The sequence below is a fragment of the Muscardinus avellanarius genome, assembly GCF_963383645.1.
Source record: "Muscardinus avellanarius genome assembly, chromosome: 18".
Classification (NCBI taxonomy): domain Eukaryota; kingdom Metazoa; phylum Chordata; class Mammalia; order Rodentia; family Gliridae; genus Muscardinus; species Muscardinus avellanarius.
The window spans coordinates 29635511-29779689 of record NC_137804.1 but is presented as its reverse complement, the minus strand read 5'-3'; the positions used below and the strand labels follow the sequence as shown (position 1 = coordinate 29779689).

General features: G+C 44.4%; 1 protein-coding gene across 4 annotated transcripts; it reads right to left on the bottom strand.

The window, feature by feature from the left end:
- Positions 1 to 51157: 51157 nt before the first annotated feature.
- RFT1 (RFT1 glycolipid translocator homolog) lies at positions 51158 to 109745 on the bottom strand (the record flags this gene model as incomplete). Of its 4 annotated transcripts, none has more annotated exons than XM_080714955.1 (13): positions 51158 to 51325; positions 51631 to 51880; positions 58682 to 58787; positions 64537 to 64681; positions 67407 to 67537; positions 70201 to 70251; positions 76742 to 76820; positions 86131 to 86268; positions 94674 to 94775; positions 96467 to 96656; positions 99439 to 99636; positions 102139 to 102224; positions 109683 to 109745. In XM_080714955.1, 13 exons carry the CDS (start codon positions 109743 to 109745, stop codon positions 51158 to 51160), a joined length of 1707 nt encoding a protein of 568 aa, XP_080571081.1. The 4 variants fall into 4 exon arrangements, with proteins under 4 accessions (XP_080571081.1, XP_080571082.1, XP_080571083.1 ...); XM_080714956.1 differs by having other exon boundaries at positions 99439 to 99555; XM_080714957.1 differs by lacking the exon at positions 86131 to 86268 and having other exon boundaries at positions 99439 to 99555.
- Positions 109746 to 144179: the final 34434 nt, after the last annotated feature.

The window sequence follows — 144179 nt, the reverse complement described above, 5'->3', positions numbered from 1 at the left end:
AATTCTTCCCTATTTTACTTAAGGCATATAATATTATTTATTAACTTCAAATTTTATTTTTGGAAGAAAAGAAATATATCTGAATTATCTCCAAAATGATTATCCAGAAGAGGTTTCTTAAAAACAGGAAAGTATTTATACAAATTTTACCAAAGAGTACTATTGCCTCATAAAAACATCACCATTGACTCTGAAGGAAAAAGAGGTAAGTAAGGCAGCCACAGAACGCAGGGCCGGGAAAGCCACAGGGAATACCAAACGCAGACTCTGCGACAGGAGTAAGCACAGCCATCACACACACACGGTCGTTTTAAGACCACTTGACTCCACCACGCTGCTCTTTTTAAATGTTGGTGATGGGAGAGTAAGCACAGTTCAGAACCACGGATGAGAAGTGTGGCTGTCTCACTATCGAAATCTGGTTTGTTGGTTGGTTGGTTGGTTTTTGCGGTACTGGGGATTGAACTCAGGGGCATTCTACCTCCAAGCTACACCCCAGCCCTTTTTTTTTTTCTTCTTTATTTTGAAACAGGGTCTCGCCAAAGTGCAAAGGGTCTCACTTAGCAGCTGAGGCTGTCTGTGAACCACAATCCTCCTGTCTCAGCCTCTCAAATTCTGGGACTACAAGCGTGCACCACCATGCCCAGCTCTGTCTAAATCTAAGCTCCCTCAAAACTTCCAGTGCCAATGTTTAAAAAGTTGAAATAAAGATAGTATGGTTTCAAAACTGGAAGCATTTTTAAAACACTGCTGAGGGAAAAGGCTGGAGGGCCTTAAAAATATTCACAATGAAGCTGGGCATGTGGGGCACACTGAGACAGGAGGATCACAGGTTAGAGGCCAGTAGACAGTAACTTAGTAATATCTGTTTCAAAAATAAAAAAGAGCTAGGAGTGTAGCTCAGAGGTAGAATGCCCCCGGGTTCAATCCTCAGTAGTAAAAAAAAAAAAAAAAAAAAAAAAAGATAAAAAAGAAATGCCGGGCATGGTGGCGCATGCTTGTAATCCCCACGCTTGGGAGGCGGAGACAGGAGTATGGTGCAGGTTCGAAGCCAGCCGCGCTGGCCTAAGAGACCCTGTTTCCAAATTTAAAAAGTATAAAAAATAGGTCTGAGAGTATAGCCCAGAGGTAGAAGGGTTTCCAGGAACCCTAGTACCACCAAAAAAAAAAAAAAAACCAAGAAACTAAGCACAATGAACCATATATACAAATATACTGATTACAGGACTACATTCCATATAGAAACATTGGGGAAAGCTTAAGTGCAAAAGTAAGACATTGGTGTAACTAAACTGCTGGGAGCAGAAGAGGGAGGATGCTTGGGACGCAGCCTGCGAGGAGGCTGGGCGAGCAGGGAGCTGACAGGTGCTGCCTACAGGGAGGGAGAGGCCAGGTCCCAGCGATGCCAGCCAGCGTGCAGTGCAGGGAGCGGCCGACAGCCACACAGCTCGCTGCAGGCGAGCCCAGGGGACCAGGGAGCAAACACGGAGCCCAGGGCCACGAGCACGCTCGCGCATCGCTCTCACTCACTAAAAGCGAGGGCACGTGTGCACACACCCAGCCCCGTAAAACAGAAGAGCTGAAACCTTAGTGGCTGTTGTCTGGCCCTTTCCCTCACTTGAAATGTGCTCATTTGAAAGCATACAAATTATACAAGTAATTTCACAGTTCTCCAACCGTTACATTATTTAAACTTACAGTTTTGTAAGTCTCTGCTTCTTGTCCAAGGTCCCGGAGTTTATTTTCACTCTCTAGAAGGATTGCTTTTGTCTGCAATTCTAACTCTTCCAGTGCCAATGATTCTTGCTGTTCTTTTTCCTGAGTGGTCTTCAAATATTCTGATTCACTCTTTTCCTATGTAAAAAATAAGCAAACACCATGGTAAGCCCATGTTAATCTTTCGCGTTCCCAAGTACTTCCGCGGGACTCCTGCCTTTCGGCTGATCTGCACCAGCCCCGGAGGCGGCAGCACCACCACCTCTCCTGTCTGCAGAAGCCAGGCACCTGCGTTTTCCCAGCATGGTCTGGATGATCTTTGCCACCATCACTATTGGCCTGAAAAACTTTGTTCCACTAGGCCCATCGTGTCTACTGTCCAGTATTTAAAATGTTTTACCAAGCCGGGCGTGGTGGCGCACGCTTGTAATCCCCGCGCTTGGGAGGCAGAGACAGGAGGATCGCGCAGGTTCGAAGCCAGCCGCGCGTGCTGGCTTAGGAGACCCTGTTTCCAAATAAAAATGTAAAAATAGGTCTGGGAGTGTAGCCAGGAGGTAGCTTCCAGGAACCCCAGTACCACCAGAAAAAAAAAAAAAAAAAGTTTTACCAAACACTGCTGAATGCGTAGGGTCACATAATTTTTGTTATTTCTTCTCCCACTGGAGATATTTCAACCCTCTAAAATCTATTAGAAACTAGATTTTAAGCTTAAACAATCTGTGAGAAATACATCAGTAAAATATGGTACCCTCATATAGAAACCCAGTGAAAAGCAGATAAGTGGCTATGTAGAGAAGATCAAGAGAATATTTATAGAACAAAGCCTATAGAAGCCATTTAGATGATCTACCACCCTTTAGTTCTGAAAAATGTCTCTAATTGTCCTATTACATGTCAGTATTAAAGACAGCCAGGTATGGTGGTGCACGCTTGTAACCCCAGTACTTGGGAGGCTGAGAAAGGAGGATCCCAGCTTCCTGGCCAGCCTCAGCTACCTACTGAGGGTCTCTGCAACTTAGTGAGACCCTGTTTCAAAATCAAGAATAAAAATAGGACTGGGCGTATAGCTCGGAGGCAAAATGCCTCTGGGCTCAATCTCCAGTATCACAGGAGAGAAAAAAAAAGCTTTTCACTGCTTTGGGAAATTCAAGAGAGCGCTTTTAACATTACATGAGCACGCTAGCTGTTAATTTCTCAATTGAACCCCAATTATGATAAGTACACTGATCCGCACTTCACATTGCCAATAGCAGTGTCTTCAGATTACTACACTCTTGTGAAGCATGTGGCTTTAAGCAATGATTTTGTACCTCATTATGATTAGACTGATAAAACAAAGTTTAAACAATATCAAGAATTGCTGCTATTGTAAAAGTTCAGGCCCAGGTAAGAGTGAAGAAGACAATGTGTGAAAGGATTTTTATTAAATTTTTAAATACTTAGAATTAAATATTTCTCAAATACTATTTCTTTTACATTGAATGTATTTTTAAATTATACATATTATTTTGTGGATAAAAACTTCACAGGAAAACAAAGTACATTTTTAACATTAACACTTCTGTGTTAACTTATATAAAAAGGCTCTCACAATTGAAGGAGATTTTATGTTGTAAACTTTGAAACTATAAGCAAGGCGTGGTGGCACACACCTGTAATCCCAGCGTTTGGGAGGATGAGGCAGGAGGATCACAGTGTGCAGACAGCCTCAGCTACTTAGTGAGGTCCTTTGCAACTCAGTGAGATCCTGTTTCAAAATAAACAATACAAAAAAATAGGAAAGAGGGTTTAGCTCGGAGTGGGAATGCCTTTGGGTTCCATCCCTAGATCTGCAATAAATGAATGAATGAATGAATGAATGAATGAATTTTGATATTGTACTAGTTCAAGACGCTTTTCAGCAAAAAATCTGAATCTTTGCTTTTCTGGTTATTTTGTTATTCAATCAGTTTTTTTTTTTATTTAAACAATTTTTTTATTGAACGCAAATAGTATACATTTACACTATATTTGATGCCCTATCCCCCCGCCCCCGTTTTCCTTTCCCCCCTCCCACCAATGGCTGTCCAGGTTAACCATGACTTCCATAATTTTACACATGTTCAGGTGTAGACCCTCATTAATCAAGACTGACCTTCCTCTTCTCCTATCTTACCATCCAAACTTAGCTAGTAATTCCCCTTCAATAACTGGAGTCCCACTGGTATTCTTTGTGTTTCCTAGTTTGGGCATATTAGAGGAAATATATGTATCTTCTTCTTTTGTGCTTGGCTGATCTCACTTAACATAATGTTCTCCAGGGCTTTCCATCTTCTTGCAAATGACATAATTTTGTTCTTCTTTATGGCTGAATAGAATTCAATTGTGTGTATTTCCCACAGTTTTGCTATCCATTCATCTGTTGATGGTGATCTGGGTTGGTTCCATATTTTGGCTATTACATATTGTGCTGCTATGAACATAGGTATGCGTTGTTCATATGTTGCTGTATTTCTCTGAATTCAACCCCTTTGGAAAGATACCCAGGAGTGGTATAGCTGGATCTTATGGTGGATCTATTCCCACCTTTCTTAGGAATCTCCACACAGATCTCCATAGTGGTTGAACTAGTTTGCATTCCCACCAACAGTGTAAAAGAGTTCCTCTTTCCCCACATCCTCACCAGCATTTGTTGTTGTTTGATTTCTTTATGCTTGCCTCTTTGACTGGGGTTAGATGGAAACTCAGTGTAGTTTTGATTTGCATCTCCCTGATGGCCAGTGATGAAGAACATCTTTTCATGTATCTATTAGCCCTTTGTATCTCTTCTTTTGTGAAGTGTCTATTTAGTTCATTTGCCCATTTCTTGATTGGGTTATTTGTTTTGCTAGTGTAGAGTCTTTTGAGCTCTTTGTATATTCTGGATATTAGCCCCCTATCAGAATGGTGGCTGGTAAAGATCCTTTCCCATTCTGTAGGCTTCCTCTTTAGGTTCTTGATAGTTTCCTTTGATGAGAAGAAACTTTTTAGTTTGATGTTATCCCACTTGTTTATTCTTGCTTTAATTTCCTGAGCTTTGGGGGTTTTGTTGAGAAAGTTACTGCCTGTGCCAATATGTTGTAGTGTTGAACCTATGCTCTCCTCTACTAACTTCACAGTCTCAGGTCTAATTTCTAAGTCTTTGATCCATCTTGAGTTGATTCCTGTGTTTGGTGAGATATAGGGGTTTAGATTCATCTTTTTACAAATGGTTAGCCAGTTCTCCCAGCACCACTTGTTGAAAAGGCTGTCTTTTCTCCAGTGTATGTGTTTGGCCCCTTTGTCAAAGATTAATTGACTAAAGATGTGTGGGTTTGTTTCTGTATCTTCTATTCTGATCCACTGGCCAGTATATCTGTTTTTGTGCCAGTACCATGCTGTTTTTACTACTATTGCTCTATAGTATAGTTTGAAGTCTGGGATTGTAATGCCTCCTGCGTGTTTCTTGTTATTGAGAATTGCTTTGGCTATTCTAGGTCTTTTCTTTCTCCATATGAAGTTCATGATTAATTTTTCTTGGTCTCTGAAGAATGTCACTGGTATTTTAATGGGAATTGCATTGAACCTATAGATCAGTTTTGGCAAAATGGCCCTTTTGATGATATTTATTCTGCCTATCCATGAGCACGGGAGATCTTTCCATCTTCCAAGGTCTTCTTCAATTTCTTTCTTTAATGTTTTATAGTTTTTGTTGTAGAGGTCTTTTACATCTTGGGTTAGGTTTATTCCAAGGTATTTTATTGGTTTTGAGGTTATAGTGAATGGAATTGTTTTCTTTGTTTCTTTCATTGTGGATTCATTGTTGGCATAAAGAAAAGCCACTGATTTCTTTAGGTTGATTTTGTAACCTGCGACTTTGCTGAATTTGTCAATCAGCTCCAGAAGTCTTTTGGTTGAGTTCTTTGGGTCTTCCAGATAAAGGATCATGTCATCTGCGAATAAGGATAATTTTAATTCCTCTCTTCCTATGTGAATTCCTTTGATTTCCTTCTCTTGTCTGATTGCTGCAGCAAGAGTTTCAAGGACTATGTTGAAAAGGAGTGGTGATAGTGGGCATCCTTGTCTTGTTCCTGACTGTAGCGGAAATTCTTGCAGGTTTTCCCCATTCAATATAATGTTGGCTTTGGGTTTGCAGTATATTGCCTTGATGATGTTGAGGTACTTTCCTTCTATCCCAATTTTTTGCAGTGTTTTTAACATAAATGGGTGTTGGATTTTGTCGAATGCTTTTTCAGCATCTATTGCTATGATGATGTGGTTTTTGTTCTTGGTTCTATGTATGTGGTGAATAACATGTATTGATTTGCGTATGTTGAACCAGCCTTGTTTTTCTGGGATGAAACCGACTTGGTCATGATGTATTATTCTCTTGATATAGTTTTGAATGCGTATAGCTAGTATTTTGTTTAGAATTTTTGCATCCATGTTCATTAAGGATATTGGTCTGTAGTTTTCCTTTCTTGAGGTGTCTTTGTTTGGTTTGGGGATTAATGTGATACTGGTCTCATAGAAGGAATTTGGAAGAGTTCCATCTTTTTCAATTTCCCGGAACATGTTATGCAGTATTGGTATTAGTTGTTCACTGAAGGTTTTGTAGAATTCAGCTGGGAACCAATCTGGGCCTGGGCTTTTCTTTGGTGGAAGAATTTTTATTGCCATTTCTATTTCTTTGGTTGTTATTGGTTGGTTTAGGCTTGCTATGTCCTCTTGGCTGAGTGTAGGAAGGTTAACTGTGCTTAGAAATCTATCAATTTCTTCCAGGTTTTCAAGTCTATTGGAGTATAAATTTTTAAAGTAGTTCCTGATAATATTTTGAATTTCTTCGCTATCTGTGGTGATATCTCCTTTTTCATTTCTAATTTTGATAATTTTAGTTGATTCTCTTTTTCTTTTGGTTAGGTTGGCCAGGGGTTTATCAATTCTATTAATCTTTTCAAAGAACCAACTTTTTGTTTTATTGATTCTTTGAATTGTTTTTTTGTTCTCTATTTCGTTTATTTCTGCTCTAATTTTGATGATTTCTTGCCTTCTGCTGGCTTTGGGTATAGACTGTTGCAGAATTTCTAGATCCTTGAGTTGTGTCATTAGGTTCTTTACTTGGTGGTTCTCCGTCCTTTTTATGTGGGCATTCAATGCAATAAACTTTCCTCTTAGAACTGCCTTCATGGTGTCCCATAGGTTTTGGTAGGTTGTGTCTCTGTTTTCGTTTGTTTCCATAAATTTCTATATTTCTTCCCTAATTTCTGCTCTTACCCATTCGTCGTTCAATAGTGTATCATTCATTCTCCATTAATTTGAATACTTTCTTTCGAGTTTCCTGTTGTTGATTTCTACTTTTATTCCGTTGTGGTCTGAAAAGATGCAAGGAATTATATTACATTTTTTGAATTTGCTGGTATTTTCTTTGTGTCCCAGGATTGATCAATTTTGGAGAAGGTTCCATGAGCTGCTGAGAAGAAAGTGTATTCTGTAGTTCCTGGTTGAAATACTCTGAAAATGTCTATTAGGTCCATTTGGTTTATGGTTTCCTTTAGTTCTAGAGCGTCTTTACTCATCTTTTGCCTTGAAGATCGATCCAGTGGTGTGAGAGGCGTATTAAAGTCTCCCAGAATTATTGTATTTGGGTCTACTTGGGATCTTATGTCCAGAAGGGTTTGTTTTACAAATGTGGTTGCACCCACATTTGGGGCATAAATATTTACTATCATTATATCTTCTTGGTATATTGTTCCTTTTAATAAAAGGAAGTGCCCTGGTTTATCTCTTTTGATGTGTTTTAGTTTAAAGTCTGTTTTGTTGGATATTAGGATTACTACCCCTGCTCTTTTTTGGTCACTGGTGACATGGTATATCTTTTTCCATCCTTTCACCTTCAGCCTGTGAGTTTCTTTGGCTGTGAGGTGAGTTTCTTGCAGACAGCATATATTTGGATTATGTTTCCTAATCCACATTGCCAGTCTATGTCTTTTGATTGGTGAGTTAAGTCCTTTGACATTAAGAGATATTATTATTATTATTATTATTATTATTATTATTATTATTATTATTATTTTTGGTGGTACTGGGGTTCCTGGAAGCCCTTCTTCCTCCGGGCTACACTCCCAGACCTATTTTTTTATATTTTTGAAACAGGGTCTCTTACGCCAGCACTGCTGGCTTCGAACCTGCGCGAACCTCCTTTCTCCGCCTCCCAAGCGCGGGGATTACAAGCGTGCGCCACCACGCCCAGCGTATTAAGAGATATTATTGAAATATGATTTTTGTTTTCTGCCATTTTGTGTTCTGTCTACTCTTGGGTGGTGTGATCTTTCTTTTTTACTTAAGTGGCCCACTTATTAACTTCCTCTCGTCTCTGGTTCTGAAGTCTGCTTCTTTTTTCTTCCTTATGGTTTATTTCTTTAAGAATTTTCTCTAGTGTTGGTTTTGAATTCATGAATTTTTTGAGATTCTGTTTATCCTGAAAGACTTTGGTTTCACCATTGATCTTGAATAGTAGTTTTGCTGGATAGATGAGCTTTGGTTGGAAGTTATTTTCTTCCAGGGTCTGAATCACGTTGTACCAGTCTCTCCTAGAATTCATGACCTGGGTTGTATAGTCTGGGGTGATTCTTATTGTTTTGCCTCTATATGTCACCCGTCCTTTGGTTCTCACTGCTTTTAAGATTCCTTCTTTAGCCTCTATATTGGTCATTTTGGTTATTATGTGACGTGGAGTGGTCTTTTTTTGGTCTTGTCTCAGTGGAGTTCTGTATGCCTCCTGGACTTGAAGATCGAAGTCTCTTTCCATATTTGGAAAATTCTCTGAGATTATTTCCTTGAAGATGTTGCAGATGCCCTTGGTCTGTACCTTTAACCCTTCCTCAATGCCTATTTTCGGTAAATTAGGGCGCTTCATATTATCCCATAATTGCTGGATGTTTAGGTTTTGTTGCGGTAAAGATTTCTGTATATTGCTGACTGTGTTTTCGGATTGGGATGTGCTGTCTTCTAATATTGATATTCTGTTTTCCATTTCATCTAATCTTCCACAATTTCTTTCTATTGCTGTCTTCATTTCACTTATTGCCTCTTTCATTTCATTCCAGACCTCTTTCTGATTCTTTTTTAGTGTTTCTAGTTCACCTTTAACTTCCTCTATACTTGTTTTAAATCCTTTCATCATATTGAACATCAAGATTCTGAACTCCCCTTCTTGCATTTCTAGTAGGTCAGTATTCGTGATTTCTGCTGTCTCTTCATAATTCCTGGTTCTCATATTAATAGTGTTCTCTGTCCTGTTTTTCTGGTTTCTACCCATCATTCGTGAGTATTATGCTTAGTCAAATCTTAATATTGGGAGTTTAGGAGTATCGGCTAGTCAGCAGAGCCTTTCCAGTGTTGAGGGTGGGTGATGTGGGAGGAGCTGGGGTGATTGGTAAAGGAGCCGGATTAGGTAGAGGATATGTTTAGGTTGAGAAAGACTTTAAGTATGATAAGGTAATATCTTGCTAGGAATGAGAGAGAGTTAACTACTAGGACTCCTGTCGTTAGTAGAGTAATTATGGATATAAGAAATACTTTGAGTATTAAACCAGGAGGTATATTATGGGGAAAAGTTTTGGGGGAGAAAAGTATGTAGGGTTAGTGTGGGAAGGTTTGTAAATAGGGGTGATGGAAGGAGCAGACAGACATAAAAAAAAAAAAAGAAAAAAGAAAAAAATCCACACAAGATACCAAGACTATTATGTAATCCAAGAAAAAGGGAGGAAAACCAATCAAAGGAGGAGGATGAAAATAAGGGAAGGAAAGAGGAAGAAAGAGGAAAAAAGAACAAGAATAAAATAAAAGGAACTAGCAGCTGTGTGAAATAAAAAGATAAGGCAAACTATCCAATATATATAAAAAAAAAACAAGTTAAAGTAAGAGAAGTGTGGGTTAAATGAAAAAAAAAATAAAACAGCAATAACCATACCAAAACAAAAGTACTGTAAAAGCAAAATAAAACAAAACATCCACATTAAAAGTAAAACAAACAGTCCTCCTTATTTACGCATATGGGGTCAGGTCCATATAATATGTGTGTATCTGATTGCTTTGGTAACTTTCAGAATACCATCCAATGTCTCTTAGTTTTCTTTATACTCTATTTTTATCTTCTTAGGTCACTCTGGGTGTTTGGACACCTTTCTCTCCTGTAGCTGCTTTAGGTTTATGTGTCCGGATGTCTGGTTTCACTTTTATTTGATTCTGTACAATTCACAGGTTCTGCGAAATTCTAACCTGTGGTCAGCACCTCTGCACTCACCACCCTATTCTCCAGCCTGTGCTTCCCTACAACAGTGGTGGAGAATGACCAAGGTATAATTAGAACCTCCCCCTGAGGTCCTGTGCAGATATTGTGGCCCGATGGATTTTCCTGTGTCTCTGGAAATTCCAGCCTGGTTAGCCGGTGTGGTCCCAAGATGTACCCTGGGCAAATGGATGCTGGTTCCTGGATGCCCACAGTTACTGACAGAGCTCTGCCTATTCCGAGAGTGCAGGCTGGGTATGCTGCTAGTACTGGACCCAGGTGTGAGTGGATACAGCTGTCTATTGCTGCTGGTATGCTCTTCCAAGGTGTATTGAGCTGTGTTCTCGCTTAGAACTAAGCATCTGGCTACCAGGAGGGTGGGAACACCCAGTGGTGGGCCAGGGGTGCAGGATAGGTGCTCAAGGATCCAGTGCGTGGTGTCCAGCAATGGTCCCTGCCTCCTGCGGGATGTAGAAACTGGGGGTGCCCCAAGGAGGTTTCCGGGTCACACAGGGCTTTCGCAACCTGGAAGGCAGGCTCTGGCAAGGTGGCGGGGGCTAGACGCACAGGCAGTCTCCAATTTAGAGGTGGCAGTGGCAGTGGCACAGGCACTGACTGCTAGCAGAGGACCGGGGTGCAGACAAGGTGCGCCGAAGGGAGTGCTCGGTTCTGAGGCTGGGGCGTGCTGGGGGGTTGGGGTGCAGCGCACGCTAGGGTCCGCACTTCCCTGGGCACCCACAGTTACCTGCCTTCCTGGGTTCAGGATTCCATGGGAGTCTGTCTCTATGCTGTTGTGATCCAGTCGCTGGTGACCACACAGAATTCTGACGTGGGTGCTGTTCGTTGCTTAAGATGAGAACCTAAGTCCGTTTTCAGTCCCGGATTATCTTGCCGCGGTAATATCGGGCAGGCAGATCCGCGGACAGCCGCGAAAGCAGCCCGCTGATCAGCGTTCCGATCCGATTGTATCTGCAGCAGGTCCGGTTTCCGATCCTTGTTCTTCTTCTTCTTCACGTTCAGAGTTCCCCCGAGGTACCAGGATTTGTTTTGGTTCCTGGTATGTATTTATTTTGTTGATTAAGACACAGCTTTCTATGTATTTGAACTTTATTTGCTTCAGCTACTGAGAAGTGCTGTGTCCCTCAGTCGCCATTTTGGCTAAAAAAAAAACTTCAATCAGTTTTTAAGTTTAAGCTTATTTCTTAAATATCACATGCAATTCAGATAAAACTTTGAGAGCCTTGAGTTCCTTGTGCCTTTTAACTTCTGCTTGCCTGTCCTGGTTTAAATACTCCTTTGAGCCAGGTACCTTCAGTGTGTTGAGTTTTCACAACATTCCTACATATGGTACTCATTGTTTCAATCACCCTTTCTTGCTCTTAATTACACCCACTTTTTTTCTCCTAATTACAGTCTGTTGCTAGGAGGAAGAGATGGGTAAACACACAAATTGACCGATGCCAGCCTGGTGGGTGAGGGGGGTGACTTGACTACCACATAAAGCTAAGCCAAAAGCTTGACAGTGTCTCTCTCTCTCTCTCTCTCTCTCTCTCTCTCTCTCTCTCTCTCTGTTTTTTTTTTGTGGTGCTAGGGATGGAACCCAGGGACATTCTACTTCTGAGCCACACCCCCTGCCCTATTTTTTATTCTTTATTTTGAAACAGGATCTCACTGAGTTGCAGAGGACCTCACTGAGTAGCTGAGGCTGTCCATGAACCCGGATCCTTCTGTGTCAGCCTCCCGAATGCTGGGATGACAAGCGTGCGCCACCCGCCCAGCCTGAAGCAGCCTCTTTTGCCTGCCCCGTATAATCTCTGAATACTCAGAGGTCAAAGCTGCCAATACTCTGACCTCGAGGGAGGCACAGGCCAGGGCTGACAACTCTTTAGCTCTGTGAAGTTCACCTACAGCAGAAACAGAGCAGGTACTTACCAGAGCGACTCTCATCTGCTCCCGTAGCATCTGCTCCTGGGTCTGGAGCTTCCTGGTCAGCGCCTGCTCCCGGCTGGCCAGCTCCTTCTCATGGAGCTTCTGAAGTTCAGTAATTTGTTCTTCGGAAGATTTCTGAAAAACAGCCAGACACATAAAATGAAAACACGCAGGAAATGATCATACTACTGACATGATTACATTTCTGAAAAAATGGAGATCTATGGGATTTTGAAAAGTTACGGAGGTTACAAGCACGTGCCACCACGCCCGGCTGAATAACAAAGTGCATTTTTAACATTAAAACTTCCTGTGTTCACTTACATAAAAAGGCTCTCACAATTGAAGGAGATTTTATGTTGTAAACGTTGAAACTATAAGCAAGGCGTGGTGGCACACACCTGTAATCCCAGCGTTTGGGAGGATGAGGCAGGAGGATCACAGTGTGTAGACAGCCTCAGCTACTTAGTGAGGTCCTTTGCAACTCAGTGAGATCCTGTTTCAAAATCAACAATAAAAAATAGGAAAGGGGGTATGCTTGGAGGTCCAATGCCTTTGGGTTCCATCCCTAGATCTGCAATAAGTAAATGAATGAATGAATGAATGAATGAATTTTGAAATTGTACTAGTTCAAGACGCTTTTCAGCAAAAAATCTGAATCTTTGCTTTTCTGATTATGTTGTTATTCAATCAGTTTTTTAAGTTTAAGCTTATTTCTTAAATATCATATGCAGAAAAATGGCGACTGAGGGACACAGCACTTTTCAGTAGCTGAAACAAATATAGTTCAACTACTTAGAAAGCAGTGTCCTAATCAACAAAATAAATACATACCAGGAACCAAAACAGATCCAGGTACCTCGGTGGAACCCTGAACTTGAAGAAGAAGAAAAACAAAGATCGGACACCGGACCTGCTGCAGATACAATCGGAATGCCCGCGGGTGGGCTGCCTAGCAGCTGCCTGCCTGAAACCACCGTAGCAAGATAATCCGGGACTGAAAACGGACATAGGACCTCATCTTAAGCAGCGAGCAGCACCCACGTCAGAATTCTGTGTGCTCACCAGCGACTGGATCACAACAGCACGGGGACTCCCATGGAAGCCTGAACCAAGGAAGCCAGGTACCTGAGTGCGTCCAGGGAAAGTGCAGGTCCTAGCGTGCACCCCAGGCCCAACCCCAGCACTGGCCCGGGGCATCTGTCCCACGCCTCAGAACCCAGCACTGTCCTCGCGCACCCGGTCTGTGCCTCGGACCCCTGCTAGTAGTCAGTGCCTGCGCCACTGCCACCCCTAAATCGGAGCCTACCTTGTGTGTCTAGCCCCTGCCCCCCACTGGAGCCCAGACATCCACCTTGCCAGAGGCCTGCCTTCCAGGTGGCAAAAGCTCTGTGCGCCCCGGAAATCTCCTCGGGGCCCCCCCAGCTTCTACGTCCCGTGGGAGGCAAAGATCATTGCTGGACACCGCACACTGCCTGTGCACCCGGACTCTTGAGCACCTATCCTGCACCCCTGGCCCACCGCGGGGAGTTCCCACCCACCCGGTAGCCCGATGCTTAGTTCTAATCGAGAACACAGCTCAATACACCTTGGAAGAGCATAGCAGTAGCAATAGGCAGCTGGACCCACTCACACCTGGGTCCAGTAATAGCAGCGCACCCAGCCTGTACTCTCGGAATAGGCAGAGCTCTGGCAGTAAGTGTGGGCATCCAGGAACCGGCATCCCTTTGCCCAGGGTACATCTTGGGACCACACCCGCTAGCCCAGTTGGAATTTCCAGAGAAACAGGAAAATCCATCGAGACACAATATCTGCACATGACCTCAGGGGGAGGCTCCAAGTATACTTTGGACATCCTCCACCCCTGTTGTAGGGAAGCACAGGCGGGAGTCTAGAGTGGTGAGTGCAGAGGTGCTGACTACAGGTTGGAACTTCGCAGAACCTGTGAATTGTACAGAATCTAATAACAGTGAAACCAGACAGCCTGACACATAAACCCAAAGCAGTAAAAGGAAAGAAAGGTGTCCAAACACCCAGAGTTACCTAAGAAGATAAAAAAGAGTACAAAGAAAACTAAGAGACATTGGATTATATTATGAAAGCTACCAAAGCAATCAGATACGCACATACTATATGGACCTGACCCCATATTCGTAAATAAGTAGGACTGTTTGTTTTACTTTTATTGTGGATGTTTTGTTTTGTTTTGCTTTTACAGTGCTTTTGTTTTGGTATGGTTATTGCTGTTTTATATTTTTTTCTTATCCCACCCTTCTTTAACTTGTTTTTTTATAAATATTTGATAGTTTGCCTTATTTTCTGATTTCACACAGCTGCTAGTTCCTTTTATTTTATTCTTGTCCTTTTTTCCTCTTTCTTCCTCTTTCCTTCCTTTTTTTGTTCTCCTCCTGTGATTGGTTTTTTCTTTCTTTTTCTTGGATTACATAATAGTCTTGGTATCTTGTGTGGATTTTTTTTTTAGGTTTGTCTGCTCCTTCCATCACCCCTATTTATAAACTTTCCCACACTATCCTACATACTCTTCTCCCCCAAAACTTTTCCCCATAATATACCTCCTGGTTTAATACTCAAAGTATTTCATATATCCATACTTACTCTACTAACGACAAGAGTCCTACTAGTTAACTCTCTCTCTATTCTTAGCAAGATATTGCCTTATCATACTTAAAGTCTTTCTCAATCTACACATATCTCCTACCTAATCCAACTCCTATACCCATCACCCCAGCTCCTACCACATCACCCGCCCTCAACACTGGAAAAGCTCTGCTGACTTGCTGATACCCCTAAGCTTCTAATATTAAGATTGGACTAAGCATAATACTCAAGAACGATGAGTAGAAATCAGAAAAACAGGACAGAGAACGCTATTAATATGAGAACCAGGAATTATGAAGAGACAGCAGAAATCACGAATACTGACCTACTAGAAATGCAAGAAGGGGAGTTCAGAATCTTGATGTTCAATATGACGAAAGGATTTAAAACAAGTATAGAGGAGGTTAAAGGTGAGATAGAAACACTAAAAAAGAATCAGAAAGAGGTCTGGAATGAAATGAAAGAGGCAATAAGTGAAATGAAGACAGCAATAGAAAGAAATTGTGGAAGATTAGATGAAATGGAAAACAGAATATCAATATTAGAAGACAGTACATCCCAAACCAAAAACACAGTCAGCGATATACAGAAATCTCAACAGCAACAAAACCTAAACATCCAGCAAATATGGGATAATATGAAGCATCCTAACTTACGGATAATAGACATTGAAGAAGGGATAGAGGTACAGACCAAGAACATCTGTAATATCTTTAAGGAAATAATCTCAGAGAATTTTCCAAATATGGAAAGAGACTTGGACCTTCATGTCCAGGAGGCATACAGAACTCCACTGAGACAGGACCAATGAAAGACCACTCCATGCCACATAATAACCAAAATGACTAATATAGAGGCTAAGGAAGGAATCCTAAAAGCAGTGAGAACAAAAGGATGGGTGACATATAGAGGCAAAACAATAAGAATCACCCCAGACTATACAACCCAGGTCATGAATGCTAGGAGAGACTGGTACAACGTGATTCAGACCCTGGAAGAAAATAACTTCCAACCAAAGCTCATCTATCCAGCAAAACTACTATTCAAGATCAATGGTGAAACCAAAGTCTATTAGGATAAACAGAATCTCAAAAAATTCATGAATTCAAAGCCAACACTAGAGAAAATTCTTAAAGAAATAAACCATAAGGAAGAAAAAAGAAGCAGACTTCAGAATCAGAGAAGAGAGGAAGTTAATAAGTGGGCCACTTAAGTAAAAAAGAAAGATCACACCACCCAAGAGTAGACAGAACACAAAATGGCAGAAAACAAAAATCATATTTCAATAATATCTCTTAATGTCAAAGGACTTAACTCACCAATCAAAAGACATAGACTGGCAATGTGGATTAGGAAACATAGTCTAAATATATGCTGTCTGCAAGAAACTCACCTCACAGCCAAAGACATTCACAGGCTGAAAGTGAAAGGATAGAAAAAGATATACCATGCCAACGGTGACCAAAAAGAGCAGGGGTAGCAACCCTGATATCCAACAAAACAGACTTTAAACTAAAACACACCAAAAGACAAATCAGGGCACTTCCTTTTATTAAAAGGAACAATACACCAAGAAGATATAATGATAGTAAATATTTATGCCCCAAATGTGGGTGCAACCACATTTGTAAAACAAACCCTTCTGGACATAAGATCCCAAGTAGACCCAAATACAATAATTCTGGGAGACTTTAATACGCCTCTCACACCACTGGATCGATCTTCAAGGCAAAAGATGAGTAAAGACGCTTTAGAACTAAAGGAAACCATAAACCAAATGGACCTAATAGACATTTTCAGATTATTTCATCCAGGAACTACAGAATACACATTCTTCTCAGCAGCCCATGGAACCTTCTCCAAAATAGACCATATCCTGGGACACAAAGAAAATACCAGCAAATTCAAAAAATGTAACATAATTCCTTGCATCTTTTCAGACCAAAACAGAATAAAAGTAGAAATCAACAACAGGAAACTTGAAAAAAAGTATTCAAATTCATGGAAAATGAATGATACACTATTGAATGATGAATGGGTAAGAGCAGAAATTAGGGAAGAAATAAAGAAATTTTTGGAAACAAACAAAAACAGAGATACAACCTACCAAAATCTATAGGACACCAAGAAGGCAGTACTAAGAGGAAAGTTTATTGCATTGAGTGCCCACATAAGAAGGATAGAGAAAAACCAAGTAAAGAACCTAATGACACAACTCAGAGACCTAGAAATTCTGCAACAGTCTATTCCCAAAGCCAGCAGAAGGCAAGAAATCATTAAAATTAGAGCAGAAATAAATGAAATACAGAACAAAAAAACAATTCAAAGAATCAATAAAACAAAAAGTTGGTTCTTTGAAAAGATTAATAGAATTGATAAACCCCTGGCCAACCTAACCAAAAGAAAAAGAGAATCAACTAAAATTATCAAAATTAGAAATGAAAAAGGAGATATCACCACAGATAGCGAAGAAATTCAAAATATTATCAGGAACTACTTTAAAAATTTATACTCCAATAGACTTGAAAACCTGGAAGAAATTGATAGATTTCTAAGCACAGTTAACCTTCCTACACTCAGCCAAGAGGACATAGCAAGCCTAAACCAACCAATAACAACCAAAGAAATAGAAATGGCAATAAAAATTCTTCCACCAAAGAAAAGCCCAGGCCCAGATTGGTTCCCAGCTGAATTCTACAAAACCTTCAGTGAACAACTAATACCAATACTGCATAACATGTTCCGGGAAATTGAAAAAGATGGAACTCTTCCAAATTCCTTCTATGAGGCCAGTATCACATTAATCCCCAAACCAAACAAAGACACCTCAAGAAAGGAAAACTACAGACCAATATCCTTAATGAACATGGATGCAAAAATTCTAAACAAAATACTAGCTATACGCATTCAAAACTATATCAAGAGAATAATACATCATGACCAAGTCGGTTTCATCCCAGAAAAACAAGGCTGGTTCAACATACGCAAATCAATACATGTTATTCACCACATACATAGAACCAAGAACAAAAACCACATCATCATAGCAATAGATGCTGAAAAAGCATTCGACAAAATCCAACACCCATTTATGTTAAAAACACTGCAAAAAATTGGGATAGAAGGAAAGTACCTCAACATCATCAAGGCAATATACTGCAAACCCAAAGCCAACATTATATTGAATGGGGAAAACCTGCAAGAATTTCCGCTACAGTCAGGAACAAGACAAGGATGCCCACTATCACCACTCCTTTTCAACATAGTCCTTGAAACTCTTGCTGCAGCAATCAGACAAGAGAAGGAAATCAAAGGAATTCACATAGGAAGAGAGGAATTAAAATTATCCTTATTCGCAGATGACATGATCCTTTATCTGGAAGACCCAAAGAACTCAACCAAAAGACTTCTGGAGCTGATTGACAAATTCAGCAAAGTCGCAGGTTACAAAATCAACCTAAAGAAATCAGTGGCTTTTCTTTATGCCAACAATGAATCCACAATGAAAGAAACAAAGAAAACAATTCCATTCACTATAACCTCAAAACCAATAAAATACCTTGGAATAAACCTAACCCAAGATGTAAAAGACCTCTACAACAAAAACTATAAAACATTAAAGAAAGAAATTGAAGAAGACCTTGGAAGATGGAAAGATCTCCCGTGCTCATGGATAGGCAGAATAAATATCATCAAAAGGGCCATTTTGCCAAAACTGATCTATAGGTTCAATGCAATTCCCATTAAAATACCAGTGACATTCTTCAGAGACCAAGAAAAATTAATCATGAACTTCATATGGAGAAAGAAAAGACCTAGAATAGCCAAAGCAATTCTCAATAACAAGAAACACGCAGGAGGCATTACAATCCCAGACTTCAAACTATACTATAGAGCAATAGTAGTAAAAACAGCATGGTACTGGCACAAAAACAGATATACTGACCAGTGGATTAGAATAGAAGATACAGAAACAAACCCACACATCTTTAGTCAATTAATCTTTGACAAAGGGGCCAAACACATACGCTGGAGAAAAGACAGCCTTTTCAACAAGTGGTGCTGGGAGAACTGGCTAACCATTTGTAAAAAGATGAATCTAAACCCCTATATCTCACCAAACACAGGAATCAACTCAAGATGGATCAAAGACTTAGAAATTAGACCTGAGACTGTGAAGTTAGTAGAGGAGAGCATAGGTTCAACACTACAACATATTGGCACAGGCAGTAACTTTCTCAACAAAACCCCCAAAGCTCAGGAAATTAAAGCAAGAATAAACAAGTGGGATAACATCAAACTAAAAAGTTTCTTCTCATCAAAGGAAACTATCAAGAACCTAAAGAGGAAGCCTACAGAATGGGAAAGGATCTTTACCAGCCACCATTCTGATAGGGGGCTAATATCCAGAATATACAAAGAGCTCAAAAGACTCTACACTAGCAAAACAAATAACCCAATCAAGAAATGGGCAAATGAACTAAATAGACACTTCACAAAAGAAGAGATACAAAGGGCTAATAGATACATGAAAAGATGTTCTTCATCACTGGCCATCAGGGAGATGCAAATCAAAACTACACTGAGTTTCCATCTAACCCCAGTCAAAGAGGCAAGCATAAAGAAATCAAACAACAACAAATGCTGGCGAGGATGTGGGGAAAGAGGAACTCTTTTACACTGTTGGTGGGAATGCAAACTAGTTCAACCACTATGGAGATCTGTGTGGAGATTCCTAAGAAAGGTGGGAATAGATCCACCATAAGATCCAGCTATACCACTCCTGGGTATCTTTCCAAAGGGGTTGAATTCAGAGAAATACAGCAACATATGCATACCTATGTTCATAGCAGCACAATTTGTAATAGCCAAAATATGGAACCAACCCAGATCTCCATCAACAGATGAAACTCTGGGAAATACACACAATTGAATTCTATTCAGCCATAAAGAAGAACAAAATTATATCATTTGCAAGAAGATGGAAAGCCCTGGAGAACATTATGTTAAGTGAGATCAGCCAAGCACAGAAGGAGAAGGTACATATGTTTCCTCTAATATGCCCAAACTAGAAAACACAAAGGATACCAGTGGGACTCCAGATAATGGAGGGGAAATATCAGCAAAGTTTAATGGAAAGATAGGAGAGGAGGAAGGCTGATCTTGATTAATGAGGGTCTACATCTGAATATGTGTAAAATTATGAATATGACACGGTTAACCTGGACAACCATTGGTGGGAGAGGGGAAGGGAAAACGGGGGCGGGGGAGAGGGCACCAAATATAGTTTAAATGTATACTATTTATGTTCAATAAAAAAATTGTTAAAAAAAAGAAGGAGCCCATGATGGGTGGACTTGTGGTGTCTCTGCCATGGGCCGTTCCCTCCTGAGGAAGAGATGGGTAAACACACAAATTGACCGATGCCAGCATGGTGGGTGAGGGGGGTGACTTGACTACCACATAAAGCTAAGCCAAAAACTTGACAGTCTCAGTCTCTCTCGCAGAGGACCTCACTGAGTAGCTAAGGCTGTCCATGAACCCGGAATGCTGGGATGACAAGCGTGTGCCACCCGCCCAGCCTGACGCAGCCTCTTTTGCCTGCCCCCTATAATCTCTGAATACTCACAGAGGTCAAAGCTGCCAATACTCTGACCTCGAGGGAGGCACAGGCCGGGGCTGACAACTCTTTAGCTCTGTGAAGTTCACCTAGAGCAGAAACAGAGCAGGTGCTTACCAGAGCGACTCTCATCTGCTCCCGTAGCACCTGCTCCCGGGTCTGGAGCTTCCTGGTCAGCTCCTGCTCCCGGCTGGCCAGCTCCTTCTCATGGAGCTTCTGAAGTTCAGTAATTTGTTCTTCGGAAGATTTCTGAAAAACAGCCAGACACATAAAATGAAAACACGCAGGGAATGATCATACTACTGACATGATTACATTTCTGAAAAAATGGAGATCTATGGGATTCTGAAAAGTTATTCATTTCTAAAAAGAGAACTTTTAAAAAAGCTGACTAATTTTGAAAATGAGCTCTATCTATCCATATGTCCTTTTTGCAGTGCTGGGGACAGAACCCGGGGTCCTGCGTCCGCGAGGCACGTGCTCTATCGCTGAGCTGCATCCCCAGTACCTGCCCCACCGCCTGGCCAGGCTCTGCCTTTTCCTCTCTCCCTCCCTCCCTCTTTCCTGTCCTTCCTTCTCTTACTTCTTTCTTTTGGTACTGGGGATAGAACACAGGGTACTTTCTTTTGGTAGTGGGGATGCAACCCAGATGCATTCTACCTTTCTATAAAGTGCTTTCCTGTCTCAGTGAACAGTTTATAATGAACAGAATATAGCCTTTTGAACTTGGTTCAAGGCCATAACTTGAGCCAGTGCTCGCAGGCACCTAGGATATGCGCCATAACTCACAATCCCAGACACCCTGGCCAGAGCGGGCTGCAGCACAGCTCCGCAGGGTTTCTCTCCCCTCTGGAACTGTCCCACCACCACCACTCCTACTGCTGCCAGTAGGGCGCACCTTCTTCACCTGCTAGTTGCTTCTGTTCCCTCTCTGTGGACAATCTACACTAGATATGAAGTCGCTGGGGGCAAGGGAGGAGAAAATAATCCTTTTTTTTGTTTTTTTGATGGTGGTACTGGGAGTGGAACCCAGAGGCTTTCTACCTCCAGGCTATATTCCCAGACCCATTTCATATTTTATTTGGAAACAGGGTTTCACTAAGTTGCTGAGAGCCTCACTAAGTAGCTGATGCTGGCTTCGAACCCGTGCAATCCTCCTGTCTCAGCTTCCCAAGTGCGGGGATTACAAGTGTGTGCCACCACGCCCGGCTGAATAACAAAGTGCATTTTTAACATTAAAACTTCCTGTGTTCACTTACATAAAAAGGCTCTCACAATTGAAGGAGATTTTATGTTGTAAACGTTGAAACTATAAGCAAGGCATGGTGGCACACACCTGTAATCCCAGCATTTGAGAGGATGAGGCAGGAGGATCACAGTGTGTAGACAGCCTTAGCTACTCAGTGAGGTCCTCTGCAACTCAGCGAGATCCTGTTTCAAATTAAACAATAAAAAATAGGAAAGGGGGTATAACTTGGAGGTCCAATGCCTTTGGGTTCCATTCCTAGATCTGCAATAAATAAATGAATGAATGAATGAATGAATGAATTTTGAAATTGTACTAGTTCAAGACGCTTTTCAGCAAAAAATCTGAATCTTTGCTTTTCTGGTTATTTCGTTATTCAATCAGTTTTTAAAGTTTAAGCTTATATCTTAAATATCATATGCAATTCAGATAAAACTTTGAGAGCCTTGAGTTCCTTGTGCCTTTTAACTTCTGCTTGCCTGTCCTGGTTTAAATACTCCTTTGAGCCAGGTACCTTCAGTGTGTTGAGTTTTCACAACATTCCTACATAATACACTCATTGTTTCAATCACCCTTTCTTGCTCTTAATTACACCCACTTTTTTTCTCCTAATTACAGCCTATTGCTAGGAGGAAGAGATGGTAAACACACAAACTGACCGATGCCAGCCTGGTGGGTGAGGGGGGGTGACTTGACTACCACATAAAGCTAAGCCAAAAACTTGACAGTCTCAGTCTCTCTCTCTCTCTCTCTCTCTCTCTCTCTCTCTCTCTCTCTCTCTCTCTCTCTTTTCTGGTGCTGGGGATGGAACCCAGGGACATTCTACTTCTGAGCCACACCCCCTGCCCTATTTTTTATTCTTTATTTTAAAACAGGATCTCACTGAGTTGCAGAGGACCTCACTGAGTAGCTAAGGCTGTCCATGAACCCGGATCCGTCTGTGTCAGCCTCCCGAATGCTGGGATGACAAGCGTGTGCCACCCGCCCAGCCTGACGCAGCCTCTTTTGCCTGCCCCCTATAATCTCTGAATACTCAGAGGTCAAAGCTGCCAATACTCTGACCTCGAGGGAGGCACAGGCCGGGGCTGACAACTCTTTAGCTCTGTGAAGTTCACCTAGAGCAGAAACAGAGCAGGTGCTTACCAGAGCGACTCTCATCTGCTCCCGTAGCACCTGCTCCCGGGTCTGGAGCTTCCTGGTCAGCTCCTGCTCCCGGCTGGCCAGCTCCTTCTCATGGAGCTTCTGAAGTTCAGTAATTTGTTCTTCGGAAGATTTCTGAAAAACAGCCAGACACATAAAATGAAAACACGCAGGGAATGATCATACTACTGACATGATTACATTTCTGAAAAAATGGAGATCTATGGGATTCTGAAAAGTTATTCATTTCTAAAAAGAGAACTTTTAAAAAAGCTGACTAATTTTGAAAATGAGCTCTATCTATCCATATGTCCTTTTTGCAGTGCTGGGGACAGAACCCGGGGTCCTGCGTCCGCGAGGCACGTGCTCTATCGCTGAGCTGCATCCCCAGTACCTGCCCCACCGCCTGGCCAGGCTCTGCCTTTTCCTCTCTCCCTCCCTCCCTCTTTCCTGTCCTTCCTTCTCTTACTTCTTTCTTTTGGTACTGGGGATAGAACACAGGGTACTTTCTTTTGGTAGTGGGGATGCAACTCAGATGCATTCTACCTTTCTATAAAGTGCTTTCCTGTCTCAGTGAACAGTTTATAATGAACAGAATATAGCCTTTTGAACTTGGTTCAAGGCCATAACTTGAGCCAGTGCTCGCAGGCACCTAGGATATGCGCCATAACTCACAATCCCAGACACCCTGGCCAGAGCGGGCTGCAGCACAGCTCCGCAGGGTTTCTCTCCCCTCTGGAACTGTCCCACCACCACCACTCCTACTGCTGCCAGTAGGGCACACCTTCTTCACCTGCTAGTTGCTTCTGTTCCCTCTCTGTGGACAATCTACACTAGATATGAAGTCGCTGGGGGCAAGGGAGGAGAAAATAATCCTTTTTTTTGTTTTTTTGATGGTGGTACTGGGGGTGGAACCCAGAGGCTTTCTACCTCCAGGCTATATTCCCAGACCCATTTCATATTTTATTTGGAAACAGGGTTTCACTAAGTTGCTGAGAGCCTCACTAAGTAGCTGATGCTGGCTTCGAACCCGTGCAATCCTCCTGTCTCAGCTTCCCAAGTGCGGGGATTACAAGTGTGTGCCACCACGCCCGGCTGAATAACAAAGTGCATTTTTAACATTAAAACTTCCTGTGTTCACTTACATAAAAAGGCTCTCACAATTGAAGGAGATTTTATGTTGTAAACGTTGAAACTATAAGCAAGGCATGGTGGCACACACCTGTAATCCCAGCATTTGAGAGGATGAGGGAGGATCACAGTGTGTAGACAGCCTTAGCTACTCAGTGAGGTCCTCTGCAACTCAGCGAGATCCTGTTTCAAATTAAACAATAAAAAATAGGAAAGGGGGTATAACTTGGAGGTCCAATGCCTTTGGGTTCCATTCCTAGATCTGCAATAAGTAAATGAATGAATGAATGAATGAATGAATTTTGAAATTGTACTAGTTCAAGTCGCTTTTCAGCAAAAAATCTGAATCTTTGCTTTTCTGGTTATTTCGTTATTCAATCAGTTTTTAAAGTTTAAGCTTATATCTTAAATATCATATGCAATTCAGATAAAACTTTGAGAGCCTTGAGTTCCTTGTGCCTTTTAACTTCTGCTTGCCTGTCCTGGTTTAAATACTCCTTTGAGCCAGGTACCTTCAGTGTGTTGAGTTTTCACAACATTCCTACATAATACACTCATTGTTTCAATCACCCTTTCTTGCTCTTAATTACACCCACTTTTTTTCTCCTAATTACAGCCTATTGCTAGGAGGAAGAGATGGTAAACACACAAACTGACCGATGCCAGCCTGGTGGGTGAGGGGGGGTGACTTGACTACCACATAAAGCTAAGCCAAAAACTTGACAGTCTCAGTCTCTCTCTCTCTCTCTCTCTCTCTCTCTCTCTCTCTCTCTCTCTCTCTCTCTTTTCTGGTGCTGGGGATGGAACCCAGGGACATTCTACTTCTGAGCCACACCCCCTGCCCTATTTTTTATTCTTTATTTTAAAACAGGATCTCACTGAGTTGCAGAGGACCTCACTGAGTAGCTAAGGCTGTCCATGAACCCGGATCCGTCTGTGTCAGCCTCCCGAATGCTGGGATGACAAGCGTGTGCCACCCGCCCAGCCTGACGCAGCCTCTTTTGCCTGCCCCCTATAATCTCTGAATACTCAGAGGTCAAAGCTGCCAATACTCTGACCTCGAGGGAGGCACAGGCCGGGGCTGACAACTCTTTAGCTCTGTGAAGTTCACCTAGAGCAGAAACAGAGCAGGTGCTTACCAGAGCGACTCTCATCTGCTCCCGTAGCACCTGCTCCCGGGTCTGGAGCTTCCTGGTCAGCTCCTGCTCCCGGCTGGCCAGCTCCTTCTCATGGAGCTTCTGAAGTTCAGTAATTTGTTCTTCGGAAGATTTCTGAAAAACAGCCAGACACATAAAATGAAAACACGCAGGGAATGATCATACTACTGACATGATTACATTTCTGAAAAAATGGAGATCTATGGGATTCTGAAAAGTTATTCATTTCTAAAAAGAGAACTTTTAAAAAAGCTGACTAATTTTGAAAATGAGCTCTATCTATCCATATGTCCTTTTTGCAGTGCTGGGGACAGAACCCGGGGTCCTGCGTCCGCGAGGCACGTGCTCTATCGCTGAGCTGCATCCCCAGTACCTGCCCCACCGCCTGGCCAGGCTCTGCCTTTTCCTCTCTCCCTCCCTCCCTCTTTCCTGTCCTTCCTTCTCTTACTTCTTTCTTTTGGTACTGGGGATAGAACACAGGGTACTTTCTTTTGGTAGTGGGGATGCAACCCAGATGCATTCTACCTTTCTATAAAGTGCTTTCCTGTCTCAGTGAACAGTTTATAATGAACAGAATATAGCCTTTTGAACTTGGTTCAAGGCCATAACTTGAGCCAGTGCTCGCAGGCACCTAGGATATGCGCCATAACTCACAATCCCAGACACCCTGGCCAGAGCGGGCTGCAGCACAGCTCCGCAGGGTTTCTCTCCCCTCTGGAACTGTCCCACCACCACCACTCCTACTGCTGCCAGTAGGGCGCACCTTCTTCACCTGCTAGTTGCTTCTGTTCCCTCTCTGTGGACAATCTACACTAGATATGAAGTCGCTGGGGGCAAGGGAGGAGAAAATAATCCTTTTTTTTGTTTTTTTGATGGTGGTACTGTGGGTGGAACCCAGAGGCTTCCTACCTCCAGGCTATACTCCCAGACCCATTTCATATTTTATTTGGAAACAGGGTTTCACTAAGTTGCTGAGAGCCTCACTAAGTAGCTGAGGCTGGCTTCGAACCTGCGCGATCCTCCTGTCTCAGCCTCCCAAGCACGGGGATTACAGGTAAAGGGAGCACTGTCAGCAAATATCAAAACAAAATTGGGGGTGTTCAGTTTCTTCAAAAACCAAATCACAACAGAACAAAACAAAACAGAGAGAGGACAATTGAGCCCATAGATTAGAAGAAGTCCTAAGAGTCCTGACAACCAAGGGCAAGGGAGAAAGTTCACCAGATGGAGGAAGGCAGTTCGAGATCTTAGGGACACTGAGAATGACTCCAGAGCAGCCGCACAGAGGACGAGTGACGGCTAGCTCTGATCTGAAGGTCATTCTGTTTGTGCAAAGACTTTGTTTTAACATATGCTAAAAGACTATGTCTAAAAACTAGCAAGTTAAAGAAAATGACAGATGGTACGAAACAAACTGGGAGCTGCATTTATAAAGAACCCAAGAACGGAGGGCCGAGAGGCACATGGGGACTGTCCACCCACAGCACCTTCCCGTTGTCTCTCCTGCAAAGCTACTGCTGCAACTCCACACAGCCGCGGGTCAGTCAGCCCTGTGTGAACCCTCCACGCTCACCTACATATTTAAAAGCCACTTAGGGACATTTTTGTTTATGTTAAATATAAACATTATCGCTTACTTTTTAGGCAACTTATCTGAGACATTAATCTGTTTCCATAATATTTGAAACAATATACTAAAACCATTCACAGGTAGAATGCCATAACCATAAATAAATTTTCTCTGAAAAGTAGACATGTATTATAAACATAACACTTCCTTTGCAACTGTTACTCAAATCTATAAATTAAAATGCTGACTGGGATTGAAAAGTGCCAGACAGAGAATCAGCTTCACACAATACAAAGCTAATACTCATAGTTCTGTCTAGACATGAGAACGCTTTCCGTTTTCCGTGGAAACACCTGAATATTCTGGAAAGCAGAGGCATGAAAGCCTCCAACTGCTTTCACATGTGAATGTGAACATTTTAGTATCATAAATTGTGTTGTTTTTACCTTATCTTGTTCAAGCTGTTCAATTAAGTTCTTTGCATCATGCGACTGAGTGATAAGTTTAGTCTTTTCAGCCATATGAAGCTCCTATAAAAATTTTAAAATTTCATTTCCATGTCTAGTAAAGCTTCTCCTCATGAGAACTCTAAACATCTTATCTAATCTCGAAACACAGCTTAGTCCAGTGGGAGGGAGCATGAGCAGTCTGGTGAGAGCCACGACGCCCAGGTGCCCAACAAGGACGCCTGTCCTCTCCCTCGTGCCCATGAGGGCAGAGGTGCCCTGGAAGGCACAGGCCACTGGAGCCAGGCCTGGCGCCAGGGGCGGGAGGGGGCAGAGCGGAGCACGCTCACCTTCACCTTCTCCAGTTCCTGCAGCCACTCGTCCAGCTGCTCCTGCAGCGCCTCCTTCTCGCTGGCCAGAAGCGCGCACTGCTCCTTCTGTGCCTGCAGCCTCCCCTTGCAGCGCTGAAGCAGCCTCTCTTGCCGCCTGACTCTCCCCTGAAGTGCCTCCAGCTTCTTGGCCGAAGCGCCATCGCCCACTAGTGACAGAGCAGCATAAGCAGAGGGTCAGGGGCAGCCAGTGGGCAGCACTCGGGTCGACCCTCTTCTGCTTGGCGTTGGGACTTGAACCTATGGCTCCACACATGCCAAGACGCACTCTCACACACTGCCACCAGTCAGCCCCAGCCCCAGGAGATTATTCCCATACCAAGACTCTGCCTACCCTTGAGCCACATCGACAGGGGCAAGCTGGTCAGCTAACCCTGGTTACTACGTGGTGTTAATCTGAAAATGGGGAAGGACAAGCACCCCTTCTGGGGTTCAACCCACCCTCAATTGACACAGGCATTAACTACATTAACTGGATCTGCCCTCCTTTATAAATGACAGGCTGATAACAATTATATATATAATATATATATATATATATTATATATATATTTTTTTTTTGTGGTACCGGGGTTCCTGGAAGCCCTTCTACCTCCGGGCTACACTCCCAGACCTATTTTAACATTTTTATTTGAACCTGCGCGATCCTCCTGTCTCTGCCTCCCAAGCGCGGGTATTACAAGCATGCGCCACCACGCCCGGCTCTTATTTTTATATTTATTTATTTATTTATTTATTTATTTATTCATGTATTTATATTTTGCAGTACTAGGGATGGAACCCAGGGCCATTCTATATCCAAGCTATATCCCCAGCCCAATCTTTTATTCTTTTTTTTTTTTTTTTTGCATTACTGCGGATGGATCCCAGGGGTCTTCTACCTCCAAGCTACATCCCTAGCCCTACTTACTCTTTAGTCTCTGAAACAGGGTCTTACTGAGTTGCAAAGGGCCTCACTAAGTAGCTGAGGCTGGCCGCGAACCACCTCCCCCAGTCTCCACCTCCCAAATATTGGGATTACAAGTGTGCGCCACCACGCCTGGCCCAATTTTTTATTCTTTATTTTGAAACAAGGTCTCACTGAGTTGTAAAGGGCCTCACTAAGTAGCTGAGGCTGGCTGTGAACCTTGATCCTCCTGTCTCAGCAGCCTCCCAAGTGCTGGGATTTAAGCCCGCACCACCATGTGCAACTCTGATAAACCTTTTTTTTTGGTGGTATTGGGGTGGAACAAAGAGGCTTTCTACCTCTGGGCTATACTCCCAGACCAATTTTACATTTTATTTGGAAACAGTTTTTAAGTTGCTGAGAGCCTCACTCAGTAGCTGAGGCTGGTTTTGAACCTGTGCAATCCTCCCAACTCAGCCTCCCAAGCGTGGGGATTACAAGTGAGTGCCACTAACCCTGGCTGGTAAACCATTTTTTGTAATATAAAATTACACTCTGTCTAGCCAGACATGGTGGAGTTTTTGTTGTTGTTGTTTAAACAGGGTCTCATGTTGCTGAGAGTTTCGCTAAATTGCATAGACTGGTCTTGAACCTGCAGCCGTCCAATCTCAACCTCAAGTACGAGAATGACAGGCATGCACGACCACGCCTGGCCCTCCTCTAATTTTTAAATTAGGCTTCTGACAAAATGAAGCTTACCTCCTGGTTCCACCTCTCCCTCTGTGCTCTCTTCCTTAGTGATGGCTTTAATCTGTGGTGCCAAGGGTGGTTTCAGTACTTTGCAGGTCATTGGGCCATTTCGTAATTGTTGTTTCAATAGAGCCACCTTAAAAGAAGTACTTCATTAGAGGGAAAATAAAAGACTAGGGCAGTAGTTTTTTCTCTAAAACATACAGGAGGAAGAGTAAACAAATCATGTTTGTTATAATGGGGGGAGAATTTATTCCCAATGCTGTTGGTTTTAATGTGGTATATTACCTGTAATATCAGTTAGGAAAAAAAAAACCTAACCAAAATTAGCTTAAAACTGAGAAAAATTAAAGAGCTTTAAGAACAGGATTTTGAAAAAAAAATGTTTGGGACCCCTTAGATATCCCATCAAAACCCCTGCTTTTCTTTAGTCAGAAATTCCTTACTTTCACTCTGTTACCTGAGTTTGGAGAACACGGATATGTTGATTTTTCTCCTCTAAAGATGCATCAAACTCCTCCTGGAGATGTCTCTTTGCTTCCTGGTCCATCTGGAGTTCCTAAAACAAAAACAACTTTATAGGTAATTTTCAATATAAAAAGATACAAACTCAAAGTTTTCAAAGTTTAGAAACATGACCAGTCCAGATCTGCACACCTTTTTCTAGAGACCAAACCCAGGGGCAGTCTATCTCCAAGCTACACCCCCAGCACTATTTTTTCATCTCTATTTTGAAACAAGGTTTCACACATTGAGGGACTCACTAAGTAGGTGAGGCTGGCCGTGAACCTGAGATCCTCCTGTCCCAGCCTCTGAGTACTGGGATTACAAGCATGTGCCACCATGCCGAGCTTGCATACTCTTAAGGTACCAGCCTCAATAATTAGAGAATAGTTAGCACTTGAGACATTAGCATTATTTAAAACATTAACACCACCAAATAATTTTGTTCCTCCCCATTGCCTAGAATACTCCACAGAGGATTTCAGTCCTAAAGGATTTTTGCAAACAGATAGTGAAAAGGCACCAACAATGGCTCACTCTAAGTCCCCCTCCCACCCATCCCCCAAACCTGAGTTGCAGGTATTTGGGTTGATAAAGCCTCTTTTGGATATACCTTATCCTTATATCTCAGCAAATTATAACTAGTGAAAGGTTTAAGGACAGCTTCAGTTAAAAAAAATATTAAGATTCAAGAAAAAAATGTATATTTTCTGGAGTTGTGATGATTGTTATGTTGATAATAACATGGGAAAATTTTATTATTTATTTATTTATTCTTCGTTGTTGTTGTTGTTGTTGTTGTTGTGGTATGGAATCCAGGGGCATTCTACCTCCAAGTGACATCGCTAGTCCTATTTTTTATTATTTTGAAATGGTCTCATTGAGTTGCAAAGGGCATAAGTAGCTGAGGCTGTCCTCAAACGGGGATCCTCCTGTCTCAGCCTCCCAAATGCTGGGATTAAAAGCGAGCACCACCATCCCTGGCTTACTATTATGGGAAAATTTTAAAAACTAAAATTTTACTTTGAGGCATCCTACCACAGTATCTTATTTACTCAATCTAAATCTAAACTTTACTAAACAGAAAGCCAATTGTCTTCCTCCTCCCATATGAAAGCACCAGGGAGTCCATCTATAAAATAAGATGAAGTAGCTGACTATCAAACAATAAAACTTCTAGCTCCTAAAACTTAAGTTCTGCTTTTGTTAGTTCATTAATGAAATCCAATAGCCATTCCTTCTCTGTCATCCCAGCCTTTGGGCTCCTGCTCTATGCTGCTGTGCTCTTTACTGACACTGCCTGCCCTCCTCAGCTCAGCCCCGTGTGCTGCTTCTCCCTTACACTCCTGCCCTTAGAATGCTAGTGACCAGCCTCTCTAACCTCCAGACACCCATCCCCTTCATCATCAGGGACTCCAGCTCCATACCTTCCCAGAGTCACAATACACAAGGTCACATTTTGCTTATATTACTGATCCCTACGTATGATCAAATTCTTTTCATACTTTCTCTACCATGTTTAGGTCATTTCTTTTCCCACACCTAGAACCATAATATATGTATCTACAGGTTTTTTTTTTTTTTTTTTTTGGTGGTACTGGGGTTCCTGGAAGCCCTTCTACCTCCGGGTTACACTCCCAGACCTATTTTTACATTTTCATTTTGGAAACAGGGTCTCCTAAGCCAGCTCGCGGGGCTGGCTTTGAAACTGCGCGATCCTCCTGTCTCTGCCTCCCAAGCGCGGGGATTACAAGCGTGCGCCACCACGCCCGGCTGTATCTACAGGTTTTGAATGGCTGGTTTCTGTCAGTAGCCATCTACAAAGATTTCTTACCTTAGGGTTCTTCTGATGTGATCCGTCCCTTATAGATCACCAGAATAATTTTCCTCAGATAATACTTCAAGGACTTATAAGCGACCACTTCTAACACTGCACTATCAATTCTCAAAGTACAGAGGCAATCTGGCACTTAATACCCTCTACTTTCCTCCACACCTGTAAGGCCCTAGGATTACCAAGGGCCAATATGATGCCTATCTACTCTCTCATCTATGAGAAAGTAGAGGTCCATTCCCCATTCAGCTGCATTTTCTTCAGGATAGCACCCTCGATGAGAGACTCCTTAGTGGAGAATGCTGTGCAGCAGGAAAAAACCATAGCGTTCCTGTTTTTCCAAATACAACACCAGTATAAACACCCTCAGAACCCAATATCTAGCCTCTAATGTCTACTTCCCAACTTCAAACATGTCTGCCCTACATTACTATCACTAAGTGAATAAAACCGAGACATTTAACTTCTTAACCAAAGTTGAATATACCTGTTGTTAAATACCCTTCATTGATTCCCCAAATGCAAGCTAATGAGAAGAAAAATATATTAAGCAAAAGTATACCAGCTTAATAAAAAAAAAAACTTTTAGAAAAAAGTGCCATATTATTTGCCCCTAGCAAAAGTGAAAAGGTGTTTCACGTTTTAAAATGTTTTGTCCTGTGGTACTGGGGAACCCAGTGGCATTTCTGCCTTTGACCTACAGTCCCAGACATATATATATTTTTTTCAATTTTTAAACAGGATTTCATTAAGTTGCTGAGGCTGGCTACAAACCTGTGATCGTCCTGTTTCAGCCTCCCAAGTATTGGGATTACAATTGTGCACCACCACATCTAGCTTCATGCCTAGCTTTTATTTGCCCTATACCCGCTTGTTTCAGATTCTTAAAAACCCTGGTTTGAGTAGAAAAAGTAACAAATATTAGCAATGCAAAATCCATAATGAAAATTCACAAAAAAATATATAAGATACGCCCCACAAATACCACAGTGCCAGCGTGTGGGGCTGGAGCACCAAGAGCGGTGGCGGGATCTGTCAAGGTCGTAAGATGGCTCGGGAAGCAGAGAACTGGACCAGCCGCTATTCCCTGCTCAGGTCCACAGGCGCCTCTGAGACCTGAACTCCCCAGCAAGAGGGGCCTGCTGCCCGCAGCCAGGCATGAAGTGCTCGATCCAACACCAACAACTACCCCAAAATCACAGCCAACATCATTCTTATCCTTTTGTTTGTTTTTTTTCATGGTACTGGGGTTTCTGGAAACCCTTCTACCTCCGGACTACACTCCCAGACCTATTTTTTATATTTTTATTTGAAACAGGGTCTCTTAAGCCAGAGTAAAGGGCTTTGAACCTGTGCAATCCTCCTGTCTCTGCCTCCCAATCCGGGGATTACAAGCGTGCGCCACCACACCCGGCTAATTCTTATCCTATTTTAACCAAAAAGACTGTTGGTTAGGAAAAGCAAAACGAAGCCTAGAATACTTAACAGCAGGAACAGTTTCGCTTGGAAATTGCCACTGACTTCAAAACAGACAGCAGTTTCTCCTGCTAAGTAAGACACTCATTTCATTAATCTCAACAAGTATCTTAGGAAAACCATACAAACAAAAACTGTAAGGACTGACCTGTGGTCTTTCTTGCAGGCTGGGCGGGCTGGTTACCTGTCAACTAATTACAAGCATGTCAAACTACCCCAGCACGTACAATAGTGCTGAACCTCACCGCTATTCTCCAAGTACTGATCACTAAAACTTACCTCTCTCAGTTCTCCAATCCTCCGAAGTGCTTTATCCTGACTCTGACTTAATATACCCTTTAATAAAAAAAAACCACAATAAATATCTGCATAGCAGAGCAATACAAAGCAGTTAAAAAGAGTTTCTTTTAAAATATAACTATTGGCACAAATAATATGAAGACAGAAGACAGGACTGAAAATATTAAGGTTGTCACCATGTTGAAATCAATTATAAGTCAATACAACTATATTCCTGGCTACAGGAGTAGTTATATGCTCTGAATATTTGTAAAATTTCATAGACATATAAACCAAACAAAACTTACTTTTACTATATGTTAATTATAAAAATAAAATTTTTAAGTTAAGTTCAATTACAAATGTGCTGAGTGCGGTGGCATATGCCCATTGCCCCAGGTACTCAGGAGGATGAGGCAGGAGGATCACACGGGCCAGCCTGGACATCTCAGCAAAATCATCTCAAAATACAAAATAAAAAGGGCTGAAGATGTAGCTCCATGGTAGAGCACCACTGAGTACATTCCCAGACAGGGCTGGTGGGGTGGGGGAGTGGGCGAGGGATAAACAGAAGGCTGGTGTCCAGGCTGGGGATGTAGCTCAGTGGGAGTCTGCTTGCATAGCATGCGCAAAGTCCCTGGGTCCAACCCCCAGCACTGTAAAAAACAGAGATGAGAAATCTCTTCATTACTAATCAAGAAGGAAACCTGCAGACTGAGCTACGGGAGATATGCCTTCAATTCAAACCTCTTAAACCTTGCGGGGATCTGTGACTCCTCCCTCCCCAACAGTGGTGGTATCACCAAGACCTAGCATTCACTCTCTTTATCAAAACTTCTAGAAATGGAAAAACAGGTTAAATACCGTGTTCATATGAAGAATTTAAAAATATCTTACTATAAGACCTTTTTTTATTTTAAAATTATGTATGGCTTAATAACAATCAAGAAATCACTTACGTGTAGCTTTTCCTTCTCTCTCTGAAGAGTCTGATAAGCTGTAACAAGCTAAAATAAAGTTACAAATAATATTAGTCATTACTAAATAAATACTAGTAATTATTCTAACCTGCCAAAGCATTTATTTATAAAAATAAAATTATGAGTTTCTTATGTACAGCTGAGGCTGTCTGTGAACCGCAATCCTCCAGTCTCAGCCTCCCAAGTACCGGGATTACAAGCATGTGCCAGCAGGCCCGGCCTCTGCATACTTTTTAAAAATATTACTTTATATATCTCATGAAAGCTTCTTTGTACTGGTTTTGGCTATAGAGTCAAACTACCTATAGGATAGCATAACTGAAGTTTTGGCTAACTTTATATACTAACCCTGAACTTTCTTTGTCTGTGACATTGGGGATGAAACCCAGGAGCAGTCTACCTCCAAGCTATATTCCCAGCACCAAAGACTGTTTGGAAGAAGATCGGAATAGAGATTCCTTTATCGGACTTTGAAACAAAGACTCCATGGAAGGCACCCGGAGCTGGAGCTTGTGTGCAAAAGTTTATGTGTTACCTGACTGTAGCCAAACCCAACAGAGTGTGGGTTAAAATACGCACACTTGGCCTTCCATCACTCCCAGTCACCCGCAAACTTAAAAGCTCTAACAAGTGCAACTTACACACCTGACACCTTACTTCAACACTGTTCTCTGAAACACAAAAGACAGCTGGTTGTTTCTGGAAAAGCTCTGAACCTGGAGTCAGAGGGCTGGTATAGGTCCCAGGCCTGTTGGCCAGCAATAGAATGGTCACTAAGATACGTTCCTTACATTTGCATATAAAAAGAAGAAAGCCATGCTTCCCCAGCAGATCCCAAAGGTGTGCGTGAGGATTCATCTGCTCAACTCCAGGATCCTTAGAGGCAGCGACCACATGTACACACCGCCTGCACCAGTGCCCACCGAGCCTAGACATGGTGTGTGACTGAACTCAGCTGGCTTTATCTGCAGAGTCCTCTGGCGGTGGCAGCGGGTTCCTCCCAAGATAGGCGAATGGAGGCGGGGCAGGGGAGCGCACAATGAGCCTTCAGTTTAAATGGGGCTAGGAGGCAGCCTTGACTAGTGACCACAACGCAGCCCCAACCACTTTCTGACAACAGGAATAAGCCCAGCATGAAGACACTGCAGGGCGGCTCAACAGTCTAGGTCACCTCCTCTCGCAGTAAGTGGGTCCCAGGTCAGAAACAGCAACAAGCCACAACTGTTCTCTTAGCTGATTTGAGTGATAATAAGGAAACATTATGCAACCTAACTTAACCACCTGTTCTAACCCGTGCCATTCTACTCAGGTCACGTCAGTCAGTCCTTAGGAGTTTCCTAGAAACTCGTTCTCATTAGTGCAACAACAGGGGCGCCTGCAAGACCTTAAACAAGCCAAGGGCTGGGGCTGTGGTCTGGTGACTTGCCGAGGACGCAGGAGGCCCTGGGTTCTGTCCCCAACACCTCAAAAGAAAGAAAAAAGGAGAAACAAAGACAAGGACAGCAGGAGTGAAATGCTCAGGGGAGACCGAGGCCATGTGTCGGCACAGACTACAGGAAAACAAACATTCCCTTTAACACCAACTTTAAAACCAAAAGGAAATATTTTACTTATGGATTTTAGACATGGAATTAGTATAGGGGAGGTGGGAGCAAGAGGCAGCAGCCACAGCTCCCTCTCGGGGACACAGGTTGTTGAACACAGTGAAAACCGCAAGCAAGCCAAGTGCTCATCGCCAGAGGGCCACTCCATACAGTGCCTAAGGAGGCCAGAGCCGAGTCAGTCTCCTCTTTGAGATGCCCCTGTCTCAAACTCTCCAGGCTACAATTCCAGTACTTGAGAGTCTGAGACAGGAGGATCGCAAGTTTGAGGCCAGCCTCTGCAAGTTAGTAAGACCATTTCAAAATAAAATATAGCCAGGTGTGGTGACACACGCTTGTAATCCCAGTACTTGGGAGGCTGAGACAGGAAGATTGCAGGTTGGTGGCCAGCCTCAGTAACTTAGTGAAACCCTGTTTCAAAATAAAGAATAAAAAATAGGGCTGGGAATGTAGCTCGAGGTAGAATGCCTCTGGGTTCCATCCCCAGTACTGCAAAAAATTTTAATTTAATTTAATTTAAAATTTTAATTTAATTTAATTTAAAATGGGCTGGGAGTAGGGCTTGTAGGTAGACTGTCCTTGGGTTCAATCCCTAGTACCATACACACAAAAAAAATTTTTTTAAGTTCAAGCTATGCTATTAAATGGGGGAAAAAAAATCAAATTTAATACATAATATGTGAATGATTTTGACTTAAAGTAATCATATATACTTCTTAAACACCCTTCAAACTGAGTCATGAGGGACAGACACCAAGGGTTAACAGTGTCTCCAGGCGGTGGAATTTGGGGCGGTTTTATTTTCATTGTGAATTTTTCTCTACTTTCAGGTGGTTTTTCACCATGGGTGTGCTTTACCTGCATAATAGGGTGGGGTCTGAAGGAAGAAAAAACCCTCCATTCTCAAAAGCTTCTAGGGGCTTCTCTGCTCAGATTTCATTACCAGGCGCCTCTGACCCATGCATGGACAAGTGCCCTCAGCTCACGGCACACAGTCCTCCTGGAGACTGCTCCAGTATCAACAGGTGTGAAGCAGGTTGGAAGAACACTACAAATAGCTGGGGTTTCAGAGTCTGGGAAAAGCTAAAAAAACACACACATGCTAACTGAAACGTAAAATGTCACTACTCTTTCAGCTAAGCCTGGACCATCTGACTAAGTTTGCTATGTATGTAAGAAAAGAAATCAACAGGAGGGGGTCTCTGCGGAAAGCAATTGTTTTCTTGATAAAACAAAATACAACTTTTGCCTTGTCTTCAGCTTTTCCTTCTGCCTGGATGGAGATGCAATTCGCAGAGGCCAACTGCACCCGGGAGGAGAAGTGCACGAGAGGCCAGGGAAGGCCAGGGCCCTAGGGCCTCCAACGTCCAGGGTGAGAAGCTGCAGCGCCAGCTCACAGGCGGTGGTGAGGGCGGGTGAGGGGTCGCCTAGCACTGAGACCCAAGGGAGGCCTGGGCGCACGTGCGCTGGGCACCTGCCCAGACCCTGCGCCCTCTTAGAAAGGGCCCCGCGATCTCTGTAGCCTTGCACGGTGCGTCCCACGAATGGGACACTGAGTACACGTTCATTCAGCTCAAGCTTCAGCTTTACAAATACTGCCATCACTAAAGCCAGAGAAAACGTATTTCCCTTAAACACTACCATCATTCATTTAAAGGGCTCAGAAATGTCACCTGAGCTGCACTTGCCACATATTTTTTCAAATCAACAACAACCTTAATTCTCTAGTAGTAAAATACTTTGCATAAGAGCAAACTTGAAAAGAAATCCCACTTCCTCATACTCCTCTTCCAGACTCTAATTCGACATGTCCCTCAAAAAGCCTTTTACAACTATAAAGTCAGATTTCATTTTTTCCAAGTTTTCATTACACTGCCATCATTGTCACATCATCATTGCCATTATTATTATTATTATTATTATTATTATTATTATTATTACCATCATCATCATCATCATCATCATCTTGGCAATGGGGATTGAACCCATGGGCATTCTATCTCCAAACTCACTTGCAGCCCAATATTTTATTTTTTATTTTGAAGTAGAATCGAAGTTGCTCAGACTGGCCTTCAACCTGCAATTCTCCTGCCTTGGCTTCCCATGTACTGAGATCACAACTATGGACCACCCTGCCCAGCTGCCATGAATTTTTTAAGTAAGGAAAAAAGAAATCTTACGTAACTTCATTTAAAACTATTTGCCAAGAAACCATGAACAGACCTGTATGTACCACACATACTGTACAAAATATTTGAACACCATTGCTTTAATATATTCAAATGCTAACGGTTAATATAGATTAGCCAACACCTGAAATGACTTTATATTTTTCAAAAAAACACCAGTAACAGACCTGGGGAAGGGCTGGTTCACTTCCATTAACACTGTCAGGAGGTTTCGCGGCATGGATAGATGCATTCTAAGAAAAAGAAAGAAACGTCACGATGAAACAGAAACTTCAGGTTTTAAAACTGTTATAAACAAAGTACCAAATACCTATTTATTAGATACATGAATTTATTAAACAGAATTAGTAAATGTTCAATTAGAACACTCTCATGCAAGGCAAAACTAGCTAAGAAAATTCATTTTGTTTTAATATATGGACAGATTAGTATGTAAAAAGAATTATTTCAACTAATCACATACTTGTCCCATTATGTCCCTAGTTCTTTCCCCACAAAAACCAACAACGGCGATTCAATTAGCAAAACTCAAATAGAAAACTATTCAGAAATACTATCAATTGTTCCCTACAACAAAATCATACTCAAATTAAATTCTTTGAGTTAGTCTATGAAAAATATCTTAATGGAAGAAAGGGAAATGCCCCCTTCACTTTAAGCCATCAATTTAAATGAAATTGTGACCATTTTTAGAGAAAGCTATAAGTAAAAATCTCTGCTTCCAGCAAACACTTTGCTTTGTTCTGCTGGTACGACAAATGCCCCAACCTCAGTGGCATTCCGATTGCATCACAACATAGATTTCACAGGTAACTAGGTGATTCTCTGAGATTCAAAATTCTATGCTGGATTCATAATACACTGTCTTACCTACAATTTGTCAGCACTATAAAACTCACTCATGAAAAGAATAACTCTGTGTTTTAAACAAAACCCTTCCACCCAACACAGCCCTAGGGACTTTAAGTGTCGGTAACTGGTTGAACAGCACATGTCCTACCTCTACGGCCGACCAAGAACAGGTCATATATGTGGTCTACCTTGTCTTCACTATAAGTGGAAGACTAACTTGTCTTCACTCAGCTTTGCAAAAGTAGCCTCTAAGTTTATGAACATACTTAATAGTAAGAAACTGAGCCAGCTATGGTGGCACACACCTGTAACAACAGGACCTGGGAGGCTGAGACAGGAAGACCACAGCTCTGAGGCCAACTTCAGTAACCTAATAAAATCCTCAGTAGCTTGGTGAGACCCTCCCTGTTTCAAAATAAAAAATAAAATAGTGCTGGGGGCGTAGCTCAGAGGTAAAATGTCCCCTGGGTTCAAAGTACCCCAGTACCAAAATAAAAAGTAATTTTTAGGTATGATAAAAATGCTGTGGTTTTATATTTTAGTTTTTATCTTTTAGAGATACACATACTAAAATATTTATAGAGAGAATCTATTTCTTTCATTTGTTTCAAATATATTTGAAAAGGAAGGGGCTCTGTATTGTCTGGAGAGGGTGGTGGTGGTATGTTTAGGGAAGGGTGGGAGTGGGGTAGCAGTTGATAAAGAAGAATGGCCATAAGTGACATTATATATTGACCCAGGAGCCGGGCGTGGTGGCACACACTTGCAATCTCAATACTTAGGAGGCTGAGTCAGGAGGATCTCAGATTTCTCAGCCAGCTGCAGCAACCTCGGGAGGCCCTCTGCAACTTAGTGAGATTCTGTTTCAAAAAATAAAATCTGGCTGTGGGTATAGCTCAGAGGTAGTATGCCCCTGAGTTCCATCCTCAGTACTACCAAAATAAATGAAATATATACATACATACATACATACATACATACATACATATATATACACACACACACACCTATATATACACACACATTTCTTTTAAATGGGTCTGGGGATGGAACCCAGGGTCATTCTACCTCTGAGCTATACCCACAGTCCTACTTTTTATTCTTTCTTTTGAAACAGGGTCTCACTGAGTTGCAAAGGGCTTTACTAACTACCTGAGGCTGTCCGCGAACCACAATCCTCCTGTCTTAGCTTTCCAAATGCTGGGATTACAGGAGTGCACCACCACGCCCGGCTAACAATTTCTATTACTACCACATAAAATATAAAGCAAGTCATGCCAGGCCTTTGAAGTTAACTGGCAAGTTGTCCCTACCTGGGATCCTACCTCACTCCCTATCAGTGTTGAACAGTGAGGCGCCAGCTGTTGCTGGGGCCAGGGGTGAGCTCCCCAGTACCAAAGGGGGAAAAAATGGACATAGCTTGGAAGAGTGAAAATATTCTAAAATTAGGCAGTGGCGATAGTTGTTTAACACTATGAATATAGTAAATGCTACTGATCTGCTCACTCTCAGGTGGTTGAAATTGGGTGTTTTCAATGTATCTTTGACCGCTGTGGTAAAATGGACTGAGGGGCCAGCCCAGGGCCAAGCGGGTCTCCAGGTGGTGGTAGTGGCTTTTTTTTTTTTTTGCAGTACTGAGGATGAAACCCAGGGGCACTGTACCTTCGAGCTACACCCCCATAGTTTTTAGTCTTTTTATTTTTGAAACAGAGTCTCTGCTGAGTTGCAAAAGGCCCCACTAGGTAGATAAGGGTGTCTGTGAACCGCAATTCTCCGGTCTCAGGCTCACCCCTTACCGGCCTAACCCCTCGGCAGGCTCTGATCCCAGCCTCGGAGGCCCCAGATCCGGCTTTGCCTCATGGCAGGCTCCAATGCTGACCGCTGGCCCTGGCATCAGCCTAACCCCTCGGAAGGCTCCGATCCTGGCCTCAGAGGCCCAGTAGCGGCCTTGCCTCGTGGCAGGCTCCAATGCCGGCCGTTGGCCCCGGCACCGGCCTAACCCCTCGGCAGGCTCCGATCCTGGCCTCGGAGGCCCCAGCACCGGCCTTGCCTCATGGCAGACTCCGATCCTGGCCTCGCTGGCCCCAGCACCGGCCTTGCCTCAGGGCAGGCTCCAATGCTGACCACTGGCCTCGGCATTGGCCTTACCCCTCGACAGGCTCCAATCCTGGCCTCGGAGTCCCCAGTAGTGGCCTTGCCTCATGGCAGGCTCCGATGCTGGCCGTTGGCCCCAGCACCGGCCTAGCCCCTCAGCAGGCTCCGATCCCGACCTTGGAGACCCCAGCACCAGCCTTGCCTCACGGCAGGCTCCGATCCTGGCCTCCTGGCCCCGGCACCGACCTAACCCCTCGGCTGGCTCCAATCCTGGCCTCAGAGGCCCCAGCACTGGCCTTGCCTCACGGCAGGCTCCAATCCCAGCTTTGCTGTGTCCATCGCTGGCCTCACCCCTCGGCAGGCTCTAATCCAAGAACCCTCTTTGCCCATCCATTTGTCCCATGTTCTCGAGGGTGCGTGGTGGTAGCATTCTGCCTCTGGGGGTATTATTTCAAAGGTTCCAGGTATAATGCATCAGATCTCTGTCTCCCCTGAGTACTGGCCACTGCCATTGCCACTGCCTCCACCATTCAAATCTTTCCCAAGCTCTTTTTCCACTCTGAATGTTGTCCAGTGTTCCTAAGCATGCGCGATGGTAGCATTCGACATTTGGTGTAATTTCTCCAAAAAAAATAAGGTTGGTAGGATCTGATTTCTGCTTCTCCTGAATACAAGTCTCCACCGCCATCGCAGAGACCGCTTTCAACACTGCCTTTCTCTTAGGTCTCCGCTAAACTCTTTCCTTACAGGTGATGTTCAAGATTTTTAACAATGTAAAGAAGCAGTCCTCCTTCGTGGGGAATTTTTCCAAAAGTTCCAGTTCATTTGGATAAGTTTTGTCTGCATCTCCAGTATCCTGGCATCCACCACAGCCTTCTTCACCCTTCTCCGATATTTTTCTTTTTTCTTTTTCTTTTTTTTTTTTTTTTTTTTTTTTTTGTGGTACTGGGGTTCCTAGAAGCCCTTCTACCTCCGGGCTACACTCCCAGACCTATTTTTTATACTCTTTTATTTGGAAACAGGGTCTCCTAAGCCAGCGCACACGGCTGGCTTCGAACCTGCGCGATTCTCCTGTCTCTGCCTCCCAAGCGCGGGGATTACAAGCGTGCGCCACCACGCCGGGTGTCCTTTTTTTTTTTTTTTTTTTAATAAGAGAAGACAGTATATGCGGTTTGAGGAGGTTGTGGGCTCAGGCACTCAGTAGCACTGTGACCCGGGCCCGGTTTCCCCAAGGGTCCTGCGACCTGGGCCCTGGCTCTTCCAGGGGTCTGGCGTGCCCCGCCTGACCCCCGCCCGGGGCCCAGGGCCTTGCAACCGGCCCGGTTTCTCCAGGAGTCTGGCATGCTCCACATGATTCCGCCCGGGGCCCAAGGTTCTGCTACCCAGCCCCGGTTTCTCAGGGGGTCCAGCATGCTCCACCTGACCCCCACCCGGGGCCCAGAGTCCTGCGACCTGGGCCCCGGCGGCTCTTCCGGGGTCCATCGTGCCCTGCCTGACCCCCGCCTGGGACCCAGGGTCTTACGCCTGGGCCCAGTTTCTCCAGGGGTCTGGCGTGCTCCGCGTGGTCCGTCCCAGGGCCCAGAGTCCTGCAACCCAGTCCCCGGCTCTTCTGAGTCCGGCGTGCCCCGCCTGACCCCCACCCGGGACCCAGGGTTTTACGCCCGGCCAGATTTTTTCTTAATGACAAATATGGGTGAATTCCAAGGGGAGTTAGAACTTTATATATGGCCACAGACAAGCTGTTCCTGTACTAACTGCTCTGCGGCTTTTATTTTCAAAATTTATGGGTATTCCCTGAGCTACGTTCAAATCTGCTGTGGATTGGCATTGTTCTGCAAATTCAGACTTCCATAATAAAAAGTCACCCCCTGATGAACAGGCTCAGTCTATCTGTTTCCAATCAGAAGTACATAAAGCCTCCATAGAGAGAGATTCTAACATGGCTTGAGTAAAAGGTGCCGTTTGTCCATATTGAGCACAAGCCATTTTTAATTCTTTTAATTGTTTGAAAGGAAAGGGTCTATGTCCTCTAATAACACCTCCTTGACCATCAGGGTCTTCAGTAATGGGGAAAACTCTAAATCCTCTAGTATCTTCTCCGTTTTCTGCAGCCCAATTTATAGCCGTTTGAAGCGGTGATATTAAAGATGAAGGCCAGTGTTTTTCAATGCTTTGTTTAGCAAATGCTACAGTGGGAGAATTTTGAAGGTTCGTGTTGCTGATAATAGGAGAATATTGTTGAGGTCCTTCTTTTTTACTATTTGATGGAGCTATCTGATCTAATCATTTAGTTAAAGTCTCTACAGCTACTTGTAATTGTTTTATACAAAAATTGGGCTCCGGAGTTTCTGGAATATCTGGATAAGCCCCTAACTCATTTCTATGGAACCGAGCAGCAGTTTCCTCAAGCTGCTCCTCTCCTTCACTATCCTCATCTTCCTTAGGAAATGAAGGCAAAGCACCTTTCTGTTCTATCTTAGTTTTCCCAACACTAAGCATCTCTTAACAGCTGTACAAAAAACAAAAGACCAATTTTTAGACCCATTGTATATTACAGCTTCCACATTACTCACCGCCACCATGAGCCTTCAAGCACGCTCCTTTTTTATTCAGCGGTGTCCTTCACTGGGTCCTCAGTTTCAGAATCTCCCCATATGGGCCACCACCTGCCGGGGCCTGCCAGCACAAGTATGGGTTCTGAAGAGAGGAGTGAGGATGAAAAGAATTTTACTCAATGAATTGTATTTATAGAATACTTAATTCTCTCATGGAAGGATCGCCAGTACACTCCCGAGTCGATATCTCTACTGACCGATCCCAGTTTTATCTCTCTCGTCCTATTTATACTGCTCCCGGTCAACCAACCCTCGTGACGTCACCACCTATGCGCCAAACCAATCAACCCTGTGCCATCACCACCTGTGCGCTTAACAGTCAAACCAATCAATTCCACTTGAGCTTCTTTCAGACGTTGAACTTTCCATGACCCCAAACCTTATTGGCTCTGGGCAAAGGACAGTCAGAAAACCTTAATGGCTCCCCACACTTCTGAAAGGATCAAGATCCCTAGAGGGCCCCGGGAGCTGAAAACATGGCCCAGAAACAGCATAATGTGGACTCCCCGTGTGGAGTTCCCTGGAAGGAGCCCAGCGCTCCCCAAAGAAACGTGTACAGCTGGGGCAATTTGCTTTCTCCCTTCAACTAGAAACAAGCCATTAGTCATGAACTAAGGGAGAGGGGACACCCAACGTAGACTAAGGAGGAGGGGACACCCAACATGGACTAAAGAGGAGGGGACACCCAACGTGGACTAAGGAACAGGGGACACGCAATGTGAACTAAAGAGGAGGGGACACCCAAATGGACTAAGGAGGAGGAGATACCCAACATAGACTAAAGAAGAGGGGACACCCAATGTGGACTAAGGAGGAGGGGACACCCAACATGGACTAAGGAACAGGGGACACCCAACGTGGACTAAAGAAAAGGGGACACCCAACGTGGATTAAGGAGGAGGATACACCAAACTAGAATAAGGAATAGGGGACACCCAAAGTGGACTAAGGAGGTGGGGACACCCAATATGGACTAAGGAAGGGGGGACACCCAACGTAGACTAAGGAAGAGGGAACACCCAATGTGGACTAAGGAAGGGGGGACACCCAATATGGACTAAGGAAGGGGGGACACCCAACATAGACTAAGGAAGAGGGGACACCCAACGTGGACTAAAGAGGAGGGAACACTCAACGTGGACTAAGGAAGGGGGGACACCCAACGTGGACTAAGGAAGGGGGGACACCCAACGTGGACTAAGGAAGGGGGGACACCCAATGTGGATTAAGGAGGAGGATACACCAAACATAGAATAAGGAAGAGGGGACACCCAACATGGACTGAGGAGGAGGGACCACCTTACATGGACTGAGGAGGAGGAGACACCCAAGCCTGGCCCCAGCCTGTGGCCACACTATCCCTACAAGTCTAAGGTTACAGAATAGACTCCTGCCTCCATCTTCTTTGTATGCAGAGATCTCTCTGGGCCAAAAGAAAACTAATCCCTTGTTCTACCACTCCGCCGGTTCCCAACACTCCTGCCCAACACATGGGGATTTTTGTTGCTGTTTTATTTTCACATTGTCAAGAAGAAGAGGAAGGAAATTTGGGCTGCACGTTTAGCAATTCCAGGTTCTGTATCGCCTGCCTCTACTGGCATCATTTCACTGATTCCCCATGCCTGTCCCTGGGAACCCATCTCCCCATTTATCCCCAGGTAAGAATGCAGAGGCTCAGGCTTGGGCTCGGGGAGGCCATGTGAATGTTCCAGGGTCACCAAGCTCATAATGCACATGCTGTCATCTCTGCGGCCCAGCCAAGGTTTGGCAAAGTGAGTAATTCCACAAAACCAAGAGAGGTGGCCAGCTGTTGGAAGTCATTTCAGGGATAAAGGACAAGAAGGCAGAGAGGTGTTCAGAGTGACTCAGATGAGTTACAAGTGGTGCTGTCCTTGCTGGATACCCTCAGTACAGGACTACCCAGAAAATAACCCAGTGACCTTCCTGGACTCTTGGCAAGTCTCGAGTACCATAATTATTTTTGAAACACAGAATAAATAATACAAGGGAACAATTGAGGATGTGATTGCAACACAGTGCCACTTCCTGCCACTCAAAGCATCTCCTCCAAGGGGGACAGGGCCCTGGGGGATATACAAAGCAATTCAGTTTCTAACAACACTCACCACAGAGCCTAGTAACGTTTTCCAGTAAGTGGCCATTAACCACTGCAAAATTACAACAGAATGTTAGTGGAGTTAGTCCTCTTCCATGCCAGGGTGAAAGTGGTTCCCCAGCCTTGTCTTGTTCTTAGGCAGAAAATGCCCGAGGCCTGCCATAAAGCAACCCACTGACCAGAAGAACTGGCCTGTCCCTGGAAAAACCTTCCACCAGGGCCGGGAGCAGGGGCCTTATGCAGAGCAACAAACAAATCTTGCATCAAATAGCATGGTGGCAAGAAAGGTCCAGATGCCCCAACCCCAACAAACGTGACATATTAAACCTGGAACATCTGTCCAAAAGAACTGCCTCACTGACTCCAGGGGATAAACACTCAATTGTAACTCCTAAAAACAAAAACAAAAACAAAGAATGAAACAAGATGGCTGTTGTGGCACACACCTGTAATCCTGGTACTTGTCAGGCTGAGACAGGAGGATCACAGGTCCAAGGACAGTGTGAAATAACATAGCAAGACCCTGTTTCAAAGTAAAATAGGCTGGAGATGTAGCTCAGAGGTAGACAGTTCCCTGTGTTCAATCCCTAGAGATGGACGGACAGACGGACGGACAGAAGGAAGGAAGGAGACTGACATAAAGAAATGACATAAGAGTCTTTCTAATCCACCTTCCTGCTATGTGCACACAGAGCCTATCTTCTCCAAAGAATAGATACAGTTAGCCCTCTGGATGTGTGGGTTCTCTCATTCGTGGACTCTACACCTGTGGATTCAACCAACTCCACATAGAAAATATTTGGGGGGAAAAATTGTGGCTGTATCTAACATGCACAGACTTTTTCCCCCTTGTTATTAGCCCCTTAAAAATACAGTATTAGCCCCTTAAAAAAATACAGTATATCAGGCCAGGTGTGGTGGTGAATGCTTGTAATCCTGGCATTTGGGAGGCTAAGTCAGGAGATCGCGGTTCACAGCCAGCCTCAGCTACTTAGTGAGGCCCTTTGCAACTCAGTGAGACCCTGTTACAAAATAAAGAATAAAAAAATACCCCTAGCCATTCTTTAAGCTTATTTTTTTTTTATTTTGAAACAGGGACTCACTAGAATACTGAGAGTCTAATTTACTGAGGCTAGTCTTGAACCTGTGGTCCTCCTTAAGACTACTGTCTTAAGATTGTTCATTACAAGTTTACTGGGTAGTAACCTTACCTGCTTCTTCAAAGCCGTCAACTGATTTCTGAGTACAGTAATAAATAGAGCAAGTACTTGATCTGTTTGCTGAATTAAATTCAGCATTCCCATAGGGTTAATGCCTTCCTAAGTTTGGTTTTCAATACAGCAAATGTTAACATTTGAACATTGGCCTAATAGGGCCAAGATCAATGTTTTCACAAATACTTCATGTCTTAGAAAAACTTCAATTTACAAGGCTAATTCAAAGATCTTATTATAGAAAGGTCCCCTAAAATGAAGAAGAAATACTTGATTGGGATAGTAGCATGGTTTTAAAATACTTGAGAGGAGATGGGGGCAGAGGTCAGTGGCATGATTATTTGCCTTACCCTAGCAGGCAGGAGGTCCTAGGTCCAGTCCTCAGCACCACCAAAAAGAAAAAGAAAAAAAGAAAAGAAAAAGAAAAAAACAGGTCAGGATACTATCCCCTAGCCCCTCAGATTCTTCTTTGAATGTCCACAGGGTCACCTTGATCTTGTATACAAAACATTGAAATATTACCTATCAAGCTAGAAAGTAGTTTTTTTTTTTAACTAAGAGAAATAACTTGTACCAAAATTTAAATTCTAAAACCAAGCCAGGCATAGTGGTGCATGCTTGTAATCCCTGAGCTTGGGAGGCTGAGACAGGAGGATTGCACAGGTTCGAAGCCAGCCTCAGCTACTTAGTGAGGCTCTCAGCAACATAGTGAGACCCTGTTTCCAAATAAAGTATAAAACAGGCCTGGGAGTATAGCCCGGAAGTAGAAAGCCTCTGGGTTCCACCCCCAGTACCACCAAAAAATAAATAAATAAATGAATAAAAGAAATAAAGCCACCGGGCATGGTAGCGCATTCTTGTAATCCCCATACTTGGGAGGCGGAGACAGGAGGATCACACAGGTTTGAAGCCAGCAGAGCTGGCTTAAGAGACTTGGTTTCCAAATAAAAAGTATGAAATAGGTCTGGGATTGTAGCCCAGAGGTAGAAGGGCTTCCAGGAACCTCAGTACAACAACAACAACAAAAAAAAAAGAAAGAAAGAAAGAAGAAAAAAGAAATAAAACCAACATACTAATAAGTTAAGACTATAATGTAGTAAAACCTCAAATGAGGGAAAAAAAAAACTGAAGTGTTAGAATACATACAGTATTTTTTGTTCCAATTACAAATATTTCAGACAAGCTTATCCAATGACAGTTATTTTATAACTGCTTTTATCGATTAATGGAAAAAGTTAATTGCTGTTGTATAAAAGGCAATCGGTATGCACCGCTGTGACTAATTTTCAAGTTTTTTTTAAAGTGGCTTAGTGCTTTTACAGAAGAGGGACAAAAAGAAATAGGATAAAGATAGTGTTTCTTTTTACTAAAACAATGAAATACTGTATCATAAGTAATAGCCCATGTAGCCCTTTGTATTCTTTTTAAGGTTTATATTTCAGTATACTATCCATCATTTTTATGAAGATGCTAAATGGTGACTTTTAGATCTGAAACTTAATTGTCTTTTCTCTTTCTTTTAAAAAGAAATGAGTAACATATAATTTGTCTAATATTCATTAAAACCAGGCTTGGTGGCACACACCTGGAATTCTAGTACTTGGAGGGCTGAAACAAGAGGGTCACAGGTTCAAGGCCAGCCTGAACATATTAGCAAGACTCTGCTTCCAAGTAAAAATTTCAAAAAGCTGTGGGTGTAACACACTCAGAATACCCCTGGGCTTAATCATCAGTATAAAAAAAAAGTTTTTAAAAAGTTGTGTCATGTTCCTTGCATCCTGTAATTCCAGTATGTAGAAGGCTGAGATAGGGTGACTGTAGGTTCAAAGCCAGCCTCAGCAACATCAGAAAGATCCTGTTTCAAAATAAAAGTTAGATAGGGCTGGTGGTGTAGCTTGGGAGGTAGAAAGCCCCTGGAAACACTGTGGGGTGGGGGGAGTATATTAACAAGAACAGTAACAAATCGTTTCCCTGAACTCTTAGCTCCTTGCAAAAATGCATCCTCACTGGGTACTGAGCCTTCAGAGTGATTCTGCAGAGCCAGTGCCTCTGCTCAGCCAGCGTGGTAATGTAATGTGTTCATTGGCTAAGTTTATGATTACTCCACTAATTCTTGTGCCTCTACCACATGTAATAGCACAAGTCACTCCATTTAGTTTCTGTCAGCCATTCTATACTGTTTCACTACCGCCCCTCCCTTTCCCACTGCACAATAGTAAGTTGTGCTGCTCAAGGTTGGGACATTAAGCTCTTGACAAATAAGATACAGATCATCGTCCATTCTGCTTCTGCAAGATGGCCTGCTCTGGCTCATCTCAAGGCTCTGCTAGCAAACTTCTTAGGTAGCGTTCTGACTCCATCTAGTGTCCAATGAATAAAATAGGGCTAGCCGGAGTGATGGCTAACGCGTGTAATCCTAGCATTTGGGAGGCTGATATAGGAGGATCATAGTTCAAGGACAGCTTCAGCTACTCAGTAAGGCCCTCTGCAACTCAGTAAGACCCTGTTTCAAAATAAAGAATTAAAGGCCGGGTGTGGTGGCGCATGTTTGTAATCCCAGCACTGGGGAGGCGAAGACCGGAGAATGGTGGTTCGGTTCGTGGACAGCCTCAGCTACTTAATGAGGCCCTTTGCAACTTAGTGAGACCCTGTTTCAAACATAAAAAGGCTAAAAAACAGCATTGGGGTGAGGCTCAGAGGTAGAATGCCCTTGAATTCCATCCCCAGTACCGCAAAAAAATAAATAAATAAAATAAATAAAAAATAGGGCTGGGGGTGTAACTTGGAGGTAGAATGCCCCTGGGTTCTATCCCCAGTACCACAATAAATAAATAAATTAATAAATTAGTTAATTAAATTGGGCTGGAGATATAGCTCAGAGGTAGAATGCCTCTGAGTTCAATCCTTAGTACCGCAAAATAAAATTAAATAAAATAAAGAGCCAGGCATGGTGGCACACATCTGTAATCCTAGTACTTGGGAGGCTGAAACAGGAGAATTGTAGGTTCGAGGACAGCAAGACTCTCATCAATTTAGTTGTGTGGGTACCTTTTAAGGGAAATTCTCTCTAAAAGGAATTACTACATTAATGAGAAAAGAAAAACATTTTATAACCCAAGAACAATTCTGAGTGCAGGAAGCATGGTCTCATGTAGTGCCAACAGGCCCACATGCCCACATCTGCCATTCAGTCCTGACCAGCGCTGAAAATAAAGGGTCTGTACAAAGGAATCGTCTCAGTGATATTTGTCATATAGAATTTATTCTATTTCATTCTGAAAATAAAAGGAGACATTAGACATTATGTGACTTTAGTCACCATTTTCATGTGCAGTTACAGAAAGCTGCTCAGCAGCATTTCCTTCAGGGGACAAAGTCGTTCGTGCTAGATTCTTTCAAACCTCCAAAGTCTCCCTCTTTTGGGTGTTCAGACCTGCAGTCTTCAGTCAGCTTCTACCCACCGTGTGATCAGCAATCCTGAGGGCCACGCTGGGGAAGGCACCAGCTGGCCTGGGAATACAGGCATATCAGGCAAGATTCTTCCTCACTCAGGGCAATGTGATCCAAAAAGCTTCAAGTTTGCATTTCTTGATTTTCTTACTGAATAACATTCTTCCTTTTCTAAAAACTCAGACCACAGTGTTGACAAGGGGGAAGCCACAATTCCCAGGCTATACTTTATTCTTGCTTGGTGTGTATCAGGCTTCCTTCTTTCTTTTACAGAAGAATCTAAGTATTCCTGCAAGGGGTATATGACTACACTTTTTTTCTTGGTCAGATAATCATTCATTATTAATGTCTAAGATAAAGTTTGTTAGAGCATGTAGCTCCAAAGGTCAATCACTCTCAGTAGGAATACATTAATAAAAATAGAGCCAGGCGTGGTGGCACACACCTATAATCCCAGTACTTGGGAGGCTGAGACAGGTTCATGGCCAGCCTCAGCTACTCAATGAAGACCTCCAAAACTCAGTAAGACCCTGTTACAAAATAAAGAATTAAAAACTAGGGCTAGGGCTGTAGCTTGGAGGTAAGAATGTCTCTGAGCTCAATCTCCAGTACCAGGGGAAAAGAAAAAAAAAAAAAAAACAATAACAATGAAGCAAGGACTAGTGGTGAATGTCTATAATCCCAAGAAGATCGCAGGTTTGAGGCCAGTTTCAGCAACTTAGCAATACCCTGTTTCAAAATAAAAAATAACACAGGGCTGGTGGGGATGTAGCTCAGAGACAGATTGCTCCTGGATTCAATCCCCAGTGTAAAAAAAAGTGCTAATTAGAACAAAAAAATAATTCTATTTATTCTGAAAGGACTTTTGGTCTTCACTTAGAAATGAAACTCTTCCTTCATGTTTAAGACTTCAGGTGAAAGGTTCAGTGTCTCATCAGTGGTCTCACCTCCTGGGCGGTTCTTTCTCCACTCAAGACCTTCAGCAGGGCCTTTGCCCAAAAATGTGTTCTGCTCCAGAACTGTCCACAGCAGATACAGGTGTCACAAATGCCCAGTGATCCTTGAAGTCACGTCATTTTGTTAGCATGTCTGGACATACTCAACTGAGTCCGGAGAAAGTGGACCAATTTGGTCTCTGTGAGGAATGCTGTCCCAAGAGTCACTCCTAAGCAGAAGGCTCCCACAGCAACGTGTGCCAGCCTGGCAGGCCAGCCCTGCTCACAGCAGAGGAACACCTGGGGAAACAAACCACCATAAGCGCCCAGCTCCTCGGTCTGTGCCCTCGTCTCTCGGACCAGGTAGGGAGGGTGGCTGTCATTCCAGCTTCTGTTTCAGATAAAAGGCATGACAACTAGGCTGCAGGCTTACTCTTTTCCCACTGGTAACATTATTTTATCATGAGTACCATACGGTCCCGGGAGCCCAGGAAAGGGATAAGAGGCAAACACTTGTCTAGCTGGTTCAGATGGGGGAAGGGGACACCAAGGGACAGTGGAGAGCCTGTGGAAACATGTGGTGTGAAGGGTGCGTGGAGTCTCACCTCTGAAACACCAGTAATCCCACCACTGAGGGCAAATGCCCCAAGGAGGACTGGAGACAGGCGCAGGCCAGCGAGGGGCTGGTGGGAGCTCCCTTGGTAGTAGCGGTGGATGAAGCAAAGGCTCTGTGTGATCCGAATGCCCATGTTAAAGCAGTTGGCCAAGATGAAGCCCATGCTGCCACACCAACGGGTCAGGAGATACGATAACACCAGGAACGAGGATGACAGTGCCAGCATTGTGAAACTGTACCTGGGGAGAGGGAAGCAAGCAAAGCAGGGCCGTGAGCACCTTGCTCCAAGATGAGACTGCTGCAAAAGAGTGGCATGAGCACTAACCCACAGGAGGAACCCTGGAGCGCTCATAAATCTAGCTGCGTCCCATAATCCAGGTTTGGCTACATGGACAGCATGGAAATGTTACTGTCTCCACTCCTGAACAAAAAAGACAATGAATGACTCAAGATAGCCATGTTTTTTTTGTTTTTTGTAGGTCTAGGGATGGAACCCAGGGGCGTTCAACCTCCAAGCTACACCCCCAGCCCTATTTTTTATTCTTTATTTTGAAACAGGGTCTCACTAAGTTGCAGAGGGCTTTACTAAATACCTGAGGCTGTTTGCCAACTGTGATCCTCTGGTCTCAGCCTCCCAAGTACTGCTCTTACAAGCATGAACCACCACGCCCGGCTTCTAGCCCCCCCCCCTTTTTGTGGTACTGGGGTTCCTGGAAGCCCTTCTACCTCCGGGGTACACTCCCAGACCTATTTTTTATATTTTTATTTGGAAACAGGGTCTCCCAAGCCAGCGTGGCTGGCCTCGAACCTGCGCAATCCTACCATCTCCACCTCCCAAGCGCGGGGATTACAAGCATGCGCCACCTCGCCGGTGGCTTTTAGCCCTTTTTATTCTTTATTTTGAAATAGGGTCTCACTAAGTTGTAGAGGGCCTCATTAAGTAGCTGAGGCTGTCCACAAACTGTGATCCTCCAGTCTCAGCCTCCTAAGTACTGGGACTATAAGCGTGCGCCACCACACCCAGCTTCCAGCCCTATTTTTTATTCTTTATTTTGAAACAGGGAGGGTCTCACTGAGTTGCAAAGGGTTTCACTAAGTAACTGAGGCTGTCCGAAAACCACGATCCTCCAGTCTCAGCCTCCCAAATGCTGAGATTACAAGCATGTGCCACCACACCTGGCATGTGTTTTTTTTCTGGTATTAAGAATTGAAATCAGGGGCATTCTATCTCTAAGCTACACCTCCAGCACTATTTTTTATTCTTTATTTTGAAACAGGGTCTCACTGAGTTGCAAAAGGCCTCACTAAGTAGCTGAGGCTGTCCATGAACCACGATCTTCCAGTCTCAGGCTCTCAAATGCTAGGATTACAAGTGTGCGCCACCACGCCTGGCATTTTTTTTTTCGGTATTAAGAATTGAAATCAAGGCCGGGTATGGTGGCACACACTTGTAATACCTGAGCTTGGGAGGCGGAGACAGGAGGATCGCGCAGATTTGAAGCCCCTTGCTGTCTTAGGAGACCCTGTTTTCAAATAAAAATATAAAATAGGTCTGGGTAGAAGGGTTCCATCCCCAGTACCACCAAAAAAAAAAAAAAAAAAAAAAGAATTGAAATCAAGCCAGGCGTGGAGTCTCACACTTGTAATCCCAGCATTCAGGAGGCTGAGACTGGAGGATCGTGGTTCACGGACAGCCTTAGCTACTTGTGAGGCCCTCTGCAACTTAGTGAGAACCTGTTTCAAAATCAAGAATAAAAACTAGGGCTGGGGGTGTAGCTTGGAGGTAGACTGCCCCTGGGTTCCATCCCCAGTGCTGCAAAAAAAAAAAAAAAAAAAAAAAAAAGAATTGAAATCAGGGGCATTCTATCTCTGAGCTACACCCTCAGCCCTATTTTTTATTCTTTATTTTGGAACAGGGTCTCACTAAATTGCAGAGGGCCTCACTAAGTAGCTGAACCTGCGATCCTCCTGTTTCAGTCTCTCAAGTACTGGGATTTCAACTGTGTGCCATCACACCTGGTGATATTTGTTTTTTAAGGATAACAGTTAATTAGTTAAGTAACATTCAAAACCCATAAAAATCCTGTTCAGCCCAAGTCCCCAATATGAGGCACAAGAGTGTGACCTGAGTAATAATTATATATTGAATGTGATCTCTGTGACAGGGCCTGTGAAGAGCGCTGAGGACACAATGGTGAGTGAATACTTGTCGCACTTTTCCTGCAGACGTTGGCTTTGTTTTGCAGACAACAGACCCAGCAGAAGAACTTGCCTAAGGAGTAGCCAACCCTCCAACCCAACTCTTGGCCCCTATACTTCAGTGTCTCACACTGCTTCCCTTGGGAAATATAACATCCCATAATCCTGGGCAGCGGGCCTCACTGAAAGCAAGTGATCAGTCTCCAGAATGAATGCCAACAGGGAGCAAATCCTGGATTCCTCTAGTATTCTCCAGACTCTACACATCCTTTTTCCATTCTCTACATCTACAAGGCCCTTTTGATTCTGGAGCTGAAACTCTAGATTCTGCTACTTCATTTACTTGTGATTTCAAAACAGTACATCACTTAGTCATCTTCGGTTCTTTGCAAAGGAAAGAACTGAGTCTCAACAAAGAAAATAACTGTGGTAGTCCTCTAAAAGGCTGTGGTCTAGCTACAAATCAAATTCCCCAACATCTGATTTCTCTCTAGCTCACAGCTGGCACTTGATAAATATATAGTTGTTGAGGTCCTGGAGCTGTGTCCGCTGGGTTAGGTAGATTTGAGGCTGCCACCAAAGTTTTACACATAGAGGTGATAAGAAAGCCACTATATTCCCTACGTGCCTAGCTATAGGTCCTTGGGCTGACCAAGAAAATAGACTTTATCAAAATGCATGTTAAAAATGCCACACACTGCCGCTTGTAATCCCCGCGCTTGGGAGGCGGAGACAGGAGGATCGCACAGGTTCGAAGCCAGCTGCGCTGGCTTCAGAGACCCTGTTTCCAAATAAAAATGTATAAAAAATAGGTCTGGGAGTGTAGCCCAGAAGTAAAAGGGTTTCGAGGAACCCCAGTATCACCAAAAATAAAAAAAGAATGCCACACACATGTACATGTACACACATACAACACACATATTGTGCTCCAACATGAAGGTGTGATTTCATCCAGAATTCCAGAGAGGGAGTTTATTTGCTTCTTTGTAGAGTTTTTCTCTTTCTTTCCTTTCCTATTTATCTATTTATGGTACTGGAGATTGAACCCAGAAGCTTTTACCTCTAAGTTATACCCTTAATTTGCTTTTTAATTTTGAAACAGGGTCTCACTAAGTTGCTGAGGGTCTTACTAGATTGCTGAAGCTGGCCTTAAACCTACAATCCTCCTGGTTTCAGCCTCCCAAGTACTGGGATTACAGGCATTTACCACCATTCTCGGCTGAGAATCTCTTTGAATAAACAACCTAAGTACAATAGGAAGTTTCTTCACTAACTACTAATCAATCATCAGAATGGTTGTTTCATTATAAGCCAATGAAGGTGGGAACCATCAGAGACCAGTTGACCTTTCAAAAAGAAGCAGAGATAGTAATCTGTTTTTTTTTTTTTTTTTTTTTTTAGGAATTATCTCAGAAAGGCTTACTACACCAACTCTTAGATTCACGCCATTGATTCAAAATCTCCAAGTAAAATGGCGGTAATTTAAAAAAAAATACCTAATTCATGCTACTTTTTTTTGTACTAAGGATTGAACTCAGGGGCATTCCACCTCTGAACTACATCCTAGACCTTTTTTGTTTGAAACAGGGTGTCACTAAGTTGCTGAGGACTGACTCAAATCTGTAATCCTCTCAACCTCTTAAGGCTTGTGCCACCATGTCCATCTTAATTCATGCCACATAAAGCACACATTCAACGGTGCAACCTTTGTCTTTCACCAGGAGAGGGCGCTGCAGCTGCTGGACTTTTCAGAACTCACAATTCTTAAAGGCATAATTTACTTCAGGAAAAAAATTAGAAATTTACTTATTTATTGTGGTATTGGGTATAGAACCCAAGGGCATTCTATCTCCCAGATACACACCCAGCCCTATTTTTTATTGTTAATTTTGAAACAGGATCTCACTGAATTGTAAAGTAGCTGAAGCTGTCCGTGAACTGTGATCCCCCGTCTCAGCCTACCAAATACTGGGATCAAAAGCATGTGCCACCATGCCCGGCCAAAAAAACAAACTAGAATTTTAGCGATGGGATTACGTTGCTAACACTGGCCTCCAATCTACTATGCTGTCTCAGTTTTCCAAGTACTGGGATTACAGGCATGTGCAAATGCAGCCGGTTTAAAGAAGAAATTAAAATAACTTTTAATTAATTAATTAATTTAACTTTTTGTGTGGTACTGGGGATGAAACCCAGGGGCATTCTACCTCTGAGCTACACGCCTAGCCCTATTTTTTTTTTATTTTGAAACAGGGTCTGAGTTCCAAAGGGCCTCACTAAGTAGCTGAGGCTGTCCACGAACGGCGATCCTCCTGTCCAGCCTCCCAAATGCTGGGATTACAAGTGGGCACCACTTGGTGATGCCCGGCTCCTTTATTTTATTTTATTATTTTGGTATCAGGGATTGAACTCAGCAGCATCCTACCAACACAGCAGCATTCTACCTCCGAGATACCCCCTACCCCTATTTAAACTTTTTTTTTTGGTGGTGGTGATGGTGGTGGTGGTACTGGGGGTGGAACCCTTCTAACTCCAGGCTACACTCCCAGACCTATTTTTTAGGTTTTTATTTGGAAACAGGGTCTCTTAAGCCAGCCTTGCTGGCTTCAAACCTGTGCAATCCTCCTGTCTCTGCCTCTCAAGCACGGGGATTACAAGTATGCGCCACCACGCCCGGCTCCCTATTTAAATTTTTTATTTTTATGGTACTGGGAATTGAACCCAGGGGCATTCTACCTGCAAGCTATACCCCCAACCCTATTTTTTATTATTTATTTATTTTGATGGTACTAGGGATGGAACCCAGGGGCCTTCTACCTCTGGGCTACACTTCCAGACATATTTTATATATATTTTTTGGAAACAGGGTCTCTTAAGCCAGCTAAGGCTGGCTTCAAACCTGCATGATCCTCATGTCTCAGCCTCCCAAGCATGTGCCACCATGCCCAGCTATTCTTTATTTTTGAAACAGGGTCTCACTGAGTTGCAAAGGCTGGCCTGGAATGTGTGATCCTTCTGTCTCAGCCTCCCAAGTACTAGGATTGTAAGTGTGTGCCACCATGCCCAGCTCCTATTTTAATTTACTTTTTTTTTTTTTGGTGGTACTGGGGGTGGAACCCAGAGGCTTTCTACCTCTGGGATATACTCCCAGACCTATTTTTTTCATATTTTATTTGGAAACAGGGTCTCACTAAGTTGCTGAGATCCTCACTAAGTAGCTGAGGCTGGTTTCAAACCTGTGCAATCCCCCTTTTTCAGCCTCCCAGGCATGAGGATTACAAGCGTGCGCCACCATGCCCAGCTTAATTTACTTTTAAATAGAATCTTGCTAACTGCTCAGGGTCTTGCTAAGTTGCTAAGGCTGGCCTTGAATCTGTGATCCTTCTGTCTCAACCTCCCAAGTATTAAAATTACAGATGTGGACCACACATCTATTTATTTATTTATTTATTTTTGTGGTACTGGGGATGGAAATCCAGGGGCCTTCTACCTCTGGGCTACACCCCTGACCTATTTTATATTTTATTTGGAAACAGGGTTTCACTAAGTTGCTGAGAGCCTAAGTAGCTGAGGCTGGCTTTGAATCTATGCAATCCTTCCTGTCTCAGCCTCCCAAGTACTAGGATTAAAAGCATGCGCCATCACGCCCAGCTTTTTTTTTTTTTTTTTTTTTTTTTTTGGTGGTACTGGGGTTCCTGGAAACCCTTCTACCTCTGGGCTACACTCCCAGACCTATTTTATACTTTTTTATTTGGAAACAGGGTCTCCTAAGCCAGCGCGGCTGGCTTCGAACCTGCGGGATCCTCCTGTCTCCGCCTCCCAAGCACGAGCATTACAAGAGTGCACCACCACACCTGGCATGCCTAGCTTTCATTTATTTCTTTATTTTTTGTGGTACTGGGGATTGAACTCAGGGGCATTCTACTCTGGAGTGCTCCCAGCCCTATTTTTTATTCTTTATTTGAAACAGGGTCTCACTGAGCTGCAAAGGGCCTCACTAAGTAGCTAAGGCTGAGCTGGGTGTGGTGGCGCACGCTTGTAATCCCAGCATTTAGGAGGCTGAGACCAGAGGATCGCAGTTCGCACACAGCCTCAGCTACTTAGTGAGGCCCTCAGCAACACAGTGAGACCCAGTTTCAAAATAAAGAATAAAAAATAGGGGAGGAGGTGTAACTCAGAAGTCGAATGCCCCTGGGTTCCATCCCCAGACCTGAAAAGAAAAAAAAAAGAAAAAAGAAAAAAAAAAGTATCTAAGGCTGTCTGCGAACCATGATCCTCTCGTCTCACTCTTCCAAATGCTGAGATTACAAGCGTGTGCCACCACACTCAGCTTATTTTTTATTTTGCAACAGTGGCTTGCTAAGTTTACCATGGCTTAAGAGACCCTGTTTCCAAATAAAAAAGTATAAAATAGGTCTGGGAGTGTAGCCCGGAGGTAGAAGGGTTTCCAGGAAACCCAGTACCATAAAAAAAAGAAGAAAGAAAAAAAAAGAAATTGCATCTTGAAGCTCCTTGGTAACACTCTGGAGTTGAGGACTACTCGTATGGGGTCAGGTAGAGGTGGAGGAATAGAAAGTCTGTGGTATGATTGCTGACTGGACAGACATGACCCTTCAGGGATACTGTTAGAACTTGTTGTTTCCAGCCCTATCATAGGAAGCACTAGTGGAATCCTGCCAGTGTGACAGAGATCCTGGAGAGGCTCTGCACTAGTGGTCTAGTGTTGCCTCTGAGAAAGCCATCAATAAGTACATGTTCGGAATGAAAAAGAAAAGAGATTGGCAAGTCAGTTCATTTTGGCCAAAGGCCATGATTAATGATGCACTATTTAGGTTACCTACCTGTCCACCTCCTCTTTACTCATAGCAGCAAACGTGAAACACTCGGTCACTCCATTGATGGCAAGCAGAAAGACGTAAACACAATAGGAACGCAGCAAAGCAGGACCTATAAGGAAACAATCCACCAAGACTCCAGAGTCCAAACAGGAAGTCCACACACACCCTCGGCTCAGCTGAGTGCTCAGAGAACACCAGAACTGGTATCAACGGACAGAATGCATGTCTTCGGAGGACTCCCAGCATCCCATGGTACTACTAGAATAATCAGCTCAGGACGAAAGGACAGTTATGAATAAATGTACAGATTTTTGGCTGAACAACTAAAAGCTTATCTAGAGAGAAAGCAAATCTGCTCACTTTTCTCTCATTTTGTTGCTCGTGTGTGTGTGTGTGTGTGTGTGTGTGTGTGTGTGTGTTACTGGAGGTGGAACCCGAGGGCTTTCTACCTCTAGGATATACTCCCAGACCTATTTTATACTTTATTTGGAAACAGGGTCTCACTAAGTTGCAGAGAGCCTCACTAAGTAGCTGAGGCTGGCTTCGAACCTGTGCAATCCTCCTGTCTCAGCCTCCCAAGTGCTGGGATTACAAGTGTGTGCCACCACACCCGGCATTGTTCACTTTTTAAATCAGCATGAAAAGCCCTGATAGTTTAAGTGCTCAAAGACACTAGTGGCTCCTATACTAAGAGAATTTAAGTTGAGCAGGTCCTAGGGTGGGGGGGAAGCCTCAGGATAAGCCCAGAGCCCAAGACTAGCAGGAAACTACTGAGAGAGCATATTCACAATCTGTAGCAAGAACCAGAGCCCATAGTACTTTATTCTAAAAATGATGTACTTCTATAGCTAACAAAAAAGCTTTGAAAAAATCTGCTAACCAGAGAACAGGGACCTTAGCAATGGGAAAAGGTGTCTGTCTGTGTCTGTCTGTCTGTCTGTCTGTCTGTCTGTCTGTCTGTCTCTCTCTCTCTCTCTCTCTCTCTCTCTCTCTCTCTCTCTCTCTCTGTGGATTGAACCCAGGGGCATTATTCTACCTCTGAGCTACACCCCCAGCCCTAATTTTTATTCTTTATTTTGAAACAAGGTCTCACTAAGTTATAGAGGGTGTCACTAAGTAGCTGAGGCTGGCCATGAACCTGCAATCCTCCTGTCTCAGCCTCCCAAGTACTCATTCTCCCTCTTTTAAGACTCCCCCCCCCCCAGTACTGGGGATTGAACCTAGAGGCATTTCCCCAGCTCTATTTTTATTTATTTACTTTTTTGTGGCATTGGGGATTTAACCTGGGGGCATTCTACCTCTGAGCTATACCCCTAGTCCTACTTTTTATTCCTTATTTTGAAACAGGGTCTCATTAAGTTGCAGAGGGCCTAAGTAGCTGAGGCTGTCTGAGAACCTGCAATCCACTGTCTCAGCCTCCCAAGTACTGGAATTACAAGCATGCACCACCGCTTGGGAGGCTGAGACCTGCACAAGCCTCCTGTCTCCGCTTTCCAAGTGCGGGGATTACAAGCGTGCGCCACCATGCCTGGCTGTGATACTCAATTCCTAATAAAACAAATGTATGCACACTCATTCAACTTCTGACCCAGCAATTTTATCTTAGATATGAACCCAAAAGAAATGAATGCACATGTTCACAAAAACACTTGTAAAAAAATATTCATACAAGTTTTATCCATAATGGCCCAAACTGACCATCAACAGATGAAAGGATAAATTCTTAGCTGTCCATATAAAGAAATATTTCTCAGCAAGAAAAGAAAAGAGAACAAAACAGAACTACTGATTCATGCATGGATGAATCTCAAAAACTTTATATTGAAGAAAAGAATTCAGATACAAAAGCATACATGCTCTGTGATTTCACTAACTTGAAATTCTTTTTTGTGTGTGTGATACAGGGGATGGAACCCAGGGGCATTCTATTTCAGAGCTGCATCCTCAGCCCTATTTTTTATTGTTTATTTTGAAACAGGGTCTCACTAAATTGTAGAGGGCCTCACAAAGTAACTGAAGCTGTCCTCAAACCTGCAATCCTCCTGTCTCAGCTTCTCAAATGCTGGGATTACAAGCATGCGCCACCACGTCCAGCCGGAAATGTTCTATATCTATCTCTGGATGGCGGTTACATAGCTGTGTATATTTGTCAAAACTCATTAAGCCAAGTGTGGTGGCACACGCTCGTGTGGTGTAGTGAGGCCCTTTGCAATTCAGTGAGACCCTGTTTCAAAATTGGAGTGTGGACAGTGAACTGCTTAGAGATGTGAAAATACAAATTCTGGCATAAAACAGTGACTCAAATAAGAAGGCTTTGGGACAATTTGGGGACCTTAAAGAAGTGATCTTTTTTTTTTTTTTTTTTTTTTGTGGGTCTGAGAATGGAACCCAGGGGCATTCACTAAGTAGCTGAGGCTGTCCATGAACTGGGATCCTACAGTCTCAGCCTCCCGAATGCTGGGATTACACGTGTGCACCACCACACCCAGTTTTTTATTTTTTTATTTTTTATTTTTTTGGTGGTACTGGGGTTCCTGGAAGCCCTTCTACCTCGGGCTACACTCCCAGACCTATTTTATATATTTTTTATTTGGAAACAGGGTCTCTTAAGGCAGCACGGCTGGCTTCAAACCTGTATGATCCTCCTGTCTCCACCTCCCAAGCGCAGGGATTACAAGCCTGCGCCACCACGCCCAGCTCCACACCCAGTTTAAAGACGCAATCTTTTTTTTTTTTTTTTTTTTGGTGGGTCTGGGGATGGAACCCAGAGGCATTCGACCTCTGAGCTACAGCCCCTGTCCTATTTTTATTCTTTATTTTGAAACCGGGTCTCACTGAGTTGCAGAGGGCCTCACTAAGTAGCTGAGGCTGTTCACGAACCGTGATCCTCTGGTCTCAGCCTCCCAAATGCTGGGATTACCACGCCCGGCTTTAAAGATGCAATCTTAAACTGAAAATTAAACTGAGGATGTTATGGGTTGAACTGGGTACCCCCCCCAAAAAAATATACATTATCATCCTAGCGCCAGTACCTCAGAATATGATCTTAGCTGGAAATAAAGTGTTTATGGGATAATCTAATTAAATGAGATATTTAGGGTGGGTCCTAATCCAATAACTAGTATAATTTATAAAAAGGGGAAATTTGTGCTGGGCATGGTGACACACTCTTGTAATTCCAGTACTTGGGAGGCTAAGGCAGGAGGATTGCAGGATTTCGGCCAGCCTCAGGTACTTAGTGAGATCCTCTCCAACTTAGTGAGATTCTGTTTGAAAATAAAGAATAAGGCAGGCATGGTGGAGCATGTTTGTAAATCCAGTACTTGGAAGGCTGAGACAGTAGGATAACAGGTTCATAGCCTCAGCTACCTAGTGAGGCCTTCAATAACTTAGTTAGTCCCTGTTTCAAAATAAAGAATAAAAAATAGGGTTGGGCTGTAATTCAGAGGTAAAATGCTCCCCTGGGTTTTGATCCCTAGTTCTGAAAGAAAAAAAGAAAGAAAAGAAAAAGGAAGAAAATAAAGAATAAAAAATTTGGTTTGGGGTGTAGCTTGGAGGTAGAATGCCCCCCGGGTTCCATCCCTAGCACACTGCAAAAAAAAAAAAAAAAAAAAAGGTGGGGGGGAGTTCGAACAGAGACAGTCATGCACAGAAGGAAGACAATGTGAGGATACAGAGAAAGAACATGCCTGCAGTGATGGCACCTAAACACCACAGCACCAAGACTAGGAGAAGCAAGGAAGCACTCTCTCCTGGAGCCAACAGAGAGATCAGAGCTCTGCAGACTTCTAGCCTGTGTTTAAAGCCAATCAGAGATACTATGCATATAGATCAGTAGTACATTTGCCTAGCATGTGCAAGGCCCTGGTTTTGATCCCCAGCACAACAAAAGTATAAAATAAAGGTGAGTGGCACATGCCTATAATTCCAACTACTTAGGGGGCTGAGGCGAGAGGATCTTGAGTTTGAGGCCAGCCTGAGCCACCTAGTATGACTGTCTCAAAATAGAAAATAAACTGGGTGTGATGCACACACTTGTAATCCCGGTACTTGAGAGGCTGAGACAGGAGATCTCAGATTCAGAGCCAGTCTCAGCTACTTAGGCCCTCTGCAAATTAGTGAGATCCTGTTTCAAAATAAAAAATAGAGCTGGGGGTGTAGCTCGGAGGTAGAATGCCCCTGGGTTCAATCCCCAGTACTACAATAAATAAAATACAGTGGGGAACACACCTAAAATCCCAGCACTTGGAAGGCTGAGATAGGATGACTGCAGGTTTGAGACTAGTGTGCATTAACTTGGCAAGACCCCATTTCAAAAATTTAAAATGAAGAGGGTTCTGGGAGTATAACTCAGAGATAGAATCCTTTGGGTTCAATCTCTAGTGCAAGCCTCAGAAATTTAGTGAGGCCCTCCACAACTTAGTGAGACCCTGTTGCCAAATAAGAAATAAAATTGGGTTGGGGTATAATTTGGAGGCAGAATGCCTCTGAGTTCAACCCCTAGTACCAAAAAAATTATACATATATATTTACATCCATTAATATATATTTATTTCCTGGTATGAGTCTGTATATGACTATAATCCTAGTATTTGGGAGGCTGACAGGAGGATATCAGGTTCTAAGCCAGCATTTAATAATTTAATGAGATCCTGTTTAAAAATAAAAAAGAACTCGGGATGAAGCTCAGTTACAGAAGACCTCTTCCTGGTACCCTATACATGTGCGTACACACCCACAAGTGTGTGTAGAAGTATTCTACCCTGTGAACATTATGTCAGACGGCACCTTCTGGCAACATCCTGTGACTGTTCCAGCAAAAGCTATTCCCTTAGTGATTGCTTTATAAAGGGTCAGAGCTGCTGTGAAACGGCGGAGTCCCCAGTCTCTTCACATAAACTTACTGGTGGCTTCCTGATGAGGCCTCCAGAGGTGGCCTGATGGAAATGTACTTCTCACAGCACAAGCCCCAGGGAGGTGCAAACCACTTCAATGGCCTCACAGTAGGCGTTTCTCCAAACTTAATGACCTTCGCTCTAGTGTAGAAACTTGGGCCTTTTTTCTTAATACCAAAAGTTTGAGCCCCATTATAGTGGCAACTAAAACAGGTGAGTGAAACTTGTAAAATGGCTTCGGACAAAGTCATTTATATTGAGACAGGGCAGCAGAAAGAATCTTTCAGATTCTTGTCTAATGACCTGAGGAATTAAAAACATCTTTGCCAAACCCAAGATGAAACACTGTAAGTAGACTGCTAGTCTACAGCCTGGCACATTTTGAAATCAAAGTTTCCAAGGAATAGCAAGTGCTGTGAGATTCTCATTGGCCTGGGCACCAGGAATTTCAACATTAGACACATTCAATACTTTTTTGCTTCAAAACCAAGAGCCAGTAGATTGAATATACCATTTTATTTGCTAAGATCAATTTTATTCTCTGAAATGGCTCTGGGTTACCCTTTAGAGGCTTTTATTTATTAGATCATGAGATTTATATGGCATTTACTATCTTTAGGAGTGTTGAGTACCAAGTAGAGACTCATTATAGCTTGCTCTCTGCCCTCCTCCCTCACCTCAGAGGAAACACAGACTAATGCTTGACAAAACATATTTTAGACCTGAGAGGATTCATGAGAACTTCTCCAGGTGAGGTTGGGGAGCTGATCGCCCTGGTGCAAGGCCCTGACCACATTCTGGGTATGCATCTCGACTCCAGTGTGGAAACAGTCCCAAGCACTAGCAATCCCACAACTCTCCCCCACTGACACAGATGTCGACTGTGTATGCAAGATTTTGAATTTCATGAGACTCTCCTTCGTTCAGAAGTCAGAACAAACCAGACAAGCCTCTAGCACATACCTGATCCTGAGCTAAGCATGGCCCCTCCATAGATATCCAGAGCCAGCTGAGAATAGGCAAAGCCGAAAGCAGTAATGGTCAGGCCGGTCAGCAGGGCCAGCTTGAGTAACGACTCCAAAGCCACTGCGGCCACAGCAACATCATCCTGAGACAGGGGAAAGGGAAGAAAGTTGGAAGATTCATGAGCTCAAAACAAATCTGGCCCTCTCCCTACAGTTGTATAGCTCAGTCTTGCAAATCAATGAGGGCCTCACTGCTTTTCTGTAGCCTGTTAGTTTTTATTTTGTTTTTGTTTTTGTTTTTGTTTTTGTTTTTTTGGTGGTACTGGGGTTCCTGGAAGCCCTTCTACCTCTGGGCTACACTCCCAGACCTATTTTTACATTTTTATTTGGAAACAGGGTCTCCTAAGCCAGCGTGCACGGCTGGCTTCAAACCTGTGCGATCCTCCTGTCTCCGCCTCCCAAGCGCGGGGATTATAAGCATGTGCCACCACGCCCGGCTAGTCTGTTTTTATGACAATTAGCAAAAAAAGGAAAAAAGGTAATGCATGCCTCCCCCACTTTTCTTAGTACTGAGGATGAGACCCATGGGCATTCTATCTCTGAGGTATACCCCCAGCCCTGTTTTATTTTGAAACAAGGTCTCACTTAGTTTGAGGCTAGCCTTGAACCTGTGGTCCTGTTATTACTGGGATTACAGGCATGCACCACAATGCCCAGCTAATGCATCCATCCATCTTTCTTTTTTTCTCTTTCTCTCCTCTCCCTCTCTCTCTCTCTCTCTCTCTCTCTCTCTCTCTTTTTTTTTTCTGGTGCTGGGGATGGAACCCAAGGGCATTTTAGCTACATTCAAGCTATATCCCCAGCCCTTTTTTTTTGGTGGTACTGGGGATGGAACCCAGGGGCCTTCTACCTCCGGGTTACACTCCCGGACTTATTTATTTTATATTTTATTTGGAAACAGGGTCTCTTAAGCCAGCTGAGGCTGGCTTCAAACTTGTGTGATCCTCCTGCCTCAGCCTCCCAAGCGCGGGGATTACAAGCGTGCATTGCCACACCCGGCTCCCAGCCCTTTTTTTAATGATTATTTTTGTTTTCAAACAGGTTCTCACTAGGCTCCTGAGAGTCTCACTCCTCGCTGAGGCTGTGCTCAAACCTGTGACTCTCCTGTGTCAGCCTCCCATATACTGAGATTACAAGAGTGCACCACCACACCAGGCTCATGCATGCATGTCTTTTTTTTTGGTGGTACTGGGATTCCTCGAGCCCTTCTACCTCCGGGCTACACTCCCAGACCTATCATATATATATATATATATATATATATATATATATATATATATAATATTTTTTTTGGGGGGGAAACAGGGTCTCTTAAGCCAGAGCAGCTGCCTTCGAACCTGCGCGATCCTCCTGTCTCCGCCTCCCAAGCACGGGGATTACAAGTGTGCGCCACCACACCCGGCGCTATGCATGTCTTTTTAATTGGTATCAGAGAGGTTTATTTTATCAGAGAGGTTCTTTGGGGATAAGTTATTTCAAATATTGCCTAGGAAGCACTCATTTTACCTTTTGATGTTTATTCTTAAATTGGAAGTGAATTTTCATTTTTGTTAGTTAGCTCTTGTTTCTCCTGACAAATGCCTCAGACTTCTGATGTTACTATCAATGTATTCTTGGGTTAATATTCCTAAACTACTCTGAGAACTAGATTAGTTCATCTTCAGATACTGTATATAAAGTATAAATGACAAAATATCTTCTAAGACACGTAAAAAGACCCAGCTTGCTTTTAATTCTAAGATAAGTCAGATGTTTTCAGTGATTTTAGGAAAGGTGAAGTTTCTACAACCTAATACTCCTAGACCAAAATGTCGTCATCTTCTTCCTCTTTTTTTTTTTTTTTTTTTTGCCATACTGGGGATTGAACCCAGGGGCATTCTACCTCTAAGGTACACTCCCATCCCTATTTTTTATTTTTTATTTTGAGACAGAGTCTCACCAAGTTTCAGAGAGCCTAAGTAGCTAAGGCTGTCCAGGAACCTGCGATCCTCCTGTCTCAGCCTCCCAAATGCTGGGATTACAAGTGTGCACCACGATGCCTATCTTCTTCTATATTGATCAACCAGAACACATAGATTCTCAGGGTCATTATTTAGCCTGGACATGGTACAGGCACTGAGAGAAGCCCAGTGCCACGTCCTACATGGTACAGGCACTGAGAGAAGCCCAGTGCCACGTCCTGTCTTGCCCTGCCCTCAGTTAGCCTTGCTCAAACCCTGGCATGCTCTGGTTCTTGAGAACTGGAGGATGAGGATAGGAGAGGCATTCTTACACTTAAGACTAGGCCAAGGGAAGGCATCTGTGTTGCTCCGCGGATGGCTGTAAAGAGCTGGCTCAAGGATAAGATCAGTCAGGTGTGGTGGTGCAACACCTGTAATCTCAATACTTGAAAGGTTAAGATAGGAGGATCACAGGTTTGAGGCCAGCCTCAGCAACCTAGCAAGAGTCTCAGCCACCAAGAAAGAACCTATTTCAAAACAAAAAATTAAAAAAGGGCTAGGGGTATAGTTTTGAGGTAGAATGTCCCTGGATTTGATCCCCAGTAAAACACACACACACACACACACACACACACACACACACACACACACACAGAAAAAAATATATCATAAAGGACAAAGGGGTGATGCAAAAGTGACAGCCAAGGAGGAAGAGTAAAGACCATGAAAGAGACATGAGCTTTGGGTGCTGCCATCAGTCTGAAAGTAATAACAAAATCTACAAAAAAATTTCAGAGAAACAAGACTGCTCCACATATCTGCCTGTCTGCCTTGTAATTAGGAGGGAGGTTATGAGAATTGAAACTACCTGCTTCTGAAGCGTGGCATTCTTTTCCCTCTCCAGTACCTTGGCAAAGAATATATAAAAACTCTCCTCTATTGGCTGGAAAATTAACCTGGCCACAAGAGACCCAAGATTATTCACTATATCATATACACCTACAAAACAAAAAGGAAGAAGCAACAATCATATTAGTTTTGTATGTTAATTTTTATAATACTATTAAAATTGTTTTTCTAATTTAATATGTTTAATTAACTTTTTTTTTTTTGGTGGTACTGGGGTGGAACTCAGAGGCTTTCTACATCCGGGATATACTCCCAGACCTATTTTATATTTTATTTGGAAACAGGGTCTCACTAAGTTGCTGAGAGCCTCACTAAGTAGCTGAGGCTGGCTTCAATCCTGTGTGATCCTCCTGTCTAAGCCTCCCAAGCGCAGGGATTACAAGCAGTGCGCCACGCCTGGCTTAATTAAACTTTTAAAAATCTTGTGCGGAGTGTGGTGGCTCAGACTTGTAATCCCAGCATTCGGGAGGAGGGGACCTGAGGATCAGGGTTCACAGACAGCCTCAGCTACTTAGCAAGACTCTTCACAATTCAGTGAGACCCCGTTTCAAAAAATAAAAGACAAGCCGGGTGCAGTGGCACATGCTTGTAATCCCAGCATTTGGGATGCTGAGACAGGAGGATTGCGGTTCGCGGACAACCTCAGCTACTTAGTGAGGTTCTTTGCAACTCAGTGAGACCTGGTTTCAAAATAAAGAATAAAAAATAGGGCAGGGGGTGTAGCTCGGAGGTTGAATGCCACTAGTTCCATTCCCAGACCCGCAAAAAATAAATAAATAAAAAATAAAAAAGACCAAAAAAATAGGGCTGGGGATGTAGCTCAGAGGTAGAATGCCCCTGGGTTCCATACCCAGTACCCCCCAAAAGAAAAAATCTCGTGATAGCCGGGTGTGGTGGCACATACTTGTAATCTCAGTACTTAGGAGGCTAAGACAGGAGAATTACAGGTTCAAGGCCAACCTTGGCAACTTAGTGAGAGTCTATTTCAACATAAAAAATAAAACCAGGCTAGTGCTGTAGCTCAGAGGTAGAATTAAATCCCTAGTACCACACACACAAAAAAAATCTTGAGATGATTGTAGATTTATAATATAGTAGAAGAAATGACAGCCGGGCGTGGTGGCGCACGCCTGTAATCCCCGTGCTAGGGAGGCGGAGACAGGAGGATTAGGCAGGTTCGAAGCCAGCCATGCTTTAAGAGACCCTGTTTCCAAATAAAAATATAAAAATAGGTGTGGGAGTGTAGCCTGGAGGTAGAAAGGCTTCCAGAAACTCCAGTACCACCAAAAAAAAAAAAAAAAAAAAAAAGAAATGATAAAGAGATCTCATGGGCCATTTACCTGGTTTCCCCAAATGTAACATCTTGCAAAAAGGCTACACTATAGGTGGTGGTACACACCTGTAATCCCAGCAACTCAAGAGGCTGAGGCAGGAGGCTGAGGCAGGAGGATCACAAATTCAAGGCCAGTTGGCAATTCAGTGGACGCTGTCTCAAAATAAAAAAGGAAAAAAAAAAAAGACTGGAGTCTTAGCTCAGTAGTAGAGCGTCCCTAGGTTCCATCCCTAGTACCACAAAAACAAAAACTTTAGTACAACATTACAACCAGGATACTGACATCGATACAGGAAAGATGATAGATGTCTCTATCACAACTACTTTATTTACTTATTTTTAGTATAAAATTCTTAATGCAAAGTTGATTTTTTCTATTTTTATTTCCATTACTTTGGTATAAATAAATGTGAAAAAATTGAGAGGCCTATTGTTATAGATATAAAATGTCCCCTAAAAAACTCATTTATTAATATTCAAGGTTGATGTAATTGAGTCACGAGCGTTGTAATCCCACAAGTGGATAAATCCACTGTAATGGGTTTACCTGACCTAGTGGTACTCAGCTGGTCAATAGGGTGTGGCTTACGGATGTGGTCCCTGGGGATAGAGCCCTGGAGATTATGTAAACTGTTCCTCCTCCTGTTCTCTCTCTGGCTCCCAGCCTCCATGCTGTGAGAACAGTCCATGTGCTCTCCCCTTCTCTGCTTCCTTTTGCTATGCCCTAAGATCCACGGTCCCTGGCCTCACATGGACTGAACCTGAAACCATAGGAAAATAAATCTTCTCTCCTCTAAGTTACGTGGCCAATCTTTAGATTACAGCTGCAAGAATGCTGATAGATACACCTAGCTAGCCACACAAACTTCAGGGCAAATATTTGTGACTGTGAAGGTGAGCTCCCTTTTCTCCTAGCACCTCTCCGACCCCCCTGCCCCAAAATGAGCACTAGAGCTCTGTAAGATGCAGACTTGAAGGCACAAAGGCTCCAAAAAACCTGCTACTCAGCTAGGCGTGGTAGTACACGCCTACAATCCTAGAACTTGGGAGGCTGAGACAGGAAGATCACAGGTTCAAAGCCAGCCTCAGCAATTCAGTGAGACTCTTGTTTCAAAATAAAAAATAAAACATGGTCTAGGGTATAGCTCTGAGGTAGAATGCGCCTGGGTTCAATCCCCAGCATTACAAAACAAACAAAAATGCTGTCGCTCAAGTCACATGAGAGCACAGAGTTAGTATTGTATATATTTACAAAGATGTATAATTTGCAATCTTTTAAATTCACTTATGTACAATATGCATTTCTTATAATCTTTAGATCCATTTTTCATTAAGTGCATCAAACTACAAAGAAAAACATTAGGAAGTATCTATTAACACTACTAATCTTTAATTAAAACACTAAAAAATTTCATCTTACCTTGATCACCAAAATTTAACACATTCAAAAATGTCATCACATATCGCTCGCCTATAAATGAAAAAGCAAAATAATTAGCATTTCAAATAGAGACTAATTTTTTGTTTCCTTTTCTCTTATCGAATCTATTAACTTTTCTAGGTGACAAATACTCTCAAAGATGAAAAATCAGACATTCAGTTGATGTTCCTTGTTCTGATGTTGATTTTGTGCGTGCACGTGTGTGTGTGTGTGTGTGTGTGTGTGTGTGTGTGTGTGTGTGTGCTGGTGACTGAACCTAGGGCATTCTACCTCCAAGCTACACCCCCAGCCCTATTTTTTAATTTTGAAACAGGGTTTCGCCGGGCGTGGTGGTGCATGCTTGTAATCCCCGCACTTGGGAGGCGGAGACAGGAGGATCGCACAGGTTCGAAGCCAGCCGCGCTGGCTTAGGAGACCCTGTTTCCAAAAATAAAATAGGTCTGGGAGTGTAGACTGGAGGTAGAAGGGCTTCCAGGAACCCCAGTACCACCAAAAAAAAAGAAAGAAAGAAAGAAAAGAAACAGGGTTTCACTAAGTTGTAGAGGGCCTCACTAAGTAGCTGAGGCTGGCTACGATCCTGTAATCCTTCTGTCTCAACCTCCAAGTACTGGGATTACAAATGTGAGCCACTACGCCCAGCTCTGATGCTGATTTCAAATAATCTCATAATAATTATTTGGAAAGAGCTGAGGACTTTATTGACAGCAAATCTCCAAGCCAGTTAAAATAAAAACAAGCAACCAACAAAGCCAGTCTAATAAATAAATTAAAAATAAAATATGGGGAGATTACTAAAATGTTAATAATGAAAATGATTGTATCAAGTTTTTTGGTTTTTTTTTTTTTTTTTTTTTTTTTTTTTCAGAACTGGGGATTGAACCCAGGGACACTCTATCCCCGAGGTACACTCCCAGCCCTATTTCTTATTCTTTATTTTGAAACAGGTCTCACTAAGTTGTAGAAGGCCTAAGTAGCTGAGGTTGGCCACGAACCTGGAAACCTCCTGTCTCAGCCTCCCAAGTACTGGGATTACACCCCCAGCTTGAATGTCCCAAGTTTTAAGGGAGGTCTGATAATCAGAGTGTAAACCAGCTGAGAAGAGAAATATCCATGATTATGGACATAGGGTCATTCAAAGGTTACTCTCGGGTGGAGCTCACTCGGGACTGGCAAGGCTCTGGGGCCTGCGTTCATCAGTCAAATCTAAGACAATCTAATGCCTTCAAGGTGACAATACCAACCTAGAGCACCATTCCCTAGCTTCCATGACTTTTCTTACCCATGAGTGAAAAGCATCGACTATTATAAAGATAGAAGACTAAACAGAGCCCACAGCCCTAGAAGGCAAGTTCTCACATCCTAACAACCTGCTCAGAAAGGAAAGCACAGAGAGGCTCAATTTCTGTCTTCTCTTAAGACTCTTCTCTTTCTAATCTTGTCTCCCTACAATTGTGTGTGGCAGATACCTCCTACAGGTTATCCTCTGTGCTGCTCTGATTCATCCTAACTGCTAACAGTTCTAGCTTTTGCAAATATAGTCAGCCCTCCTATCCTAGGGTCACATATCCAAGGATTCAACCAACTGCAGATGAAAAATACTCAGCCAGGTGTGGTGGTTGTAATCCCAGTACTTCGGAGGCTGAGACAGGAGGATCGCAGGTTTGAAGTCAGCCTTAGCAACTCTGCAAGGCTCTTAGTGAGACCCTGCTTCCAAATAAAAAATAAAATAAGCCGGGCATGATGGTGTACGCTTGTAATCCCCACGCTTGGGAGGCAGAGACAGGAGGATCGCGCAGGTTCGAAGCCAGCCGAAGAGACCCTGTTTCCAAATAAAAAAAATATATAAAAATAGGTCTGGGAGTGTAGCCCGGAGGTAGAAGGGTTTCCAGAAATCCCAGTACCACCAAAAAATAAAATATAAATAAATAAATAATACAGCATTTGTATTATATTAGGTATTATAAGTAATCTAGAGATGATTAGATGATTTAAAGTATACAGAAGAATGTACCTTAGTTACATGCAAATATTACACCATTTTACATAAAGGGCTTGAGCACCCTTAGATTTTCGTATCCAGGGTGGGATATTAGAGCCAATCTCCCAGGATACTGAGGGACGACTCAGAATCAAGTCAACCCAAACTTTCACACCTTCAAATGGCTCATTAGTATTTGCAAAATCTCCAGGCTCCTTCATTCTGCATTTGAGGGCTTTCGTATACCATTTTTTAGCCTCTTCACCGACCTCACCCTCATCACACTCACCCTCATCACACTGTCATCCTGTTGTCTCCTCCCTCCCTGGTTCTACCCTCCAGCTGCTCTGAGTCAGGCTAGGCCTAGCTGTGGCCTTCTCACCACAGAGAATGGCTTTTCTACTCGGTGCTCCCTGTCTTCTGGCAGAAGAGGCCTCTCCGTACATTCTGCCTTACATTCTGTAAACGCTGAGGACAGAAGATCCCTCTCAGTTATCTCTATCTCTTTTTGGTTTCCTTGCAGAACTCTAAAAATTGAGATGCATTCAAGGAACTTCTGGTGACTAGGGTAACATTTCCAAGTAGAGCCTCATAGTCCTGTAACAGCTAACCACCCGATGTCTACAACTTTGATGAAGGATGAGCTCCTTGAAGCCATGGCCTGTTAATCATTCATCTCTATTCCCAGCACCTGGCACATACTGTGCAAGAAATGTATAGACAGAAGGGAAGCGTACATACATTTTTACTACTACAAAAAGTGACTTAAATTTGTTTTAGAGCTGTAGTTTCCAAAGATAAAAAAAAAAATCTGAGGTTCCTAGTCAGGCTACTTTCTTATTTCCCAGCCACAGAAATGGATGCCCTGAGAAGTTCGGTCAGTCAGGCCATGATGGCCAACTATGGAACAAGCACCTGGCACTGCATTCAGACCCATCTTGGGAGGCTTTAGTGCATGGCTAATTTAAACCTACTGTTGAAAACACATGGCTAGCAACTGTAATCCAGACAACGCATTGAAGGTCAACATTTGAACTGGACCAAATTCCCTCAAACTATTTATAAAACTTTGGGAAGAGCTGGGCTTGGGGGCACATACTTGAAATCCCAGGACTTGGGAGGCTGAGACAGGAGGATCACAAGTTCCAGGCCAGCCTAAGCTACTTACTGAGGCCTCTGCAACTTAGTGAGACCTTGTTTCTTAGGGCTGGGGGTGTAGCTCAGAGGTAAGAATGCCCTTGAGTTCAATCCCCAGTACCGCAAGAAAAAAAAAATTTTTTTGAAGAAATAAAAGAATGCATAGAAACAACATCCTTTCTAAAATTCCCTCCACTGATTTTCCTGTTCTAACAAAGTGAACTCTCATAATATACAATTTCACTATATTTACCTTCTAATGGTGCTTGTCTTAGTACCTGTCATATGTCAGGTCTGGCAGGGAGACAGTGGTGAATGGCATACTCCCTGCTCTCCAGAAGCTTAGAGCTCAGCAGCACCTTCATTCATTTCTCCCATGGTTTCTAACCCAGAAGTGCTCCAACAGTTTCATTTTGTAACAGAAAGATTAGAAATTTAGGCTAGAAGTATGCATTCTTAAGACTGATAGGGACCGTAGAAACTTCTTTGCTTGGTCCTATCAGCTCACAGATTGGGAAGCTAAGGCAGAGGGGAAGTTACTTCCCTTTCAAGACATAATTAACAAAAATTAAAGATGGGATATCCAGTATGGTGGCACACACCTGCAATCAGTACCTGGGAGTGAAACAGAAGGATTGCAGGTTTGAAGTCAGCCTCAGCAACTTAATGAGACCCTCCTTCAAAATAAAAGTGGCTAGGGGTTTAGCTCAGTGGTTGAATGCCCTTGGGTTCAATAACTAATACCAAATAAAATAAATAAGTAAAAACAAAGATGAGGTAAGACAATAACAAGATAATAATCAGAGTAGCTGTAGCATGGTAGAATTATAGGAAAGTAGCTAGGCATCATGGCACATGACTGTAATCCCAGGACTTGGGAGGCTGAGACAGGAGGACTGCAAGTTTGAGATCAGCCTTTGCAATTTAGCAAGACTCTCAGGAACCTAGCATGACCCTGGTTTCAAAACAAAACATAAAAGGAGCTGGGGATGTAGCTCAGAGGTAGAATGCCTCTGGGTTCAATCCCCAGTACCAGAAAAGAAAAGAAAAGAAAAGAAAAGAAAAGAAAAGAAAAGAAAAGAAAAGAAAAGAAAAGAAAAAAGAAAGAATTATAGAAAACTTTTTTCTATTTTTCAAAATTTTGTAATGGAGCCAGGCATGGTGGCTTCAGCCTCAGCTTCTTAGTGAGGCCCTCCGCAACTTAGTGAAACCCTATTTCAAAATAAAGAATAAAAAAATAGGGCTCCGGCATGGTGGCACACTCTTGTAATCCCAGCGCTTGGAAGACTGAGACAGGAGGATCACACAAGTTCGAACTCAGCCTCAGCTACTTAGTGAGGCTCTCAGCAACTCAGTGAGACAGACCCTGTTTCCAAATAAATTACAAAACAGGGCTGGGGGTGTAGTCCGGAGGTAGAATTCCCCTGGGTTCCATCTGCAGTACCACAAAAGAAATATAAAATAAAATAAAATAAATAGGGAAGGGTGTAGCTCGGAGCTTGAATGCTCCTGGGTTCCATCCCTAGGGAAAAAAAATAAAAATAAAAAGGCTAAAAAATAGGTTTGGGGTTGTAGTTCAAAGGTAGACTGCCTCTGGGTTCCATCCCCACACTCAAAAATAAATAAATAAATAAATAAAAAGACTAAAAGCCAGGCGTGGTGGCACACATTTGTAATCCCAGCATTTGGGAGGCTAAGACAGGAGGATCACAGTTCGTGGACAGCCTCAGCTACTACTTAGTGAGGCTCTTTGCAACTCAGTAAGACCCTATTTCAAACTAAAGAGTAAAAAATAAGGCTGGGAGTGTAGCTCAGAAGTAAAATTCTCCTGGATTCCATCCCCAGTACCGAAAGAAAAAAAAAAGACTAAAAAGTAGGGCTGGAGTTGTAGCTTGGAGGTAGAATGCCCCTAGGTTCCATCTCCAGTACCATAAATAAATAAATAAATAAATAAATAAATAAATAAATAAATAAATACAGAGAGACAGACAGACTGACTAAAAAATAGGACTGGGGGTGTAGCTCAGAGGTACAATAACCTTGGGTTCCATCCCCAGTACCGAAAAGAATTTTCTATAATTGATATTTTTTTTATTTTATTTATTTATTTATCTTTTGTGGGTCTGGGGATGGAACCCAGAGGCATTTGACCTCCGAGCTACACCCCCTGTCCTATTTTTTTATTTTATTTTGAAACAGGGTCTCACTAAGTTGCGGAAGGCCTTACTAAGTAGCTGAGGTTATCCGCGAACCATGATCCTCCGGTCTTAGCTTCCCGAATGCTGGGATTACAAGCATGCGCCACCACATCCAGCTTATAATTGATATATTTTTATAATAAATTTATTAAAATGATATAACATGGGGCTTTACAGTTAAACTTTGATGCAATTTGGATCTGATGTGTCCCTCAAAGGCTCATGAGTGTTGAAGGCTTAGTTCTAAGGTGGGTCCCTTGAAGAAGATACTGGGACCTGGCCCCTTATTGTCTCTCTCCCTTTGCTTCCTGGGTGCCATGAGTTAAAGAGGCCTCCTCCAATCCACACTCCCACAATTATGTATCATGCTGTCACAGGTCCAATGAAATGGGCCCAAGAGAACACGGACTGAAACCTCTAGAGCCATGAGCTAAAATAAACCTTTCTTCCTTTTAAGTTGATTATCTCATGTGTTTGTCAAAGTGATGTAAAGCTGACTAACAGATATGAATTTCAATTAAGCTACTTTCATTACTGTAGGACCCTGTTCTACAACCTCACTGGCACTTAGTTTCCTTAAAATAAAAGGGAAAAATAGCTAGGCATGGTGGCACACACCTGTAATCTCAGTACTTAGGAGGGCAAGACAGTAGGATCAGAGGTACGAGGCCAGCCTCAGCAACGTAGTGAGATTCAGTTTCCAAATTAAAAAAAAAAAAAAGCCGGGCGTGGTGGTACACACACGTGATCCCAGCATTTGGGAGCCTGAGACAGGAGGATCACAGTTCTATCAGCCTCAGCTACTACTTAATGAGGCCCTTTGCAACTCAGTGAGACCCTGTTTCAAAATAAAGAATAAAAAATAGGGCTGGAGGTGTAGCTCAGAGGTAGAATGCCCCTGAGTTCAACCCCTAGAAACACACACACACACACACACACACACACACACACACACACACACACATACACACACACTGTGGAAAGGGGAATGGATATTTTTTATATAGATGTAGAGAGATTTAAATTAGACAATTTAGGTAAGGCATAAAACTAAGTAAGTGTTGTTTTCCTTCTTATTAAAAAAAAATCTGAGACTCCTCTGCCAAGGGGTCCAAGCATGTAGTCTGGCTCCAAGTCAGTGATACTGTGAAATCTCCTTAATTCTACTATGAATTATACTGACCGCTTAGACTGATCTTTTACTTACCTTCTGTCAAAATCTGCTTCAAGAAAGACTGTTTGAAAAAACTCCAAGTCAGTTTAGCCTCTTTCCAATTCACAAAACTCTAAAAAACAAAAAAAAAAACAAAATAAATCATGGGCATTTCAAGGCTAAGAATAAGATGCTACATGAAAGGCAAACTCATTCTGGTCCCTCAACTCTAACTTCAACATTCCCCACTAAATCTTCATTTAATGCTCCGCACACAGAAGGTACCCACATAGACTAGGAAAGAATTTACATTACTGCTACAGCTGGATCCTGGTGTCTCCCAAGAGCCCTGTGTTGAAGGCCCGGTTCCCAGAGTGGCACTACTGAGCCTAGCGGGCGGTCTTTGGCTCACTGGGGAATGACCCTGAAGGAGACGGTGGTATCCCAGCATCTTCTTCTCCTCTTTCACTTCCTGGCCATGAGGTAAGTTGTTTACTCTGTCACATACTTCTGATGTGACAGGCCCACATGGAGCAAACCTATCATGGACTGACACCTCTAATACTCCAAGCCAAAATATAGCTTTTCTCTTTATAAGATGATTATCTCAGGTATTTGTTATAGAAACAGAAAGATAACATAATCTCATGCCCTTGGTTTGACCCCAATGCTGCAAAAAAATATGAGGCATGCCAGGCTGCAGAGCTGCAGAGCTGCAGAGACTTTTTTTTGTTTTTTTTGCAGTACTGGGGATGGAGCCCAGGGACATTCTATCTCCAAATTACACCCCCAGCTCTAGTTTTTGGTCTTTTACTTTTGAAACAGGGTCTCACTGAGTTGCGAAGGGCCTCACTATGTAGCTTAAGTTGTCTGCGATCCTCTGGTCTCTGCCTCACGAATGCTGGGATTACAATACAAACATGCACCACCACGCCCAGCTTTGCAGAAACAAATTCTGCTTTTTTTTTTTTTTTTTGGTGTGAGTTTGTGTGCATGTGTAGTGCTGGGGATTGAACCTAGGGGCATTCTACCTCCAAGTTACATTCCCAGACCTATTTTACATTTTTTGGGGGAAAGGGTCTCTCTAAGTTACCTTGCTAAATTGCTAAGGGAGCCTTGCTAAATTGCTAAGGCTGGCTTTGAACCTGTGATCTTCCTGTTTCAGCCTCCCAAGTACTGGGATTATTATAAGCATGCACCACCATGCCTGGCCTGCTCTATGTATTTATAATGCTAGAGTCAGCCAAGGCCCTTTTATACAAAGTATATGAGGTATACCTGTATATTTCAAAAGAAAGTTAGCCTTCTAAGGTCAGGAAAACCATTCAGAATTGTTACAACAGGAGAAAAGAAAAAGAAAAGTTCCAATATGGCTGAAACTCTCTGGGGGCACCAAACTGCCTACTTCCTAGAGATAAAGAAGGTAAAAAAGGAAACAAACACTTAGGGTAGAGTAGAGGTCAACATGTCTGAGACCAGTGGCCTCAAAGCCAGAGAGGTGACCATAAAACAAATAAGTAAGATAGCTATTGGTCTCCCCCATTGTTTTTAAGGGGCGCTACCTCTATCATATAATCATCCTGAGATATCAGAAGTTCAGTGTAAATGGTAGGCTCATAAATGTAGAATACCTAAATTTTAAACTTTTTTTTATTATCGGAAGTGATGACTTTTGAGTGACAGGATTTCAAGGGACTCTTTGGGAAGGGAGGAATGAGTCATAAAGGCCAAGTCAATTTTGCCTCTCCCTCTTCCCTGTGGAAGTGGGCCCAAGAACAGGCCTACAACATGTCCCAGTCACATGGACTCCTCTTGGCCCAAAGCCCTTCTATAGAGAGCAATGCTATCTAGTTGAACTGTAATGTTAACTTTTCTAGTAGCCATAGTAAATAGGCAAAAGAAACAAGCAAAACTACCATACACATACACATTCACCTACACATATAAAAAATTGCGTGGGGGGGGGGGTACTAGGGACTGAACTCAGGAGCACTCTACTACTAAGCTACTCTGTATCCTTAGCCTTTCTTATTGTTTTGTGTGGTACTGGAGATTGAACCCGGGGTGCTCTACCTGTGAACCACACCCCCTGCCCTTTTTAATTTTTTTGTTATGAAACACACACTCATTAGGTTGCCGAGAGTCTTGGTAGATTGCTGAAGCTGTCCATAAACCTGTGATCCTCCTATCTCAGCTTCCCAAGTGCTGGGATTATAGGTGTATGCCACCATGCCCAGCTCCTTTTTATTTTTTTATTTTAAGACAGGGCCTTACTATGTTGCCCAGGCTAGCCTCAATACTCCTGTCTCAGCCTCCCAAGTACTGAGATCACAGGTGTGCGCCACCATACACAGCACTTTCAAAATATCTATTTAACCCAAAGCTTTATGCTTGTAAGATGTAATCAATGCTCCCACTACTTGGGAAGCTGAGACAGGAGGATAAAAGGTTTGAGACCAGCTTCAGCAACTTAGCAAGGTCCTCATCAACTTAGTGAGACCCTGTTTCAAAATAAAAAATTTAAAAAGGGCTAGAGTTATAGCTTAGACACAGAATGCCCCTGAGGTTCAAACCCCAGTAACACACACACACACACACACACACACACACACACACACACGTAATCAATGTGAAGATCTTATGAGTGAGTCCCATGGTGCAGTAATCCCACTACTTCAGAGGCTGAAACAAAAGGATCACAGGTTTGAGGCCAGCCTCAACCATTTAGCAAGACCCTCAGCAACCTAGTGAGACCCTGTTTCAAAATAAAATTTAAAAAGGGCTGGGAGTGTAGCTCAGAGGTTGAATACCCCTGGGTTCAATACCCAGCACAAAAAAGATGTAATCAATGTAAAAAGAACTATGAATGAGCTGGGCTCCATGGCTCTTGCCTATAATCCCGCTACTTCAGAGGCACTTTGCCTATCCTGATTCCTTAGAGCAGCTTTCTGTATAAGGGGCTCCCTTATATGAAACCAGATTAAGAGTTATATTCAAAATGGATTTGACTACGCTGAGCATGGTGGCACATGCCTGTGATCCTAGTGACTCCAGAGGCCGAGGCAGGAGAATTTCAAGTTCAAGGCCAGTGTAGGCGATTTAGAGAGAACTTGTCTCAAAATGAAAAGTAAAAAAGAGATGGGGATACAGTTCAGTAGTCAAGCACCCCTGGATTACTGCGTGGGGGAAGGGTTGGGGGATTTGACCCAATTATTATAACTGAATCACAGAGAAAAATTCCATCCAGGAGCATCAAGGCAGCCTGCATGGAAGAAGCTGCCTGAGTTGGACCTTGATACATGGGTGGGCAGAAGTGACACGTGAGCCGGGTGTGGTGCATGGTGGTGCATGCTTATAATCCCAGTACTTGAGAGGCTGAGACAGGAGGTTCACAGGTTCATGGCCAGCCTCATCTACTTAGTGAGACCCTGTTTCAAAATACAAAAATAGGGTGAAAGGTGTAGCTTGGATGAAGAACGCTCCTGAATTCAGTCCATAATACCACACACACCACAATGAAAGAAATAAAAAAAAAAATTCCAATCACTATGACCTCAAAACCAATAAAATACCTAGGAATAAACCTAACCAAAGATGTAAAAGACCTCTACAATGAAAACTATAAAACATTAAAGAAAGAAATTAAAGAAGACCTTGAAAGATGTAAAGATCTCCCTTGCTCATGAATAGGTAGAATATCATCAAAATGGCCATTCAGCCAAAAGTGATCTATAGATTCAATGCAATTCCTATAAAAATACCAATGACATTCTTCATAGACCTAGAAAAATCAGTCATAAATTTTATATGAAGAAAAGAAAAGACCCAGAATAGCCAAAGCAATCCTCAACGATAAAAACCAGGCAGGAGGCATCACAATCCCAGACTTCAAATTATACTACAGAACAAGAGTAGTAAAAAAAACAACATGATATTGGCACAACAACAGGCAGACTGACTGGTGGAATAGAATAGAAGATACAGAAACAAATCCACACACCTAATAGTCAATTGATCTTTGACAAAGGGGCCAAATTTGTATGCTGAAGAAAAGAAAGCTTTTTCAATAAATGGTGCTGGGAGAACTGGCTAACCATTTGTAGAAAGATGGAACTAAGTCCTTACTTCTCACCATGTACAGGAATCAGCTCAAGATGGATCAAAGACTCCAAAATTGGGCCAGAGACTATGAAGTTATTAGAGGAGGGCATAGGCTCAACATATAGGCACAGGCAATAGCTTTCTCAAGAAGACGTCCAAAGTGCAGGAAATTAAAGCAATAATTAACAAGTGGGATGGCATCAAACTAAAAAGTTTCTCCTCATCAAAGGAAACCATCAAGAACCTAAAGAGCCGGGCGTGGTGGTGCACACTTGTAATCCCAGCATTTGGGAATTATTTAGTACAGGGAATAATTGGGAACCTCTGAGACTAGAGGATCGTGGTTCGCGGACAGCCTCAGCTACTTAGGCCCTCCGCAACTTAGTGAGACCCTGTTTCAAAATAAAGAAAAAAAAAAATAGGGCAGGGGGTATAGCTTGGAGGTCAAATGCCTCTGGGTTCCATCCCCAACCCCAAGAAAAAAAGAACCTAAGGAGAAACCCTACAGAATGGGAGAAGATCTTTACCAGCCACTACTCAGAAAGCTAATACCCAGAATATACAAAGAGCTCAAAAGACTCTACACTAGCAAAACAAATAACCCAATCAAGAAATGGGCCACTGAACTGAATAGACACTTCACAAAAGAAGAGATACAAATGGCCAATAGATACATGAAAAGATGTTCAACATCATTAACCATCAGAGAGATGCAAATCAAAACTACACTGAGATTCCATCTAACCCCAATCATAAAGAAATCAAATAACAAATGCTGAAGAGGATGTGGGGAAAGAGGAACTCTTTTACACTGTTTGTGGGAGTGCAAACTAGTTCAGCCGCTATGGAGATCAATGTGGAGATGCCTTAGAAAACTGGGAATAGATCCCACCATATGATCCAGCTATACCACTCCTGGGTATTTGTTCAAAAGGGTTGAAATCAGAGAACTACAATAACATGCATACCCATGTTCATAGCAGCACAACTCATAATAGCCAAAATATGGAACCAACCTAGGTCTCCATCAACAGATGAATGGATTGCAAAATTATGGAAAATACACACAATGGAATTCTACTCACCTATAAAGAACAAAATCAGGTCATTCGCAAGAAGATGTAAAGTACTTGGTGTAGTAACTAGAACAGAGCATGTAGTCAATGGCAGTTATAAACTGCTCTTTGTCAAAGTTAAAATATTTCCATGGAACACTCTCGAGGTCTTCTGATGGATCTTATACGTCATGAAGACCAATAACCTCACTTTAAAAGTGAAAATTCAGCTGGGCGTGGTGGCGCACGCTTACAATCCCAGCACTTGGGAGGCTGAGACAGGAGGATCGCATAGGTTCGAAGCCAGCCTCAGCTACTGAGTGAGGCTCTCAGCAACTTAGTGAGACCCCATTTTTAAATAAAAATATAAAATAGGTCTGGGAGTATAGCTCGGAGGTATAAAGCCCCTGGGCTCTACCCTCAGTACCACCAATTAAAAAAAGGTGAAGATTCTAGCCAGGCATGGTGGTATGAGCCTATAGTTCCAGTTACTCAGGAGTTAAGACAAAAAGATTGCTTGAGCTCAAAAGTTTGAGACCAATCTGGGCAACACAGTGAGACTCCATCTCAAAAACAAGATACTCTGAGCCAAGCAAGGTGGTGCATGCTTGTAATCCTAGTACTTGGGAGGCTGAGACAGGTGGATCGCAGGTTTGCAGCCAACCTCAGCTATGCAGCTTAGTGAGACCCTGTTTCAAAATAAAGAATAAAAAATAGGGCTGGGGTATAGCTCAGAGGTAGAATGCTCCTGGGTTCAATTCCCTGTACTGAAAAACAACAACAAAAAAAGATACTCTTGAGGTATAGAGAGAATCTTCAGATCTGTCCCTGACGTCTCACAAACCTATGGGCAATTCCCTGAGGCCCAGGAATCACCTCTCTTGTGTGTCTGTGTTCCAGGGAGCACCAAGTTTAGAGTTACACTATCAGAAGGAATGGGTGCCATGGGGAGGTACACACAACTGTCTCATGAGTGGGGCTCCTGCCCCAGCAGTACAGGCATGAGTACTTTCCGGGATAGGCTGACATATTAAACCCCTGAGCTCTCAACACTGGCATCAGTATCTACCTTGCTAGGGTCCTCTAGCAGGGCCTGCTCTGCTATCCGAGCAGCAGTGTCATGGTGGTGGCAAGACTATACAAACTTGTGCCAGGCCACAGTATTGAGCACCTTATATGCCCCATTTCATTAGGCACTCAAAACAAACTTAAGAAGGAATGGTTTTTATTATTATTTTTTTTTTTTTTTTTTTTTTTTTTTTTGGTGGTACTGGGGATGGAACCCAGGGACCTTCTACCTCTGGGCTACACTCTCAGACTTATTTTCTATTTTATTTGGAAACAGGGTCTCTTAAGCCAGCTGAGGCTGGCTTCGAACCTGCATGATCCTCCTGTCTCAGCCTCCCAAGCGCAGGGATTACAAGCGTGTGCCACCATGCCCAACTGATTTTTATTATTAATCCCATTTGACAGATAAAGAAACTAAGGTTCAGAGTTCTGCGCTCGAGACAGTTTTGAATAAGACTTAATAGGCCTTTTTCAGTACTTTCGCTCTTTGCTTACATTAACAGTTCAAACAGTCCTTTCCCAAACACTGCTGGGCACAGGGGATGGCCCAGTACAAAAGCTGGCCAGGAAGGTGAGCACCAGGTAGCCTTAGAGGAGAGACTTCTCTGCACTCATACCTGCTCTGTAGGCAGATGGTAGAAGCTCCCAGCAAGAAAAGTGATCTGGAGCCCTAACCATCTAAGCCTGCACAAGAGGCATGGTGGCATCAAAAACTGTCATGATTTAGATTAGGTAAAATCCACTTGAATGTCAGGTAAGAATGAAACATTTTTTTTTTTCTGACTCACTTTATTTTTTAATTTATTATTTATTTATTTTCTTGTTTGTTTTGTGGTACTGGGGATTAAGTTCTGGGGGCTTGCTACCTCCAAGCTGTACCCCCAGCCCTTGTTACTTTATGTTTTGAATCAGGGTCTCCCTAGGTTGCTGAGGTTGTCCTTGGGCCTGCGATCCTTCCGTCTCGGCCTCCCAAGGACTGGGATTACAAGCGTGCACCACCACGCCCAACAAGAATGGGACTTACTTTCTCTCTGTCTCTCTGTCTCTCTCTCCCTCCCTCCCTTCCTCTTTCTTTCCCTTTTTCTTCCTTCCTTCTTTCTTTCTTTCCTTCCTTTCTTTCCTTTCTTGCTTTCTTTCAGTGTTGAGTATTAAACCCTGGGGCATTCTACCTTCGAGCTACATCCCCAGCATTTTTTTTCTTTATTTTGAAACAGATTCTGAGTTGCAAAGGACCTTTCGAAGTAGTGAGCTATCCTCGAACCACGATCCTCCTGTCTTAGCCTCCCAAATGCTGGGATTACAAGCATGTGCCACCACACCTAGCTTTATTCTTTATTTTGAAACAGGGTCTCACTAAGTTGCAGAGGGTCTCACTAAATAGCTGTGGCTGGCCATGAACCCAGATCCTCCTGTCTCAGCCTCCCAAGTACTGGGATTATAAGTGTGCGCCACCATGCCTGTCTGGAACATTTTCTTAACAACTAAGAACATATGTAGCGTTGACATACAATATCTAGTTTTCCTTGAAGAAGAGTTGGGTAAAAGGATTCCACAAATTCTATTTTTTTTTTTTTTTTTTTTTTTTTTTGGAAACAGGGTCTCACTAAGTTGCTGAGAGTCTAAGTTGCTGAGGTTAATATTGAACCTGCAATCATCCTGTCTCAGTCTCCCAAGTACTGCAATTACAGGCAGGCATGTGCCACCACACCTGGCTACCCCTAACCTTGGGAAGATATTTGCTAAGTCTTAGTTCAACTCTAAATAGAAATGGTAACAGTGCCAATCTCTCAAAATTGTTGTAAGAATGGATAAGGTATGTAAAGCATTTGGTATAGGGCCTAGCACAGTTTAAACAATGTTGAAACTGGACGTGATGGCGCACACCTCTACTCCCAGTATTTGGGAGGCTGAAATGGGAGGACCACAGGTTTAAGGACAGCTTCAGCAAGTAGTGAGACTCTCATCAACCTATTGAGATCCTGTTTCAAAATAAAAATAAAATAACGCCAGGTGTGGTGGCACATGCTTGTAATCCCAGCATTCGGGAGGCTGAGACCGGAGGATCGCAGTTTGCAGACAGCCTCAGCTACTTAGTGAGGCCCTCTGCAATTTGGTGATACCCTGTTTCAAAATAAAGAATAAAAAATAAGGCAGAGGGTGTAGCTCAGTGGTCAAATGCCCCTGCGTTCCATCCCCAGACCCGCAAAAAAATTAATTAATAAAAAATAAATATAAAATAATAAAATAGGGCTGGGGATGTAGCTTAAGAGGAAGAATAGTCCTGGGTTCAATCCCCAGGACCAAAAAATTAAAAAAAAATCTATAGTGCACAGAGCAGTCCCTACAACAAAGAATTTTCCAGCCCAAAATGTCACGAGTGCTAAGATTTGGAAACTGTGGCCTACAGTATAGCAAGCTCTCTATAAATATGAGGTACAAAATTATCTTTCTGCTGGGCATAGTAGTATATACCTGTAAATCCAGTGCTTGGGAAATTGAGGCAGGAGGACCACAAGTCCAATGCCAGCCTAAGAAACTCAGCAAGACCCTGTCTCAAAATAAAATTTAAAAAAAGGCTGGGGCTGGGTGTAGTGGCACACACCTATAATTTTAGTACTTTGTTTTTTTTTTTTTTGTTTTTTTGTTGTTTTTTTTTTGGTGGTACTGGGGTTCCTGGAAGCCCTTTTACCTCCGGACTACACTCCCACGGGCTACACTCCCAGACCTATTTTTTAACTTTTTTATTTGGAAACAGGGTCTCTTAAGCCTGCGTGGCTGACTCCGAACCAGCGCGATCCTCCTGTCTCCGCCTCCCAAGTGCGGGGATTACAAGCGTGTGCCACCACGCCCGGCGCTAATTTTAGTACTTTGGAGGCTCAGACAGGAGGAGCACAGGTTAGAGGCCACTCTCAGCAACTTAGTGAGACCTTGTTTCAAAATAAAAAATAAAATTAGGTGGAAGGTATAGCCCAGAGGTAGAATAACCTTGCATGCAATCCACAGTACCACAAAAATAAATAAATAAAAATATAAAAGTGCAAAGGGATGTGCTTAGTGGGGGAATACTTGCCTAGCAATGCTCAATGCCCTGGGCTCAATCCCCAGGAACACACACACACCCCTTTCCTACTATAACAATAAACCAGTTGTTGGTTCTTTATCTCAAGGATAACCATTATTTGTAATTAAAAATAGTAAGAGACAAAATGTATTACTCACTCTACTTCTTGTAATACTGGGTAACAGATCTGTAATTCTGGAGATAGGAAGAGTTCGCTGCTTGGTTGACTCTGGGGAACTCAGTACCTTGGTGAAATAAACAACATAGCAGAGCACCAGCACTGAAGTATAGAAAAGCTGAAAAAATAATAGGTTGATATTAAGCTTTTAATACAACTTAAATTATGATATGCCTATAAATTTGAGTTCAAAGGCCAATCAAAACATGGAAGTGTCTGAATTAATTACTGCCCTTTCTACTGAGCAGTGCCTCAGCTTCTGGAAAACATTCACTCGGACCCAGCTCCACTGAGGCATCTCCACGCAGTTTTCCAAATATTTACCTGGGAGAACGTAACTTCCCCGACACACAGCCACAGTGCAAGGGCCACAATGTCAGATAAGTTCTCACGTGTGTGTTTAGAAAAAGCAGCAGCTCCCCACCTACGCAGGGCACTGTGAAGATCCAGGCATCCTGACTGTGCTCAGGGCCAGGAACGCACCATCATTTAGGCCTGTGAGTTTCCCACTAACCCTGGAAATCTGTCATTGTGAATACAGAGCAGAGATGGGCCACTGGCTCTCTGTTCTCCACCCTGTGCAGGGCAGGGCAAGCGCGACTCCAGGATGGGGGAGGAAATCGTCGGGCAATAAGAGGCCAACTCTCCCACCACCTACTCAGGACAAAAGAGCAGCTTCTGGCCAGAAGCAGAAGCCAGGCTTTTGTTTGCAGGTTGGAGAGGAGTATCCAGGATCCCTTTTCACAAGCTCCTTCCTAGCCCCTTTCCCTCCTGAGAATGGCAGGGCACAGCTCAATGGCTGGGACCTCCAGGCCCAGCTATCAACCTGGCCACACCAAGGACATTTCTATAAAAGGGCACATGACAACGACAAAGAGGCACCACAGTTTAGCAGGTTTAGGCTCCTATGCATGCCACTCCCACCCATGCCCAAGGACAGGGCCCACCATCCACTGGCCTTTCAGGCTGCAAGCCCTCGGAACACAAGCGGCATTGCAGTGAGCCATATTACTCTCGTACTACCCTCTGAGATAAGTGCCCTTCTCTGCCTCTCCTCACTTTCCAAATGACCAGAACCTCAGGGAAACAGTGACAACCTACAGGTGATTTTGTTTGTGTGTATGTGTCGGTGGGGGGGTACTGAGGATGGAACTCAGGGGTGTTCTACCTCTGAGCTATACCCCCAGTCCTATTTTATTCTTTTATTTTTATTTATTTTTTAATTTTTGCGGGTCTGGGGATGGAACCCAGGGGCATTTGACCTCTGAGCTACACCTCCTGCCCTATTTTTTTACTCTTTACTTTTGAAACCGGGTCTCACTGAGTTGAGGAGGGCCTCACTAAGTAGCTGAGACAGTCTGTGAACTGCGATCCTCTGGTCTCAGCCTCCCGAATGCTGGGATTACAAGCGTGCACCACCATGCCTGGCTCTTCCCCACATTTTTATTGAGGAAAAATTCACATAATAAAAATATGTTGGCCAGGTGTGGTGGAGCACGCTTGTAATCCCCATGCTTGGGAGGTGGAGACAGGAGGATCTTGCTGGTTCGAAGCCAGCCTCACTGGCTTAAGAGACCTTGTTTCCAAATAAAAATATTTAAAAAATAGGTCTGGGAGTGAAGCCCGGAGGTAGAAGGGTTTCCAGGAACCCGATTACCACCAAAAAATATATACATATGTATGTCATTTTAAATGTATGATTCAAGGCTTTTGGTACACAAACCTGTTGTACACCCATCACTACTATCTAATTCCAGAATACTTTTATTACTGCAAAAAGAAACCAAAAATTGGGAATGGTGGTGCACGCCTGTAATACCAATACATGCAAGGCTGAGACAGGAGGATCCCAGGTTTGCAGACAGCGTCAGCAATTTAGTTAAGCTCTCAGCAACTTAGTGAAACCCTGTTTCTAAATAAAAAATAAAATAAGGCCTAGTAGAGTTGCAGAGGGCCTCAGTAAGTAGCTGAAGCTGTCTGCGAACCACGATCCTCCGGTCTCAGCCTCCCGAATGCTGGGATTACAAGCGTGCGCCACCATGCCCAGCTGAGTTGCTTCTACTCTTGGCTAGTATAAACTGTCTTGCTCTGAGTGTTCACATATGAACTTTTGTTGCACGCTTCCTTTCAATTTTCTAGAAATTGCTGGGTCATAGGATATTTCTATCTAACTTTTTTTTTCAGTACTGACGATTGAACCTACATGCTAAGTAAGCACTCTACTACTGAGCTACAGCCTCAACCCTTTTTAAAATTTTTTTCATTTTGCTGGACTTGGTGACACACACCTGTAATCCCAGTATTTGGGAGGCTAAAATAGGAGGATTACAGGTTTGATGTCAGCCTCAGCAAATGAGTGAGACCGTGTTTCAAACTAAAAAATAAAACAGTGCTGGGAGTACAGCTCAAGGTAGAATGTCCCTGGGTTCAACCCTTAGTATCACAGGAAATTTTTTTTTTTTTTTTGAGACAGGATCTTACTAAGTTGCTCACGATGTCCTCAAACATTTGCAAGCCTCCTGCCTCAGCCTCCGAAGTAGCTGGAATTATGGGTATGCGCCACTACAACTGGCTCTGTTTAACTTTTTGAGTTTTGCCATATTGTTTTCCACAGCAGGTTTAACATTTCACATACACAGCAGAAATGTACTAGGATTCCAATTCTTCCACATCTTCAACAATACTTGTTATTTCCTGGGTTTTTTGTTTTCTTTAGTACTAGAGATTGAACCCAGGGGCGTTCTACCTCCAAGCTGCACACAAGGTCTTTTTTTCTTTTTTCCTTGCAGTACTAGGGATTGAACCCAAGGGCATTCTACCTCTGAGCTACACCTCTAGCCCTATTTTATTCTTTTATTTTGAAACAGGTTCTCACTAAGTAGCTGAGGCTGGCCACAAACCTGAGATCCTCCTGTCTCAGCCTCCCAAGTACTAGGATTACAAGCATGTGCCACCACTCCTGGCCTATATTTTTTATTTTGAAATAGGGTCTCACAAGCTGGGTGTAGTTGGACTATGCCTGTAATCCCAGCACTTGAAAGGCTAAGAAAGTAGGATCACAGGTTCCAGACCAGCCTCAGGTTCAGCAACTTAGCAAAACCATGTTTCTTTTTTTTTTTTGGTGGTACTGGGGGTAGAACCCAGAGGCTTTCTACCTCCAGGCTATACTCCCAGACCTTTTTTATATTTTATTTGGAAACAGGGTCTCACTAAGTTGCTGAAAGCCTCACTAGGTAGCTGAGGCTGGCTTCGAACCCATGCGATCCTCCTGTCTTAGCCTCCCAAGCACGGGGATTACAAGCGTGCACCACCACGCCCGGCTAAACCATGTTTCAACATAAAAAAAAAAAAATTAAAACGCTGGAAGTGGGGTAGTCTGAAGGTAGAATGTTCCTGGGTTCAATCCCCACTACCAAAAAAAAAAAAAAGAAAAAAGGAAAAAAAAAGAAATAGGGTCTCAGCCGGGCATAGTGGCGCACACTTGTAATCCCAGCATTTGGAAGGCTGAGACAGGAGGATCGCGGTTTGAGGACAGCCTCAGCTATTTAGTGAGGCCCTTTGCAACTCAGTGACAACCTGTTTCAAAATAAAGAATAAAAAATAGGGGCTAGGGGTGTAGCTGGGAAGTTGAATGCCCCTGGAGTTCCATCCCTAGTACCTAAAAAAACAACAACAAAAATAGGGTCTCACAGCCAGCACATTTGTAGTACGTGGAAGGCTGAGACAGAAGGATCACAGGTTCAAGAACAGCCTCAGAAAGTAGTGAGACTCTCAGACACCTGATTTTTTTTTTTTTGGGTGGGGGGGATACCAGGGATGGAACCCAGGGACATTCTACCTCTGAGCTACACCCCTACCTCTATTTTTTATTCTTTATTTTGAAACAAGGTTTCACTAGTTGCAAAGGGCCTAAGTAGTACCTGAGGTTGTCCTCAAACCAGGATCCTCCTGTCTCAGCTTCCCAAATGCTGGGATTACAAGCATGCTCCACCATGCCCGGCTTAGGATCCTGTTTTAAAACACAAAATTAAAAGTGCTGAAAGTGTAGAATACCCCTAGGTTTAATCCTCAGTACCAAAAAAGAAAAAAAGTCTTACTAAATTACTGAGGGTCTAAGTTTTTTTGTTGTTGTTTTGGTTCTAAAGATGGAAGCCAGGGGCATTCTACCTACTAGCTACACACCCAGCACTATTTTTGATTCTTTATTTTGAAACAGGGTCTCACTGAGTTGCAAAGGGCCTCACTATAAGTAGTACCTGAGGCTGTCCTCGAACCGTGATCCTCCTGTCTCAGCCTCCCAAAAGCTGAGATTATAAGCATGCACGCCCATGCACAGCTTATTCCTAGCCCTTTCTAATTTTATTTTGAGATAGGGTCTTGATAAGTTGCCCAGGATGGCCTTTAACTTGTAATCCTTCTGCCATTGCCTTTTGAGTAGCTTGGATTATGGGTGTGTCTCACCATGGGTTTTGTTTTTTTTTTTTTTTTGGTGGTACTGGGAATGGAACCCAGGGGCCTTCTGCCTCTGGGCTACACTCCCAGACCTATTTCATATTTTTTATTTGGAAACAGGGTCTCTTAAGCCGGCAGAGGCTGGCTTTGAACCTGCGCGATCCTCCTGTCTCAGCCTCCCAAGCGCAGAGATTACAAGCGTGCGCCACCACGACCGGCTCCTCACCATGGTTTTGATTTGTACTTTCCTAATGACTACGCTGTTGAACATCTTTTATGTGCTTATTGGCCATTTCTTTGGAAATTGTCTACTCAAATTCTTTGCCCACTGTTCGTTCTCTCTCTCTCTCTCTCTTCCTCCCTCCCTCCTTCCCTCTCTCTCTCTCTCTCTCTCTCTTCTTTCTTGGTGCTGGAGATTAATCTTTAAAGCATTCTATCTCTGAGCTACATCCCCTGCCCTATTTCCTATTCTTATTTCCTATTCCTATTCTTTATTTATTTACTTTTGTGGGGGGGGGTGTCTGGGGATAGAACCCAGAGGTATTCAACCTCCAAGCTACACCCCCTGCCCTATTTTTTTTTTTTTATTCTTTATTTTGAAACAGAGCCTTACTAAGTAGCAGAGGGCCTAGGTAGTTGAGGCTCTCTGCAAACTGCGATCCTCCGGTCTCAGCCTCCAGAATTCTGGGATTACAAGCTGCACTACCAAGCCTGGCTCTGTTCTTTATTCTAAAACAAAGTCTCACTAAGTTGTAGAGGGCCTAAGTATCTGAGGCTGGCGGGAACCTGTGATCCTCCTTTCTCAGCTTTCTCAATTCCCAGTACTGGGATTAAAAAGCCTGTGCCACCATGCCCAGCTCTTTGCCTACTTTTAATTGAATGGGTGTGTGTGTGTGTGTGTGTGTGTGTGTGTGTGTGTGTGTGTATGTGTGTTAATAGGGACTGAACAGAGAGGCATTCTACCTCTGAGCTACACCCTCAGCCCTATTTTATTTTGAAACGCAGAGGGCCTCACTAATTGCTGAGGCTAACAGCGAGCCTGAGATCCTCCTGTTTCAGCTTCCCAAGTACTAGGATCACAAGCATGCGGCACACCACCATGCCCAGTGATTTGTCGTTTTATTGTTCAGTTACAAGAGTTATTCAGAAGTGACCACTTTTATTTAACATATGATGCCACAGGACAAGGGGCAAGTTTAAAAAGGAACTAGGAAGCAGTTTGACAAAGGGGAATCCCAGTCCCCTGGGTGGGACTTACCCAGTTCTATAAAATAGTACTGGTTCCTAGACCTCTCACAAATACAGACAGTAAATGTCCCATAGAAGAAGACTCAGAAGTCTTATGATAACAAAAAAATAAATTCAGAATTAGCCTTACTGCACTATGACCTATGATGTATGCTGGGTAGGAGCTATAACACCAGAAACACGAGTTTTTTCTAAGAAGATTCAGCCCATAACTGGGTGTGTCTCATAGGCCTTCCTATCCTACTAGTGAGTACATGAAAATGATGATGATGATGATGATGATGATGATGATAACTGTAGTTCTAGATCCAATAAAATGTGGTAAAGAATAGCCACAGGTAACTTCTCTAAAATATGCAACTGTTTGCAAACTATTTTTGTGGGCAATTCTTATTCTTATTTTGTTAATTTTAAATCTAGTTCTTCTGTGTTTCATAAAATGTGTCATTTTTGTTCATGATACAAAAAAGAATTTCATATAAATCATCACTAATAATTTTTTATTTATTTTTAATCAAGGTTTGGTAAGTTGCTGAGGCTGGCCTCAAACCTATAATTCTGTTTTAGCCTCCCAAGTACTTGGATTACAGAAGAGTGCCACCATCCATAGCTAGGTTTCATTTTTTAAAATAGCACTTGTACTCTAGTTATGTTTTTATTAGAAATAGATATGAACTTCCGGACATCCTGGCGTTCGCTTGTAACCCCCGCACTTGGTAGGCTGAGATAGGAGGATTGCGCAGGTTCAAAGCAGCCTCAGCTGGTTTAAGAGACACTGTTTCCAAATAAAATATAAAATAGGCCTGGGAGTGTAGCCCAGAGGTAGAAGGCCCCTGAGTTCCATCCCCAGTACCACCACAAAAAAAAAAAAAAAATTTTTAATTAATTAAAAAGAAAGAAATAGATATGAACTAGCAGGGCATGGTGGCACACACTTGTAATCCCAGCACTTGGAAGGCTGAGACAGGAGGATCACACAGGTTCAAAGCCAGCCTCAGCTACTTAGTGAGGCTCTCAGCAACTTAGTGAGACCCTGTTTCCAAATAAAATATAAAATAGGTCTGGGAGTATAGCCCAGAGGTAAGTCCCTGGGTTCCAACACACACACACACACACACACACACACACACACACACACACAAAATAGAAATAAAGAAAAGAAAATAGATATGAACTAGAACTAGATGAGAGGGAAATGAAATAAAAATTGCTAATGTACCCTCTCTGACTGGAAACATTTTCTCTGAATTATGTGAGATTTCAATCTAAATTTAAAACTGGCTTGGCAGAGTTTTCTCCAGGGAAAATAATACTTATTCAATTTAATTCCCACCCCTAGTGACTTTTTTTTCTCTTCCATACATTGCAATCAATAATCATTTGCGAAGCCAGACATCATGGCGCACGCTTGTAATCCTCGCACTTGGGGAGGCTAAAACAGGAGGATTGCACAGGTTCAAAGCCAGCCTCAGCTGCTTAGTTAGTGAGGCTCTCAGAAATTTAGTGAATCCCTGTTTCCAAATAAAATATAAAAAATAGGTCTGGGAGTATAGCATGGAGAAAGCCCTTGGGTTCCACCCCCAGTACCACCAAAAACAAAAATCATTTGCGAGAAATAGATATGAACTAGCAGGGCATGGTGGCATACCCTTGTAATCCCAGAACTTGGGACGCCGGAACAAGAGGATCACACAGGTTCAAAGCCAGCCTCAGCTACTTAGTGAGGCTCTCAGCAACTTAGTGAGACCCTGTTTCCAAATAAAGTATAAAATAGGGCTGGGGTGTAGCCCTGAGGTAGAAAGCCCCTGGGTTCTACCCCCAATACCACAAACAAAACAAAACAAAGACCATTTGCTATGGTCCTACCCACAGAACACCTAAAGGGAATTGAGTGGTTTTTTTTTTTTTTTCTTTTAATTGGTGCTAGGATAGATCCAGGGACATTCTACCTTTGAGCTATAGTTATAACCCCAGACCTTTTACATACGTACGTACATACATACATACATAGTGTGTGTGTGTGTGTGTGTGTGTGTGTGTGTGTGTGTGTGTGTGTGTGTCTGGGGATAGAACCCAGTGGCATTTGACCTCCAAGCCACAACCCCTGCCCTATTTTTTATTCTTTATTTTGAAACAGAGTCTCACTAAGTTGCGGAGGGCCTCACTAAGAAGCTGAGGCTATCCACAAACCATGATCCTCTGGTCTCAGCCTCCCGAATGCTGGGATTACAAGTGTGCGCCACCACACCCAGCTACGTTTTATATTTTGAACAAGAGTCTTGCTAAATTGCTAACCTGGCCTTAAACCTGTGATTCTCCTGTTTCAGTCTCCCAAATAATAGGATTATAAGTATGAACCACTGTTACCAACCCCAAAAAGGCGTGTGTGTGTGTGTGTGTGTGTGTGTGTGTGTGTGTGTGTTACTGGGGGATTGAACCCGGGGGCATTGTACCTCTGAGCTACACCTTCAGCCCTATTTTACTCTTTATTTTTGGAGCAGGGTCTCACTAAGTTGTGGAGAGCCTCACTAAGTAGCTGAGGCTGGCCACAAACCCGTGATACTCTTGTCTCAGCCTCTCAAGTACTGGGATTACAAATGGGCGCCACATCTGCTCAAAAAGGAATTTTTGATGTGGACAACAGTGGTATCAATGTGTGAACAGGATAGACATGTCAGCCAGAGAAGTAGTGCCAAGGCAGGCCTTCTGACCTCCCCAGCCTCCTTGTGTGCATGAATAAGGCAAGTGTAAAACACAGTGGGGACAAGAAGAAAAAAACAGATAAAGACAGATTATGTAAAAAGGCAAAGCTGTGACTCTTACCTGGGCCAAAGAAAAAATGTACAGTCCCCAATGAGGCAACCATAACACAAGAAAAGCTGTCAGGACACTCTTGAGGATTACAGACAGGCTCTCAGCGATCACCTGCAGACATGTGGTAAAGGTGTACTTTAGAAGCAGTATTGAAAAGTAAAGACAAAAAGAGATGACAAACAGAAAATTCAGGACAGTCCTAGGAAGGAAGGCAGGACATGGCTGGACATAAGCATTGGTAATATTTTACTTCTTGGGTCTATGGTAGGTTCAAGCATCTTGTACATGTTATGCTGTGAAATTTACACAAGTATATTATATCATATATGCATATATTCTTTTGTACAGATTAAATAATGTATTTTAAAAGAGGGAGAGAAAAATCAGAATTTATGTACACTGAATAGAATCATTAAAAATCTGAAATGCTCAGCCGGGCGTGGTGGCACACGATTGTAATCCCCGCGCTTGGGAGGCTGAGACAGGAGGATCGCACAGGTTCGAAGCCAGCCTCAGCTACTTAGTGAGGCTCTCAGCAACTTAGTGAGACCCTGTTTCCAAATAAAATATAAAATGGGTCTGGGAGTATAGTCCCGAGGTAGAAAGCCTCTGGGTTCCACCCCCAGTACCACCAAAAAAAAAAAAAATCTGAAATGCTTTATAGTTCTCCTGAATTCTGATTGGAACTAGGAACTTCCTTATTTGCAACCCTGTTTTTCATCTGTTATGTTGCAGAGATAAATTTTAGCTCACCCATCTAACGAAAACTTCATGTGAATAAATTTAACTGATCATATTACTTTTTTCTTTCCTTTTTATTAATTTTTTTTGTACTGGGCATTGAACCCAGGGGCATTCTACCACCAGGCTACACCCCTGGCCCTTTTTATATTTTATTTTGAAACAGGGTCTAAGTTGCTGAGGCTGGTCTTGAACCTGAAATCCTCCTGTCTCAGTCTCCCAGGTACTGGGATTAGAGGTGTGAACCATCATACCTTTTCCAAATAGATTTTTAGGTTTAATTTATTTATTTTTTATTTTTTGGTAGTACTGGGGATGGAACACAGGGGCCTTCTACCTTCAGGCTATACTCCCAGACCTATTTTATATTTTATTTGGAAACAGGGTCTCTTAAGCCAGCTGAGGCTGGCTTCGAACCTGCATGATGCTCCTGTCTCAGCCTCCCAAGCACGGGGATTACAAGCGTGCGCCACCACACGCAGCTCAGATTTTTAGGTTTAAGAAGGGAAAAATCTTTCTCTCCTATAAAGTGTGTGTGTGTGTGTGTGTGTGTGTGTGTGTGTGTATGTGTGTGTGTGTGAGAGAGAGAGAGAGAGAGAGAGAGAGAGAGAGAGACTGACTGAGGACTGAACCAAGGGGCATTCTACCTCTAAGCTACACTCAGTCCTAGTTTTTATTTTTTATTTTGAAAATAGGGTCTTACTAAGTTGCAAGAGGGCCTCACTAAGTAACTACAGCCGATCTCAAAGTGCAATTCTCCTGTCTAAGCCTCCTATGTATAAAGCTTTTTTTTTTTTTTTTTTTTGGTGGTACTAGGGATCCTGAAAGCCCTTCTACCTCCGGGCTACACTCCCAGACCTATTTTATTTTTATATTTTTATTTGGAAACAGGGTCTCTTAAGCCAGCAAGGTTGGCTTCAAACCTGCGCGATCCTCCTGTCTCCGCCTCCTAAGTGCGGGGATTACAAGCGTGCGCCACCACGCCCGGCCTTAAAGCATTTTTTAATACCATGTTTTCCCTTATTCTTCACACTTCCTGTCCATAATGAAAGCACACTGACCTTGAGTTTTACAAACATATGTACTTGGGCCAAGACCCAGAAGGGCTCTCCTAGAAGTTCCACCACTGCTGAGAGACCAAACAGCACCACTCCAGGTCCATAGTAGGGAACCACATTAGGATCAGGCACCTCAAGCAACTGCAACCAGACCCAGCCCAGGAACAGGGACCAAAACACACCCAGGGGAACTCTAGAAGAATGAGAAAAAATTAATTTAATATACTATGTTTCTATATTTTAAAGACACATACACATTAAAATATAACAGTGAACAGAAAAAAAATGTCATCATAAAAAAAAAACTACCACAATACAGAGCTGTTTGTTAGTGGTAATACAGGCACTACCTACATGCCTGGCACCATGACTCAAGCCTTTTATCTCACTGACCCTCACAGTGATCCTTGGTCACTACCCCACTTAGACAATGAGGAAACAGGCTGACAGCCACTGGGTAATTTCCCAAGGTCATGAAGAACAGAAGCAGAACTCAATCCTGATCCAACTTCAAAGCCTACTCAGCCAGGCGTGGTGGCGCACGCTTGTAATCCTGCGCTTGGGAGGCAGAGACAGGAGGATCGTGCAGGTTCGAAGCCAGCCACGCTGGTTTAAGAGACACTGTTTCCAAATAAAAATATAAAATAGGTCTGGGACTGTAGCCCGGAGGTAGAAGGGTTTCCAGGAACCCCAGTACCACCAAAAAAACAAAAACAAAACAAAAAAAAAGCCTACACTCCTATCCACTGGTCATACTAAATCAGTAAACAAAATTCTCAGAAAGAAAATGCCTGTTATTTGTGCTTAGAATGACTGACAGACAACAGAGCTGGTTTTTATACCCCAATAACCAACAGTCCACTGCATAGTAGACTTTTACATGTGTATCACAGAACACTGCAATGTGACTGGATGGTCGACAGCCATTCTTCTGCCAGCCCTATGATAGTCATTTCTGTGAGGCAACAGAAGTTATGCAAGGAAACAGCCAGGAGTAGTCACTCATGCTTATAAGCCCAGCATTTGGGAGGCTGAGACAGTTCGCAGACAGACTCAGCTACTTAGTGAGGCCCTTTGCGACTCAGTGAGAACCTGTTTCAAAAATAAAGAATAAAATAGAGACAGGCGTGGTGGCGCACGCTTGTAATCCCCACGCTTGGGAGGCAGAGACAGGAGGATCGCACAGGTTTGAAGCCAGCCGCGTGCGCTGGCTTAGGAGACCCTGTTTCCAAATAAAATGTAAAAATAGGTCTGGAAGTGTAGCCTGGAGGTAGAAGGGCTTCCAGGAACCCCAGTACCACCAAAAAAAAAAAAAAAAAGAAAAGAAAAAGAAAAAAGAATAAAATATAGGGCTGGGGGTGTAGATAGGTTTCTATCCCAGTAACACACACACACACACACACACACACACACACACGCACACACACACACAAAGTAGTTATGCAAGGGTAGCATTGGGAAACAACCTCAACCATCAGCTTTCCCTGCAGGGATCTAGCTGCAGAAAAGTCATTATAAATTTTAGCTGAGAGCCAGGCATGGTGGTATACGCCTGTAATCCTGATACTCAGGAGGCTGAGACAGGAGGATCACAGGTTTGAGGACAGCCTCAGCAAGTAATGAAACTCTCATCAAACTGGCAAGACCCTGTTTCCAAAAAAGAAATAAAATTGGGCTAGAGGGTAGCTCACAGGTATAGAATGCCTCTGGGTTCAATTTCCAGTACCGCAAAAACAAAACAAAACAAAACAAAAACAAACAAAAATAACGAGCCAAGTATGGTGGTACATGCCTGTAACTCCAGTACTTAAGAATCTGAGACAGAACATTGCAGGTTTGAGGACAGTCTCAGCAATTTAGTGAGACTCTCAATAACCTAATGAGACTCTGTTTCAAAACAAAAAATAAAAAAGGACGGGGGTGTTGCTTAAAGATAGAATGGCCCCAGGTTCAATCGACAGTACCATATACACAGAAATAAATAATAAATTTTAGCTGATATATTTGGGTCATTCTACCTGCAAACTACACCTCCAGCCCTATTTTTTGTTTATTTTTGTGTGTGGTACTGGGGGTGGAACCCAGTGGCTTTTCTACCTCCAGGCTATACTCCCAGAACTATTTTATATTTTATTTGGAAACAGAGTCTAAGTAGCTGTGGCTGGCTTCGAAGCTGTACGATCCTCCTGTCTTAGCCTCCCAAGCACTGGGATTACAAGCATGCGCTACCACACCCGGCTCTATTCTTTATTTTGAAATAGGGTCTCACTGAGTTGCAAGGGACCTCACTAAATAGCTGAGGCTGGCCAAGAACCGTGAATCTCCTATCTTAGCCTCCCAAATGCTGGGATTACAAGTGCGCACCACCGCGCTCGACTTTTTTATTATTTATTTTGAAACAGGGTCTCACAGAGTTGCAAAGGGCCTTACTAAGTAGCTGAGGCTGTCCTTGAACCATGATCCTCCTGTATCAGCCTCCCAAATGCTGGGATTATAAGCATTCACCACCTCGCCCAACTTTCTTCAAGAATATTTTTAAAGGATCAAAACTAAAATCCCATAACAAAATTGAAGAAAGATATAATGAAACTCATAAAAGGCTTTCAAACAATCCTAAGAGATTATTAAAAGCTCAAAGTACACTAGAGCAAAAAGACTAGGAATAAAGAGGATGACACAGGCTAAGTGGGGCCTAGAGTGGTGATCAGGAACCAACCACCAAAGAGGATAACACCAGAGATAGAGAATTGGCCCAGGAACCCCCACCTAGAATCTCCTCCTGGCATCTGGACATTCAGAGAGACAATGAACCATGAAGCAACTTCAATACAGGTACTTGCTCCTTCCTGTGGCACAGCTATCAGCCAGCACCCACTGCAAAACCCTCTCTGAGATAGCTTCAGGCAGGTGCTGCTGTTCCACTTACAACACTGCCCCTGCCTTACTGACTTGCCTCCTGCCAAAGCACCACTCACGTTAGCCACAGGAGGTTGAGGGTCTGGGTCCAGTTTCGCTGGGCACCTCCACTCAGACAAGCTCTGCGGAAGGCCTCTCTGGCCAGGAAGATGGTGGTTGAGTAAAGCAATGTTAGTCTAAAAAAAAAAAAAGAAAAGAAAAAGAGCAGAAATAACTGGGCACAGTGGCGAACACTTGTAATCCTAGCATTTGGGAGGCTGAGGAGGATCGCAGTTGGAGGACAGCCTCAGCTACTTAGTGAGGCCCTCTGCAACTCACTGAGACCTTGTTTCAAAATAAGGGATAAAAGATAGGGCTGGGAAGCCAGGCATGGTGGCACACACTTGTAATCCCAGCATTCGGGAGGCTGAGACAGAAGGACCGTGGTTTGAGGACAGCCTCAGCTACTTAGTGAGGCCCTCTGCAACTCACTGAGACCTTGTTTCAAAATAAAGAATAAAAAATAGGGCAGGGGGTGTAGCTCGGAGGTAGAACACCCCTGGGTTCCATCCCCAGACCCGCAAAAAAAAAAAAAAAAAAATAGGGCTGGAGGTGTAGCTCAGAGGTAGAATGCTCTGGGTTCAATCCCCAGTACTACACAAAGAAAAAAAAAAAAAAAAGAAAAAAAAAAGAAGGAAAGAAAAAAAAAAGGAGAAATCAGTAAGAACCCCAGTTTTCTCATAAAAAGAACTTCTGGGATTTTTTTAGTAACAGGAAGAAGAAGTGAACAGCAGTTAGGAACCAAACAGGTGCGTGTTCCTACAGTTACATCTGGGACAGAAACTGCTGCAGTGGTCCCAAAAGCTGCAGGCTTCATGGTTATGGGCAGAGATGTGGCCTGATCATAAGGAGGACAAGAGGAGCATTGTCCACACAGCAAGGGGACCTTCTAGTTACACTGAGACTAGTGGCCAGATGGCCCCTGTAGAGAAGCTGAGGCGCTGCTGTGTGGAGGCCTGAGCCAATGGAATCTCAGGACAGGCAGTAAGGCTGGCGACCATTACAGAGGCTGTGGCAACCCAGAGCAGCAAGGTTGCCTGGGTCCCCTGCAGGTGGGAGGTAGCAGGATAAGCCTTTCTGCACCTTAGTGAGGAGCAGCTGAAATTTCCTTGTCTTAACAGATAGCACCCCAGATGAAATCAAGATGGGAATGGCTTAAGGTTTCCATTAGGGTTAAGGTTTCTGAGGTTATCCAAGAATCATCCTATCAGTGTGTCTATATAATACTGAAAATGAAAAGATGGAACCAAGCCTTAAGCATGGGGATAAACCAGACAAGGGCTGACAAAACAGGCACCTGCCAATCTGGGGGAGGCTGCCTGGGGGAAAAAAATCTGAGCACCTAAGATTTGGCCCTCTTCCTTCCTGCCTTTAGTATAGTATTTCTCAGGCTGGGTGTGGTGGCACATGCCTGTAATCCCAGTACTTGGGACTCTTAAGACAGAAAGATCGTAGGTTCAAGGATAGCCTCAGGTAGTGAGACTCTAATCAACCTAATGAGACCCTGTTTCAAAATAATAAAAATAGGGCTAAGGGTATAGCTCAGAGGTAGAATGGTCCTGGACTCAATTCCCAACAATAAATAAATACAGAAAGAAAATAAAAAGAAAGAAAGAACGAAAGAACGAAAGAACGAAAGAACGAAAGAACGAAAGAAAGAAAGAAAGAAAGAAAGAAAGAAAGATGGACTGGGGATATAGGGTATAGCTTGGAGGTAGAATGGTAGAATGTCTCTGAGTTCAATTCTGAACAACCAAAAAAGAAAAACGAAGTGGCTGGGGTTTTTTTTGCGGGGGATCTTGGAGTATAGATCAGTAGAAGAACACCCCTGAATCAAAAATCCCCAGAACTACCAAAAAAAGTACTTCTCAAGGTATGTTGTTCTTATTTCAAGATCATCCGAGGAGCATATAAAATGCAGATTCATGGGGCCCCTTCCTTAGCCCTACTTACTGCAAAGATCCTAGATGATTCCTTTCCAATCAAAGTTTGAGAAGTGCTAGCAGGCTCGAAGAATAGAATCAAGAGTATGTGTTTGGTAAATATCAGACATGAAATGCTGTCTGGAACATACTGTCTTGTTTATCAGGACATGGAAGAAACTGAGCTATTCAGAGTTCTCACATCATTTCATATACTTTTGTGTCATTTATGAATACAAAATACGTGTGGGTGTCCTTGAACAGAAAAGGAGAGTAGAACAAGCTGGGTCTAAAAAACAACAAGTCAGCTTTGCCAGAGCCTCCCAGGAACTAATGACAAGGACTCAGCTCTGATCTCAGTTACCACATCCCAATTACAAAATCACTGAGGAGAGAAGGCAGGTGCTGCTCATCCCTGCAACTAGGACACATCCTCACAAACCACAGACCCCGCTTCCTTTGCTGTCAGCAGGACAAGAACACAGGATTATACCTGAGACAGGGTTTGCAATGAATTACTCCCACTCTTCTCCTGGGTTCTAAGAGCAGGAAAACTGGAACGGCTGGCAGAGAAATGTGCACTTAAAGGCTGCTAATGGAAAACACGCCATGGGTCCATTAACAGCAACGGTACCGGCTCATTCTCCAGCCCTCATGCTCCTCCTCAGTACACTGCAAAAAATGCTCTACTCTGGTAAAGTCCCACACTTCTAAAATCCAAGGTGACACACAGGTAGAGTTTAAAAGGCCTGACTAGGGTGTGAGCTGTAGACAGTGTGAGAGGGCATCCCCTCTTACCTTACATTCACTATGCCAACGATTTCCTTTGACAGGAAGCGAAGAATAAATGCATTCAAGACAAAGGTGATTAATCGAAACAACACCTGTAGAGAAAGGAAAACGCATAATAGATTATGACAGGAATGTTTACTTTGTGTTACTGAGGACAAAGTGGCTGTTCTTCCTGATATAATGATACCACCATGGGTTTGCCATGGAGACTCTTATCTAAGATGCTCAAACTGTCTGCCTTTTTTCTGAAAATTCATTCTTGGAGTCTCTCACCATGATAGTCAATGGTCAAAAATTCCAGGAAGGGCCGGGCATGGTAGCACACCCTTGTAATGCCAGTACTTGGGAGGCTGAGACAGGAGGAGCGCAGGTTTGCGGCCAGCCTCAGCTGCTTAGTGAGGACCTGTTTCAAAACAGAGTAAAAACTAGGGCTGGGGGTATAACTCAGGGGAGAATGCCCCTGATTTCAATCCCCAGTACCAGAAAAAAAATTGCAGAAAGAAACTTGGGACTCTCTTTAATTTACTGATGAGAAGAGAGAAATCTGGATAGATTCTCTTCAGATTCAAAGTCAAGTACTCCAGGAGACAGAAAAAGAATTGTAGTTAGTGGTTCACATTGCCCAGCCCTTAGCCAAAACCCTCTAACCTACTGAGAAATAGTACACGTACTAGGGCAAGAGAGAGCCTATGTGTTATAGCAATTTTACGTGTTATAGGAATTTTAAGGTCTAACTTAGCAAGGCCTTCTGCAACTTGGTGAGACCCTGTTTCAAAATAAAAAATAAGCTGGGCATGGTAGTGTATGCCTATAATACTTGCACTTGGGAGGCTGCTATAGGAGGATCACAGGTTTGAGGACAGCCTCAGCAAGTAGTGAGATTCACATCAAACTTGAGACTCTGTTTCCAAATAATAAATTAAAAAATCGAGCTGGGCATGGTGGCACACACTAGCTATTCTAGTCCTTGGGAGCTGAGACAGGATGACTGTAGGTTCATGGTCTGTCTCAGCTATTTAGTGAGGCCCTCTGCAACTTAATGAGACCCCGATTCAAAATATAGGTTCGTGGTCAGCCTCAACTATTTAGTGAGGCCCTCTGCAACTTAATAAGACCCTGATTCAAAATAAAAGAATAAGCCGGGCATGGTGGCACAGGCTTGTAATCCCAGAGCTTGGGAGGCTGAGACAGGAGGATCACACAGGTTTGAAGCCAGCCTCAGCTACTTAGTGAGGCTCTCAGCAACTTAGTGAGACCCTGTTTCCAAATAAAAAATAAAACAGAGCTGGGAATATAGCCCAGAGGTAGAAAGCCTCTGGGTTCAACCCCCAATACCACAAAAAATAAAATAAAATAAAATACTAAAATAGGGCTGGGGGTGTAGCTCAGAGGTAGAATGTCCCTGGGTCCCTGGGTTCCATCTCAACATACATACATACATACATACATCAAAGCCAGGCATGATGGTGAACACTTGTAATCCCAGTACTTGGGAGGCTGAGATGGGAGGATCGCAGGTTTGAGGCCCGCCTTAGCTACTTAGTGAGGCCTTCTGCAACTTAGTGAGACCCTATTTCAAAATAAAGACTCAAAAACATGGCTGGGTGTATAGCTCAGAGTTAGAGTACCCCTGGGTTCAATCTCCAGTACCACATTAAAAAAAAAAAAAAAAAAAAGGACTGGGGGTGTAGCTCGAAGGTAGAATGCCTCTGGGTTCAATCCCCGGCACCACAAAAATTAATTAGTTAATTAATTAACTAATAGGGCTGGGAGTGTAGCTCAGAAGTAGAATGCCCTGGGTTCAATCCCCAGTACCACAAAATAAGAATAACTTTTACAGCCAGCTGTGGTAGCAAATGCCAGAAATCCCAACTACTCAAGAGGCTAAGGCAGAGCTGAGAATGGGATGACACGCACCTGTCATCCCAGTACTTGGGAGGCTGAGACAGGAGGATAACAGGTTCGAGGCCAGCCTCAACAACTTAACAAGGCCCTCCACAACTTAGTGAGACCCTGTTTTAAAATAAAAAAATAAAATAGGGCTAAAGGTGTAGCTCAGAGACAGAATGCCCTGGGTTCAATCCCCAGTACTACAGGGGGAGAAAAAAAAGAGGCTGAGGCAGGAGGTTCACAAGTTCAAGGCCAGACTGGGCAACTTAAACCATATCTCAAAATAAAAAGGTCTAGGGATGTGGCTCAGTAGTGAAGCACTTGCCTAATAAGCAAGAGGAAAATTGCATATTTTAAAATGGGGGTAAGGAGACAGGGTCCCACTACTGTCATTGACAAGGAGATACCGAGATATCCTGAAACTTTCAAACCTGTCAATTCAGACAGGTGTAGAGACGCAGGCCTGTCATCCCAATACTTGGGAGGCTGAGACAGGAGGATCTCAGGTTTGAGGACAGCCTCAGCAAGTCGTCTGAGTTATCGACCTAGAGAAAGTTTGTTTTAAAATAAAAATAAAATAGGGCTGGGGGTGTAGCTCTGAGGTATAATTTCCCTGGGCTTAATACCAGTAAAAACAAAACAAACCCCAAACCAACCAACCAAACACAAAAGCCTGTCAATTCAAGAAAACTGCACAGAGAATTCTTCCCGTGAACAAGGCTGCAGCTGCAATTCAACTGGGGAAGCTGGATGGAGAAGCTGGACGGAGCGCAAGCTTCGCTCACCGCGTGACCCCCCAGCGTCCCAGTAACAAGTGGCAAAAAAAGGTTTTTTTGGTAATAAGGATGAACCCAGGGCATTCTACCTCCTGAGCTACACGTCCTTTTTGTTTTTTATTTTGAAACAGGGTCTTACTAAGTTGCTGAAGATCTTGCTCAATTGCTGTGGCTGGCCTTCACTTTGTGTATGCCACCATATCCAGCTAGAAGGTAGAATGCCTCTGGGTTCAATCCCCAGCACTGCCCAAGCATAAAAAAAATGCCGGGCGTGGTGGCGCACACTCGTAATCCCCACGCCTGGGAGGCGGAGACAGGAGGATCGCGCAGGTTCAAAGCCAGCCTCAGCTACTTAGTGAGGCTCTCAGCAACTTAGTGAGACCCTGTTTCCAAATAACGTATAAAAAAGTAGGGCTGGGGTATAGCCTGGAGGTAGAAAGCCTCTGGGTTCCACCCCCAGTACCACAAAAACAAAACAAAACAAAAACAGGTAAGTGAACAGGAAGCACTATAATCTGCCCAGTGTCACAGAGCAAGCAAATGACCCAGACCACCTTACAGGTAGGCCACCTTACAGGTATAGTGTTTTCTGCTATGACTTGTCCCCCATCCCTTACTGGAGACTGAACCCAGGGCGTTCTACCTCTGAGCTACACCTCCAGCCCTATTTTTTTTTTTTTTTTTTGAAACAGGGTCTGAGTTGCGAAGGGCTTCACTAAGTAGCTGAGGCTGTCTGAAAACTGTAATCCTCCTGTCTCAGCCTCCTGAATGCTAGGATTACAAGCGTGCACCACCACGCCCAGCTTGATTTATTTCCTTCTTACAAAGCCAATCTGGGTAATAATGTATTTAGCAAAGATGAAAAAAACAATATTGTTAATTAAGCACTGAATTCAGTAATTATGTTGTGAAATAGAAAAACAACTACGTAACAGGGTTCAGTAAAAAGCATATTGATCTTAGAGGTTACATTATTGTTCTCAACTAAGATGAGTCAATTGGGGCTGGAGGGGTAGCTCAGACTGACCAGATCGATCACTCCCCTAGCACCCTCAAGGACCTGGGTTTGATCCTCAGCACTGCAAAAATAAAATTAAGTTGCAAAGGATTTCCATGTGGCTATGAGGTCTAAGTAGATCAGCCCTATGTTCATTAAGGAGAGAAAAAAAAAAAAGGCAAGCCCGTAATCCCAGTACTTGGGAGGCTGAGATAGGACGATTACAGGTCCAAGGACAGCCTCAGCAAACTGTGAGACTCTCCGCAACTTAGCAAGACCTTTGTTTCAAAAACAGTAAAAATAAAATAGGGCTGGGGTGTAGCTCAGAGGTAGAACGTCCCTGGGTTCAATCCCCAGTACCATAAAAAAAAAAGAGAGAGAGAGACAGCTGTAGTTGTGCACACCTGTAATCCCAATACTTGGAAGGCTGAGACAAGAGGACCACTGGTTTGAGGCCAGCCTTAGCAACCTAGTAAGACCCTGTTTCTTTCCTTCCTTCTTTTTTTTTGGGGGGGAAGGGATGCTGGAGATTGAACCCAGGGGCATCCTACCTTAGATCAACACCCCCAGCCCTATTGTTTTTTGTTTTGCGGGTCTGGGGATGGAACCCAGGGGCATTTGACCTCTAAGCTACATCCCCTGCCCTATCTTTTTTTTTTTTTTTTTTTTGGTGGTACTGGAGGTGGAACCCAGAGGCTTTCTACCTCTGGGCTATACTCCCAGCCCCATTTTATATTTTATTTGGAAACAGGGTCTAAGTTGCTGAGAGCCTCACTAAGTAGCTGAGGCTGGCCTCGAACCTGCGCGATCCTCCTGTCTCAGCCTCCCAAGCATGGGGATTACAAGTGTGCGCCACCACGCCCGGCTATCTTTTTTTTTTTTTTTTTAATTATTCTTTACTGTGAAACAGGGTCTCACTAAGTTCCAGAGGGCCTAAGTAGCTGAGGCTGGTCGCGAACGTGCAATCCCCCTGTCTCAGTCTACCAAGTACTGGGATTATAAGCATGGGCCACCATGCCTGGCTCAGGAGATAATTTCAAAATAAATTTTTTTTTAAAAGGCTGGGGGAAGTCAGGCATAGTGGCACACACTTGTAATCCTAGTGTTTGGGAGGATTAAGGTTCAGGTGAGACAGGAAGACTGCAGATTGGTGGTCAGCCTCAGCTACTTAGTGAGGGCTTCCACAACTTAGTATGATCCTGTTTCAAAATAAAGAATAAAAAATAGGGCCAGGCATGGTGGTACACACTTGTAATCCCCACACTTAGAAGGCTAAGACAGGAGGACTGCACAAGTTTGAAGCCAGCCTCAGATATTTAGTTTTCAAGTAAAATATAAAATAGGTCTGAGAGTATAGCCCAGAGAAAGCCTAGGGTTCCACCCCCAGTACCACCAAAAAAAAAAAAAAAAAAAAAAAAGTCTGGAGAGCTAGGCATAGTATTTTATAATACCAATATTTGGGAGGCTGAGACAGGAGGATTGCAGATAGCCTAAACTACTTAGTGAGGCCCTTTGCAACTCAGTGAGACACTGTTTCAAAATAAAGAATAAAGGCTCAGGCCTGGTGGCCCACGCTTGTAATCCCAGCACTTGGGAGGCTGAGACAGGAGGATCGCACAAGTTCGAAGCCAGCCTCGGCCTCAGCTACTTAGGCTCTCAGCAACTTAGTGAGACCCTGTTTCCAAACAAAGTATAAAATAATCTGGGAGTATAGCCTGGAGGTAGAAAAGACCATGAGTTCCACCCCCAGTGCCACAAAAAATATATAAATTAATTGATTAATTAAATAAAGAATAAAAGAAAAATAGGTCTGGAGGTGTGGCTCTCAGAATGCCCCTGGGTTCCATCCCCAGTGCCGCAAAAAAAAAAAAAAAAAAAAAAAAAGAAGTTAAGAAAAAGAAAAGAAGAGAAAAGAAAAAGGAAGAAAGAAAAAAAGAAAGAAAGAAAGAAAGAAAGAGCTGGGAATGCCCCTCCTGGGTTCAACCCCTAGTATCAAAAAAAAAAAAAAGAAAATTGGTGTTTAGAGAGGCAAGGCTTAATTTTCTCAAGGGCAGACAATTAGGAAGGCCAAAATGTCACTGCGTGGTTCTTTCTCCTAACCTCCATATGCAGTCTCTAAGATAATTCAGGACTTGTGTGAAGTAGCACTGATTAGCTCCAGAGTAAGACCAAGAGAAATAACCAAATGCTAGGGTTGAATCTTTAGATACTATATGGGTAAACTGGCGTGTATCATATCTATCAAATGACAAAAATTAGGGCCACAAGGAGAAGTGAATTATCAAAAGTCACACAGAAGATGCAACCAACAATTTATTAGGTGCATAATAAGATATAGGTAGTGTGATACATTTATTCCAAACCCAATTAATTCTTGTAACTACCTCATGAACTAGATACTATTATTAGCTTTATTCTATCAATGAGGACCTGAGGCTTCTGATGAAGTTCTGTTCCAATCCAGGCCTGCCTCAACCCAGATCCTGTTCTTAGTTATGCCATATGTTCTAAACTCACTCAGAGTCGAGAGTTGAAGGAAGCCGGGCATGGTGGCACATGCTTGTAATTCCAGAACTTGGAGAGGCTGAGACAGGAAGATTGCAGGTTTGAGGCTAGCCTCAGCAACTTAGTGGGACTCTGCTTCAAAAATAAATAATAAAAGCCGGGCGGGCCGTCCATGCGTGTAATCCCAGCATTTGGGAGGCTGAGACAGTAGGAAAAAAAAAAGAAAGAAAGAAAGCCAGCCAGCCAGACTCAGCTATTTGGTGAGGCCCTCTGTAACTTAGTGAAATCCTGTTTCAAAATAATAAAAATAGGGCTGGGAGAGTAGCCCGGAAGCAGAATGCCCCTGAGTTTAATCCCTGGTAACACACATAAAGAGTTTTGAAGAAAATATTGGAGAGTCAATGGTGGGACATAGAGGACATGAAACCCTTGTCTTAAAAATATCTGATTCCTAGCCGCCGTGGTGGTGCACGCTTGTAATCTCAGCATTCAGGAGGCTGAGACAGAAGATCCCGGTTCAGCTACTTAGTGCCACCTCACCGCCGCCCTTTGCAACTCGGTGAGACCTTATTTCAAAATAAATTTAGCCGGGCGTGGTGGCGCACGCTTGTAATCCCCGCGCTTGGGAGGCGGAGACAGGAGGATGGTGCAGGTTCGAAGCCAGCCGCGCGCGCTGGCTTAGGAGACCCTGTTTCCAAAATGAAAATGTAAAAATAGGTCTGGGAGTGTAGCCCGGAGGTAGAAGGGCTTCCAGGAACCCCAGTACCACCAAAAAAAAATAAAATAAAAATAAATTTAAATAGGGCTGGGGGTGTAGTTCGGAGGTAGAATGTCCCTAGGTGCCGTCTCCAGTACCAGAATAGAAATAAAAGAAAAGAAATCTGATCCCTGTGCTGAAGTTGGGGAGTGGCGCATGCCTGCAATCAATATTTGAGGTGACAGGAGGATCACAGTTCGAGATCAGTCTAGGCAAACTAGCGAGATCACTTCAAAATTTAAAAAAAGGAGCTGGGAGTGTAGGTTGGAGGTAGAATAGTCCTAGGTCTAATCCCCAGTACCAAAAAAATAAATTAACTTAAAAAAAATTCTTGAACACAAAATTCTCCTGTCCCCGACACTTGATAAAAATTACTGCTAAATGGGAAATAGAACGCTCAGAAAAAAAAAAAAAAAAAAACTGGCTTGGTTGCAGTCGCTCAGCCAAGAGTCTGAAAGCGGGCTCCCAACTCCCGGCCCTGGTGCCACCTCACCGCCGCCAGTCCCCCATTCCCAGCGGGTGCCCGTCGGGCTGGCTCTGCCCCGGGGCGGGCTCTCAGGGGCAGCGCCGCCTCCCCGCGCATCCTGGCTTCGGCACCGGCTGGAGCCGGCCGGAGAGAAAGTACCTGCAGGAGGAGACCGGAGGAGGCCAGCCTGGCCGCCTGGCCCAGAAACTCCTGGCTGCCCATAGCCTCGGCGCCTCGCCACGGTCACGTACGGACGCCACGGCCGCTGCCGCCCGTCCCCCCTTGGCCGCGGGAAGATGACGTCACGGAGCGCCTCGCCCGCTGATTGGTGGTTTTGAGTCGGCGGGGGTGGAGCACGGGAAGTGTGGCCCTATGGGGAGGGCCGGGTAGTGCGCCTGCGTCGCAACCTCTTCGCTCTTTTTGACACGTTTGTTTACTTAGTGGATTTGTCTCTTTGTGTCCCAAATAAGTTAAATATTGTGGCGAGTATTAAAAGATGCTGTTAGCTGGGCGCGGTGATCCACACCTGTAATCCCAGTACTTGAGAGGCTGTAAGAGGAGAAGCGCAGGTTCCAGGCCAGCCTCAGAAATTTAGGAAGACCGTCAACAATTTACCAAGAACTGTTTCGAAATAAAAAGTAATGCTGGGCGGGGTGGCGCACCTTGTAATCCCAGTACTTGGGAGGCTGAGAAAGGAGGATCACGGTTCGATGACAGCCTCAGCTACTTAGTAAAACCCTTTGCAACTCAGTGAGACCCTGTTTCAAAATAAAGAATAAAAAATAGAGTTGGGTGTGTAGCTTGGAGATAGAATGCCCCTGGGTTCCATCCCCAGTACCGCAAATGAACAAACAAACAAACAAACAAATAAAGCCCGGCGTGGTAGGGCATGTTTGTAATCCCAGTACTTGAGAGGCTGAGACAGGAGGATCGCAGGTTCACCGCCAGCCTCAGCTACTTAGTGAGGCTCTCTGCAACTTAGTGAGACCCTGTTTCAAAATAAAGGATAAAAAAAATAGGGCTAGGAGCCAGGTGTGGTGGCGCACGCTTGTAATCCCCGCGCTTGGGAGGCTGAGACAGAAGGATTGCACGGGTTCGAAGCCAGCCTCAGCTACTTAGTGAGGCTTTCAGCAACTTAGTGAGACCCTGTTTCCAAATAAAATATTTTTAAAAAGGTCTGGGAGTATAGCCTGGAGGTAGAAAGCCCCTGGGTTCCACCCCCAGTACCACACCCACCCCCAAAATAGGGCTAGGGTGTGACTCGGAGGTAGAATGCCCCTGGGCTCAATCCTCAGTACCACACACAAATAAATAAATAATAAAATAATAAAAAAAACATATAGGGCAGGGCATGTAGCTCAGAAATAGAAAGTCCCTAGGTTCAATGCCCAGTGCTGAAAGGAAGAAAGAAAATGTAAGGGCCCTGAGAGTGTCGCTGGAATGTAGAATCCCCCAGGGTTCGATCTCCAGTACTTAAAAAAAAAAAAAAAAAAAAAAAAAAAAAAAAGATACTGTTAAATACTGCATTTGATATGCATAGTTTATTTATTTATTTATTTATTTTTGCAGGTCTGGGGTTGGAACCCAGGGGCATTCGACCTCCGAGCTACACCCCCACCCTATTTTTTTTTTAATTCTTTTTATTTTGAAACTGGGTCTCACATGATCCTCAGGTCTCAGCCTCCCAAATGCTGGGATTACAAAGTGAGCCACCACGCCCAGCTGATATGCATAGTTTTATGCAATCTTTCCTGAAAACCTAGAATTGGACCCTGTTGCCAGAGAGGAGGAAAGTGAGCCTTGGAGATGTGAACTGACTTGTTCACATGTATGCAACTTTTATCTGGGCAAAGTAGAACTTGGGCTTCTGCTGATCTTGCCTCCATAGGAACTAATTGCTCAGAGTGGAAGGATGGACCAGACATGCTTTGTAAAATTTAAAGTGCCAGCCAGCATGATGGTGCTCTCCTGTAATCCCAGTACTTGGGGGATTAAGACAGGAGGATCAAAGGGTCAAGGCCAGCCAGCCTCAGCAACCTAGAGAGACCTTCAGTAACTCAGTGAGGCCCTGTTTCAGAATAAAAAATAAAATAAGGCTGGGAGTGTACCTTGGAGGTAGAATGCTTTTGGATTCCATCTCCAGTACAAAGAAAAAGAGGAGCCTAATATATACAATCAGCTGTTGTATTTTTGGTGTACTTATTATCTATACAGGTTATAGGAAACCCAATTTTTTTCTAATCTCTTTTAGGGTTTTCATCAGTTGGTCCCAACCTACTTTCATTCCATCACTGCCCTTTCCCAGAAAACTATAGGCCCTATCCATTTGAAGCTCTTAGCAGTCTTTAAACAGGCCTTATGTCATTGGCCTTTGCCTCTGTCACCTCTGCCCAGAATGTCTTCATAATTATATACCTTGCCTTTCCAGACTGTCCCATCCTGACTCCTGATTACCCACAATCAGTCCTTGCTATGATTGTGTGTGTGTGTGTGTGTGTGTGTGTGTGTGTGTGTGTGTGTGGTGCTGGGGATGGAGCTCAAGGGCATTCTACCTCTGAGCTACACCTCCAGCCCTATTTTTATTCTTTATTTTGAAACAGGGTCTCACTGAGTTGCAAAGGGCCTCATTAAGTAGTTGAGGCTGTCCACAAACCGAGATCCTCCTGTCTCAGCCTCCCAAATGCTGGGATTACAAGTGTGTACCACCACACCTAGCTCTTTACTGTGATCTAAATGTTTGTATCCCCTGAAGATTCATATGTTGAATCAAAAATGGTGGTGCACACTTGTACTCCTAGTACTTGGGAGGCTAAGGCAGGAGGATCTCAGGTTTGCAGTCAGCCTCAGAAACTTTCCACAATTTAGTGAGACTCTGTTTAATAAAAAATAAAAACCGGGCATGGTGGCGCATGCTTGTAACCCCAGCATTGGGAAGGCTGAGACCCAGAGGATCGTAGTTCACAGACAGCCTCAGCTACTTAGTGAGGCCCCCTGCAACTCAGTGAGACCTGGTTTCAAAGTAAAGAATAAAAAATAGGGCAGGGGGTGTAGCTCAGAGGTCGGATGCCCCTGGGTTCCATCCCCAGACCTGCTAAATAAATAAATAAATAAATAAATAAATAAATAAATAAATAAATTAGGGCTGGAGGTGTATCTCAGAGTTAGAATATGCCTGGGTTCAATTCTCAGTACTAAACACACAGACAAAAAACATCATATGTTGAGTGGGGTTTGGTGGTGCATGCCTATAATCCCAATACTCTGGGAGGCTGAGACAGGAGGATTTCAGGTTCGATGCCAGCCTCCGCAACTTAGTGGGACTCTATTTCCAAATAAAATATAAAATAGGGCTGGGACTCTGAGTATAACTCTGAGGTAGAACATCCTTGGGTTTAATCCCCAGTACCAGAAAAGAAGAAGGAGGAGGAGGAGGAGGAGGAGGAGGAGGAGGAGGAGGAGGAGGAGGAGGAGGAGGAAGAAGAGGAGGAGGAGGAGGAGGAGGAGGAAAAATTTTATATACATATATATATATTGAAGCCCAAACCCTGATGTGATGTTAGGAGGACATTCTGAAAGTAAGTAATTAGGTCACAAGGGCTGAGCCCAATGGTGGGACTGATGTCCTTATAAGAAGATATGATTAGCTGGATGTGGTGGCGCATGCCTGTAATCCCAGTATTCGGGAGGCTGAGACCGGAGGATTGCAGGTTCAAGGCCAGCTTCAACAACTTAGTGAGACTGTCAGCAACCTAGTGAGACTCTGTCTCACACTAAAAATAAAATAGGGCTGAAACTAGATCAGAGGTAGAACACCCTGGATTCAATTCCTAATATCACAAAAAATTGGGGGTAGGAAGAATAGGAGGAGGAGCAGCAATGGCAACTATTGACCATGGAAGGATGCAGCAAGAAGACAGAGTACTCACTCGCCAGGACCAAACTGGTTATTACTTTGAGTTAGACTTCCAGCCCTGAGAACTATGAGAAATAAATTTCTGTTGTCTAAGCCGCCCAGTCTGTGGTATCTTGTTACAATAACCCAAGCACACCATGACTAAAGAACTTTGTACCCCGTATATCTCTGAGTACCATCTGTATTGTGGCAAAGAGACATGAATATGCCTCTAACAGCCCAGGAGCTCCCAGAGGACAGGAATCTGTCCAGGAGTTTGCCTCCTGCAGTAGTTGCAGAGAACCTTCCTTGAGCTCTCTTAAATGTCTCCAGACACATCACTGTTGCTATTGCTTCTGGAAACAGACTGTGTCTCAACGTCCATCTATCCTCCTCTCACTGGGTGAAATGAGGTCTGTAGAGGTGCAGAGTGTGAACTTTAGACTATCAGACAGGCCTGGCCCTGACTCTATATTCTGCCACTCACTGACCGAGTGACCTCAGAGTGCACATTGATTCTTTTTGTCTCAGCCACCAAATTACTGGAATTACGGGTTTGTACAACCTTGTCTGGCTGCTCACTGATTTAAATAGGGGTATTAGGACTGCGGTTGTAGCTCAGTGGTAGAGTACTTGCCTAACATTCATGAGGCCCTGGGTTTGATCCCAAGCAGAGAGAGGGAGGGAGGAAAAGGAGAGAGAGGGAGGGAAGGAGGGAGGGAGGGAGAGAGGGAGAGAGAGAGAATATGAACAAGAATGAATATGAGGTTGAATCTGTCATATAAGGGCAGTCACAAAGATTATAGCAGACAAGTCTTAGTGGAGAAGGCAGATGTGGTGCTACATGCTTGTAATCCTAGCACTCGGGAGGCTGAGACGAGAGGATGATAGGTCCCCAGGCAGCCTCAGTAACTTAGGCTCTCCACAACTTGGTAAGACCCTGTTTCAAAAAAAAAAAAAAAAAAAATAGAGCCGGTCGTGGTGGCGCACGCTTGTAATCCCAGCATTGGAGAGGCTGAGACCTGAGGATTGCGGTTCACGGACAGCCTCAGCTACTTAGTGAGGCCCTCCGCAACTTAGTGAGACCCTGTTTCAAAATAAAGAATAAAAAATAGGGCTGGGGTGTAGCTCGGAGGTCGAATGCCCCTGGCTTCCATCACCAGACTTGCAAAATAAATAAATAAATAAAATAAAAAATAAAATAGGACTGGGAATGTATCTCAAAGGTAGAATGCCTCTGGGTTAACACACAAAAATTAGATCAGATAAGGTAATAGAGGCTCTTGAAGTAGATGGAAGGACACCGCTCTGGAAGACAGCGTAAGCCAGGCACCTTCCTGCAGAGGTAATACCTGAAGGATAGAGAAAGCTCTGGGGGTTGAGGTATTTGATATAACAACTGAGATGCTCAAGACCTTGACCTTGACCACCTCCATGGACCATCGACTGACAAGTAAGATGGAATCCCCTTCCCTTTCCTCCCGGCCAAGCAGCCTCCTTCCCCACATGAATCCCTAGAGCAGAACCAGCCAAGACTCTTCAAGTGCTCACACTCCTAAGCCTGGGCACCCATGTGGGATAGTTTGGGAGTGATAAGGGATCATTTGGAGGAGTGTGTGTGTGTGTGTGTGTGTGTGGTACTAGGGATTGAACCCAGGGACATTAGTAGTACTCCGAGCTCAGCCCCCAGCCCTATTGAGCCTTTTTTATTTATTTTTTTATTTTTTTATTTTTTTTGAGGGTCTGGGGATAGAACCCAGGGGCATTCGACCTCCGAGCCACACCCCTTGCCCTTTTTTTTAATTATTCTTTATTTTGAAACAGGGTCTCACTAAGTTGCAAAGGGCCTCACTAAGTATCTGAGGTTGTCCACGAACCGCAATCCTCCAGTCTCAGCCTCCTGAATGCTGGGATTACAAGCCTGCGCCTCCACGCCCGGCTTCCTTTTTATCTTATTCTTGACATTAACATGAGGCAAGGAAGCTGGGCACAGAGGTAAGCACCTGTAATCCCAGTACTTTTCGCAGGTTTGAGACCAGCTTCAGCAATTTAGCAAGACCCTTAGCAACTTAGTGAGATCCTATTTCAAATTAAAATATAAGAGAGGGCTGGGGGTGTAACTCAGAGGTAGAGCACCCCCAGGTTAACTTCTCAGTACCACAAAAGAAAAACAAAATTAAAAAAAAAAAAAAGCTGTGGCAGGGAGGGACTGAGAAGGTGCTTTGGGCTCAAGCCCTCTGGGTTCCAAGGTGGGTGGGAAGAAAGGGGCGGTGAGGAGAGCCCACGAGCACTGACCACCAATTCCATGTCAGGAGATGCGCATGTGCATTCCTTTATCCTCTCAACAACCTTTGAGGTCAGTACTACAGATGAAGAAACTGAGGCATGGGGCTATGTAGTCACTCATCTGAGACCGTTCAACTAAAGGGTGATCAAAATCCCAATTCTTCTGATTCCAAATGCTAAACAGTAGTGTTCCTGGAGGAAACCTGAGAGTCCCCAAATGTGACTTTGAGAAGATATAGTCTGGAAGGGCCGCAATGGGCTTGGGGGAACCTCTTAGCTCTTGGCTGAGCTGTTCCACAGGTCCAGACTCAAATATTGGCACAGACAGGGTGTGGCACACATCTGGTCTTAACTGTGGAGGGCACAGCCAGGACTAGAAAGCTACAGACCACTGGCTGTTGCTTGTTTAGTACAGTCTGCAAGATAAGAATATGTTTCACAGCTGAGCATGGTGGCACATTCTTGTAATCCCAGTACTTGGGAGGCTGAGACAGGAGAATCACAGGTTGGTGGCCAGGCTCAGCTACTTAATGAAACTCTTTGCAACTTAGTGAGACCTTGTTTCAAAAATAAAGAATAAAAAATAGGGCTGGGAGTGTAGCTTGAAGGTAGACTGCCCCTGAGTTCAATCCTCAGTACCGAAAAAAGAAGAAAACAAAAAGAATAGTTTTACTACTTTCATCTTATTTATTTATTTTTTTGGTGTATGTGTACCAGGGGCACACCACCATGCCAGCTTAGGTTTTACCTTTTTCTTTTTGTGATACTGGGAATGAAGCCCAGGGGCATACTACCTCTGAGCTGCGCCCTCGGCCCTCTTTGTGTGTGTGTGTGTGTGTGTGTGTGTGTGTGTGTGTGTGTGTCTGGGGATGGAATCCACGGGCATTTGGCCTCCGAGCTACACTCCCTGCCCACTTTTTTAATCTTTATTTTGAAATAGGGTCTCACTGAGTTGTGGAGGGCCTCACTTAGTAGCTGAGGCTGTCCGCGAACCGCGATCCTCAGGTCTTGGCCTCTCAAATGCTGGGATTACAAGTGTGCACCACCACTCCCAGCCCTCAGCCCTATTTTTTATTCTTTATTTTGAAACAGGGTTTCGCTGAGTTGCAAAGGGCCTCACTAAGTAGCTGAGGTTGTCCTCGAACTGCGATCCTCCTGTCTCAGCCTCCCAAATGCTCAGATTACAAGCATGCACCACCACACCTGGCTAGGTTTCACATTTTTAAATGGTTGGGAAAAAACTCAAATGAATATGATGTGTATTTTATGAGAATAATATAAAATTCTTAGCCAGTTGTGGTGGCGCACGCTTGTAATCCCCGCGCTTGGGAGGCAGAGACAGGAGGATCGCGCAAGTTTGAAGCCAGCCGCACTGGCTTAAGAGACCCCGTTTCCAAATAAAAAAGTATAAAATAGGTCTGGGTGTGTAGCCCGGAGGTAGAAGGGTTTCCAGGAACCCCAGTACCATCAAAAAGGGGGGGGGCTGGTCATGTAGCACAAAGGTAGAATGCCCCTGGGTTCAATCCCCACTACCATTTAAAAAAAAAAAAATCAGAGTAGCGTGACCTACAAAGCTGGAAATGTTTGTTCACTTTTGTCCTGTACAGAAAAGTTTGCCAATCCCTGGCAATCATCAGGAAATGTGTGCACGCGGCATTTGGGAAACATTCAGTAGTGAATGAGTGAATGAAAGAATGCGTTCATGAAGTGAGTGAATGGTAAAGGACTAGGAAAGGAAGAAAGACAAGCAAGAAGGGTTCTTTTCTGGGAACCACCTACATTGGGGAGCAGTTGACTCCTTGAGGATACAGGACTCTAACTGGTGGTCATTGAAGGAGCTCTGTTCCCCAGGCTTCCTGCCTGCCTCTTGCCTCTGTGCCAGGTGGCAGCCTCCTTGCTGGGGAAAGCTTATATGAACCACCTATCTTATTACAAAACTGGAGGGAAGTGCCAGGGCTGATGCCAAGCCAGTTAGGTTCCCAGGGCAGCAGGGCAGGTCAGGGCAGGAGGCTGCCAGGGGGCGGGAGGCAGGGTGGAAGCCATGCAAACTGGGCTTGGACAGCTGGGCAGGAGAGCAGGGCACAGCCCCACACACCAGCCACTAGGTGGCATGGCGTGCCCGGCAAGGTCCCTGTCCTACCGAGTCTCCCTCTACCCAGACGACCTCTAACAGAGTCCCTTCCAGAAGTAGGACCTCTAGGCTTTGCCCTTCACTCAAACGTCCCAGGGCCTAAGAACACACCTGTGATACTAATAGTCCACACTTGCTGATTCTACACAGGCACTGTGCGAGGTATCCCATTTTATTATCTCATTCAACTCCTACAGCAGCCAACAAGATAGACACATTATCATCCCATCATACAGACCAAGAAACGGCTCAGCCAGGTCAAGGCCTTGCCTAAAGGCTAGTAAATGTCAGTGCTCATATTTTAACTGGGCAATGTGGCTCTCAGTTCCTTAACCAGCCGCACTTGAAGGATGCAGCGTCTTCCAGGTGCCTGAAGATCTACCCTCAGGCAGGGCTTCCCAGAGTTTGGTCTATTATAACAAAACCACTAGGGCGCTGGGCAATGTGGATTCCTTTTGAAACAGAATGGCTGAGGTGGAGCCCAGGAATCAAAAGTCACAATGAACCTTGGAAAAGCTACATCCTTCAGTGGGGCTGTGTTTGTCTGCCCAAAGCAGGCAAAGCAAAAACTGAGATCCCCGTCCTCAGGTGTGTGTTCAGCCCTCAAGGGGTCAGAGGAGCAGGACCTGGGGGCAGCGCCTAAGTGAGGGCCTTAGGGGAGTTCTGGCCAGAAAGGGTGTACAGAACCACCCTCTGGGTCTCTGATCTGCCTGTGGGGTAGGGTGAGCAGCCACAGGGCTCGGGCTTTGCCCAGGAACACTAGGTATTGATTCATGCAGAGGGAGGAGAATAATTCGCAATGCCTGCACGCCAGCATGGTTCACTTCAATTCTGCCTCTCATTCCAGAGCCAGAGTTCTGAACTGAGCACGGAGTGAAAGAGTGAATGAACCATAATCACTGCTCTCCAAGTCGGCTGAGGTGGTTTAAATAGGCAAAGGGAATTCAGAGGTTGGTTGGGAAACAGATCTTTCTGGCTGGGGCATTGAGGAAGGTTTCCCTGCAGGGGATATTTTATTTTATTTTATTTTATTTTATTTTATTTTATTATTTTATTTTATTTTGTGGTACTGGGGATGGAACCCAGGGGCTTTCTACCTCTGGGCTATACTCCCAGACATATTTTATACTTTTATTTGGAAACAGGGCCTTACTAAGTTGCTGACAGCTTCACTCAGTAGCTGAGGCTTGCTTCAAACCTGTGTGATCCTCCTATCTCAGCCTCCCAAGTGCTGGGATTAAGCCCGCCTTGCAGGGGCTATTTTAGAGTTGAACCTTAAAGGGCTAGAGGGTTTGGTCAAACAGAGGGACAGATAGGAATAGAGAACAGATGCAATGAAGTTCGGAGGTGGGAACTTCCTGCATCTGTGGAAGGACCCAGGAGCTCTCTGTGGCTGCCCCAGGGTGCAGAGGTTCTTCCACCTACCAGTCTATGGCCAGTGCTGAGCTGGTGGTCCTGAGATCAATGAGTCTTTGAGGGTGCATATGAACATATGAATGAGTACAGATCCAGGTGCATGTGCTCTTGTGCATAGGGGGATGCACGTGTTCATTTGCAAGTGTGTGCAGACCTACTTGCCAGTCTGCTTTCAGATAAGGTCTGTGTGGGTACATATGTACATGTATATTCATGAATATACTTATGAATTTAAATGAAAGCATAAATCCAAGGTCATATGCATGCAGCATGCAGAGGTATGATGTACATTTGTAGACAAGGTGTGGGGGCATGTAGGTGTGTACGTGTGCAAGTCTGCAAAATGTGTGCTGGTCTGGGGGTGAGCTTCAGGTTCTCTGATTCTGGGTTCATGACCTCGATAGCTGTGATGATGGTCGATATTGTAGTATTGATTCTGAGTCAGGCCCTCACATTCTATGCATCACCTTAATGAATCTTCCCATTGATCTTATGAAATGGATTTATAGTAATATATAATAATCAAGCCAGGCACTGTGGTACATGCCTATAATGCCAGCAACTCGGGAAGCTGAGGCAGGAGGATTGAAAGTCAAGGCCAGCATCAGCAACTTCATGAGAACTTGTCTCAAAAGACTGGGCCTGGTAGCTAATGCCCATAATTGCAGGCCTTGGGAGGCTGAGACAGGAGGATTGCAGGTTCGAGAACAGCCTCAGAAACTTAACAAGACCTTGCTCTAAAACAAAAAATAAAAAAGGCTGGGGGTGTAGTTCAGAGGTAGAATGCCCCTGGGTTCAATCTGTGATACCAAAAAGAGGGAGGACTTGGGGGTAATCAGTGGTACAGTGCCCCCAGATTTAATCCTCAGTATCATACACACCAAAAAAAGAATCTTCTGGGCTATTATCCCTATTTAACAGATGAAGAAACTGAGGCTCAGAGAAGTAAAGCAACTTGCTCAACTCGCCAGAAGGCAGCAGAGCAAGGATTGAGCCCTGGCTGTAAGAGGCTCCCTTTACTATTTCCTATAAGCTGCTTCTCAGCTACTCAAAAAGTTCCTGGTGAGGACATGTCCCTGGAACACTCATGGCTGGCCTGGACCTGGCACAGGCACCCGGCCTCCTCACATGCTGGGTGGGAAGGAACTGTCCCTGGAGCCTGGCTCTTGGGGCCCAGGGCAACTCACAGAGAAAGGTCACACAGAGGTAAAACAAGGCAGCCCTTGTTTATCAAAAAAACCCAAAGAATTTGTGTCAGAGCCAGCTGAGGTCTCCAGCCTGAGCACCTGTTGTGTTTCTTGCTCCTCAGAACAACAGCCGGGCATGCAGAGTGGCTCCAGGGACTCCTGGACCAGTTTCTCAAAGGATACTCACAAGCCCTAAAAGCCTGTCAACTACAGCAGCACCACCAACTTCCATTCCTGTCCTTGCTTGAGGGTGCAGGCTATCACATTAAAACAAAACAAAGCAAACTCAACCCTTTCTTTTCTTCTTCTTCTTCTTCTTCTTCTTCTTCTTCTTCTTCTTCTTCTTCTTCTTCTTCTTCTTCTTCTTCTTCCTCCTCCTCCTCCTCCTCCTCCTTCTTCTTCTTCTTCTTCTCTCCTCCTTCTTCTTCTTCTTCTTCTCTCTCTCCTCTCTCTCTCTCTCTCTCTCTCTCTCTCTCTCTCTCTCTCTCTCTCTCCCCCCCCCCGAAACCCAGAGACATTCTACCTCTGAGTTACACCCCCAACACATTTTTTATTCTTTATTTTATTTTATTTTTTTGTGGTACTGGGGGTGGAACCAGAGGCTTTTTTACCTACAGGCTATACTCCCAGACCTATTTTATTTGGAGACAGGGTCTCACTAAGTTGCTAAGAGCCTCACTAAGTAGCTAAGGCTGGCTTTGAACCTGTGCAATCCTCCTGTCTCAGCCTCCCAAGCGTGGGGATTACAAGTGTGTGCTACCACGCCCGGCTCTTTATTCTTTATTTTGAAACAGGGTCTCACTAAGTTGTGGAGGGCCTCACTAAGTAGCTGAGGCTGACTGGGAACTTGCAATCTTGTCTCAGCTCCCGAAGTACTGGGATTACAAGCGTGTGCCACCACGCCCAGCCCTATTTTATTTTTTAGTTTGAAAGAGGGTCTCACTAAGTTGTTGAGGACCTCCCTAAGTTGTTGATTTTGAGCATTATATACTCCTATCTCAGCCTCCCAGGTACTAAGAGTACAGGTGTGTGCCACCATGCCTGGATTCAGAACCAGTTTTGTTACCATTTGGAGATGGACCCCTCTAAGTTCAAATGTTTCTCGGGGAAGTCACTTCACCTCTCTGAACTCATTTCCTCATTAACAGAGACCATAGTAAGACCTGCTACAAGGGATATGGTGAGAACTAAATGAGATTATGTATACAGAGGCTTCCCACATGGAATGAACATGTTCAACAAATAGGAGCTATTAGTGTTGTTTTCATCTTTTTTTCTGGTACTTGGAATTGAATTTAGGGGAATTCTACCTCTGAGCTAGACCTCCAGATCTTTCTTATTTTTATTTTTTAAAATTTTTAAACAGAGCCGGGCGTGGTAGCACAAACTTGCAATCCCAATCCTTGGGAAGCTGAGACGGGAGGATCGCACAGGTTCGAAGCCAGCCTCAGCTACTTAGTGAGACTCTCAGCAACTAAGTGACACCCTGTTTCCAAATAAAGTATAAAATAGGGCTGGGAGGATAGCCCAGAGGTAGAAAGCCCCTGGGTTTCACCCCAGTACCACCACACACACACAAAAAAAAAATTTAAACAGAAGCTGGGCATGGTGGTACACCCTTGTAATCCTGGGACTTGGGAGGCTAAGACAAGAGGATTGCAGGTTCACAGCCAGCCTCAGCTACTTAGTGAGGCCCTCTGCAACTTAGTGAGACTCTGTTTCAAAAGAAGCAATAAAAAAATAGGGCTGGGGTGTAGCTCAGAGCTAGAATGCTGCAAAACAAAAGTATACTTTTTGTGGATTTAGTATATTCACAAGTTTGTATAATCATCACCACTATCTAAAATATTTTCCAGCAGACTGGACAAGGGCTTCAGGTTTCAGAGGCTCTGTCTGCACAGTCTACCCTCCCTGAACCTGCCCTGACACCTGACACCACTGTGATCAATACCAGCAGCCAGAAGCTGACTAGGTGTGACAGCTCCCCAGGCCACCATCAGGGCAGACACCTCTGGATAGGCACCACCACCCAGCCAGGGCCAACCACATAGTTCTTGTCATCTTCGGGTAGCTCTGCAGGATGTGTGCTGGAGAAGGAAGGAAGTTCTAGGGCAGTGAGAAGACAGAAGGGCCAGGTGTGGTAGTATGTCCCTGTAATCCCAGTACTTGGGAGGCTGAGACTGGAAGACCACAGGTTAAAGGCCTACTGAGACAAGAGGATAACATATTCAATCCCAAACTCAGAAACTTAGCAAGATCCTGTTTCAAAAATCATTTTCTTTCTTTTTAGCCAGGCATGATGGTGCATACTTGTAATCACAGTACTTGGGAGGCAGATCACAGGTTCAAGGGCAACCTAAGTAATTGAGCAAGACCCTGTTTCAAAATAAAAAATAAAATAGGGCTGGGGGGTGTAGCTTAGAGAAAGAGTGCCTCTGGATTCAACAACAACAAATAATAATAATTATATAATGATAATGATAATTGTTATTTGTGGTACTGGGGAACCAATTGAACCCAGTTTGAACACAGGGGCATTTCACCTCCGGGCTATACCCCCAGGCATATTCTTATTTATTTTGTTTTGTTTTAAAACAGAGGTTTTAGTCAGACGTGGTGGCGCATGCTTGTAATCCCTGCGCTTGGGAGGCTGAGACAGGAGGATCGCTCAGGTTCAAAGCCAACCTCAGCTACTTAGTGAGGCGCTCAGCAACTTAGTGACACCCTGTTTCTAAATAAAGTATAAAATATGTCTGGAAGTATAGCCCGGAGGCAGAAAGCCTCTGGGTTCTCCCCCTAGTACCACCAAAAAAATAAATAAATAAATAAAATAAAAATAAAACAGAGGTTTTTTTTTTTTTTTTTTTTTTTTTTTTTTTTTTTTTTTTTGTGGGTCTGTTGATGGAACCGGGGGCATTCGACCTCCGAGCTACATGCCCTGCCCTATTTATTATTATTATTTTTTTTTGTGGTACTGGGGTTCATAGAAACCCTTCTACCTCCGGGCTACACTCCCAGACCTATTTTTTATACTTTTTTATTTGAAAACAGGGTCTCTTAAGCCACCGCGGCTGGCTTCGAACCTGCGTGATCCTCCTGTCTCTGCCTCCCAAGCGCACAGATTACAAGCATGCGCCACCACACCCGGCTTTTTTTATTCTTTATTTTGAAACTGGGTCTCACTGAGTTGCAGAGGGCCTCACTAAGTAGCTGAGGCTCTCCATGAACCGCGATCCTCTGGTCTCAGCCTCCCAGATGCTGGAATTACAAGCGTGTGCCACCATGCCCGGCTTAAAACAGAGTTTCATCATGTTGTGGAGGGCTTCACTAAGTAGGCTGGCCGAGGCTGGCCACAAACCTGCAATTCTCTTGTCTCAGCCTCCCAACTACTGGGATTACAGGCATGTGCCGTCATGCTTGGCTCCAAAACAAACAAAAAACTAAAGGGGCTACCGGTCGTAGTGGCACACGCTTGTAATCCTCACACTTGGGAGGCTGAGACGGGAGGATCCAGCAGGTTCTAAGTAGCCAGCCTCAGCTACTTAGTGAGGCTCTCAGCAACTTAGTGAGACCCTGTTTCCAAATAAAATAGAGAATAGGTCTGAGATTATAGCCCGGAGGTAGAAAGCCTCTGGGTTCCACCTCTAGTACCACTAAAAAGAAAAAAAAATAGGTCTAGGAGTGTAACCCTGGAGTAGAAAGCCCCTGGGTTCTATTTCCAGTACACACACACACACACACACACACACACACACACACACACACAGCACTGCTCCAATGGCTGCATGCCTTGTGTATGTCCCTGGACCTCTCTGAGCCTTGGTTTTCTCACAGGTGAAATGGGAGAATAATGGCTCAATCTGTCTAGGTAGCTATGGAGATAAAATGAGACGATGTAGGCAAAGGGCTTTGAACACAAGAGCAGAGAAAAAAAGCTCACTAAATAGAGATAATGCTATTGTTTATTATTATTATTATTATTATTATTATTATTATTATTATCCTGTAAGAACTGAGAGGGATGCGATGATTATACAGGCCCTGGCACCTTATAGAAAACAGAAGTGATAAGCAGGCAGGGAAAGCCCCAGGTCAAATGAAAGAAGCAAAGAGGAAGGCTGGACTCCTCCAGCTAGAGCTGCCTCGGAGTCCAGGCTTGTCCAAAAAAGGACTGCAGGGGCAGCAGCCCTAGCTGAGGCTGCCAGGCCATTCTGGGAAGCCTCCTGCCTCTGTGGCTTCCTGGTCTCCCTCTGGCGTGGCCTCCGCTCTCCCAGCCTACACATTGGCAACTAAGAGTCTTTTCACTGACCTGCTGAGCTCATGGCCAAGGGGAAATATGTTTCCAGATAGGGTGAAAATAGATCCTTCTCCAAATATGCTCATCATAGCTAACTAAGAAAATAAATAGAACCAAGAGGGAAAAGAGCAGGGAGCTGACATCAGGGCAGCTGTGGAGGGGCGAGCTGCTGATGGCTGGGGGTTGGGCTTATGCAACACAAGAGTTTGTGTGTGAGTCTGTGCACATGCATATGTGTATGTAACTGAGTTTGTGCATGACTGCAGAACATGTGAAACAATAATTATTGTTTATTATTGTATATTAGTGTGCATCGGTATGTGTGAATGTATATAAGAGTCTGTGCCTACATGAATGTTGTATGCAGGTTGAGTGTGTGAGCATGTGTGAGACCGTGTTAGAGCATTTGTGTGTGAAGTAAAAGTATGTGAGTATGTGCAAGTGTGAATATACAAATTTGTAAGCATCATGTAGGTTTGAGTGGGTGTGAGTACACATATTTAATAGTGTGTAAATTGGTAATGAGCACATTTGAGTGAAAGTGTGTATGACTGTGCACCTGTGTTCATGACTGTGTGTATGTGTGCATGGGTATATGACAATGTATATGAGTGCATATGTACGAGTGTTCACCTGTGCTGTGCGGATGTACATGAGCTTGCATGTGTGTCTGGATGTGTGTGTGTGTGTGTGTGTGTGTGTGTGTGTGTGTGCGCGCGCGCACGCCCACATGCTTCCCAAGTCATGTGCTAGGAAGGCAGCCCCAAGGGAAGAGATAAATCTCCAGATTCATGGCCTAGACACAAGCCAATGTGAGAAACTGTTTCAAAATAGGCCTGCTTGTATTTGTCATGGAAACTTCCTGCTACACAGTGACTGAGGAGACTTTCTGCAGTTGCAGCTTAACAGACACCTCTTAGAGGTATAGAATGTTGAAACCTGAAGGGATCTTGAAGCCCATTTTCCCAAAGACTTCATGTTGCTAATGGAGAGACTGAAGCCCAGGGTTACAGAGCTGGTAATGGCAGATCTAGGTGTGGGGCACAAGCCTTCTGTATCCCCGGCCAGCATTCTTGTGCCTACCACCAACATACTTCCAGCTCAGCGCTCATTCATTCCCCCAGAGTTTATGAGCGCCTAGTAGGTGCTAGACACCAGGGAGGCTCTGAAGTACAGACAAGGACCATGCCTCAATGAGCATCCCTCCACATGTGGAAAGGTAGACAGTAAATCAATAACCAAGCTGGCAAGATAATTCCAGGTCCTGATAAGTGTTTCAAAGTCAAGAAGACAGAGTGATGCGATCCTGAGTCCTACATCTGCTGAGGGGGTCAGAGAGTGCCTCTGTAGAGTGGCATCGAAGCTGAGGCCAGGCAGGAGCCAGAGCCTCACAACTAGGTGGGTGTCCAGACCTGTTTCCTAAGAGGGAGTAAAACAGGCAGAAGTGCCAGAAGAGCCAGGCACACTGGCACATGCTGTAATCCCAGTACTTGCAAGACTGAAACAGAAAGATTGCAGGTTTGAGGCCAGCCTCTGCAATTTAGCAAAACTTTTTGTAATCCTAGTACTTGGTAGGCAGAAAGGAGGATCGTAGGTTTGTGCCCAGGCTCAGCTACTTAGTGAGCCCTCCGCCACTTAGTGAGACCCTTTTTTAAAATAAAGAATAAAAAACAGAGCTGGAGGTGTCAAGCTCAGTGGTAGAATGTTCCTGCTCCTGGGTTCAATCCCCAGTATAAAAAAAAAAAAAAGGTCACAGGCCTCAGCCACACCCCTAGTCGAGGTCTGATGGGAAGTGATGGAGATGAACTGCCTTCCTGGGGACACTGGAGAAATCCTAGTGAAAAGCAAAGCTGAGCAGCAAATGGGCCTCAGGGAGGTGAGAGAGGAGCCGTCACCTTCACTTGTGCTCTAAAGCTCTGGCTCATTCCTGATGAAATTTATAGTGACCGCTGATATAAAATGACGGCAACTGCTGACGTTAGGTAAGCACTTAGCTCGTGTCAGCACTGCCAGGTGCTCCAAGAGTATTACAATATTTAATCTCCTCAACATACTTTAGCAAATGGGCATCGAGGTCACCCCCATTAATAGACGAGGAAAGTCCCGCCCTGTTGAAATTATTTGAGCAATGTCACACCACCAGGAAGGGGCAGAGTTGCCATTTGCATTCTGGCCTTGGTGACTCCAAAGACCAGAACCCCTGAGCATATTCCCCAGCCCCTTCTGCCTGCCTGACCCTCATGTCTCACTATAATAGGCCCTCCTGGTCACCCCAGTCCCCTTACCACCCTGCCTTCCCTTGAAGCTCCTACCAACTCGGGCCTTGTGGCCTACCAGCAAGCCTTGAATCATGTCTTCATTTGCTTTTTCCTTCCTTCCTTTCTTTCTTTCTTTCTTTCTTTCTTTCTTTTTTTTTTTTTTTTTTTTTTTTTTTTTTGCGGTACTAGGGATTGAACCCAAGGGCATTCTACCACTGAGCTACACCCCCTATCCCTATTTTCTTCTTTATTTTGAAACAAGATCTCACTAAGTTGTGGAGGGCCTTACTAAGTAGCTGAGGCTGGCTGCAAGCCTGCGATCCTCCTGGCTCAGCCTCCTAAGTACTGGGATCACAAGGGTGGGCCACCACGCCCAGCTCCCGTGCCTCCATTTTCATGGGCCATGGTCAAGATCATTATCCTAATAACACCTACTATGTGCCAGGAGCATTGGGACCTTTATATGCAGGATCATAATCTTCCCAAGAACCCTTCAAGGTCAGGCTTGTGCATCTCACCTTACAACTCAGGGGGAACGGAGTGTTTCAAGGTCATGTGACTATAGAATAGGATCAGGTAACCTGACTCCAGAGCCTGACAGTCCCCCATGTTTTCTCAAGGGGGTGCTGGCCAAGGACTCAGCCTGCCTCACCTCATTTAGGCCTCAAAGCCAATGACGCCCTCCCAGCACCAACCTTGACCCAGGCAGGGCTCAAATTCATGCCTCAGCAATGCTGCAAAGAACAAAAAATCCCAACCTCTGAGGTCACCTCAAACCCTCGAAACCCTAATGTTGGACTGGTGAATGCCACGGGCTCTCCAGGTCTGTATTTCAGGGCTGTAAGAGGAGAAACATAAAATAGCACAGCCCCCTTAGTGTAGGGACCCTGGCCAAGTTCCAACCCTTCAGAGTTTCAGTTTCCCCACTTGTAAAGTGGAATCATATAATAATATTCACCTCATAGGTCTGAAGTCCAGTAAAACCAAGGTAACATAATGGTGCCTAGCACACAGCAGATACTCAGTAAAGACTTGTGAATCCATTGGTTAGTTAAAAGTTGGCCTCAAAACCCTGAAGAGCTGCTACCGTTTGGAGTCTAGATTAGGTTGCTGATTTCAGGTTTCTGGGGCATTGCTTAGAGGGCCTTGGCCCTCGGCTATCTCCCTGAGCCCTGGCATCGGGGCTCAGTGGGCCCTGTGCTCTCCCCTCTTGGCACTATAGGGGCAGAGGGGCCCCCACCCCCAGCCTCTCCAGCTCACAGGCAAGCCCTGCGGAGGAAGCAGCAGGGTGCCTGCCAACTATACCTCCAGAGGAAGTGGGTGTTTGGTGGGGAAGTTCCCAGCTGAGAAACGTGGTGGGGAAAATCCACCAGGCTGCCATCTCCACTGGTGGCTCAATGCTCCCTCCTCCCTTTGTTCCTTTAGTCGGGGGCGGTAGCAGCTGGCCCAGTGCGGCTCTCTAGGCTGCCTTTCCACTGCGTTCTTCACTCTTCTTTGGCTTAATAACAGTTCCCTGAATTCAACTGTCTCTACTTGAAATACCTAGAGTAGCTTCTCTTTTTTGGCTGGACCCCGAAGTCCAGAGAGCGGATGCCTTGGGCCCTGCGGCAGCCCCTCCTTCGCTTCCTCAGTCCCCTCTCCCTGAGGAGTCACTGCCAGCTTCACTCTCCTTTGAGGTGCATCTGGGAATGCAGGGAAATTAAGGAACCTCATCAACTGTTTCTCGCTAAAACGTGACTGACTGATACTTGGATCATCGAGAAGAAACTAGAGCTTCCTTATGTTCAAGCCACAGAGGAGAGAGAACCATAGCTGGAAACATTGCCTGAGGTGCCTCTCTTTCTGTCACTCTCCACTTTCTTCTGGTGTCTCACAGGAGAAACCAAGATACACAGGAGCTTGGGGAATTCAGTCTGAAGTGGCCCTCTTTTTTTTTTTTTTTTTTTGGTCTAGGCATAAACATAAATCAGATTAGGGGAAAGATTAGAAACGATTCAAGACTAACAGGCCCAGGATGGGTATATTCCCTTCGGTGAAGGGTGGCATGGAATGGGTCCCTGAAGACCCTTGCTGTCTGAAAGTTCATGGACCTAGGATTCTTAGAGAAAGAACATGACTTCTCTGCATTCTGTTCCCTATTCCTATCCTGTGAGGGCTTCTGATTCCTCCTATCTCTGGTCTTAGTGTGTCCGTATGCTCAGTTGAGGTGTCAGCGAGACTGGCCCAAAAAGGCCCAGGAAGAATGCTCTAGGTATGGAGGCTGATTCCTGGCCCACATCCTGGCCAGGTCTCTCTGGAAGCGCCTCTCAGGAATCAATGACCTGCCGGGCATGGTGGTGCACACTCGTAATCCCAGCATTCAGGAGGCTGAGAACGGAGGATCACAGTTCATGGATAGCCTCAAGCTACTTAGCGAGGCTTTTTGCAACTCAGTGAGACTCTGTTTCAAAAAAAGTAATAAGACTAAAAAAATAGTGCTGGGGGTGTAGCTCAGAGATACAATGCCCCTAGGTTCCATCCCAAGTACTGCAAAAAAAAAAAAAAAAAAAAAAAAGAGGAATCGATGACCTTACCAATCCTGCTCACCTGAGGTCTTCATCCTTCTGTCCCAGGCCAGAGCCCACCAGACCTGTGCCCACTTCTTCCCAGTCTTCATGAATGTATAGCCTTGGGCCCAGACCCCTACCCTCTGGAGCCATTGATTCCAGCTGCCTTCTGCCTGGGCTGAAAAGCCTTCTCCCTTTAGAGAAACAGAAAAGACCTCCAGACCTGGGCAGGGGTCCACCTGAACACTACTCCACCTCTCTTCCACTGTTGGAACTCCTTCTTTATTCCTTTCTAGAAAGGAAAAGGAGTAGGCTATTTTCTATAAAGATTTCCAAGAAGACTCCAATAGAGTTGCAGACCATGGAGGACCACTGGTCTCTCTCCTCTCTTTGAGAGCTGAGGCTCTTTTAGGATCTCTACAGGCTCTCTGCTCCCAATCTGAGCAGGTTAAAAGACACCTACTTTCCACACTGATACACTTTAGAAAACAAAGCATGGTGGCAAATGTCTGTAATCTCAGTTACTTGGGAGGCTGAGGCAGGAGAGTGCTAGTTTGAGGTCAGCCTGGGTAATTTAACAGGAAGCTATATCAAAATAAAATAAAAAGGGACGGAGATAAAGCTTAGTGTTTGCCTAGCATTGCAAGGCCCTGGCTCCAATCTCTAGTACCACAAAACAAAACAAAACAAAACAAATCCAAACAAAACACACTCTAGAATCACTTTATAAGAGTTGAGGTGAGCTGGGTGTGGTAGAACATACCTATAATCCTAGTACTTGGGAGGCTGAGACAGAACATAGCAGGTTTGAAGCCAGCCTCAACAATTTAGTAAGACCATCAGCAACTTAGTGAGACACTCTTTAGACCCGCAAAAAAAAAAAAAAAAAAATTAAACCCTAAAAATTAAATAAATAAATAAATAAATAAATAAATAATATAAAAAAGCTGGGGTAGAAAAGACTATAGCTTGGAGGTAGAATGCCCCTGGGTTCAATCCCTAGTACCACAAAAAAAAAAAAAAAAAAAAAAAAGAGTTGAGTATGGTAGAGCTGATGAGTTGTCTTTTTTTTTTTTTTTTTTTTTTTGCAGGTCTGGGGATGGAACCCAGAGACATTTGACCTCCGAGCTACACCCCCTGCCAATTTTTTATTCCTTATTTTGAAACAGGGTCTCACTGAGTTGCAAAGAGCCTAAGTAGCTGAGGATGTCCGCGAACCGCGATCCTCTGGTCTCAGCCTCCCGAATGCTGGGATTACAAGCATGCGCCACCACGCCCAGCTTGAGTTGTCTTTTTGTATTCATGTATGTGTGTGTGTGGTACATTCTACCTCCAAGCTATACCCTAACCCTATTTTATTTTTTACTTTGAAGCAGTGTCTTGCTAAGTTGCTAACAGACTAAGTTGCTGAGGTTGGCTTTGTACCTGCAATTCTCCTGTCTCATACTCCCAAGTAAATGGGATAACAGGTGTGTGCCACCACACCTGGCTGACGGGTTGTCTTAATATTACACTTGGCAGACATTTTACTACACAGGCAGGAATTTCAAGCAGTCTATGCCTAAGCTCAGACCTTGTGCTTTATGATCTCAACTCGTTCTTCAAACCACTTATGTTTAGCCTTATGTTATCAGGGAAAAACAGGATAAGAGAGGTCTAGTTTCTGCCCAAGGCCACAGAGCAAAGGAGCACCAACACTGGGTGCTGACGGTTCTATCTCTGCTTTGGCACAAGCCTTTCTCCACAGCCTCACCTGTGTCTGTGCCTCTTCCTTCTACTTCTGAATTCTTGGCTCTCCCTGTGGTCCCTAGAGAGGGGCCTCAGGCCTGTGGTGTTCACAGCTTGTTAAAAGAGCTCAGAGCTGCCCAATGTCTGGCCTGTTGGACCAGAGTCCTCCTTCTGGCCCAGTTAGAATACCCCAGGACTTCTTCTGGGGGTGAGCTACAGGGCACATGATCTACCTGCCAGGAGCCCGGAGATAGGAAAGCAAACACCATAAATCATCAGGAAGCCTATGTAAATATTTTATAGCTGGGATAGTAAATAATGCAGCTCTCTAGACAGGCCCAACCCAGTTCATCTGCCCTACATCCAGCACCTAGGACAGTCTGTCTGGGTGCCTCTCCTGCCTTGAATTTTAAGCAAATGTGGTGGCCCAGTGCTGAGCACCTTCTCATGCACCATCTCCACTGCCTCTCCTTTGCTTAGGCCCAGACCACCTTTCCCCTTTCTCCTTCAAGCGACACCTCCTGCAGGAAACTTTTGTTGACTTCCTGGCAGGGTTGGGTTCTGGACTGTGCTCACTCTGTGTGGACATTTCCTGACTCCAGTAACGATTCCTGGTGACCTGTCAGTTCTCCCTGGCTATCGGCTCTCTGAGGGCAATCATCTCCCTGGAGCTGAGCTTGGTATATAGTAGGTGCTCAACTTTTGAAGGATAAAATAAATTGTCTTCTTTAATCCTTAAATAAGTCTGTCAGACAAATGTTACTGTGTTTATATTCATTTTACAGCCAATAAAAGTGAAGTCCCGCCAGGCGTGGTGGCGCACGCTTGTAATCCCCGCGCTTGGGAGGCGGAGACAGGAGGATCGCGCAGGTTCGAAGCCAGCCGCGCACGCTGGCTTAGGAGACCCTGTTTCTAAATAAAAAAATATAAAAATAGGTCTGGGAGTGTAGCCCAGAGGTAGAAGGGCTTCCAGGAACCCCAGTACCACCAAAAAAAAAAAAAAAAAAAAAAAGTGAAGTCCCTGTGGCAGCGCTGGAACTGAGTTCTGCCTATGTGATTCAAATCTAAGACTTTCTCAAGGACCCATCTGGAACTCGCCTCTTTTCCCTGCATACCTCATACTCCTTGGGTCAGGTATCCTCTGATTCCACTCAGGGAGGCCCTCAACTCCCCCCATGGACTCTGGCACCCAGCAGGTACTAATCCATGCTTGAATGGCTGGAAAAGCAAAGGAGAGGTCTAGCTCTGGTCCTCCACCTGGGAAGGAATGCACAGTAAGCAGCTTGGGAGCAGGAGGCTGGGTCAGGGGACCTGTGACACTTGTACTGCCCAGAGAAGCACTATGAAGACTTGCGTGTGGCCAGGGGCTGGGGCAGACACCTGGAGATGGCTCTGGAAGGGGCTCTGAGACAGCTTACCAAAGGCACTGTACCACTTTGAGTCCATGTCCCTAACCAGGCTATTGAAGTCTTGTAGGAACCTGAGACAAAATGACAGATGATCCTGTCTGCCTCTTCCCCATCCTGTGCCAGACACCGAGAATGAGGACAAAGAAATCAGGGCACCGGCAGTGTGAGGTGGGACTGGACAGGAGAGCTTTGCTCACAAAGCCCTAGCCTGATTCCGGCCTCAATTCTCTGCAGGAGTTGGGGTACAAAAGGGAGAGTAAATGGGATTTGGCTGATGTATCAATTCCGACTAGTTGCCAATGGGTCCCTAGAGCTTTGTTGAGGATTCAGAGCTGTATCAGCAAGAGGTTCAGTGATGAATTAGCAACATCTGCCTCAAGCACAGAGGTGGACGTAGTAACCTACATGAGAAATGGGCCACCCTCCTTCCACTTCTCCTCAGTCCTCAGCACAGAGCAGGGACTCCATAAAGGTTTGATTAGTAATGAGGCCAGTGCAAAAGTCTCTGTAGTTACCATTTACAGTGGAGATGAGAAATATGAATCATGAACTTCTCACAATTGCATCTACAAGATCCAGAAGGGGAATCAGGGAGAAGAAAAGAGGAAAGGATGGCAAAGAGTTTGCGGCTTGTCAGAATTTCCCTGCAGTGTGAACTGAGACCCTGAGCCAGGGACAAGGGCAGTCAAGTCACCAGGGGCCAGGTGTTGTCCAGGGAAAATTCCAGAACTCAGTCTTGGCAAGGGCCCAGGCAGTGCATCCTAATGCTGCAGGAGCAGGGACCAAGCCTTCTGTGCCTACCAGACTCCAGCATCCCTACTGAGCCGACAGGGTGAGGGGCACAGTGGGGTTCTAGGTGGAGCGCCTGCCCTCATTCAGTTTCCCAAGAAGAGAGAGGAGAATCTTGCAGGAGCCAAAACAAGCAACGACAGACAGGAAATTCCCCCTGGGCTGAGAAAATCTGTGCAGGTTCCAAAGGAGGCTGTGTCCACCCTTGTTTCCACCAGGCTGTCATCTGCCCAGACTCCTGCCTGTCCTGCCGCACAGGCAGATTGTACGAGCCTTTACCATCACGGAACATGCCTCTGGGAAGGAAATACTGGCCTTCCCCTTCTGTCCACAGACAGCTCCAGGCCACTCGCCTGTGTCACTCCGCCTAGGCTAGTTACCAGCCATCTCCTCCCTGCTCCTGTGGCTCTAGGGACAAGCTGGCTTAGTGGTTGCGAACAATTCAGAGCAGGCTGGGTGTGAGGCTCAACTTGGCCACTTCCCAGATGAGTGACTATGTGGTGTCCATCTGGCCTCAGTTTTACCTCCTGGAAAATGGAGCTAAAATGGTACCTATGGCACAGGGCCTCTGTGGGTAGTGTGTGATGTAATGAATGCCAAATTAATATCCAGTGTTAGGTCAGGCTGAGTGCTTGTTTGTGGGGGCTGAAATTGCGTTTTTACTAGGATTCTAATCTGAGACCAAGATCATGCTCCCCACACCACCTGTAGAGTCTGGATTCCACCCAGACTCCCAGGGGACCCCTATGAAGACCAAGAGGCACCAGGTATAGTGGTGCACACCTGTCGTCCCAGCTACTGGCAAGGCTGATGCAGGAGGACTGCAAGTTTGGGGTTAGCCTCAGCAACTTAGAGACACTCTATCTCAAAATAAAATGGATGGGGGCTTGGATGTAGCTTAGTGGCAGAGTGCTTACCTAGTATGAGTGAGCCTTGGGTTCAATCCCCAGTAGTAGGGGGAAATCCATAGGTATGTGAGCTGGTGGAGTGCCCAAAACTGAGAGTTCGGATGTTCTGACCCTGAAAGTGTAGGACAGAACAAGAGGGGAAGGCAGGGTTCCCTGCAGCCCATTGGCCCTGGTCCATTGAACTCTGGGCTGTGGGTACAGTTGGCTGTCCCACCTATAATTACCTTCCAGCCGAGCTCTGCAGTACTGTTCAGGAGCAGCAATTTTCAGGTTTTATTTTGATACCCAGACAGTGTCCTGGGACAGCCTTGTGCCAGCTGGCTAGTGCTAGACAGAAACAAAGTTTGATTTATGGAGGAGTCCCTTCTAAGAAGGTTGACCTCTGAAGGCAGGGTCCAAGTTTCAAGATCCCACGGTCTATCACCGGGTGTGGTAGTGCACGCTTATAATCCCAGTATTTGGGAGTCTGAGACAGGAGGATCACAGGTTCGCAGCCAGCATCAGCTACTTAGTGAGGCCCTCTGCAACTTAGTGAGACCCTGATTAAAAATAAAGAATAAAAATTAGGGCTGGGGGTGTAGCTCGGAGGTAGAACGCCCCCACTACCACAGATCTTCTTTGCCCAAGTCCTGGGAGAAGAGGCTGCTCTGGGGAAGCCTGGAAAAGCCAGGAGGGCCAGAGAAGTAGTCCTGGGCCTGTGGGGCACAGTGTGGGGCAGGTAGGGACCCCAGAGGAAACACAGAGGGCCCTTCACTCTTGTCCTCCTCTGTTCTGCCTCCTTCCCTCCTTCCCTCAGCTGTGCAGGCCTTAGGCTTATGTGCAAAGAAACTGGCACAGCTTCCATTGGGTGGCGTGGAGAGAGCCGCTCAAGGGTCGTTCCTGTGCCCGGGCCATTTCTTTCCTGCTTACACCTGGCTCTCCTCCGTCCTCCCGCCCTGCCCCCACCTGCACATGTGTACACACACACACACACACACACACACACACACACACACAAGAATGTGTGTACATATAACTATGTATTCTTTTGTGTGTGTGGTACTGAGGATTGAGCCCAGAAGCACCCTATCTCCGAGCTACATTCCTAACTCTACTTATTTATTTACTTATTTATTTTTGTGGTACTGGGGATTGAACCCAGGAGTATTCTGCCTCTGAGCTACACCCCCAGCCCTATTTTATTTTTTAGTTTGAAATAGGGTCTCGCCGGGTGTGGTGACGCACGCTTGTAATCCCAGCATTTGGGAGGCTGAGACCAGAGGATCACGGTTTGCGGATAGCCTCAGCTACTTAGTGAGGCCCTCTGCAACTTAGTGAGACCCTGTTTCCAAATAAAATATAAAATAGGTCTGGGTGCATATCCCGGAGGTAAAAAGCCTCTGGGTTCCACCCCCAGTACCACCAAAAAAAAAAAAAAGAAAGAAAGAAATAGGGTCTTGCCGGGTGTGGTGGTGCACGCTTGTAATCCCAGCATTTGTGAAGCTGAGACCAGAGGATTGAGGTTCGCAAACAGCCTCAGCTACTTAGCAAGGCCCTCTGCAACTCAGTGAGACCCTGTTTCAAAATAAAGAATAAAAAATTGGGCAGGGGTGTAGCTCGGAGGTCAAATGCCTCTGGGTTCCATCCCCAGGCCCTCAAAAAAAAAAAAAAGAAAAAAGAAAAAAGAAAAAAAAGAAATAGGGTCTCATTAAGTTGCAAAAGACCTCACAGAACCTGTGATCCCCCTGTCTCCACACTTGTATTCCCAAGTGCTGGGATTACACGTGTGGGTTACTGCACCCACTACACATTATTCTTGCCCACTCACACACATCAGTAATAGACGGCCAGAGTGTTAATGATGGTAGTGATGGTGACTTCCCACCCCAAACTCCTCCATCCTGAAATCGTGAGGAAGGAACCCAGGACTCAGGTGGGGACAAGAAGCCTATATAGAAGCCTCTATCGGCACACGCAGGCCCTGAGCTGCTGCATCATGTACTGCTGCTCTCCATTCTCTTGTGCACAGTCCTGCCCGCTGCATCTGACCCTGGCAGAGCCCTGGTGGCTCTATACTCCAGAGGGTTTCCAGGGCAGGGTCTAATAGCACATGTGGGTGAAGAGCCCCGGGGGGTCTAGGTCAACCTCATCCAACTTGACTTCCATGGGGCCTCCTCCTTGCCAGACGGAAGCCCAGGGTAGCAGGGAAAGCAACAAACACACGGCCCACAAATGTTGCTGAGTGCTATCTCTAATCACAGAGATGCCACCAAGGCAAACCAGTCTGCACTGCAACACAGTATCTACTGCATACCTTGCCCATGGGAGTGAGCAAGAGGAGAGGGCATGGCACTCAGGAGGGCAACCCTGAAGCTCGGGAGGGAATAACGACACACAGAATCTTGGGTCAACTTTCAGAACAATGGCGCCTGGGAGCCCAGAGACCCACAGGCCAGTTCTAGAGTTCTAGTGGAGGAAGGGAGGGTCTTCAAGGTGGTCCAAGAGCTTCCAACACACTCACACCCTCACCCTGAGTCACCGTGGGTCTGCTGGCCAGAGTCCCTGCAGCCCATCATTAAATGCTGAGCCAGTCAGGCTCTCTGTGCAAAGTTCAGAAGGGCAAAGACTGTGGAAAGGGCTCCCTGGACTCACTCGTGTGTGTCCTTTCTTGTGGACAAATTTTGTGCTCCTAGAGCAGGTGTGTTTGTTCTTGGGCAATTCCTTTGGATAGGGAAGCTGGAAGTGTGGGCATGTAGTGATATTGGGTTCTGAGTTTCCAACTTGTACTGGGCCTGTAGGGCAGGGCACTCTGGTCCCTAGCCTGCTGTCTCCAAGAGACCCATAAAGCATCAATGTGAATAACAAAAGCCACGCCTGCACTGTTCATTTATTTGATGTGCCCATGGCACTCACAGCTGCCCCAGGCCTTGGCTCTTACCGTTTCTTCTGCAGGGGACCGCCCTCCGTCTACATCTCCTTCCTTCTAGTTTCTGCCTGCAAAACCCACTTTCCATGGCTTCCTTTCCCATTATCTTCAGGGCATATCCAGACCCTTGCATGGCATCCAAGACCACTGGGAATGTTATTCTCCAATGACCCCTCAGGTACCTGCCAGCAATAACCGGTCCCCTGAAAAGCCAGTGCTCCAGCCCTCAGGCTGGCATCCCTGTTCCCTAAAAATAGCCATGTATGCAGCAGGCTTGCTATCCTTGAGCCTCTGTTCAGGGTATTCCTCCTGCTTTGTGTGTCTTCTCTGCCTGCCCACTGCTGCCCACTAAGGAATTTCTTCTGGTTCTTCCAGCCCAGCTTCTTTTCCATGGAACTTGGCCAGCTTTGTAGCCCTAACACAGGCCTAGCACAGAGTGGGACTTGGTAAGTGGTTGCAGGATGCAAAGAAGAATTATGAGTCCACTGAGTCTGTTGCCAGCGAGTCACTTTGCCATGGGACCTTATCCTCTCCGTCCTATATGTCCCTGTGGAGAGCTAGATGTTATGATTTGTATTGTGCATTAAAAGCCTTAGATTGGAGCCGGGCATGGTGGCGCACACTTGTAATCCCAGCATTCGGGAGGCTGAGACCTGGAGGATCGTGGTTCGTGGACAGCCTCAGCTACTTAGTGATGCCCTCTGCAATTCATTGAGACCCGGTTTCAAAATAAAGAATAAAAAAATAGGGGAGGGGGTATAGCTCGGAGGTCAGATGCCCCTGGGTTCCATCCCCAGACCCGCAAGAAAAAAAAAAAAAAAAGAAAAGAAAAAAAAAAGCCTTAGATTGGTTTGGTTTGGTTTTGTACTGGAGTTTGAACAGAGGGGCATTCTACCTTTGAGTTACACTCCTAGCCCTATTGTATTTTTTATTTGGAAACAGGGTCTCACTAAATTGATGAAAACCTGACTATATTGCTGAGACTGACTTTGAACCTGCAATCCTACTGTCTCCGCCTCCATGTTCTGAGATTATAGACATGCACTATCATGCCCAAAGAGCCTTAGGGGTGTTTTGTTTGTTTTGGTTTTTGTTTTTGCAGTGCTGGGGATGGAACCCAGGGGCATTCTAACTTTATGCTACACCCCCAGCCCTATTTTTTATTCTTTATTTTTAAATAGGGTCTCACTGAATTGCTAAGGGCCTCACTATGTAACCGAGGCTGTCTGTGAATTGCAATCCTTCTGTCTCAGACTCCCAAATTTTGGGATTACAAGTGAGCCTTACGCCGGGCGTGGTGGCGCACACTTGTAATCCCAGCATTTGGGAGGCTGAGAACGGAGGATTGCGGTTCCTGGACAGCCTCAGCTACTTAGTGAGGCCCTCTGCAACTTAGTGAGACCTGGTTTCAAAATAAGGAATTAAAAAAAAAAAATAGGGCAGGGAGTGTGGCTCAGAGGTCAAGTGCCCCTGGGTTTCATCCCCAGACCTGCAAAAAAAAAAAAAAAAAGTGAGCCTTAGATTTTATACAGGGGTTATATAAGCTTCCTGATTCCACTTGGAAAAGCACCTTCATAATAACAGTGTTATACAAAATCATAACAGAGCTGACAGCATCTTGGAACTCACTCTGGTCCAGGTACTGCGATAGACCCTCCTCTTGTCTGATCTCCACGAGCCTCTGTGCTAGGTAAGGGACTTGAGTCTACTTACAGGGAATGGATTAAAACCAGAAAGAGAAGATGGCTTATCCAAAGTCACACAGCCGAGGGGCTGAGCTTCCTGCAAGAAGGCCAGCCTTCCACAGTCCCAGTGGACTCTTAACTTTGGCCATTACCCTTTGACACAACTTGTAAGGCCAGGCCTTTTTACTAATGCATTCTGACTCTCACAGGAAGTGCAGGCTTCTGGGCCTGGGCTGCCCTATTGGCTGGGAACCCCACAGGCATGAGGAAGGGAAGGGGGTCCCTGGAGAGCAAGTCGCTTAGGTATGTGCCAGGAGAGAGACTCCAGCCCAGGACCCACAAGGGCAGAGGAAAACAGACACTTGACTTCCCAAATCTTGTTGGACTCCATCCTCTCCTCTGGCAGGGACATGGGGCAGTCTAAGTTGCCTTCTGGTCCCCCCTAAAGCAGCTCTTGCAGAATGTTCCAGTTTCCCTAGAAGTTATCCTGCCCTTGCCCAGTCAGAATTGATATTGGGCAGCAGAGCTAGAACCTACCGTAGCATCTTCCCTTTATCCAAGGAAGTCACAGGGACTCTCTGCAGGACCCATGGACTAACCCAGATCCTGGACTCAGTTCCCTGCAACAGCCTGCCTGTGTGGCCTGTTTCCTTATTCATGGGATGGATGGAAATACCTGCTCTACCCTGGGTGTAGGCAATTAGATAGCACTTAGGTGGCTCTCCTCCCCATGGTACCTGAGGAAGGCTGGGAGGAGACTGAGACAGGGCGGGGCTGCCACACCTGGCCCCTGTACCCCTGAGCTGCCTACTCCTACTCAAGCTCCCATTAGATCCTGGTGCACCCCTGGGAGAGAGGGTGAGGAGGGACAGGGAAGCAGTAGCCCTCCTCCTCAATCTCAATCCCTATGACCACTCATAGCTGGGTCTGTCGTCCTTCCACCATCTTTCAGAGATGCTGAGTTACCTGCCTAAGGTCACACCGTGAGCCAGGAGGAAGGTCTATAGCCTGGGAACTCCTATGTCTAAGGCCACCAGATCTTTTCCCTAAAAGCCTGGAAGTGTGGCCGCTCACAGACCTGGGGACCTGGGCCTGCCTCCTGACCTGTAGAGTGGCCTTGGATTAACCTCTCTCAGCCTCAGTTTTCTCATCTGTAAATTGGGGATGCTTTTACTTTGCAAGTCACCCTGAGCATTAAGTTCAGCTCTTTTAAAATGCTGAGCCGGTCCTTGGTAGGAGACAGTTTTGTTGGTATTGAAGATAAAACTCAGGGGTGTGCCGGGCGTGGTGGCGCACGCTTGTAATCCCCGCACTTGGGAGCCTGAAACAGGAGGATCACATAGGTTCAAAGCCAGCCTCAGCTACTTAGTGAGGCTCTCAGCAACTTAGTGAGACTCTGTTTCCAAATAAAATATAAAATAGGTCTGGGAGTATAGCCTGGAGGTAGAAAGTCTCTGGGTTCCACCCCTAGTACCACACACACACACACACACACACACACACACACACACAAAACCCTCAGGGGTGCTCTACCTCTGACCTACACCCCCAGGCCTGTTTGTTTGTTTGTTTTTTTGTTTATTTGTGGTACTAGATTGAACCCAGGGGCATTCTACCTCTGAGCTAAAACCCCAGACCTTGTTTGTTTTTTATTTCAAAACAGGGTCTCACAAGGTTGCCGAGAGTCTCACTATGTTGCTGAGGGTGTCCTTGAACCTGCTGAGGCTGTCCTTGAACCTGCTATCCTCCCGTCTCAGACTCCCAAGTACTGAGATTAAAGGCTGTGCCACCATGCCCAGCTTAACGCTTACTCTTTGTTACTTTCCTTGGATAGCAGAGCCAGCCAGGTCTGGAGGAGCAGGAGCCTCCCAGGATTCTGTAGCAAGTCCAAGAATGGCAGAATAGGGGTCAGCCTGGTGGGGCTTTGCTCGGCATCCTCTGGCATGTACAAGGGGATCCATGTGGGCCTTGATCTGGCCTTGGCACCTATCCCAACAAAAACCCAATCATTATGCTTACTCAGGCTCTCCCCAGTTCTGTAGTAGTGTTCATTGGTTGACCTCCCAGATGTTCAACTCACACCCAAGAGACCCTGTGCCCCGTTCAGCCAAGGCCCCAGGCTGGGCACAGTGGTGGAGTCTGGAGAATCTAGGGCTCCAAGGGGAGGCAGATTTGGGGGAGAGTCAGTGGTACCAGCCCAGAGAGGCTCACAGGCAGTGGGCCGGGCTGTCGAGACAACCTGATGCACTTCTGCCTGGTCATCTGGTGTTCTCGCTTCCTCGGGGACACGGGGCAGAGGGGAAGTGTCAGGCTGGGGCATGGCAGCTGAACATGGACGGGGGAAGAGACAGAAGGAGGTGGGGAGGCCTTGGACTGTGCTGGGAGATGGGGGCACCCTTTGCCCTCAGCTTGCAGGGAGGGGGCTGTAGTGAGCTAGGACCCATTTGCTAGGAGTGGTCTGCGGTGGAAGCAGCGTGGGCAGAGGCCGGGGCCAGGCACTGCCCTCAGTGGCAGAAAGAGCTCCTCTCCCTGAGCTCGGAGGCTGGCAGGGGAGGGAGGGTTGGGGCTCAGCCACGTGGGCCCTGGCATGACAGGACTTTGGCCTTTATTCTGAGAGATCTACAGTCAGCCTCAGGGTTGGGGAGTGAGTTGTCCTTGACACTTTAGAAGGATTGGGTGTCTGCTACGAAGGGAAAGAATTGTTGGGGTGAGGATGGGGTGTCCTGAGTAGAAGGGACTGCAGATGGTTAGACAGAAAGAGCCCCTGGCAGCCTAGGCCGGCATGGTAGCAGCAGGGACATGTGAGTGAAGTCAGGATGGGGAGACTGAGCCCCCAAGGGGACAGATAGCAGTGCAGCCTTCTGCAGTACACTGGGGCCTGGGGGGGTGGGGGGGCATTGTGGGTGAGGCTGCACCTGTGGGCGGGGACAGAGGCTGCTCAGTGCTGGCTCACTGGGACCCTGCCAGGGCTGGGAGCTCTTTCCCTTTATCTCTGTCTGGGAGCCAGGCTTCTGCCTGAGGAAAGAAAGTTCATTTTGTCTTTGTGCTATGGCTAAATCATGTATGCCCCATACACACACACACACACACACACACACACACACACACACACACACACACTACCTCCAGGGTAGCTGCCACCTGACTTCTTTTTAATTTTTTGGTAGTACTAGGGATTAAATCCAGAGGAATTCTACCTCTGCGCTACACCCTCAGTCCTTTTATTTTTTTGTTTTTGAAACAGGGTTTCACTAAGTTGCTGAGAACCCCCTTAAGTCTCTGAGAGTCTTGCTATGTTGCTGAGGCTGGCCTTGAACCTATAATCCTCCTATCCCCCAAGTTTGAGTCCAGATTTAGCAAATTAATGAGACTCTCATCAATCTAGTAGACCCTGTTTCCAAAATAAAATAAAATAGGCCTGAGCCTGGCGTGGTGGTGCATGCTTGTAATCCCCGCGCTTGGGAGGCTGAGACAGGAAGATTGCACAGGTTCGAAACCAGCCTCAGCTACTTAGTGAGGCTCTTAGCAACTTAGTGAGATCCTGTTTCCAAGTAAAAATATAAAAAACAGGTCTTGGAGTATATCCTGGAGGTAGAAAGCCCCTGGGTTCCACCCACAGTACCACCAAAAATAAATAATAAATAAATAAATAAATAAATAAATAAATAATAAAATAAAATAAAATAGGCCTGGAGGTGCACTTTGGAGGTAGAATGCCCTAAGTTAAATCTCCAGTAAAACACACACACACACACACACACACACACACACACACACACACAACTTTTACTGAGCAGTGAGTGGTAATGTACACTTGTAAGCCCAGTACTTGGGAGGCTAAGACAGGAGGACCACAGGTTCGCAACCAGCCTCAGCAACTTAGTGAGGCTCTCTACAACTTACTGAGATGCTGTTTCAAAATAAAAAATAAAATAGGGCCAAGGGGTGTAGCTCAGAGGTAGAATATCCCTCAGTTCAACCCCCAGCACCAAACAAACAAACAAAATACTTCTAGTGCTAGGCATGGTGGCACACGCCTGTAATTCCAGTACTTGGAAGGCCAAGACAAGAGGATCACAAGTTCCAGGACAGTTCAGCACATTAGTGAGGCCTTGTTTCACTATTTTGTTTTTGTAGTAGTATTGGGAATCTATTTGTTATTTTTTAATTTTGTTGTTGTTGTTTTTAGTGGTACTGGGGTTCCTGGAAACCCTTCTACCTCTGGGCTACACTCCCAGACCTATTTTATATATTTTATTTGGAAACAGGGTCTCTTAAGCCGGCGCGATCTTCCTGTTTCTGCCTCCCAAGCGCGGGTATTACAAGCGTGTGCCACCACGCCCGACTATTTTTTAATTTTGAAACAAGGATCATGCTAAATTGCTGAGGCTGGCTTTGAACCTTCATTTATCCAGTCTTATCCTCCCAAGTACTGGGGTTGTAGACATGTGCCTTCACACCCAGCTGAAAAGACTATTTTTTGAGTGTATGTATGTGCAGGGGGGTTACTGGGAATTGAACCCAGGGGCATTCCACCTCTGAGCTATACCCCCAGATCTATTTTATTCTTTATTTTGAAACAGTCTAAGTTGCAGAGGACCTCACTAAATTGCTGAGGCTGACCTTGAACCTATGTTCCTCCTATCTCACCTTCCTAAGTACTAATATTACAGGTGTGTGCGACCAAGCCTGGTTTCACCTGTTTTTTGGGGGGGAAGAGGGGTGGCACTGGGGATTGGCATACTGAGGTTATAGGTGTGTGCCATTGTGCCTGGATTCATCTGTGTGTGTGTGTGTGTTTTTTTTTTTCCCTGTGTGGTACTGGAGATTGGCATACTGCAATTACAGGCAAGTGCACCACACCAGCGTCACCTGAGTTCTTGACAGTTTGAGGAATCGGGGAGCTTTCGTGTGTCCTTCTCTGGGTTGCTGTGGCTTGGTGTGTGTGATATGGAAGTAATGGGCTTCAGGAACAGGAGGGAAGATGGGGCATTTCCATTATCCTCTTTCTGCGTTTTTTCCTGCTGGGATGATGGTATATACATATGGACTCAAAATGAGGTTCCACTGAATCCTTGCACACAGCCCCAGCATCCAGTATCCATACTCTGTGCTGCCCCTCAAGTCCCCTCCTTGGCCTTCCAGCCTCCAGAAAGGTCCACGCATGGGAGGAGCAGCCCACACAGAAGAAAGCCATCTTCTTATTGGAGAAGACAACC